Source organism: Daktulosphaira vitifoliae, unplaced genomic scaffold, assembly GCF_025091365.1.
Source record: "Daktulosphaira vitifoliae isolate Bord-2020 unplaced genomic scaffold, ASM2509136v1 Scaffold_1, whole genome shotgun sequence".
Lineage (NCBI taxonomy): Eukaryota > Metazoa > Arthropoda > Insecta > Hemiptera > Phylloxeridae > Daktulosphaira > Daktulosphaira vitifoliae.
In genome coordinates, this window is record NW_026099572.1 from 14,284,072 (window position 1) to 14,428,250 (window position 144,179).

Genomic DNA, 144,179 nt, shown 5'->3' on the forward strand with positions numbered 1-144,179 from the left:
AAGGATCAAATTTATAAAAAATATATACCAAATGATAGGTAAAGACATTAAGCATCTATAAAAAAAAAAAATTATATTGATTTGGTTATTTTTTAAAAAGTTACGGCAGTTTTTAGTAAAAAAAATTTCAAAAATTAGCGATTTTTAAATTTATAATTTTTTTGGAGGTTTCTCCCATTTATGGGGAACGAGGGAATTTTTTTCAATTTTTGAGGGTAATGTCTTCGACTAGATACGATTTGTGATATTTTGACGTATCATTGAAAGAAATCGGTTCGGTGAGAGCTGAGAAAAAGTGGTAAGACACAAAAAAAAAAAAATAAAAAATAAACACATCTTAGTAAAACTAATACCTTCTCAGCTTCGCATCCAAGCTAAAAAAACTGGGTTGCTATTTGAAAAACTAAAGTTGATATTGATTTGAGGGTTAAGGGATGAAGATGGAATCTTTATTTTTCTTATCAACAAAGATGTATAACAAATAAAATAATTACATATATGATAACATTAATATTTTTAAAGAAAATTCGTGAGACATAGTCAATCAATCTGTATTAAACACATGTTTTAGATTTTTTCAAAAAAATCTGTTATTTGTTTTGAAATCATTTTTATTAATAAAAATATATCTTTTTATACAGGTGTATCTCTATGTAATTAACACTTTATAAATAGGTGATAACATTAACGGGGCAACTGTGCGGGTGTCAAATTTTGCTCCATAAGACAACTTTATGGATAATAACATTTCATAAATCCATGTTATTATCCATAACCAAAAAATAAATTTTTCTAATAATATAATACATTATTACATTGCTTGATAAAATATTTACATGACTCAGTCAATGGGGGGTACGTGCCCCTGCCCTCCCACTAAATACACCACTGGTTAGAACTACCAGATATTTCCTTAAAATTTACTTTAGAACATTCTTATTATTTTATAAATGTTAATTAATTTTTTAAATAATTATTTTATAAGTTTATAGTATACAATTATGTAGTTATAAATGTTTCAGATCATTTACCTCGAAGTCGGAGCTGTACATTATAAGAAAAAAATTGTTGTCATTTTGTTGTAATTTTAATTAAGTTTTGAGCTCTGCGTCTATAATTTGCCACAATCAGAGCACCGACACTGATACTATTTAATATACGGTTGATATACGAGCACATTAGGAATAAAAATATTCTATAACAATTCAATAGAAAATTAATAAAAAAAATTACAATATGATGTTTTCAACAAATTATATGTTTATTTGTACACAAATCAAATCATGCTTAAGTAAAACATTCAAATAATTTTGTAATACAAAAATAAATAAAACAATGCATTTTATATTTACGTTTATATATAAAAAAAGTTTAAGTCTCTAAAATTTTATGTTGTATATTATATTATACATTACATATAATATATATATATTAATGTTTAATAAATACAATGAATCAATACACAGATTTAACAAAGGTGCTTAAGCCACATTTTTTTATCAATAATGTATATAAATAATGAAAATTTAAAAAAGACCTTAACTTTTTACATATTTGATGAAAAGTTTTAAATTTTCGTCAAAAGGAATGTGTATAATAATCGACTATTGCTTCATTTTCTGTAATAATTGACGACACTATTATATTTATGCTACTTGAGCTCTACTTTATCTTTATATATATATATATATATATATTATATTAATGATAAATAAAATCTAGAAATAAATAACATGTCGTCCAAGTATCTATATTTAACTATATTTCAATAAATAATGTCCTAACAAATAAAATACAAAATAAATAGTTTAATGATGGTAACTAAATTTAATAATAATAAAAAACATACATTATATAAATATATTAATTAAATCACATAATTTTGTTCGTTTGTTAAACGAAACTAGCAAAATTCATATTTTTTTATTATAATTCTGTGATAATAAAAAAAAGATGACCGCGAGGTTTTTTCAATCGAAATTATATGAAATCACATTAAAATAAAAAGAAAAGAAAAATATAATCCAGTCTGTTAAAATTGTACCTATAAAATTTTATTCACCCTGTTGAAAAAATACTTTATTATTACATATCTATCGTTAATTTAATATTGATTTATGCAGGGCATCGTCTAAAAAATTTCTATTAACTATGTGGGAATATTTTTTATAACAGTTATAGCAAAAATAATGAGTAAGTTTTTATTTACTTTAGAGACACAAAAAAATAGTTAATTTTTTTGATAAACTGAATTTTCTGTAATTTTAAAATAGAATTTTTCAAAACTGATTGCAGTAGTCAAACGAAAATTTAAATATAAATATATATTATTGAAATACTTAAAATATTTACTGTGGCCAATAAATGAAATTGAATGTTGTAGCCAAAAAAATATAAGAAACCTTACTTTACACGCATTATAAACTCCAAATACGAAGACACCTTCCTTAAAATAACGTGTGGCTTAAGCATATCAATAGGTATTAATTAAATTTATATATATATATATAGATTTATATGAGTATAAATGCTGATTAGTAATTAATCCATGAAAAATAAAATCAATTCAATTAATGCAAATAAAAAATAGTAAGTACAATAACAAGTGCCCCACTAATTTAATAATTAATAGTTAAACATGGAACATTTCTATGAATAAAAATTGGTATTTGGATTGGAGAATTGTTTTTATACATATTTTTTTTAAGAAATGTTAATCAATTTTACATTTATATAAGATGGATGTGCTATTTCTATCATATGACAAAAACATAAAAAAAAAATGGAACTTCACCTAATCTCCGGAATGTGGACCATTTGACAGGTAGCTCTTAAAAATAGATCCGACTAATTTTACATTATTGTCTGGAATATTTTAGCACCATTATACAAATACACTTTAGAACAGTGTAGTCTAACGCATATTTTTCTTTTAAATGGCCAATGCTTACTTAAGTTAAAATATAATCGTAAAAATTAAAATATTTTAAAAAGTTTACATTGTAAAAAGTATCAAATGATATATATAAACGCGTAAAATGCGCATAGTTATTATTTCTATGAAAACGAATTAGTATTGAAAAAAAAAAGTTGCAATAATAATTCCGAAGAAATATTGGTGAAATGGCGTTGCAGTTTTTTAAATGGCCATAGGTAGCGGCTTCAGATGCGCTATGGAACTCATTCTTCTCACTTGTCGAACGGGACCCTTACCCACACCAGTAAGGTTTCGTTCTATGTCTTCTAAACTTTTGCCCTGAGTTTCTGGCACGCAAAAAATTATGAACACTAATCCGGTTAGACAAATACCGCCAAAAAGCCAAAATGCGCCGTCTGCCCCTAACACCCTGAGTAAGTCCGAGAAAGTTTTGGTTACTAAGAATGTACATGCCCAATTGAACGCCGTTGCTAAAGATGCAGCGGTTCCTCTGATTTTAGCTGTAAAAACATTAAACATTCATTAAATTTAAAATTGCTTATATGTTTTTATCAGTATCGCTTCGCGCGCGCGTCTCTCTACTTACCGGGCAAAATTTCTCCCATCATCAACCACGGGATTGGACCAAAGCCAATTGCAAAACCGACAATGAAAAATACGAAGCTGACCAATGGCAACCATCCGAATTCTGTGACGTCGTAACCGTTCTTCTTGTAGTTGAAGAACGTGCCTAATGTTATCAGAGTGACGGCCATAGTTGCGCTTGAAGCGTACAACAATATTTTCCTTCCAAGTTTGTCAATGAGAGCCGTCGCAATGAATGTCGCGATAAAATTGACTATTCCAACAATGATGGTGCACAAATTTTCGTCAATACTGCTACCCGCTTCCTAAAATACAAAAATATTTCAACAAAATTAAATACTATACAAACGGTTTTCAATAGTAATGATATTTACCTTAAAAATTTTTACAGTATAAAATATGACTGCGTTGATACCGCTAAATTGTTGGAATAACATAAGACCCATAGATATAAGAAGAGGTTTCGAGTACATTTTAGAAAACAGGCTTAAATATCCTGGCATCTCTTCGTTTTTCCCCATTGTATTTGCCTTCTCAATTTCACTGAATTCTTGTGATACGTCAGCATTTTTACCTCTTAACCATTGCAACGCTCTTTTTGCTTTTTTTCCTTTGTCTAAAGATATGAAAAAAAAAAATTATGAGTCAAACGAATCAATTGATATTAGTGGAGGTTTAAAATATGTGGTCTTACTTCTGCTAATGAACCATTGAGGAGTTTCGGGGATGAGGAACATACAAATTACGAACGGTACGGGAATACAAGCCCCGAGGATTGCCAACATCTGCCAGTTTAAGTATTTACCAGCAATGAAACACAAAAGGATTCCACTGTTTCCTAAAGTGGTTGGCAAAAGACCCAAAGTACCTCTAACTTGAGGCTGAACGGTCTCACCCAAGTATACGGGAAGACCGAGTGAAGCGATTCCTACGCAGAATCCAGCAATAGCTCTACCTGCCATCACCATATGTACATTAACTGCAAAGGCTATTAAAAGAAACGCTGCAAACAAAAAGAAAAATAACAATATCAATATAGGTAATCAATAATCAAAGTTATCGATTATATCAATCAAACATTGACACGGTTTAATGATCATTTAATAACAGATACTCAAAGATTTGGAGAAAAAATGCAATTCTATAAGTAGGTTAACACTACAAGTGGCTAGACCTAGACCTGAATTCTAAAACTTCCTGATTACGAAACGTATGGTGAGAATTTTTTATCTTTTTTTTTTATTTTTATCTAACTTAAAGTTGTTGAAATAAATTAATTTACTTACAAACAATAAAAGGAATTCCAGTGGCGAGAATGGTAGTTTTTCTACCAATCGATTCTATAAGGGGACCACCAGCCATACCCCCTATGAGCGCTGCTAGTGGCATAAGACTGCCAATCCAAGAACCCTACGAACAAGAAAAAAAACATTCATTCATTAGTATATTACAAGCATATGTTAATATGTATGAATTAATATGATAACAACCCTCTGAGGTATTACTTACTTCTTCTTCGCTGACAGTGATAGGACTTCCCGGGGAATTCATTGAGGGTAAAGCTGGTGACGTATAAGCGGACGCGAATCCAACTACCATTGAGCATAATGATACTGTAAGCGAAGCGAGAATCTGTGAAAACAAATATATTTATTCATTAGTAAGAGAAATGTTTGGTTCTAACATTAAAAAAAAAAAAAAAAAAAAATTAGAAACTCAATAAATATTCTAAGAATATCCAACGAATATAAGTATTTACTGGGAAAGTAATCAGTAATCAACCGAGTGGATATTATAAACTGACCGGACGATTTTTTTGGTTCAAAAAAAAAAAAAAAAGCATAATAAAACATAATCCGCGTTAACAGATTGATTTAAAAATGCATTAGAAGACGTCACTAAGGTGAAAATTAAATTGCTCAAACAAACATACGCAGGTAATAAAGTGAAAAGGCCTTGAGTTTGATTTTTCGTTGGGTTATTCGAAAATGTCTTTATTAACAGCTAAACGATTACCTACGAGGTAATACTTCGAATCACTTAACGAGTAAAAAGATTATGGAAAATTGTTTCGAATAGAATATTTTGCTATTCGTTTGATATCGTTAAGTAGGTTACAGGAAGAAAATGATTTATATTCTATCGAGTGCACAATGATAGACAGAAGAGATGTATCATTAATTTATTGTTATTGAATTTCGACATAATAACGAATGTCGGACTCGTTCAAGTACGAAAGCTCAATAATACAAGTGTACGGCCAATACGCACGGCGGTTGAATTGTTAAAAAATCCGGAGCTCGCTGAACGCGTTTTGGACACAAGGTTGCGATGCACGCGAAAACACGAGAGTAAAGTCCATTTCCCCATGTAAACATGATTCGAATTTAATTTGTCCGCAAATCGAATGTCGACCCGAGACATATAACGCGCGGTATTGGCTCTAAAACCCGCACCTCGGACAATTCATATGACCCCTTCAATGTTAGAATCGATTGCCAAACACAGTAATTCAATACCACTCCATGCGATTGTTGTGACTCGTTTGATTGGCGGCCCACCGAATAATGTGGTGGTCGTGCCACTGGGCTCTCTTCGACGGCCACGACAACAACAAAAAGCGTTTTGGAATCACGACGCGGAAAAAACGAGAGTCATATAATTTCGATTCTCCGTCGATTACAATCGTTGTGTAAATGTGCACAGACGGCTGGCCATCAACGATGGCGAGTGTTAGCTGCAAACACGTGAGTACGCTGGTCGTTGGCGGAAACGTCTCGACAACCGGAGTTAACCTTACAGTACAATGGGCCATAAGCTCTCAGGACACAGTCGCCTCGGGCAGTCAACAAAAAAGAACGACCGGAATCGGGCCGAAGACTATACCGCGCGACCTTGCCCGCCATTGGGTCGAACCCTCCGAGAGATCGTGATCAACACACAGATCCGGACCTGGCGACAATAGGCGTCAAACACGAACGGCTTTAAGCGCGTTCTACGTCATTCATCTGTGCGTCTGGCCGACCTCGAGATCAAAAGAATTTTCGCTCATAAAATACACACACACACAAACTGTATCTACAATTTGGTGTGCGACGCAAAAGCGTTTTAAAAAATAATTATAATATTTATTAATGACAATGTTCAAACTGTATGCTAAATAATAAAATATAAAAATAACCATTTACCGTACATACCTAGTTAATTAGCATTGTCACGGGATATTACCGAACACATAAAGTAAACGTATGTGCTTTATTCATTTTTTTTCGCTACGAGAACAATGATCTTATGGTTAATCAAGTATTTTTAGTCATAAAATGAATTACGTCGCTTTTGTCTGAGCATTTTCAAAATTACATTTGACGCTATAAACTTATAAATATTCATGTGCCGCTTAAAAATAGCATTTGTATTAATCGAATCTACCTAAATCACCGACATCTGCAAATAGACTTTCTACATTGCGACAGATTTTTATCGACAAGTACGTCATTGACTCGAACCAAATATACTTTTCTTAAAATATGAACCTCCGTACAGACACACACATATCAATAATATGGTTTTCACTGTAACAATACACTTAACGGACTTTTGACGCGCTGTTGAAAAAATAATACGATTTTCTAAATCGAACAAAAATTCCTCGAATGGCAATACTCAAACAATAATAATCAATTTGGCAAACGACTAATTCGTTTAAAAGTGTTACAAGATATAAACAGAAGAGATAATACCGTTGATAAACAAGACGCATACGAAGCATAATTCTGGAGATTATATTTCACGCTCTCCGTTAAAACATTAAATTTCACAGATTTGTTTAAAAAATCATATAAACGGGCAAGTACAGAGTACTTTTTTTTTGGTTTTCAAACGGAAATACACTCAAATGTAATGATCAGACTACAAACGGTCCTTAAGGAATTCGCGCGAAAGATAATAATGTCAAGGAAATCCTTGTAGGCAGAATACAGTAATTTTATACTTTTTAAAATTAGTTTTGAGCTCTGAAGCATCGTGTCTATGCATATATATATATATGATATGTTCGATTGTCACGACGCTAATTAATCGAAACAAACGATAACTGATAATTCTATTGTGGTTGTTTGGAGTAGATACCGATCTCGGAAGAAGAATAAACTATGTGTTTTTTTTTATTTTACAAAGAAACGGCTACAATATTCAAATGGGACGCACTTGCTTTTGGCCGAGTTTGCTAGAAATACGGTCACCGGGGGACAACCTCACGATGTCACATCAGCAAATACAATAATGTATTTCAACAGCTGTAGACATGGATCGAGTTCGGTCGGTTGACTTACAGGCGTTTCGTCAGTCGTTGCGAATAAAAGACACAGATCAGTGGGTACAACGAAGTGTACGCCCGGCCGGATCATAGAACATTGTGAACGACCGTTGCTGTTTCATGGGCTTCGAAATCTTTTAGTGGCATACTAATGAAACACAGTGCGTATGACATTATCATTAAGGAGAATACGACTCGTGAAAACATGTTAACCATTTGTTATCGCATAAATCATTTTGCGACCATAAAAACCAGTACGATACGAAATGTTTATCCGAATTATTTTAGCCACTTGAATATTTTTACTTCAAGTACAAATGTCCAAACGGATACGTAGCGGCCTAATGATATTTTGAGGTCGCGCCGGTTAAATGCTGCTCATTAAAAAAGCACAGTCTACGGTGTGACAATATATTATGAGCCGGTGCTTATTGTTTATTATGCCATACAAGGATATTAAATATTCGAAACGACCGAGTATTGTGTACGCAAGTCACGCGCGCAAAACGTTTGAATGTTATTTAAGAAAATAATTTTTTCCAAAAAACAGCAAAGCCCAATGTGCACTGGACGAGCAAACGCTAGTGACACCGGTGGACCAGATTTAGCGTGCAAAACGCCTTTTATATAATGAATATTGTACACTCGCGAAAATGATAATGTGCGTTAAGTGCGTCTACAGTAACAAAAAACGTAAACGGTAGAAGCTCGCACACAATTCCACGTTCACGTGGGCCCCTTAATGCTCTATAGACACGCAACCAGCGCATACATGATTATCGCAGCCGCCCGCGGTATCCATGGGAACGGCGGAGAGGATTTCGGACGCAATGGGTTTCATACACTTTACTCTCCACAGCCGATCTGCGGGATATGCCTTTTTTGCGTTACACATTTACTTAAAGTGTCGAGTGTTGCCTCAATTTCACATGTACATTTAAGTGTATACATTCGTTTAAGTATACTCGATTTCGGTAAATTCGAACTTGTCCTGTTTATCTTCCGGATCATCATTAGATCCCGGTCCATTTGTTCGTCACGATACCATCCCGACCCAGTAAAAAAACAAATGGATTCCTACACGCAACCCACAAAAGGTAGAAAGATAATAGAGAGACCAACACAGACTGCTATCAAATAACATAAGAGATGGTAGACCATGGAATTCATAACGACTTACGCGAGTTAAAAGATAGGCTTAATAAACATAAAAATTGTGAAAAATGTCATCAAAATAGCTTGTTGTTTGAATAAATTAACCGCGATGAAATCAACAACATTATTGGTCGTCTTCCTCGACCGCGATTACACAATTGTTGTTATAAATGATCCTTGTACTAAAATTATTATACTGCGTACATCAATACAGTTGTGTTGAGATGCATTTAATTTATACTAATTATAATCTCTGTGGTGTAGGTATTGTTTTGTTGTTCGGCATAAGCTTCGGGCCGACTGAAGGGATGAGACTGAGGAATTTGAAAAATCCGGTGGTAGGAAGTCGGTAATTAGAATATATTGTGCGCTGGTGGTTTGTCAGTGAAACTATGAAATGTTAAACGGGAAGGATTCGATCAAACAACGCAGTCGGCCAATAAATTAATAATAATGTATCCGAATTGCCTATACGAAACGCCGTCACTCTATTACCCGTAATTAGATAGAATTAATTGTTAGCCAAGATGACGACCATCACGGTTTTCTAACATCTGTAACTGGACGGTAATGACATTAGAAGAGTGTCTTTGGTACTCAAGAAATATAACTTTAACAGCGGAAGAATCCATAATTTTATCATAGTGTAAAATAAAATAAATAAATAATAATAATAATGATTTAGTATCAGTCTACTGTAAATTGGAGTTATGAAATTAGTTATGATAATAAAAGTTTACCATGAGTAATTCTGAACGATTTTCCGGAAACCCTGAAAAATAAACTCCATGGGCCGTTTGTCATAGAATTATTTTTTTATTTCGACACTAATATACCACAGTGTTAGCATTTGAGATTTATGGGAAAAGTAGTTGACTTTTAGAGCGTGTCGATTAATATCAAAGTATTATCGATGGAGAAGGACATACATTCGAGAAGTACACTGTTCGCATGACATCAAAAAATGTTTCTTCACAAGTACTCATTGATAAAACATTCAATACAATTTCCGAGGAGCGTTTGTGTACATTTCCGTTATCTCCGAGTCTATTTGTAGAACAAAAAATCAATAATAATAAAAATCAAGGCCTGAGATTTCAAGTTTTCTCGGCATTTTGTTTAAATGATTTAAATCTCGTTGAAATAACAAAAACATCTTATAATTTCATAATTGTTACTCGTTGAAAATAGTAACGTGTTCAGATTGAATCCGACTACACAATTAATTCGCTTTAACAAGGATTCACATTTGTTGAAATGCGGGCCGAATTATGACCATGTAATATCGTACGAAAATATCATGTGTAAATTATAGTAAGCATGCGGTAAACACGTTTATGGAGACTTTTTTTCGGTAAATTAGGAACTAATTAAAATCATTTTTCTAATAGTGTTCACGCACATCAAATTAATAGACGAGAAAATTAGCGAATAACCGCGCCTAAGAAGCCTAAATTTAGAGCAGCAAAGCTAAAAACTCATTTGCATTACTATGTGATATTCGTTCGGGTTGGTATCAAACAAAAGGATGACACAAAATCTTTAGTAATATACACGACGACCATGTAGAATTTCAATTTATATTTAGACTAGAAAATGTTAAATTTAAATTTTACAGGACAAAAGTAAAACTGATCGGTCGACGTTCCCACAGATAACCCCCCCCCCCCAAAACACAATCGGTTTACTATACCAGTCTAGAAAACGAGCAAATACCCTTAATTTTAGATTCATCTCCGTGGAATACCTGTTATAATACCGTACACATGTATAATATTCTGCCGTAGGCGATATTCGTGGAGCCTTTTAAAATCGTAACTTAAACAAAAGCAAATTAGACTTTTGTTGTGACATCAAATCAAAACGTCGGCGTAAAGATAATGTGATGAATTGTTTAGTGGCAGGTCGGTTGGTCGTTTTCGTGGACTTTTTGATGGATTCCAAAACATAATTAAACGCATCTTTTAAAATCCCATTTCGACACACGTTACACCACCGCGATTGTATCACACTTCACAAGCCAGTTTAAACAGTACACTATATAACTAATAAATTCGATGCGGGACCTTTTATTACTCGAGTCTCGGATGCTTTAAATTCGACAATAAGCCTCATTGCTAACCAAAGCCGCAGTTACATTATTCAGACTACTGCCGAGAAGCTAACGCTTAAACCTATTACCGGGAACGTAATTGACGATAAAGTTTATAAGAGTTTTTCAGCGAAAAAAAATGATTTTATTTGACACTTAAAATTTGCTCAGGAAACGGCACGAGGTTTATTATTTGACTTTTAAGAATATGCGTGTGACAAAAATAATAAAAATAATAATAGCTAAGACTAAAAGTTTGTCTAAAAAATACTATTCATAGTGCAAAAAACTTTTGCGTTAACGACATAAAAAAGCACGCGAAATAAAAAGTCCAAAAACGTGATCTGTAAAAAATGTTTCAAAAGAGACAATATAAAAAACGTCCGAAAACAAGTAGTCCAAAAAAACTCAATCACAGTTACATTGTCTACACATATACTCGTTTTGCATAACATTATGAATAAACACACACACACACACACTGCAAACTATGACTACTTAACAACTAAGAAGTTTAAAATTTGATTGAATTAAAAAAAATAAAATAAATATTAATCAACATAAATCGTACCTGCGGAGCGTTTACTGCACCGCGGGGTTGGTTCTCCTGTCTGACGACCCTTATGTGTCTGTGAGTATCGGTCCTTAGTAACACCATTGTTTCGATTCTGCGGTGACGGTGACGGTGACGCCGCTGCTGATGTTGGTATGGAGGTTCGGTTAGCGCGCGAGTGATGCGTCGCGACGATGATGAGGATGTTGTGGTGTTGTTCGTCAAAGGTAGATTAGAGGTACGCGAGTGTATGCGTTGCGATCGCGTCCGGTTCTGAAGCACTTGTGTCTGATGCGGCGTGCGTGCACCCGTAGTAATTGTAGTACAGCGGGACGCGGCGGTGCCGTCAACGTCCGCCACCGCCGCCACCGCGAACAGTCGTCTCCTCCGCCGTCACCGCTTTTACGACGACGTGACCTCTGAATGGCCACCACTGACGGATCATCACCATCGTCGCCGACACCACCACCACCGGATCGCAGCTGACATGCCGGTGATACGATGGTTTGATGATTTTACTAGCTATTGACAGCTAAGTAGCTAAAATAAATATTACGCCGCGCTCCGTCCCAGATGACTTCCGGTTTTTCGCAATGATAATAATTCCAATAGTTGTTTTAACTGGTTGTCGCTACCGATCCACTCGCTAAAGTATAAAACACGAATTCAATAAAAAGGCTACAACGGACGGGTTACGCCCATTTTTTTCAAACTAGATTAACGGCCAAGTAGAGCGGTCGAAGTCAAAGCTCAGGACAAACAATACGTCTAAAGTAAATAATGACAAAAAAAAACTCCTCTAGACTCCTACACGATCGCATGAATGCTTTAGCCGTACCACGCCTTTTTTAAAAACTCTGACAGTCATTAATCAAAACTATTAACTTGCTGAGTTATCCGTCGGAATTTCGTCGTTAACTTCTAAATTAGACATTAACAACAAAAAATTCGACTTTACATCGTGATTATGGCTATTAAACAGCCATAATCACGATGTAAAGTCGAAATTTAATTCTCGACATAACCCTGGCTCGTAACATCTTTAAACGGTTATCAGGAGATTTCATTATTGTTCGTCAAATTCTAATGTACGCATAATAAATAAGTTCATTGTTTAAAGGAACGACGTGATCGCAACGATGGGCATAAATAAGAGAACAGCCCATAAGCGTTAACATGGCGGTTACATAATTGAAGCATTAAACGCAGATTATCATAGAGGACAGGCCGTCTGCACGATTTATGATAATTTTTGTCGCGCTTTAATTACGATCTTGATTGTTTTGCGAAAATCGAAGAAATCTTGATCGCGTCGATGAAAATATGATCAATTGCCAATAATGTGCAACGTGTTAATATCGCATGGTCGTTCAGAACACGAAATCGGCAGTCACGATTTTACATGTTTTTCGCAAAAAATCATTCGTTGAATTTTGATGGGACCAAATCGCGTTAAATTTATCCGTTCACTCAGTCGACGATGAAAGGAGTTGTCCGAGATACAGAAAAATGTTTAAATAAAAAATGCCGAATTGAATACCATCCCTCAAACGGCTAAGTGGATGCCATACGACAATGTCACGCTATTGATGGGAGACAGGCATTCTCTCGGTGCAGTAAATAACAATTGTAAAGTTAAAGTGCAAACGTATTAGCGACACCTAAATTGCTACTATTCATAAACGGTTCAAAGGAAAAGAAGAAGAAAAAATATCATTTCAAGGCGAGCAAACGAAATTCCTTGTCGCATATTTACATTATTATTATTATTATTATTATTATTTTCTGTTTACGAGTATTGGCCGACTATAATTGTTATTCATTCTCGTCAACATCTATTTGGACTTTATTTTTAGAAAACGTTTGTTTTACTACCGTATAATTAACGTGACGACGGCCGTGCCTATCGTCGGTAGTGGCCACCGTTTCTAGGCGAATTAATCGGACCCCTTATAAGATGATGTATTTATTTTTATTGTTATATATCATGAAACGTTAAATAATTAAAATGGAATAGCGTTCAACAGTCCCGTCACGTGAGCGAGCGTGGCCATTTACCTAATAAATGGAAATAAATTTATGAGTATATGTGATAGACGGCGTCGGTTTCGGAAATCAAGGTCCGGACGAATTTCTGAAATCCCGAAGGCGAATTAATCGAAATAACGGACGTGTCCGGCGTGGTCATGTACTGCCGACGACATGGGCATTGATCCCAAAAAAATCCGAGTCCTTGGCCATCCCCGAGTGATTCACATTCAAGATGAGTGAGACATTAAGTGTGGCCGTCACCNATTTCTGAAATCCCGAAGGCGAATTAATCGAAATAACGGACGTGTCCGGCGTGGTCATGTACTGCCGACTACATGGGCACTGATCCCAAAAAAATCCGAGTCCTTGGCCATCCCCGAGTGATTCACATTCAAGATGAGTGAGACATTAAGTGTGGCCGTCACCGTTGTGATGATATGTTTGGTTCTCGTAAGAACCAAGCCATAAAATAACGAATGCAAACCAGGAAATCGAAATAAATGATCGTACATGTGCCGCCTCCAAACGTGATCGGGGTACGTTGACATTATTAAAATTAATAATAACCGACTTGTAATTGGCGAGCCGGAAGATGTGGCCGACACGTATTTGGACACCGGGGCAACATGAATATTAAATAAACGGCTACAGTCATTACCGTCAGTATTTACTCCCAAAAGGGCGTTTTTCGTCGTCAAATGTCGCACGTGGTCGAGGTCCGTTGCAATAAGGTCGGCCTACCGCTAGTTTTTTGGTCAATAAGCATTTTTAAACGACGGCGGTCGACTGTTACCGATCCGCGTGCCGTCTTCCGATAGCCGCCCACGCTCTCAACGCAGTTTATTTTGCGTTATTAATTATTACGCGCGTATTGGAATATATTATTTTAATAAATTAATTGTTCAATTACCGGTCGAATAAATTGACGAGTAGGTAGCCATGACCCGAATCGAAAGCACTAGAGACAACAACGTGCCATTGATAATGATATTTGTCCAATTGCGAAGTTTTGATTACGTTTTCTGATCGGAAACTCAAAGAAAACATAATTATAGCGCGGTAATCTCTCTAGTCAAAGGTCGTTGTCGAGTGGATTGCTGCCGGTTGCGCACACGCTATTAACTGAAATTCCATCGAACACCTCAATAATAACTATTTCGATTCTATTAATTGACGATCTCGACGACATTATTATTGTTTCTCGAGCGTAACCCACATTTGTCCTGAGCCTAAGCCGCTAATCTATAATTTATAGAACACCTTACTTGACTTCAACGTTATCATCCACCACTATCCCGGCACAACGGTTGGCTATATGAAAAGTAAATAGTTTTTTATTACTATGGGATAAAATGCACTGCAAGCGAACGCTGTCGGATCAATGACAAAGACGAATTGAGAAAAAAATGAACAAAAATTTAAAAGCTGCACTAAAAGTGAAAGGGCCACGTGCGCTCTAATCGGTATGGCAGGCGCGGTCGGCGGTCGCTGAGGATACACTACGGGGGTCGGTCGACACTGAGGATACGAGGGTTTCACTGGCAGCGCGAAGCTTGGACGCCGACATCGAGCGCAGGCGCTCTCTTACCCCAATCCTAGGTGGTGTCGTCGTCGGCCGGTCTGCCAAGCCGTCTCTACTCCTCCGACTTCTCTCATCCGAAGCTTATATTCTCCGCCGTCCCTCTAAAGTATACTCTTTCGCGTATTAATGTCCACCTTGTCCCGGAACGCATGAATTCCTTCGTCGAGATAAAACAACCGACCGTAATGCACACACTGAGCTGCTATGCGAAGCCAACACGGAGGCGTTGGTTTAGATGGCCGTTGATTCAACCAGGCAAACGATACGATACGATGACCGGATTTTTCCGGTCAAATTTCGCAGAAAAACTAATAAGCCGTTCCACATACGATTGTTTCAAATACTAATATCTCACCCTGCGACATCGCAAAAGGGGTAGACAGTGCAGATGCCTTTTAAGTGCGCAGGGTGAATAACGAAACTTAATAACAATAGAACTCATTGCACAAATCAATAATCAAGGAGGAATGGATGATGTAAAAAGATTGATATCTATTTTTTTTTTTTTTTCTGATATTATACAAAATATGAGTTTTTTTTATTGCACGCAAATGATAGAAAAACTGTAGTTGAATAAAAAATCCGACAAGGCAAAATGTATTCCATGAAGATGTAAAAACCAAACCACATCCTCCGGAACGCATTCTGATAAATGTACAAAATATTTAAATACAACTAATGAATAATCGGTTGCCCGAGGTCAGATGAACAAGTGATCAGCAAGTGGTGACACATAAGACTCGGCATAAATAGGTATTTCCAGAGCGACGAGAAAGGAATCAGATAGGCCCCAGAAAAATGTTTTATTAGGTTAATAACAATTTCTATTTGCGTATACTTCTGATGAACGTTTTTGAATTGGAACGGATAGAAAGATAATATTATTGCGTTGGCCGTGTAAATGTCCCAAGGGCGTTTAATATCCGGCGCAAACTACATAAACGCTAGTGTAGTTTTGTTTGCCTACTGTGTGTAGACAAAGGCGCCGAGTGAGTAAAAACGTTACCATGAAAAATAATAAGATAACATTTATACTTCGCCCACCTTAAAGTAATATAAAAAAAAAAACAGAATAACAGAATGCTCAATGAATACAACAATAGTATTTTTACAAGAAAAACCATTCGTCTCGAGTTGTTCTCCAAAGTAGTAAATACATAAAAATTTTTATACATTTTTTTTACCACTGATTACTAAACGATAGGGAAAAAACAGATATATATTTTTAATACAATGTGATTATTACGGTTCTTAAAAAGTTCGATTGGGTCTCCGCAATCGCACAGGAAAATGATTATTATTTATATAGACTCGATGTATAATAAAAATATATAAATTATTATACAATTGACATACACCTTAAAAGACTAGTAGTAAAGGTGAAAAAATAAAACTGTTTCCTTGACAATTGGAAAAAAAACAATCAACAGTTTTCTCAATTGATAATTTAAGGACTTTGTTTTGTAACGATTAAGTAATTTTGTAATTTAATTTAACCCAGTTAGTAGGAAATAACTAAATAATAAGAATCACTTATTGTATAACTACAGCTCATCGTTTATTAATTTAATCGTAATACACAAAATTATTTAATTTAATAAACGTTGTGACTGAGATAAACGCTAAAAATATAATAATCATAATTGTCAACCAAACAAATTGACCAATTGCCGAAACAATTATACAAAAAAAATTACTAAAATCTAGTAAAAACAAACAAGAAATGAATTTGTGTTAAGAATTGATTTAATTTATTTTTATATTATTTATTATAAATTCATTAGTGGTCATCGATAACACAGATCTATACAAATATTCGACATAACAAATTGAAATCAAATTGCACACACGTGGTAGAAACATACGAGTAGACTAGATAATCATTTAGTCTTAAATCTAAATAGATTTGAATTTTGATTGTGATAAAATATAATAATCTAATGACCCAAATGAATGGATAATAAATAAAACAAGCGTATTTAAAAATTCAAATTAAAACTGTTTAAAGGTTAAGTATCATTATTTAATGATTCAGTTTAAGTAGAACCATTATTAAAGTAACATGTATACAATATACTTATTAACTTATTTAATACAGCCAAAAGTTTTAATATTAAACAAGAATATTTAAGCAAAAGAATTTAAGAAAAATAAACAATAATTGGCTACCACAATTTATTTTCCTATTGATTAAAACAAAATTCTTAATGAGCTTTTATGACCTAAATATATTTTGATAATAATAATTTAACCCCATAGGTATTGTTCCCCGGGGAGAGATGTATCGTTTAATAACTTTCGGGTTAAATCAATTTCACATTGGCCAACCGCTGAGTTAAAAACAAATTTGACATTTTAACTGATCTCATCCGAATAACAGCATCTCACAACTCGATCACTTTTTTTAAGAGTATACGCAGACATAAATTAAACGATTTCTGTTTTTTTTTTATCTGATTAAAACGTGTTGACGTGAAATATAACTCCTAATGTATGTTATGTACAAAAAATACATGGGCGTAGAATGAACATAAATGAGCTTTATCACAGTTACTTTACGGCTTTATTGTTATTGAAACAAACCAATCGGTTGTTAACTTTTACATCATATAAACCCCACGAAATAATTAACGCCTATTCGGCGTGTTTGAAAAGAATTTTATTGTTTTCAAAGCCAAACCAAACCCAACTCCGGGAAACTTCTAGAAGCAAAGAACACGCGATAATATTATTGCCACGTCGTTCCTAATCATTTTATTTATCGCGATACTTACAAAAAAATACTTAAAAAAAACATCAATTATAATTAGTGTTGCGACTTAATGCAATTAATTTTTTCATTAGCCTGTTGAAAAACAATCCTTGGCCGAATGTGACTCTCCTTTGCGACACACACGTGGTGTTTTTAAACATTTTATCAAATTTTATTACTAATAGAAAAGTTGATTACAATAATAAAAAAATTATGAACATTGTTTTTAATGAAATAAAGTACGCTAAATTTTAATCTACAAAAAATACATGTATGAAAATGGGTTTTCAATGGTTTACAGTGAATTTTAAACACTTACTAGCAATGGAATTATTTAAAATTTAGTTTAAATAAAAACTAATTGATGTTAAACACAATAATCGAATCGTTGTTTTCTTTCAGATGTTTTTGAATTTAAAAATAAAATAAACAATTTCATTAAAAAGGTACTACTGGTCTCAAGTACAAACAATTGTGGTAAACATAACAATATTAATTGTTTAAAAATTAATTGACACAAACTATACTCAAAATTCTTATAACGCACGACAAAGACTTGGACAACGCACTACCGCTTGTACAGTACGTACCTCATAATGTATTTATTGTGTTTCCGAAAAGATCAATTGTAAGATCAAGGCCACGGAGATGGGCCCTCCACGCCTGACGAGGCCCTACATCGACGTCGCAACTGTGGCCCTGTGACATTTCCATCGGTTGGCCAATAATAACCATAACTATAATGATATTATTAATTATTATCCACCACCGTCGACCTTTGGCACGAGTTTCCCGTGCAAATGACCTTGTCGCCCGCACGCTCTGTTAGGCATTTTAATAACATTATTGACTACAATTTACATTATCATTCTCTACATGTAAAAACGCTACAACGAAGTCTATTAAACTGTTAATGGAAAACAGATAAAAAATGTTAATTTTTATAATTTAATTGTAAATTTTTAAACAGAACTTGGCTAATTCACGGACTTGTTTTACATGAAAAGCGCCCACAAACAGGCGTCGAGCATAGGCAAACACACCGTCTACTGTGTATGCCAGGGCTGCTATCTTGACCGAGTTCAAGGAAAAGGTGGCAATAGCATATATAATATATTAACTGCCAAACATGAAAACCAATGTCATATAAAAACACCAAAAAATATACATTAGATTCTTCCGGTATCGAAAAAAAAGCCGGAACAAATTTTACTTATTATTTAAGATACTAATTACCTAGAAAATCACTAGAGAACACAACGCGTAGAAATTGTGGTAATTTTATTTACATCATTACAGTATTTTCTATATTTTTTATGAGAAAAATGAATTTGCATAAATTGAAATCTCCTAGATATCGATTTGCAAAGAACACTAATGTTTTTCATTGTTTGTTGATCAAAACGGACTGTGGTAAAACAAAAACAAAAAAATTAACTATGTTATAAAACGCTTAAGACTCTACTAGTAAACATGTCTAAATTTTATTCAAATAATAATATCAAACGCAGCATAAAAAAATTCTTGAGTATGAAAAAATACAGAGTGATTCATTTATCATGATTCGAAAAATAAAAATAAAATTGAGAATCAATTGACATTTTTATAACTAGGCAGAGAAAGTGTACAACACCCGCGTTGCATCTTCTGCCGCCACTATAAAATGTTAATAAGTTCCGAAATACTGGTAATATTTTTAATTTGATCGTTATTTTTTAAATATACTGGTTGTTAATTATGTATGTTGCCATTAGAAAAAATAAAATTTACTTAATTATATGGTAAGCTCATCCCTTATAGGCGTAAGGTATGAATACAAAAATACTTTATGATTGATAAATTGAAAAACATATGTATTTAATAGAAATTAAAAAAAAAATCCTCAATCCTGCTCTTATTTTTTTATAATTAAGCAGTTCATGATAAATGATTCATTTTGTACACCATAACCAGCGTATAAAAATATATTATACGCAAAAAAATGTCTATTTTTAAATTTTAATCGAATAACAACTAGGAATACTAATTATTGGTTCATTGATCAGGTGATTTAAATGAGTACTAAATACACGAGAGTAATTGTTTTAATGAAATACTTTGGTGCTATGTAACTATTCGTAGAAACCCTTAGTCGTTAATTTTCAACCTTTCTCGACCTAATTTAATCACTTTGCCCTTGAAATATTAGCAACAAGATTGCTGATATGTGAGGAAATGTTAAAAAAAACTCATAGTCATTACTAAATACATTTACGCGTTGTTGCGCAAAAATTCCCAACACGTTTTTTGCGTTTTGGGTTTTACCTGTTCCCAATTGGCTTTGGTATCTTCGTTTTCGTCGTCGTCGTTAAATTCATAATCGCCGTACATTGACGGCCAAGCTCTGAGGGACATAGTCCTGTTAAACTGTTGGGTCATTGCGAAGAATTAAAAACCTATTGATAGTAATGACAGCAAAGGTATCACTGACTGTGAGGCTACCGATGTGAAAAAGATACAGTCATAAAGGGTGTATTGATTTCAAATGATCAATAAACGTTCACCGTGTATAATTGATGATAGTCAATTCAGTCAACATTCACCGATTTTAAGAATAACGAGGTCGCAATCACAATAAAGTGTAACATTCTAGCGCGGGTCGAGGGTAAACAACTCAAGTATTGGGGAAGAGGGTTGAACCTAGTTGTGGAAATCTGCATTGTATATTTTAAATAATAGACGTCAAAATGTAGAACGCTTGAGTAGACCGAAGTAGATCAATAATAATCATTTATAGTCAACAGTTAAATAGTTAAATAATTAAACAGTTAACCTCTTGAAAATTTAGTGCATAACAATAAAACACTGATAGAATTGCTTTTCATTATAGGCCGTTTTGACCTAAAAGATAATGCTTGGGTACAAATTGCTGCCGAAAAATATCAATTTGGTATGACTTAACAAGCTACACTTATTTTAGTCACAGATAGCACTCGAATATAGTTTTAGAGTCCCTATCTATTTATTAGTTGGGCTGGTAATTTTCAATGTAAAGTTAATCACAAACGACACATTTGATTACGCCACTAAGAGCAACATTACAGTATTATGTATAATAGCATAAAATAATTAATTACCTGAGGAACATATGTGTTCTGAGAAGTACGGATCTTGGCAGCCGTCTTGAGATCCTGGAATATGTCATCGTCATAATCGTCATCATCGTCGTCGTCACTGCTTAAACGTTTAGCCGACACTTGGTCGATGGCGTGTTTCTTCTTGCGCATATGGTCAATAAAGTTGGGTACGTTAGGTGTAGCCAACAGAAGATTCAGTTCTTTTTGACTATGATGTCCGTTCACATAACCGCCGTTGCCACTACCGGATGACGGTTGGTGGTGACTTTGGCCCCTGAGGAACGCATACTTCTTCTTTTTTACTTTAGCAGCGTGACTGTGGATAAGCGCTGCAGTGGAGCCTACTGTCGTGTCCACCGAGGCGGTGGACGACATGTTAGATGCGAACACCGATTGTTGCGGCTTGCTCCTGTGGTGTACGCTGTGGATTCGAGCCCCTTCACCGTACAGTTCGGTGACTTGGTCTTCGGTGATAGGCATATCCTGCGAAACAATAAGACGATTAGTAAGCTTACTCAATAAGAGCGGCACACGGTTGTTTCGTGTAATCATCGGCACAGCTTTTTTGAGTAAACATACGTTTAGCGGATAAAATATGCATTGTTTTATAACTTATTCGCTTACTATATTGCAGCGAACGGTACTCGCGTTCAGCCATTTTCTTGCAATAGATTCGGCTGAAAACTACCGAAGAATAATAATAGTGCCCCCGATGTCATTTTCGCGTTACTGTTATAATGAAACACCATTATGGCTTATGCCATTAATGTCATCGATTTAAAACGTAACTAAAACTCGACTCACGCCGGGTCACAGTCGGTAAGGTTTAATTACTTGTCTGATTAGCGTACAAGACAATAAATCTAATAACTCGACAATTACTTTTATGAGAATAAACTTAGAATTGGAAACCGTCGTGATGACAAAAAATAACATTAATGAGAGGCCGGCTGGTAAAACGTTAGTGAGTCAAAATAATGCGCTGAACATTTTAAAAAGCATAAATTTATTTTTTACTTTTGGCTGGTTTTACAGAATTTAAATACCCAGTTTATTATAAGCGTTTAGGAATTCAGCCAAAGTGATCAAGTACAATGTACTTGATGTTAATATTAATATTCAATATTATTGAACAAGTTACATTGGATATTATCTGCGAAGGCGGCGTATTCAACGAACTTCCTATCAAATCGAATGCATCTCATATTAAAAAAAAAAAAAATACAATGTCACATTCGTTAAAACAACGAAAAATGTATACTTAATTATAGAATACACAATAAGTACGTGATTAACGTGACATTGTTGGTCCTGATGAGTAATGATGGTACGCAACGTAGCAAGTAAATAGCTATTTCAAATACACAACTCAAATTTACTGAATGAAATACAACGATTAAATAAATTCAGAGAATGTAAAGGAGACTGATAAAAGCCCATAAAACAATAATGGCTGCAATAAGCATAGCCTTACGCAGAATTATTTACTTCGAACGTTAATTTGACTTGAGTGTATGCTAAAATAATGTTTAGACGTTCATAGGACACAACACGACGTATTATATTTTACATGTAAAAAAACAGATTCGAGGTGGAATGTTTAACTGACACAATATCAGCATGCTTTTAATTATAATTGCAGTAATAATAATAATATTAACTTTAATAGTAATTTATTGTAATGTTTGCGGCTGATGAACGCGAATCGAGTTAAGCTCATATGTTTGGTTGACAAAGAATCAAAAAGTCACCAATAAATGTCTGTAGAAATTATAATATGGTTGTAAATTAATACATTGTGACCTAGCATAATATCAAAAAAACAAAAAAAAATTGTTCTCTGAACAATTTATAGATATTTTACCGAAAGACACGTACAATATGACAATGTGTAACGTTAAAAAAAAAAGCTAATAGAAATATATGAAAGAACAAAACAATATTCGTATAGCTGTTGAAACACCGAGAAAAGACAAGTATGTACATAAATTAGACATTTCCACCTTTGATTCTCAAAGGTTAGAATTTGAATTGAAAAAGATATTAGAACATTTTAATAGGGTCGACGCATTGTTTATAAATAGCAACAAATAGTTCTTCTCTTTCATTTTAGTGAAAATTTTTAAACATAAACCATATTTTAAATTGTGACACAATATAATCATACAAAAATAAACTGACCTAAATTTTTTTTTATAAAATTTTTGGCATAGAAATTTAATAAATGCAAAAAGCAAAACAAAAACGTTTACAACAAAAAAATTATAAAAAAAAAAAGATAAGCAAATTCATTACAAAAGCATTTACTAAGTAGTTATTATAAAAATGTTTTATGGGGAGATTCTCGACTTTTTACCTTATTTTTAAATTGATTGCATATGCATTTTTATCAACAATTTTAATAATACAGACCGCGGTAATAATAACGAAGTAACTTAGATAAAATTTAACAAGTGTTACAACACGATTAAAGAGTGATAGTATGACAAGTACTAGTAGTAAAAATCAACTTATGTTTTTTTATTTTGAAAAAAAAAAAACAAATTTTAATGTAATATATTATAGTTAACTATACAAAAAAACAATAATTATATACAAATAATTCAAAAGAATGTTTTGCGGTTTTTGCCTCTTTCTGGAAGTCCACTCTAGGTAACCCTAAATGAATTATGCATATACATGCTACACGCAAAAAAACATTTTTTTCTCTGAACACATTCGAACTATGAGAAAAAAACATCATGTAATTTCGGGAGATACTCAGGTGATACATTTTTGAGGGCACACTCGAGACAGAAAAAGGTAATTTTGGGATGCAATTGGGATATCCCTCTTTTTTGTATAACAATTGTTAGGTTTAGAACTATCTAGAAGAAATTTTTTTATTACTGAAAAAATATTATTGAAACAACTCGTTTAAACATTTTTTATTGAGTCGTCTGTTTTAAATAACAAATAACCCAATTAAATTATTGTGTGTATGTGTATTTTTTTTTTTTTAATGAAAAAGTATAAATGACAACGTATGAGAAAAAGTACATATGTGAATCATTTGTTTGCATTACCGATAGCAAACATATTTAACGTGTGTAATAAAATAATATAATAAGTAAAAAAAATTAAATTTGACAGAAGTGTGGCAATGACGATCGCAGTTTGTTATGTTGCACGTTTTCCACGATGACAAAAACAAATTGTGCTCAAATATTTTTTCAATACTAAAAATTCAAGGCAATTATTACAGTAGAATTTACAGCTGTTGTTTCCACATTAAAATTGCTTTTTTGTAATTTCAAATAGTCATTGACGCGGACAACAAATTTAAAAATGTCGTTAATATAAAAAAACATCTTAAGTAAATTGTTCAAAAGTTCATCCAAAAGGATAGAATTCAAAATTGTATGTGATATGATCAAATTTTTAGGTAATATTGCCACGGATAGTGCTATACTATTCTAATGATTAATATGTGAAAAGTATTTTAGTGGCTCTTACAAAGGCGTTATCTAATTTTATATTGTAAAAACATAAAATATGATGTTAGTCAGGCCAATCAGTGGAATTGTTCTCCTATTTAACGAAATACATTAGTAACTGTTGCCTAATAGTGGACGCATTGCATTGATAAATTTATTTAAAGTTATAAAAATCAACGAAATAGTTCCATTAATACATGGATAATTTATATAAATAGAACATTTATTTTTATAATTAAAATTCACCTATTAATCGATGAGTATCAAAATCGTTTAATCAATTTGTTCAATTACAAAAAAAAAAAAAGAGCAAATAAAACATGATTAGTTTGACGGATCGTATAACTGTTACACGCATAACATTAACAACGTAATTTTTTATTGAAAACCACACGCAATCATTTTGCTGATAAAATATGTGCAAAAACAATAAAAAAGCGATTCATATTTAATAGTATCTGTTTTATAATATGTATTGGTGGTGATAATAATGTTAGACATATTAATGATTGTCAATTGAGTATTTTAACAGTCACAAATCACATTGTATAGTAGTAACAAATGTACTATTTTCATAATCGTATTGGATATTTTATTATTGTCCATGCTGTATTAGACACAAAGGGGGTACGCATTTATTTACACATTTTAAACGGTAGAGGTCAAAACAATGTCGCTATCAATATCCATAATTTCTCGCAGTGATAACGGTTGTTGAATGTACTATAGGTTTATTGATCTCCCCTAACTTCTGAATTATTCGTTAAATTTATTGTCAATAACTAATTCTATTGAACCATGTCCTCTCCTTGTCAGCTTCTAATGCAATGACCATTTTCAAAATAATAAAAATAAACAGATAGTATAAATAAAAAGAAAAACACACTCTTATTATATTGAGGTTTAGTGAAATAATTACTTATTTTAAATTACTATATTTAATAATTGTGTAACGATTGATTTTTATTTTGTCATTTATCAAGAATTAATTGTACAACAATATTTCAGTAAAATTTAAAGTACTTTTATAAAAATAAATACATTCAATTCGGTATTTTTACAAATATGTTTAAACCAGTTTCTGAGAATAATACTAAGGATTTTAGGTTTAATGCAACAAACAACTTCATGACTACTTTGAAATGCCTAATCTATCACATTTGATAAAAGTAAATCAAACAAATTTTATACAAAACTCGATTGAATGTGCATTAAAGTGAAATAGAGTAAATATAAACTAATGGAATAATTGTAAATTTATTTTTTATTTTAAAATATTTAGCAGACATTATTTTAGATTGAAAAGTTGTGGTATTATATGGGTTGCTATCATATTAAATGTAAGTTTGAGATAAAAACTAGTGCATTTTTTTATTGCATTAGTTTTATTTTTAAACATTATTATTAAGTTGAAAGAAATACATTAAATTATTAAAATATTTTTACCGTTATTTAAGTAAAGATTTTTTATGTATTCAAGTGCTACTTCAAATGCAACTGAGTGTAGAGAAATAAGTACTTATTATTTTTAATTACTGCCACTAACATTCGTAAAACATTTCATAACCATTAAAATATAACAAAATAATTTTATTAATAATTAGTTTTTATAATAAAACTAATTTATTCTTTTTGTTCAAATTGTACTCTCATGAGGAACGGAAATTGAATGAGAATAATGATAAAGTTAAAAAAAAATGAATGTATTTAAATGATATAAGACGTGCATTTGATGAATGTCGTGAGTAATATAAATTGAAACGAGTATGAAAGTAATTTGAGAACTAATTTTTTTTTAACCACTGTGAAAAATTTGTTAGATTTGGTAAACTAGTAAAATACAAATCAAAAATAAAATTACATTAATTACACCATATTATGGTTACTGTTCAGATTATGCATTTATATACAGCAAAACTCATTTATCATTCAGATTTCAAGCTCAACTCTCAAACAAGAACTAGTAAAGTACAAAAAAGTAACGTTTCTTGAATTTCAATACAATACAGTCTAAGTAATTTGCAAATGTATGTCATGAAAAAATACCTCTTATGAAAATCCAGTTCAATAGAAACTATAATATAATAAGAAAAATAATTATTTCCATATTTAAAAAAATGATATAAAATAAGTCAAACACTAACGTAGATCTATTTATGTTAAATAATGCAATAAAATATGACATACATGTAAACAACGATTAATAACAAATTGGATGTCAAAATGCTTTGGTTTAATCCAAGGATTTTATAAAACAATGAAATTATGAGTCACAATATATACTATCTTAAAAACAAGTAAAAAATAAATTTCGGACTATTAAGAAATTTGGAAGATAATGTTATTTTACATGTATCAACACAAGATCGGCAACGATCATGGTCTTTCATATTGTTGCTAATAAATAAATTGGAATGAATAAAATTCAAGGCGACGTTACACAATTGTAAATTGCATTATCGGTTTTTGTTACATAACAAACACACGTCGGACGGACAAAAATGCAGAAATCGTCAAGATTTGTTCAGTTAGTCGAATACGCAAAGTCAAAGTATTATCTAATCGGGGTGTTGGCAAAGAAATGGAAAAAAATATGCAAAGGAACTCTCTGGGAATTCGATAAGTATGTGTCTAAATGGATATTTAATGAATTTACAGTGGTTACTTCAACCGGTACTTGCAGGCTTCTACGTTTAATAATTAGGAATATATATAAACAACATATATGTGTAATTAAATAGGTATTTTGGATTCGTGCTGACGCCTAATTTTTTTTTAAATTCATTTAAACGGAAATTTTTACTTACTCCCGAAAGTCACTAGAATGTAGATAACAAACTTGTTGTAAGCATACAAAGAGATACGGTGAATTCCACACTAGTTTACGTGAGAAAGATATTGTAAATGCTGTTACGTTAGCGCTTGTAAATAAATAAAATCGCGCAACATTCGCGATAAAAAATGTACAGAATAATTGTCACTATTTAAACTACGTATAGTTAAATGCGATTCTTACAAAAGGTATGGACTCGAATGACCCTAAAGTTTTTATTTTCCAACGCATCACAGCAATCCAATGCAATTATTATTAATCAGGTATAAACACTAGTGATTAGAGACAGTTTGTAAACTAAAAAAAACAACTCTTCGCTCCCTCCCAACCCCGGGGAAAAAACAAACTGTAATTATGTTAATTTTAATAGATCCGATTGAAATTTTAATTACCCTCACGTGCCATGGCGTACGAGCAATCTCTACCGCTGATTGTTTTGGCTATTAAGTTGTTATGCACAATGATCGCTGAACTGACTTCTGAAAAGCGCGACGCAACAACTCTTTCGGTGTAAGTCAAGTTATTGACAAAAGAATACATGATGGTTTCATATCAGATTGGTACGATACAACACTATGATTCATAAAAGATAAAGATTTTATGATCTTAAAATATTAGTTCAAGAATTTTAAAATTAAAAATAATCTTCGATTCTAGCGAAATAAATAATAAACGTCCNCTAATATTTTATGATCTTAAAATATTAGTTCAAGAATTTTAAAATTAAAAATAATCTTCGATTCTAGCGAAATAAATAATAAACGTCCAACAGAACAATCACGAAGAATGCGTCTGTGACGAGCATAATAAACGATACAACTGAAATAAAATTGTCCATTAACATCTTGAGGCCGGTGGTAATTAACATTACTGATTAGAAACATTTTAAACGTCCACGATATATAAGTACCAATTTGTAGATTATAAGGTCTTTCACATTTATACGATCACGGCACTCCAACAAATGAAAACATATGAACCCAAGCAACACGATCAATCTTGGTCTTACATCCCTTGAATTTCACCCTAATGAATTATTACACGGTGCAGTGTGGTGTTAAATTTCTTTTACAAAACTGAACTGGTATAACACGAGAAGGAGTTTCATATGATAGACATTATAAACCGGTAAAAATGTGGAAAGAACTCTTTCATTTAAAAATCTTTTAGAACCGAACCTAACCTCATTTTAATAATCCACGACACATGATTTATTTACAATTCATTGCAAACAATAAAAAGTTTTATAGTTGTTAGGTTTATTTAAGGGCAATCATTTATTTTTTATATTTTAAAGTATAAATTGAGTATACTGACTGAAAGCATAAAAAACTTAAATATTACTAATCAATTATTAAATTATTTTACAGATTTATGGGGAATAAATTTTGTTAGCTTGGCTGTAATTAAATTTCAACAATTTCATTGCGATTTTTTTCCCTCTGTTTTAATGATTACGACAAACAATTGTAATAGTCCTGCTCGTGATTTTTTATGACTTACACAGAATAGTTAGAAAGCTAATTGAAAACAAATTTTACTACCCCGGAACATTCACCAATTTAATACAAGAGTTTTATGCATTTTAATTATAAGAAGTAATAATTTTTTTAAACCCCCTGATTTTACTAATTAGAATCAATATTATATACATTTAACTTTGGAAGATAAACAAAAATATTAATTTTAATGCACACCAGTGATGAATAAATTGTTTCAAATAGGAAATTACCCCAATATTCTTTTAATTACTTAATTACATACGCAAGTAAATCAGAGGCATTAACACCCATATGATGATATTAAAATTTGGGATTACTTACTCAAATCTTAAAAACGCCCCTGACCGTGTTTAATACAATAGGATTTTTCATTATATGTGAAACTAATGTTATATTGAGGTATTTCCAACCTTGTCAACAAGGTTGGGAACAACTTTGTTGTTTTTCCGTTATAAAAATAATATTATAAAATTAGTGGCTAACTAATGATAATAAGTGAAATCTTGAAACTTGGATTGATCAATTTCTAATGTATGCAAGACTAAATGGAAAACGAATCAATGAAGATTCATGTTGGCAATATGAGTTGTGTGATCCTATGCTATTAATGTTAGTAATAGACAATTAGATGTTTCAAGTATAAATTTAATTTAAATTAATCATTAGTGTATATGAGAAAAAACTCTTGAGCAAACATACTACAAAAACTGATAATACAACGTGATTCGCGGCAATATAAATTTCATGCTTATCTCGCTAATCACATTTTCGATCTATTGATAATAGTAAAATAATTAATAATGCAACAGTTCTACTTACTATTGGGTACGCCATGTGCACAACAGCCGCATTGGTTTTTGATTTGTCTTTCGAACTGATCCAGGCCATTTTTGTCTTTTCTTAATTAACTATCGACTTTCAGAGCTTACTGGCTGGTCTGCAAGAACAAAAACTTTCGCTTTAAATACCGTTAGGATGACAGAAAACGCGTAAAAGGAAACGAAGTACTTTTTAGGGGTCAATTAAGACCTTAGAGGTATTGTTTTAGAGCGCAATTTGCAATCGACCGACAAAATCGAAACGAACGGATTGCGATATCCCATCGAAGATACAAGTCCGGCGGTATCAATACACTCCGGACACGCACGAGATGCGAGAGTACATGTACAACGCTGAATACTTTTAAGTGTCCAAAGAAAAACTTTGTACTGAACGACGGTGTATACAGTTGTATGAACAATGACTGGCTCGTATCAAAAACTGATAGGTACCGACAAAATAATTATATATCTCTATGTGTGCGTTTGTGTATGTGTGCGAGTACGTTCTTTATATATAAATATAAAACAATAATAATAATTATTATTATTATTATTATTACTATTACAAAGATAAAATTATGTACACTATATGCGATTTATATATATACTAGCGACTAACAGTGTGGTGTGCGGTGTGTAACCGAAAGCGACCGTATGGCGGTGTTGTAGTAGTAGGAGGTGGCAGAGGAGGGAGCATGGCATACCGACAACCACGGTAATGGGCAAACCGGTTGCCCGTGGAGTGATACTAGGCAACGTCCGTTCCACTACCTTCTTTTTCATAGTTACTGTTAGTCAAATGATGAGAGGGAATAAGAGAACAATCGCAAAACAGTCATAAGTGTGCTGTGTGTATAGAAAAAAGAACAATCAGTAACAAATGTATAGGAGGCGGACTTATACGCTGAGTTTATAAATAATATTATCTTAGAATAACGATCTCTGCGAAATTATTCTCATTCACGTGAACAAGAGAGCACGCTTTCATTGTAAAATGTGCAATTTAAAAAACAAGTTAATGTCGCGAGGACTTTCCTAGTCGTGATTAAACGCGGAACGTTCACATTCTCCTACTCCTGCGGTACCTCCTCCTGTATTATTCTCCTACTAAAAGGATTTTCTAACTCTTACGTCGGGAACTGGGTTTCCTAAATTGGTCGACTTTAAGTAGAATGTCAATGACTCACTCTGTTAATAATATGATGACACCTAGTTACCGTGAAATTTGCACGTTGAATAAAGTATGTTGCACCACCTTACCGGTTGTTTAATATAGTACCCGTGTTTATATTCCCCTGATTATGATCATTAAATCCCGTCTCGTTGCATGTTATCAGTAATTACAGCGAAGCTATCAGTTACCTCGCTTGATAAGTATTTTACTCGGATCAAGTATGAACACTAACTACTTAAATTAGTGACTACAGGAAAAACGAAAAAGGGTCATAAAAGCAAAACCCTCATAAATACTGGGAATATACAAGAAACGAATAGATGTATTTGTCACAATGATTATATTCATAAAGATAATGAAAAGTACACTGACACTTTTTGCATTGGCGTATCTTTACGCTGCTCCTGTTCGCATGACACAAACAAATTTTAGTACTGAATGGAACACAAAAGGAGATTGCGTTGAGAATAGCTTTTCAAATAGAAAATGACTCATTAACGAAAGCTAATAATGAAGTGCGTCTATACTATACAAATTGCAATACCTATTTTAGACATTCAAGAAAAGACGGCTTCACATTGAATATTTGTAACATTTTTTAAGTAGTGCCATCTAATGATAACGTGATAAAAATCACGTAAGATTTTACACTTATTAGTTAAGGTCTCAGTTGTATAGATGATCACTCTTTTTGGAGTTCATAACTTTCATGCATTTATAAGTACTTACTTTGACGCAAATAAAAAATTTAGGTAAAATAAGAGTACCCTTTTAAATGAAAATTAGTAGAATAACTAGTACATACCTTGAATAAAAAACAAAAAATTTTTTCAAATATAATCCATTGATTTAATTTTTTTTCGAAGCGGATGTAAATTTTAAATGAACAATAAACATAACATTGCAGCTGTGACTGTCAGCATTTTGGTCTTACCATATGGAGCCTATCAAATAAGCGCCAAAAAGACCCTAATTGGGAACACGTGTACTTGGAAAGCAAAACAAGACGTATAAAAAAACTCACACCGACTAATTCCTCGTGATAAAATAAGTCCTACATATTCAACACTATTTTATGAAATAACTTAAAATTTAAATTATGGCTTCAAAGAACAAAAATGTCATTGTTTATTAAAAATGTAATCACATAGTCTGTTTAATACTGATTGTCACTAACATTATCATATTTACCACTAAATAAAAATATTATCAGAAGGAACGTTTATACGACTTGATAAATACAAATTTTAATTATTCTAGATAACGAAGGTAAACTATTATAAACAGATATATTAATTTTTTATTCTATATATTGTATATTGAACCATACTCAATTATGAAAGCATTGTTTTTATATAAACACAAGGTAAGTAAAAATATAAGATGATTGAAAAATTATATCACAGTCCAACTCGGCTATTTTGTCATACAGCGAAATGATCTTATATCTAAATCTTTTTTTAATTAAGGTTAAAACCCTAATACTCAATACAGCTATTTAGATATAATTATTTGAACACACTGTTGACATTTACCTAAAAATTTACCATGACATTGACATTGCTATTTCCCACGATAATTGTAGAATTTATCATTGAAACATTTATAAGATATATCACATGATACTGTATTAATTCAAACATTTTAATTAACATTCATTATAACTATTAATAACATTTTATAGAGATCGCTTATAAAAAAAACTAAATAGTAATTAAGTGTGGATATGTCATATGGCTGTACCATACACAAGTTTACATTTGAAGTTTTAATAAAATGTTTGTCGGTTTTAAGAAAAAAATTAGTCGATTATACAGATATGCATTCATACAATACGTCTTTTTTTAAATCGAATTAATAAATTAAGGTACTATAATAAGTAAAACAAAATTATTTTCATTATTTAAAATAAGGAAAGCTCTTATATAACTGAAATATGTACACAGATAAAAAATTATGCTTAAGAGTTAACAGCAAAGAGAAGAAAAATCTTAAAAGGTTTTACAATGTAATAAATTTATAAGACTGCAGGGTCTAAATTGAAATTTAAATCTCGATGACAACATTTCTCAAGTATAAATAACTATTAAATATTTATATTTTAGATGCCTTAAAATTAAAATAAAAAATTTACAATCTAACTTAAAACTCGTATAAATAGGCTTGCATTAAATGAGGAGTCCAATAAATGTTTGAGACATATTACCAACAATATTTCCTTCTAACCTTAAGAAAGGCTCACTTTTATACTGTTTTATTGAAAACGTAATGTAATTTTTTCAATTTTATTAAGGTAAAATGTAAGCATCAAAAATAGTATATTACTTTGTAGATTTAATTTTATAAATTATATACTTTCAAACACGAATAATACGCATGTTATCATACCAAATTTTGAAATAAACTTTAAAATTCACAATGGTTAACAAAAAAAAAAAAACAATCAGAAAAGGACAAAAATATGGTATATTCTAATCTTCTCTTTAAATAATAATGCTAATATAAGATAATATACTAAAAACAATAAATATCTGAGTTATATGAGAAGTTTATAATAAGTCACTAATTTCTAAAGCGATGAGTGGCCTACGCAGTAATTATGTTCTAAGGTTTAAACTACGCCGAAAAAAGTTCAGCTATATAGTGAGAAATGAAATTCCTCTCGGGTTTATTATCACACTAAATCAAAAATCCTATTAGAACGAAATCTTTTGAACGCTACTGGTCTTGAAACAATTTTACATGTACTATTGAATATAATCACATAAAAGATTTCTCAAAAGTTGTCTTGGTGGGAGATATACATAAAACATTATAAAAAGTTATATCCTTATACCCCCTAATACCTAATATAATCAAGAACAATATTTCTGAAAAAATTATGACTATGATTTCCTCATAGGAACGAAAATTTGAATAATTTTTTTTCCGATTACGTTTAAATATATTATAACGTTATCTTATAATTAAGTATAAAGTTGTTTAATATTTAATCGTTGTAAATTTTGTATCTTTAATGTTTTTAATATTACAACGATATTCAATTTTTTTCGTTAAACATTTTGACATTTAACGTTAAAAGTGTTCCAAACGTAAATCATTGCCATAAGCATTTTTTTATATGGGCAAATTATTACTATTTAACATTTTTTTAAAGTTTAAACGTTATAACTATATTGTTAATCATAACGCTTTCTACTTTAATAGGAATTTTGCTATAAATTATAGATTTTTAAATTGTAAAAACAAATAATCAAATTTTATAAAAATAATTGTTTTAAAAATTAAAACGAATAATTATATTTAGTAGAAACAAATATTTTAAAGCAATTTTTAAAAGTTACACTATTGTTTTAATAAAATGTTAATTATACAGATTATAATAATCATTAATATAATAGATGAAGTTGACAACAATAGATATACAACTGAATGACCTCAAAAGTAATTAAGCCAATATGTTTTTATCAAAGAAAAACAAAGAATTCTAATTTTAAAACAATTAGTAGTTCTCAATCTAAAAATAATATTGCTTATTTTGTAGTTAGTTGTAATGCGTACTTAATTTTTTTCAAGTAAGTATATAATAAATAACTTAAATTAATATTTGTAAATTAAAATAATTTTGAATAGTCAATATTTTACATACTAAACAAAAACTATAGAATATAAACTTAAAATAAAGTACTTACAGTAATATTTTCACCGATTTCAAAAGGTATTTATTGTAAGCGCCTATTTATTATGTTTTACAAAACCTATTTCCAATAAATTATTTCATGTTTAAGAAGTTTTGATATTCTATTCTTTTTTCATGAAGTGTGAATAAAAAAAAAAAAGTCTATGATAAATTGATTCCTCAATTCCTAAGTCATAAGTGTGTTTATAGGGGTGTAATACAACCAAAATTTATGTGACTACTAATTTTAACTAAAAATGATACTTTAAGATGGATTTTAAGAAAAAAGACATCAAAAGTAATATTTATTAAAAATTAATTATATTATACAATTAATTATGTATAATGTAAATACGCACTTGCCTTAAATCAATACAAAAATTTGGATGTTGTATGAATGTTCATTATACAAATTTGGATAGTTATATTATTATTATAACAATACATATTACGTAATCTTATATTTTTAATATAGAGAAGAATTTTATTTATTTAGTCTTCAAAATTTTCAGTCATATTTTAACTTTTAATACCTTTGATCAAAACATTTTATAAAACCGTTCGTGATTCATTAGCTAACAATTCAACCCTTTTTATACTTAATAAAAATTATAAAAAATTATCATTACAGTACATTTTCTAAATTAGTTTTGACGATAATATATAAATCATTCTTTCACAGAATTTTCTATGAAAGAACTTTTAAATTTACTAAAAAAACTAAAAAAAAAAAAAATTAAATATAAATTTTAGGTGTTTTTTCAATGAATCAAAATTTATTTTCATTGCATGTCTAAGAAGATTATTGTTTTTAAATAAGGAACGGAATTGCTTGAAGTATGGCCCGATCAACAAATGTGTCAATTAACCGGCCCTAGTTTCTATTAAAAATGAGACTGAGACAAGTTGACACCCCGCAAATGACATCCCTGTATAATGGTAAGTTTAATTAAAAAATTCGATTTTATTTCATACATATCACGTCTACACTATTTTATAACCCTTTAATTTTCCCTACATGAACTTTTGAACTAATTACGATTTTTTTTTGTCATGAACAGGTATCATAGTTGTAAATAATTTATAAACTTCGTTCATAAATTGTTCCGATATCGTTATAAATCAATATGGTACAAAAAAATTACAATTGAAAATTAAATTTAATAGTTATATGATTTCACTTATTTTTTTATTTTTAAGAATAGCATTTTGTTACTATGGTTGTAAAAATCANAAAGAAAAGATTATAAGTGCTGAAACATATTTTTCTTTTTTTTTAAATACATTTTTTTAAATTCAAAAACAAAATTTAAAAATGTACAAAACAAATAATTATTTTTATCATCACTATTATTTAATAGGAATTTGATTTTTTTTTCTTTGGGTTCAATAATTTCATCTTATTTTTCAGATTTAGTTACAACCAGTTGTTGCAGTATATCTTCTAATTCTTTCTCTAATTTTCCCAATACCTTATTTGTTTGCGTGTTGTTAAAGATAGGAATAACAACAATGGCATAATAATATAAACCTAATCTAAGAATAGAGTTTTTAATCAATAAATATCATTTTTCGCGTTGTCTCAATTCTATACCGCATAATATATTTTAATACGAAATATGTTAACAAATTTATCACGAAATGTTTTTGGCCTTATATATATTTTATAACAAAGTGACCAAAATTCACAGTTTTTTTTTATAAAAAATTTTTTTGATTATTGCGATATCTCAAAAATAATCAATATTGTGGGAAAAACGAAAAAAGTCGGCGATATTGATATCGAATCGAAATATCGATATCCTTAACAAACCCTATTATTATTTATACATTTAAACTTCATAATATCAATTCATAATTGACAAATAAAGTAACGTTACCATTTTCATCTCCGTTAAAAAACCATTAAAAATAATTATAAAGATATGGTGATGAAATAGTTTAGGATTGGCTAAAGCAGTGAATTATAAAAAGTTTTATAAAAGAAGAGTCTTTGAAAATAAAGCTTACGAACAAAAAACTCCTTTTAATTAAAAAACTATGACTTAAAAATAACCAAAGTAAAAAAATTATATTAATATACAATTTTTTTTTTTGTATATTCTAATGACTAGTGTCTATTTGTCAAAATTCTCGAATAAGCAATTACAGAATAATAATATATTAATTATTGAATGCTTAGAATTTGTTCAACACATTGCAGCAATAAACTTCACACAGTATCTTATGTATTACTTAATGTGATATATTCAAGAGTTAAATATTATAAAGAGTATTTTGTATTTTTTTAATTAATATTTTCAATAAAGAACATTATTGTAAAGGAAGTAAAATGTTAAAAAATAAATAATAATAATAAATAATAAACCCTTTCAAAATAAATTCAACACGAAGTTCTAGGACGTTTTAATTTTTTAAGGTATAAATTATTAATTTGGTCACATGACTAAATTACTTGTCCGACATCGATAAAAGACATCAATTATTAAAATAAGTACCGTTTCTATTATAATGATCTATATGTAATCATGTTGTGAACTAGATTGCGCTATAGTGCTGTGAGATTTTTATAGTGATGGGGCATTTTCGAATATTTCAAACTATCGAATAGTTTTAAAAATATTGGAATATATTGGGTAACTTACGAATATTTTTCCATCACTAGCTTTGAATATTAATGGAGTAACTAATGGAAAATCCAGGAGGTTAAAATTTTGTAAGGATCACATAGTACAAATTTTCAACTCTAACTGGATCGATTTAATGATTAACATATAAAAAGTACCCGATGATGTTATTTTGGTAAACAAATCTACCGCAGGATATACAAACTCGTTGTGTAATCATTTTATGTATAATCGTCGTCACCATCTCCTATACATATGTATATGGCTCATATTTCTAATTTATATTTGATGCGCGTTAGTTGTTATTACTAGTAAACTTTAATAACTATTTTCTGAATATAATATCTAGTTTTGGATCTATTGTTTATTTAATCTACAGTAAATTACTATTAAAACTAATAATTACTATAAAGAAATAGCACTTGTTATGATAACATAATTTGTAAAAATCATAATAATTTATAGATATAAATATAATAGAAATTTATAATTAATTTTATGTGTTATTATTAAAGCCACATTAAATATTGTATTATATTAAAACGATATTAATGTAATATAACATATTATTATTAATCATGTTAAATAAACAAGATTATTCACAAGGAGTTGTAAAAGGTTTCACGCCACGCTATATTCATGTGAAAAAATATTACCCTCCAATAATTTTGTCTTATTTCCGTTTATTTATCTATGATAAATACATGTTTTCAACTATGACAATATAGAACTTAAACAAAATGTTTAATTCAATAATCTTTAAATTTAGAAGGCTTTACAGTATATAATGAATTTAGTGAAAAACAACATTTGAATTTAAAAATTAGCTGAAAATTAAACGTTAGTTAACAATATAAAATATTTTTTTCAATAAATTTAATTGAATTTTATTAATTTAAATTATATGACGTAAGTACTACGAGGATCTAAAATTTGATAGTCTCTCTAAAGCTCAAAGGAGTTAAAAAAATTTTTCGCTATCTTATTATACACATAAGACTTCCGGTAAATTAAACCCTCTTTGACTTAATTATATCATAATTATTCGACAATTCAAAAGTATGTAAAAACAAACTGTCATTCTTATTAATTCTTAAGCAAATTCAGCTAAATTACTAAATGGAATTTATCTTTAAGAAGTAAGTTGAATAATTTGTTCAATGTTAAAGTATAATGGATTTGTATAAGATTAGATTAAACCATTTTTACATATATAAAAGTATACAAATATTTTTATTTTATATGCATAATGAATAAGTTACTAAACGATAAGAAGCTTTTACTTATACATTGACAAAGATGAAACAGATAAGTTTAAATAATTATAAAAGAACTCTGAGATGTATAAAAACAACTTAAGTAACGTCAAATTAATAAATAAAATGTATTAAGAAATAAACAAATAAATATTCGTGTACGAACATTTTTGTCGTATAACTTGCGATCATTTGTATTGCATAACTCAACAGATATTTTACTCAGATCATATATTTTTAAATGGAAATTTGATAAAAAATCCGAAGTCTTTACTGACAATTACTTTAAGTCATCTTAACTTAAAATATAACTCCTAATTACTAGAACTATTGTAAAGTTCATCCAAGAAAAGTTAATATACCTATTTTTATTATTTATTTATTGACTAAATAAATAAATTATACTACCGTTATGAAAATAAAATAAGATAATAATAATAACCTCAATGAATAAATTAATAAAATGTAAATAGAATTAAATCATGATAATAATCGTTTCTCTAAGCCTTTGAAACTTTTCGTAAAGTAATCATCTATTTGTTACGCGTAAATTAAATACAATAAATTGACCAAAATTATATCTAAGCAGATCAAGCTAACGATGACAGCCAAAAATAATTGAATATTTGCTTTTGGATATGACGTGAATAAAACGTATAAAGTTGTACTCGGTAATAATATATCCGTCGAATTTTCCATCGACAGCTAGTGCCAAAAACAACATTCAATTAGTAGGAAGTAAAGACAGATATGCTCTGAATATGATAGAAGGGTGTAATTTGGCTCGTTACAATAATTTTATGAACATTTAAAAGAACCTTGACGATACTGCATGCAGTTTAATATGATGTTGAATGCTTTTCGCATACAATGTGTACAGTGATCGTTTAACAGATTTTAATAATTTTATACACACCTATCGACAAAAATGTTCAACATGATGTATTATTTTCTACTTTATAATCATATGTACAACGTGTTATGTAAACAGTATTATAAAAATGAAAAACGGTAGCTGCTTACCTGATATTATAAATAAAAGTATGATAATAGTAAGCAATGTGGACGACCTTATATCCAGATCTATTATATGATGACGCAGCAAATACAATTTTTATTTTCAAAAACCTTCGGGAATAATACAGTAGGATTTATTAATTATACAATTTAACAACTTTGTGGATTTTATTGCGAAACAAATGTATTAAGTCGCATTAATATGTAACACAGTTTACATGTTAATCAATATAAAGTAGTGTGTATGAATGAATAGAAATCTAGAAGTAATTGTAACAGATTCTATTAAAATGACATCGATTGAAACATTATTTTAGGAGCATGAATTTTCATAAAGTTATTGAAAAATTAATTATTCTATTGCTGAATGATAATTGCCGAACACTTTTAGGNCTAGAAGTAATTGTAACAGATTCTATTAAAATTACATCGATTGAAACATATTTTAGGAGCATGAATTTTCATAAAGTTATTGAAAAATTAATTATTCTATTGCTGAATGATAATTGCCGAACACTTTTAGGCTGTTGATAAATTTGTGAAATATAGATAAAAACAAATTATCCCTCAGAAAATTCAGTAATAATTTAAAATATGTATAATTTTCATAAGATAATGATATTATAACTTACGATTTTAGCACGATTAGTTATGTAGATTCGAAATATTTAATTTATTCAACTTTCAAAGTAACACAAACAAAGTACCTATTCCGTAATCAAGTTCAAAAGTATATATATAACTTGAAATATTTTTAATTTTGGAAAAGACAAATTATTGAAAAAAATAAAATGAAAATTGAGCAACTTTATTTCACAGTTAACTAAAAAATAAATTTTTATACTCTTTTTACCTCTTAAAATTCTTGAATTTTTTAAATTTGTTGTCATTTATCAATGAAAACGTATTTAATGTCTTTCAAAATTTTCTTTTATCTGTTTCACATAATGTATACTAAATCTTAGAAAAGAGACAGTAAATAAACGATAGACTAAATTAACCATCAAAACATATCAGAAGTAAATAATTGGAAATAAGTCAAACAAATTATTTTTACCTCACTTTTTAAACCGTAATTATGTGAAAAGATATAAATATTGAACTGGGATATCTATGCATCCCACAAGGCCACACTTGTATTTTATTGTTTTTACTTAATCTTTTTATGATCTTAAATTAATTTCTATAATAAACGATAATTAAATAAATATAGCTTTTATTTATTTATAGTCAAAATAAAACTGATGAGTATAGACTTTTAATTTTTACTAAATTTAATCAGTTTTTTCAAATAGCATTATTAAATTTATATGCATGTGGTATCAGTTTCAATTTATATAAGTGCTATTGTTCTTACGCCTTATCACGTTTAGACGGTTATAATTCATTTTAAAATTTATAATTTTTGTTGAACATTCTTACTATAATATCAATAAAATTGTCAGTAAATTCTTATAGTTAATCTCATGTGACAATACTTGAAAATGAATTGGCCTCATTGGCTTCTTTGGCAATATATATATTATTAAACGTAATATACGTGGATACAAAGTTTTCATAATATAAAAATCAAAATCGATAAAATAATTGAAAATATTTTTTATAAAAAACCATTTTACTTATTGTTATACGTTATTCATTATTTAAAGATTTATTACATAAATACTCTAAATTAAATATTTAGACTCGGTGTTAAAAGAATGTAAAATTTATTTTTACAATTTCTATACCTCTTACGGTGATTATTTCTTATTTGAAATAATCATTTGATAAAAAAATTTGAAAACACAATGGAAAAAAATTGCTACATATAATTATGTAAACAATGTAATTATTTCGACTATAATTATGATTAGACTAACTTAGCTTTTTAAAATTGCATCCGTTAAAAATCTATATTATTAATTACCTTAACAGCAATATTTTCCGTGAAAATAAATCCCTGGATATTTGATATAAGTATTCGTTGATCTTTAAGTTCTTACCGAAGCCCCGAAGGTCATTATAGTCCAAGACTTAAATATTTCACTATATTATCTTGTGCGTTTATAAATTAACCGGTTTCATTGAAAGCCCGGGCGAAACTGTCGATCGTTTCGTCCATCAGCCTCGACAATGACAATTATTATCATTTGCTAAACATGAAGCAGGAGGCCCGCACTTCGTCCTCACCTTGTTGTCACCTATATTATAATCGAACACCTTTTATATATTATTATAAATATTATTATTACGCACACACGAGTAAATATAACAGAAAAGACTGAGAGGACTTGAAAAGAAGAAGGGTAAACACGTATCGGGTACAGCCAATTGCCGGGAATGTCTGAATTCAGTTTCAAGTGCGTGGGCTTAAATATTGTTGTGCAAGTATTTCTACGAGAAAAATGATTTTTTCCCTTTAAACGACAGAGTATTTTCGAAATCCAGATTTCTAGAATCGCCAGAAATATAGCAACTTTACGCAAACGTAATAAATATTATTACATGAACTACGCAAGTGTTTGTATTTATAACAACTTAATAGAGATTATACTGTCGACGATAACGGTGACCATCCTAAACAATTCCACTACCACGGGTACCGCTAGCAAGCATGTCCGTTAAATTTTTTTTTGGATTTTCGCCATAAGTTAAGCTATATTTAGCTGTGAAATTTGGCTGTTACCATTAACGTAAATCTTTACAATGCAGCAGCCACATAAATGTGGTTACAGTTAACCGATCGCTGTTTTCATCATTTATAATAATGATTATAACATTATTATGAATCATTTAGCAACTGACTGAGTATGCTGAACTTATGACATCCCACGCTTAAAAATTTGACCAAGGTCAAAGCTTATAATCGTTGGTGCAATTCCGGACAGGAGATTTCAAGACAATTTGCACTACTGAACACATTATAATTTATTTTTTCCAAGTTCAAACAAAATTCTACATATTTGCATGCCCACGCAAAGATTAACTATGGAAAATCGCCACCATCCAATATTTACATAATAGGTTAATGTATAAAAAAACAACAAATCGCATACATATTTGTTGATACAATGTATCACGTCATTTACATTTGACAACTAAATCAACGAATGACATGCTATAATTTCCACCAAAAAGAAATTTCATAAAGTAAATAATTATAAATAAATAAATATATAATAAAACCGTAACCTCAACACTAATAATGCATATTTATAACATTTATTCTGTTCAAGTGCCATTCCTACAATGTAATATCATAATTAGCTTGATATATTTAAATGTACAATAAATGGACATAACGATCATTTTTTCTGGAAAATCAAATAGTAATATTTATATTATTCAAGTAAACTGTGTAAGGAAATTTTATTTTATTTTATGGAAAAGACACCAATAAAATTTTACATGTTTATAAAAGAGTCATTAAATAGAAACTTGTTTTTTATTGTTTCATATAATCGTGTAATAAAATACAATTATAATGAATATACTCCAATGTAACTGAATAAGTTCAAAGTATATCAATTATTTAAATTTTGACTTTATCAAAACTTATTATGTGAAGCCTTGAACCAAATTGTGACTTAAAAATGCAACTATGATCATTCATCATAAACAAATTTTGGATAGAAAAAAAATTGAAATAAATCTATAAATGATTCCAAAAGACAAGTTACAGTGGCAAGATTAAGGTTAAATTACCAGATCCATATATACTATATTATATTAATATACACCATGTTAAGGTTCATTATCAAATAACCCTTAATAATTTAATTATTTAAGCGTATAGAGTTCTAAATTAAATTACACTGATATAAAATACATTTTATGACAATGCAAAATAAATATAAGAGAGGTCAGGAATTTTTTGTGATTCTTTATTGCCCTTTATTCACAGAACCCAAGACTTTATATTAGATTTCTAAACATTAAATATAAATGTTGTAATATTATCCACCAATAACTAATAATGATGGTAGTAGAATATTTAGGGTCAAATAGATCATAGACTAGTGTGGCATTTTTTGAGAGGTATTTCTTTTTTGGTATTATATATTACTATTTGGTATTATTAAAATAATTTTGTACGAGATTTAAGGCATAAATAATATAATATAATATATATATATATATAATTAGGCATTAGATATTATATAAGAAATAAAGAAGTATTAGCAAAATTTTTAATAGTTTTTGAAAATATAAAAACTTAAATCACTGATTTAGACTAATTAAAGAAATATTATTATTTGATATGGCGTGACTTCATCAGAGAATGAACAGTTAAGAATTTTTCATCTGTTAAAGTTCTTTATTAATCTATAGTTTGATGTCTCGCTCATTATGCTAATAAATATTTGTTCTCTGAAATTTTTTTTTTAAAAATAATGTAAAAATATTTATAATATTATATTAGAAATTAGAGATTTCAGGTGAATAAACAGTTAATGATATTATATAAAAATGTATGGGATCTATTGTAGTAGGAATTAATTTAAATATTTTCTTTTTTATAAAAACTGTCAATATTTGCTTGTTTCAATCAAATTTAACAATTCTTTTATTTAAAAAAATAGTGGTGTTTAATCATGATGAGAGGAGAATCGGAAGCTGTAAGAACAGTTATAGAAATGAATGTTAAAGGAAGAAGAGAGGTAGAGGAAAACCAAAAAAGAGATGGAGGGATGCTATTGAATGCGATATGAGGAAAGCTGATGTGAGCGTAGATGATGTGGGAGAGTGTGTCAAGTGGAAGCAAAGGCGTAAAGCATTTGAGTAAATGTATTTGAATAAAAGTATTCAAATACTTTCATTGGTATTGAATAGTATTTTTAAATACATTTAATAAAAAGTATCTGAGTAGTATTTTAAATACAATTATTTAGTATTTAATACTGTTTAATATTCAGTACTATTAATATACTTTTTTTTTCTAATTTGCTAATCGTAACACAGCAAACAAATTAAACTCAGTCAAAATGAAAATTGAGAATAATTATCTGTTATTTTATATGTTACATTATAGTATAACATAATTATTGTGCTTATCTAAATGCTATTATGTATACATTTATTTTTAATACATCAGTTGAACCTACAATAGCCTATTGCAGGTTCAAATGATTTACTCTATTGTCAATAAGACATACTTTACAGGTTTTTACACGTGTACTAATATTTATTTTTTTCACTGATTAGTCTCCAATAATTAATTTTATTTACCTCTAACAAAAAATATCGAAAATAATAAATGAGTTCTCTTAATTTAAGAGTACTCAATATTTGACTCAAATTACCCTCTTGGTAATTATTTAGGTGGAACCTTTTGCTCTTAGTTAAAATAAAAACATTATTATTATTTTTTAATTGTATTCTTAGTATTTGAAATACTTTTGTAAAGTAATTGAGTATTACTCAAATACTTTTGTATGAAAAGTATTCAAATAGTATTTTAAATACATTTTTTTTTAAATATTTGAGTATTATTTAAAATACTTTTTAAAAGTATTTCTTACAACTATGAGTGGAAGTAGGATAAGGGTGGCCGATCTCAATTAGTTAGGATTAAAGCGAGGAAGAAGAAGAAGAAGAGGTGTTTAATCACTTGCGATGTTACTTTATTTAAAAAAAAAAATTGGATGACTTATATAACTTGTAAATAAAGCATCACTTTGATATAATTAAAGTATATTGTATGATCAGAGCTTTGAACCTTAATTAATCCAAAATTCTATACTATTCAATAAATTTTACAAAAATAAAATAATAATAATAATAAACATAAAATAATCAAAATTTCAAATAAAATATTCAAAAACAAAATAATTTACAATAGGATAAAGTTATTATTAGTCAAATTTTCTAGTTATCAATTATTTAATTTTTTCATTTCGTCTTACCTAATAACTATCATTAGAATTTAAATTATAGCCAGTACTTCTTACTAAATTACTATATTATAATTATTAAATTTAAGTTATAGTTTTTTAAGACAAGACAATGGAAATAAAAACTGAATAAATAAATTTGTATTTTTCATTGATACAACAATATTTGTTAAATCCGTGAATGGCAATGTCTTAATTATGAGTTAAATAGTTATTCTAAATTGGTAATAAATAACAAAAAAATATAACTATGACGCACTGACAAAAGTACTAATTAAGCTCTTGCCGTGCTAAAAAGTTACTTATAAGTTTTTTAATTTTAAATATTTCTATTTTAAGTTCTTCTTAATGAATATGGTAATAAATTAAAATTAGTTTATGTAAATAATAAACTAAAAATAATATTTAAAAATAAATTTTATTTCTTCTATACCTCTTTTTGATTTAAAAAAATGTATACCTAATTGTAATGTTAAATTATACTGATTGATTATAATTAATGTCAAAATATTTTAAATAAGAGTATAACAAAATAAAAATAAAATTTTAAGTTATTATAATTTTGAAATAATTGATTTTATTCATTATTTTACCTCGCTATTTGACTTTAATAAGTCTATAAGTATATATACTTGTATTAATGATTGAATTATAATTAAAACTTGCATGGCCATAACAAGGAGAAGCTAAAGTTGCCATCACCCGGCGCAACAATTAAAGGGACACAAAAGTTTAGAAACTATAAAAATAATTTGAGAATATCAAAAATCTTTATCTAATAACGAAAATCAAACAACGTAATACATTATTTTAATATTTGGACAAGTTAAACTTTCAAAGATATAAATTTTAATTTTATTGTTGAGTATAATAACAGCGTATCGTCTCACCAAATAATGTTTTTGATCGAATCCACCACCGGTCTATAGTCTGTACAGTTTTCAATACATTAAAAGATATCTCGGTAACAAAACAAAATTTGAATTGTCTAGATTGTAAACACATGTTTGCTCATAAAAACTTTTTTGAGTTATATTTTTTTGTTTTAAATAAATACTTTAAATATATTTTTTAATTTTATATAATAATAGCCACGAGTAATTAATGCTTATTATGCATGTAATATTCTTAAAAATTTGGGGAGACTACGGCGACTTTTGGAGTGTTACTCCCCCTGATTAACGCCTATGTATTGCAACGAAACTAAAAGTATATTTTAAAATTTCGTCCCTGGCGCTATCTTTGTGCTATTTTTATATAAGACGTATTAAAATATTAAATCCACTACCTTAATCTTTTTTTAATATTGATGTTTTATCATTTATAAATTATAAATAATTTGCAATTCTAATTATGACGCTTGTGACAAATTACATGCGAGTTTTAAAGAAAAGCACGAAGGTATGGGAGTAAGGCACGTATGTGAAACATGTTACAGCTACTCCAAGGGCAAAATTTAGTTAAATTAAAAACTATATATCATTCCGTTTTAATTTTACGTGGTATGATCAAATGTCAATTAACAAAGTTAACTTCTGTTAAAGTATATAATATAAAATGTAATTCACCCACTTTAAAAAAAACGAACAAAAATATAAAATAATGAAAATATTTAATATACATGAGTTCTAAAGATGTCTATACATGTATAAAAATAAATGCGTGACCTCTTTGACACCTACACGTTGTATAGTTCTAAAATCTTTTAACTTAATAAAATATTTGCATAATTATTACAATTATGCTAATTCATTTTTAAATTTTAAACGAGACTGTGTCAATAGAATTACAAACATTAGCAGAATCTTATGATAAAAATGTAAAATATAAATAAATATTGTTAATTTCAATTTTTATAATTCTTGTGAGTTATGCAAAATCAGCATTTATTTCATCTTTTCACAACTATAAACTTAAAATAAAAAATTGACTATTGAAATAACTTAAGAAACTTTAATAGAAATGTTTTGTAAACGTTCAATTTTCAAGTTTTTAAGAATTGGCTTCTGGAAGTTTAAAAAACCTCGGACGATTCAACAATATATTTCTCTAGAGACTTAAGAATTGGACACCGAATTTAATATAATAACACAACTTATTTCACGCAAATATTTACTCAAGTAAATAAAACTTAAAGCAAAATTATATAGTACTTTTTTTTTTTTTTTTTTTTTTTTTTTTTTTAAATTTTAAAATNTTTTTTTTTTGTATTGTTGTTTAAACTTTAAAATATGAATTAAAATTGCAACAACTCAAATTATAAGTGTATTCTAGGACAGTACAAATTGTAATCGGAAACATACACAGCACCACACAATACGAATTCCAAAAAAATTATGCACATTATTAGGAAAAGAGAATTAGAAATTTGTATGTTTTATATTGCTCCTATACTTGTTCATCAATTATACTTAAGTTAAATTAAATAATAAAAATATAAATACTTAGAAATTGGGTACAATATATAATTATTTCAAAATACTGGTTCTAAAACATTAGTTTAATACTATAAGATTACTATTATTTCCTTAAAAAAATGTAACATTTTCCTTTTAACAAAATAGTCGTTAACTAAATCAAATGTATTAGTCACCGTAAATGTCATTGTTAAATGTTTTAAAAGCTATTAAGTATTATTTGCTTATAAATCACTTTTAGTAAAAATAAACCATTAACACAGCATGTAAAATTCAACCATAAACATACTATTGTTTTTAAAAGAGATATTCACAAATTCATTTAATTCATACTTTTTACAATTATGGTAAAAATTGAACAAAAATTTAAAATGTTTGTTAATATTAACTTTGAAATTAATATAATTTTTAAAATTTATAAAAATGGCTTCAAATTATTTTACTTATTTGATACATTTTTTATTGAATGAGCTTCCATAAAACAAAATTATCGAAAATATTAACCCATTAAGAATCAAACTACAAAAAACTCTATTTGGCGCTATCTACTAATGTCTCTCACATTAAAAATAAAATTATTTGTCCAAAGAGTGCGTTGTTCTATTATTCAACGAAAATCTATAATAGGTGCATATATTTCGGCTAAAAATACATTAGCCATGAATTAATTATGAAATAACTCAATGTTAATATTTAAAATTTGTCTGGCACTGAAGCATCAGTTATTTAATTATTTATACAGTTTATATGACTTAAAAATTGAAAAATAAGATTATGGGTGACAGTAAGGGAGACAAAATAAGAGTGGCCGACCCCAAGTCGTTAAGATTAAGGCGAGGAAGTAGAAGAAGAAGAATATTATTTATATTGAGTCTAAAACTGTAATTTTCAGGAAGAAACTAATATAAAAAAATAATATATTTTATTACATATATTTCATATTTATTTGAAAGTAAACAAGTTTCATTCCTATGATGTCTTCTTGTAAAGTTTACATCAGTACGCTAAGTTATTCACTTTTATCACAATTGTAATAGTAATTTATTTTTATTTGTGGTTATTTATTTGAACATCTATTATTTAAAAAACAAAAAGAGTAAAACTAGTTTGATTCATAAGATTTCCTTTTTAGAATCTACTTGCAGTTTAGTTGGTATTGGTTTTATAATGTTGCATTTATTTTCTTCCATGTGGACCGATTTTTATTAAAGTAATAGAAATAACAAGTAAGAGTTAATTAATAATAATAAATTACAGTTTCGTAAAAATAGTTTTCCTAGGACTAATTTAATAATTTTCAAAATGTATCAAAATGATCATCAAGTTTCAATGATTCTGATGTTACTCGAGTAAGATATTTAAAAATATTTAACTGTTTACTGCAAAATAAATTTTAAAACGAGTGAGAATATATTAAAAAATTAATAATCGTTCATTGATTAATGGAAAGAAAATAGTAACTAAAAACTGAAAAATTCTCATTTTAGCTTCGATGCGAAGCTGAGAAGGTATTGGTTTTACTAAGATGTGTTTTTTTTTTTTTTTTTTGTCTGTTACCACTTTTTCTCAGCTCTCACCGAACCGATTTCTTTCAATGATACGTCACAAGATCACAAATCGTATCTAGTCGAAGACATTACCCTTAAAAATTGAAAAAAATTCCCTCGTTCCCCGTAAAAGGGGGAAACCTCCAAAAAAATTACAAATTTAAAAATCGCTAATTTTCGAAATTTTTTCAATTTTTTTTACTTAAAAGTGCCATAACTTTTTCAAAAATAAACATATCAATATAATTCTTTTTTATATAGATGCATAATATCATTACCTTTCATTTGGTATATTTTTTTCATAAATTTAACCCTTAACCTGCCCACAAGGGGGGATTTAAAATGACAACTTTTTCACAAAAAATTAATTTTTTTAACTTAAATTTTGAAAATGTTCCGGAAGGTCTGACACTTTTATATATATCTTAAATTAAAGCTAATGTAATATACTTTATCATGGAAAAAAAAAATTTCGGACTTTATTTTATCTTCAAGGTGAAAATGGCTACCAAATGCTATTATTGTGTGAAAATTCTCAATTTTATTTTTTACATTTTTAACTTTATAATGCTATAACTTATTGAAAAGTGTATTGATCAATATAATTTTTTTATGGGAAATACTATTTTTTAATAATCCCTTTTTCATTCGACATACTTTATCTTAATCAGGATATTAATAAGGAACTAGCAGTTTATGAAGCTTTTGGAATAATCCACCAATTTTTTAAAATTAAACACTATCTAAAGATTTGCATCGAAGCGTTTTTTTTTGATAGTGATTTTAATCACTGTCAGATATCATTATACTTGATCCAACTATGCCACGTCACCACTGTGCCGCGACCCCCCTGTGCTGGGTTTTTTTTTACTTTATGCTTATATTTTCTTAATTCATATAATTATACTTTGAAAAAATCAACAAATTTATTGTAAATATACAAAAGTATAGTCGACATTTTTTTTGTTCAATATAGTTCTTAGGAAAATAAACAATTTATCAAATAAACCAACAAATATTATAATTGTAAACAAAATATAATTAAATGAACAAAAAAAAAAATTGACTGCTTTATTTTTATCAGTGTGAAATTAATTAACTCCCAATTATTAAAAAAATTATATATCCTTCTGGAAAAAATTTGACTATATCGCTGTTTTTAACCTTATTCTAAGCAATTATAATTATTATTAAAAAATATATATAATACAATGACTAGATATTTATTTGAACAAATTATTTTTAATTATTTAATCGTAAAATAATATTTATAGTATTTTTTAGTAGGAATTTTGTTAATTAATTTCCAAATATTTGAAGAACTAAATTTTATTATTAATTATTATTAGTTATTACTTTAATAAATACAGTAGGTATGAGACCATTGGGTATAATTAGGTATTTACTTGAAGGTAATGTGTAATATGATAAAAAATAATTATAAAATTATATACAATTTTTTGTATATTATTTACATAAAGAATAATTTTTTTATATATAAAATAGTTACCATAATTATTTTTGTATTATAGGAAATTATATTTCGATAGAAATATTACGTGACAACATAAAAATTCTACGCATATTTTAACCTCTCTTAATTTGATAAAAATAATGACTTAACAGTTTTATATTAATTTATTAAAACATCTCTAGTTCTATAATTTATCCAATCTTTTTATTAAAAATATAATATTTTTAGAGTGATTAATTATGTCTCACGATTTTGTTCTATTACTTTTTTTTCAATAAACGCATCGTTGTTGAGTTAAGAGCGATTAAAAGTGTTTTTCGTCCCCCAAAAGTACTTTTGTTATTTATTTTATAAAAAAATATAAAAATATTAAGAAATAAAAAAAAAACATCAACTTAATATTGAAGTATATCTAATACCTTATCAACTAAACTAAGTTTCATCTCTACTAAAATCATGTTTAGTCTAAAAGAAAATTTAAAAATTTAGCTTAACTATTAATATATTTATTTTATACAATTTTAGAATACATTTATTTTGCATTTATTTTTAAAATTTTAAATTAACTTTTCATATTTGTTATTTATATTACAGTGTTTGCTACAATTGCTAATCATTATATCAAATCTTTTAAAAATTATATCTGAGATTATTATATTGTTTATTGGTTTTTATATTTTTGACAAACAAATGTCTATACAAGATTCGTAAAAATAATAAAATTATTGTATTAAGGAGAAATAATCCTAAACAGGAAAATATTTTTAAAAAGGAAAATATGAACATTAAATGTTCATATGATGTTTCATATATTATTTCATATGTCTTGCTTAATTGGATATATCATCCAATTTTCATAAAATTGTATTAAATTAGAATTAAACTTATCTATTATTACTTTTACTTTATTTATAGTAATAAATAGATGAATTTATATTAATTTTGTAATATTTTCCATAGTAAAAGCTTGTTTAACGTAATATATGATTACAAAATGAAATATTTTCTTTTGACATGTCCTTTTTAAATAATCAACCTTTAAAGTCAAAAACCATGTAATTTTTTTTTAAATATATTTCAAATACGCATAAAGACGTTTTACGGAAGTGATTTTAATCATTGTAAGATATCAATCGATATTAACTTAAAAAATACCTCAACTTCATTTTATTGTATTTCTACTGTAATTTCATTTACACTATATGAATACAAAAATGTTATTTTTATATATTTTTTCAAATTACCTCAAATTTAAGATAATAAATAATATTTAACAAACAAATCTATATTTAATTTGCCCGATTGATTGTTAAAATGTTAATATCAATAGTTTTTTGGTAATGGTAGGAAAGTATTTTGTATTTATAATTTTTTTTGATAATTGTTTTGTTTTATGACTTAATTTAAGGAATAAAAATTTTCATAGGGTAGCAAAAATATGATAAAATGTTTTTACTACTTATTTTTGTATCGGTAAAAAAAAATTTACCAATGAAGTCAGTGAAAATTGACTTACTTGATACGTAATGTAAAATTTTTGTTTTTTTTTTAACACCATGCATTATTATATTATGTCTGTCAATCTGTACTATCAATGTTGATACATATAAAATGTTGAATATCTTTTTTCTTTTTTGCGACTAAAAAGTACACCAAATAAATGATTCCATTATTCCATACACAAAAATTTATTATTCCTTTTTTTCTGGAAATTTTGAAAAATTGACTAACAATTGTAAGTTATTTATTTAAATAATTTAAATTTGACAAATTTCGCCTGAGTTAGTATAAATAGTCAAAATAACCTACACAGTAAAATTTGTTTTTAAATATTTTGGGCGAGTTCACGATATTTTTAAATCTAGAAAATATTGTAGTATTATTCAGTCAATAAATAACACTAAATTCATTAAATTATATTTCATTTAGTAGATCTCCTATGGAAAAACTGTAAATTATAATAGTATATATTCCAGTGACGGCTATGAATAACTTTTAAGGGGAAGCGAAAATAGAAAAATTATACTTTTAATATTTATTATATGGAAAAGAAAAACAGTCGGATAAAATTACTTTACACGACGAATTCAATGCGACATTAAATTAGATATTTTTTCAATACTCAAATGGATTGGGCAAGTAGTTTGCTTATTTTAACTAAATACAATAAATAAAATGTAAAATTAATTAATTAAATGGTTTTATCATTTTTTGATAAGGCTATTTATTAAAAATTATACTAATAGCAAATAACAGCTTAATGGTTTAATTTAAACAAAAACACATAATAGTAAAATTAATACCTTCTCAGCTTAAAATAATTTATTTGTCATTTATTTCGATAACAAAAAAATTTCGATAGTAATATAAAAATGTGTAGGCTATTCAGGTCGTATCGAACATAACCTAAAAATACTCTGTAAATATTTTATTAGCCACAGGAAACATCACGAAATAATTAAAATAAGTAGGCACGCAATATTCTAAATATAGTCTTTTACTTAAAAATACTAGAACTTTACAACTCTTAAGTATAAGTTTATATTGAACTTATAGTTATCTAATTAAAAGTTTGATGTATATATTTAGTATATTTCACAATACGAAACTATTTTTTTGTACTAATAATAATAGAAAAAACAAGAGTAAAAAAAATCAAATTTTTACCTTTTCGATTAAAATGGAGTATGCTTCTTTTGTGGGTATATAATAATTAATAATTCCAAGATTAATCCATTAGTATGTCTCAAAGCAGTTTCTTTTTCATTGACAGATTAAATAGCTGTTACTCAGAAACACATAATACTATTAAACTGAGATAAGATTAAAAAAACATTTATGATTTTAATATGGTAATTAAAAAAAAAAAGCATTTTTAATTACATGAAAAATATAAGAAAACAGTTTATACATTTAACGAACAATAATTAACGAGTTGAATTGCATGTTGCCCTATCAAAAGAACTCGCATTTAATAGTAAAACACTTATTTTTGTAGTTTAAGTAAAACTGATTTATTTAACAGGACACTCATGTATAACAGCGGTAATATACGCGTCCGTTTCGAAGAGCACGTGTGATTTCTGGAGTTTTGAACGTCTTAGACAGACTTCTATTCTTAGAAATACAATAATTTAATCCAACCCTACCTAAATTCGCCTAAGTCCGACCCATTCAATCAGCTATTAAACTGTTAAATAGTTTGTATTTTGTAGTTTAAAAATCATTAGGTGACGTTTTCACCTTATCCCAATGTACATACTTATAACACGACATAGCTATTCAGGCTAGTTCCTCATTATATTCTGACATGAGTATCACTAAGCCATTAGTGTTATTAATATATATATATATATATATATATATATTTTTTGTCAAAGGGTCAATGAGTAAAAATAAAATCGCACTGGCCTCGTTCTTCCGCACTTCATTGTATGGTAGTTTAATAGTCGTAATATGACATAATACACCGTGAAACCAATTGTAAATTCGGGAGCAATAACCAGATATTTTTTACTTTTCAACAGCAACTTTGTTAACTTCACCGAATAAGATGAACCATTGATTTAGTCACAATTTGATATTGATTAATAATTATTATTTTTATTAGTCTGTTTACCTATACAATAAATTAACCTGTTTGTTTTCCACTATTGTCGATGCATCATTTATTTTATATAATTTAAATGCCTTCAGTCTAAATTAAAAAAATTTAATGTTCTTTTTCAATTTTAAGAAAAATGAATGAATAAAAATCATCTTTAATAGCTGTAACTTACTGAAAATTAATTTTTACCTTAGGCTTTTTATTTTAATAGTATGGGGGTATGGAATTCTCTTAATGTTATTTACCTATTGTGGTAATTAGATAACAATAAAAATAGCTTACAAACTATTTATGAATTGTACTATTAACACTATTTTTTGTATTGAACCTGGAAAAGTTAGTGTAAAAGTATAAACACATTTTGGTATGAAATAAATATTATGGAGCATACGACCTTGTGAAGGCTACCTGAAATATGATGAGCTTTTCATTATTTTACTTGTATAGATATACCAAATGAAGGACAAGGACTGTTTTTGCAAGAAAAGAACACGGGCCTATGTATTATGAGGGGCTCCTTATGGGAGTGCATTAAGTTTTATTTTGCTTTTATTGTTCAAATATAATCAATTATACAATTATTAAATATAACACCAGAGTTATTAATCAACATTCAACTGTAACAATTAATAATTTAACTTCATATTTATTTTTAATAAAAATATGTTCTTTAAATAATTTTGCTAACTTATTTAATAAATAGTTTAAATAATTAGATTTGTTATAAAAAGTATACCATTCAGTTTCGCAAAACCGAACACTGTGACCGTTAAAATTGAAATAATGAAACTAATTTAACAAGACCAGCTTTATTAAATATATATTTTTCAAAATCTTTTTTCATTACATACATCAAATAAAATCGAAAAGATTTCTCTTTTCGTAATATAACTAGGGCTTTTGACTGTCATATTGAACAAGCCAAACTTATACAATTAAGAGTAAATAACCCTGAATACGAATTAATTCCTTAAAATTAAACAGATAATATAATATATGATTAATGTTGTAAAATAATATAGAGGCATTCACTCTTTAGGATAATTATTACGCCGTGTCCTACTTAATTTGAGAAAACGTATTGCGGCAAGATATCATATGGTACGCCTCTAGCCCACAGAAATGCAGAGGAAAATAACAAATATGATTAAACAATTAAAAGACTTCAACAGAAACTAATTGGTTGGTTAGGCGGAAATGGTCTGTAGATAATTGTAACTAAAGTTTTTAGCAAAAATATGTCAGAGATAATTAATGTTCAAGTAAATGCATATGACATAAATACACCAACACAAATATAGTGACATTAGAAAATTTCAGTTACAAACAATACTACATAATTTTTTTACTGTCAGAATATACTTACTACTTACCTTCATTTGATTTTAAATATCACAAACTTTAATCAAATGAAAATTGTAATATCTCATCAAGACAACCATTACCTTAAACAATAACTCAACATAGTCAATGCGTTTTTATTTCTTTAGGTTATTAATTAATGAACTATCGTAAAAATTCTTCAAACTTTCTCTTAACAGATGTTGTATTAATTATAAAAATTAAAAGAATCATTAATATAAGTCTTTAAATCATTCTTTATTGATTTTTATTTTATACACATCTTTAAATAGGTATAAATTACCTATGTACAAATTATATAAATATTTATTTTTAAAATTTTTATATCATGGTAGATTTAATTATCAAACCAAAAATTTATCGACATGTTAATACATATAAAAAAAATCTTAGCCTATTTACACTTACACAAAAAAAAATATATATTAGGTATGCACCATTGTGGAAAGTAAAATATTTCTAAATAATAATTCATAAATATATTCACATGTATATTTGCGAATAAAAACTTATAATATGATTATAGTGTGAAAATTGCAGAAAACATCAAATACAATTTTAAAATCAAACAAAAATTGAAAAAAAAAAAAGATACATAAGAAAATATTAAAATTAATCAAAATAAAGTAAATTTTAAACAATCGTACACAGGTACTAGGATTCAACATAATCTTTGGCACTTGACTTTACACAATGTCAATTTCCATTGTGAAGCAAGACAAACATATAACACTTCGAAGTCGCTTCAAAGTATGAAGTGAACCGAAAATATATTTATTTTTTTAATTTGTTCGGAATTATAAATACAATTAATATCACAAAAGAAAGAAAAGAGGTATGTAATGCGTTCTGCAATACCACTTGATCGATTAATTAAACTTTTAAAATTAATACAAATAAAATAATTTATGTTAATACACTAAAAAAAACAATTATTAAAATTTGTTTAGATCCATTTAAATTATAATAATAATTATGTACAAGGATATAAAATAAAACAGACAATTTCTTCATAAAATACTTTTAAAATTTAATTTGTTTCATTGACTATGTTATTATTCTATCAATTTTTTATAAGTATAAAAAGTATAAAAAATACGTATTATGAAAACAATAAGTTAAAAAATGATGTATAAATTTCAGATATTGTATACAACATTAGTTATACTATCTAAAAACGCCTTTTTGTTACTTTATAATAAAACAAGTAGTATAACCATAACTACAAGCACTGCTATATTTTTTATAAATAATACCTGTAATTTGATTAAAAAAGGAATACAATACAGATAATTTTGAATAAACTAGTGAAATAAAATAAAAAGAACATTTTATATATTTGTAACAAAACTGGCACATACACTAGTGTGTCATTATTTGTGTTCAATAAAACATAGAAAAAAAGATTTTTTAACGTTTGTAGTATATTATCAATATTTCAACAGTCTTTAAAAAACGTACCCTTTGTAGCAGGATATGTAAATCGTAATATGAACAGTTACTGGTACCATTTCTATTGATTTTGAATTTTTAAAACGATTCCTGTAAAACAACAGCAAACATTGAATAATATAATAATATATCATACTTACACATGTTTTTACTAAATTATACAATAAAATTTAAACAAGAGTTCAAGGTCTCAAATTTAAATTCAGAAATTTTAAAAATAGTTAATAAAAATTATTTTTATTTTTGTTATGAAATAGCCCTTCAAAAATGTGACTAATGAATCATCCTACTACAGTCTTATGGTCTCATACAGAGAAATCTTATAAATTAGGGTTTGCTAAAAACTGAATACAACTGAACCTCATTAAAAATGAGCAACTTTGTTAGTTTTTTCAACAAACTTTGCTACACTTAGATAATATAAAAGCAACACTAATATAATGGATTTAACGTATTAAACGTGATCATAAAAATAGATTTACTACTTCCGAAGTCATTTTTTTATCATTTTCCTCGCCTTTAGTAAACTACTTGGGGTCAGCCCGTTTCTAACTACTTTATTTCCTCTCGCCTTTTGTCCCCGCGTACATCCGAGATGGGAAAATCCGCCTAAGTTTTGTTCAGGACTCCTCATATCGTTGGACAAAATTTTACGCTGGCTATCGACCTGACGCAACTTCATTAGTCGCCTCTTACGACTGACAGAGGGGCTGTGGAAGTATTCTTATCCACAGGGACAATACTTCTTAAGTATGAACCATACTATATATGGACGAAAAATGTAATATATTCGTAGAAGAACAATGACACTTATTGAACATATCTTAAAAGTATTAACTACTTTAACGCATTAAAGTAATTTTTACACGCAGCATATCAAAGAACTGGTTACCGTAAGGTTTATCTACTTGATAAGTCATAGGTAGATGACTTATAGTTCATTAACTACACGAATTGGTAATTATGATTGTCGGTAACAATGTTTACATTGTTCAATTTATTATTATCAACTACAACCCACAAATGTGAACGAGATGGAAAATCATGTACTTTAAAAAATGTCTATGTATTTGCTATATTTATGGTAGAATTATTTATTATGAAGCGTGAATGCATTAAGTGTGTAACCAAACCACAGAGTGGGTAGCGAAAAAATGATAAATCCATCAGATTCGCAGGAAACCAGATGAATAATCAAGACTAATGAATGTAATTTGTTTACATAACGCAACTTGTAAGTAAATAATACGTCAGAATTCAATTTAAATTCCCTGGCGGCAAAATTAGCTACATTTTAAGAAGCTACACAAGAAAACAGAGAGGAGGAGACTATAAAGTCCAATTTAATCTCCAGAGGTGGTCATGTTCTATTTATAAATTCCCCTGAGTGCGACACGATGAATTACCACACACATCTCGTGCACAATAATAAAACGCTTCAGCGTGTACTGAACAATGTACAATATTGGTAGTTAAATCTTTCGATGATCACAACGAATACACTACTAACACGGTGGTCGAATGTTGTAACCAATTAAAACAATGATACAATTAGTTATACATTTTACTTGGTATCTATAGAGCTAATACAAAAGAAGGTGCAATAAGAATAAAATTATATCAACAACTTTTGCAGGTCAGACAGGTGTAATTATATCAATCATATAGTGTTAGAAATCTCCATTATGACTGGTAGCAGTAATGATGTTTACATAATAACATGGCTATAAAAATATCACTTATTTCTAATGACCACATAAAAAACATATCCTAAAAATGGATTAAGACTCTCATTATCGAAAATTAAATTAAATTAAAAAATGGATTGTAAATATATTGACTGAAATGTGCACACTAAGAGTTTTTGGTGAGGATAAGACGGTTAATTTAATATTCAAGTATACTTTTGGAACAATAAAGGTCTCGACCCTTGTCGTCCCTTTACAAAAAAAAATTCTTAGCTGGTGTTTCTTTTATGTAAAAATACGTGACGTTCTACGATCATAATAATATAGTCACAAGTATTTAACACATCAATAACATGGGCAAGTCCTTATGTAACTATGACGTTTTACTGTGTAAAACAAGTTTATGAAATAATAATACACTGCATTCCCCACACTTCTATAACCTTTAAACCGTAGAAATGGACAAACTTACCACACGATTCTTTACACGGCAATAAAATTTATTATAAAAGTCAATAAATAGATCTTGCAACTGTTTTGAAGTTTAAAAAACATTTGAAAAACAACTCATTGTTTTTAATTTAATTATTGGAATTATTCGTTATTAATCATTATTGATAGCATGGTTCTTATCAGTTTGATGATGACATCCGTAAGTTTAACCAACCCCGATTACTAGTTCTTATATTGACGATAATTGGAAGTGTGTGTAAATGCATTCACGTGTGAAATAAAATAACCATAAACATTAGTAATCGACAATAATGTACTGATTTATGGTTTTTACAATAACCTTAAAATAAATTAAAATAATAAACGAATGTTTTAACCAGTTAGTCATGCAGTTTTGACGATCTATGAAGGTTTTACACGATAAAAACTAGACGAAAGAATACATCATACATTTTAAAAGTAAAATATGAAAACAACATATATTTTAACAATTGTTAATACACTCTTTATAAATATAGACATTTAATTATTTATAAAATCTTCTTTGAAATTAAAATAATCTTCAAGCGATTAGTAATTTTTTAAACATAATAAAGCTTAATAAAAACCGTTAAATTTATTTATAAAAAATAAGCCGACCTAAATATGTTGGATTTACTCTACATTAACTTTAAAGTGATTTGATCATATGAAATACATATACCATTAGGCTTAATACATTTTACTGTGTTTATCAGTCATAAATTACTGCACATTATTTATAAAACATCATTTAGTATTGATATGCTTTTAAACATCATAAATATTAAACTTCAAATCGATACTACGGGAAATTGAACACTACATACAACAAAATAAATTATAAAAACGTTTTTACTGAAATAACAAATTCTAAAAAAAATGTTCTAAATTTATAGTATTTTCTACTATGAACATATTGATTCTGTTCAATATATATACTCAATGTTATTAGAAACAAAATAACAAAAAATACGCACGAGTTTACCGACCAACAACACAAAATCTAAATTAGAAAATAGCAGCCGAACAATTACGTTACTACACATAGTGTATCAATACACAAACCTCACCCTAAAACATGAACACACCCTAAATCCCTACAAAATTATTTTTTTGGGAATTACAACACACCTTGTACACATTAAACACTTCACACTAATCTTTAGTTGACCGACTGTATACATGATATTCTCAATTGGAATGAGGGTAAAAATTGTTTAAGGGTTTCTCCGATTGTTACATTACCAAAAGGAGTAGACATGTATAAAAATAAGTTAGCAACGTGTTATTAGATAAACACCAAACTTAAGTCCATAAATATAATATCAAGAATACATTATTGAAAAAGGTGACATTATCAATGCTTTTTAATTAAATATTACTGATAATTAAAATGTTATAAGTAATACTATTAATCTGATATAATACGAAATTATTATTAATGGTCAAATTTAAGTTAAGCTTACGATATACGATATTTTTTCCTATCATTAAAAATATTTAAGATACTTTTATGGAAATCAGCCTATAAGATATCAAACAGGAAAATTCTAAAACAATGAAACTAATTAATTAAGATAACAAATAAAAAAAATTATACTACCGTACAAAATTAACTGTTTATTAACTAAACAATATATTACAACAAATAATATTATGGAATTGTAATATATTTAAATTTATAACTCGGAAATTAAATACTATTAGCATAATTACTTTCTATAGATATAACAAGAAATAACCGTTTTGATAATACTAAGAATTGGTATAAAATTTAGAACACGAGTATATGACGTATAAGGTGTTTCTGATGAGTCAGCGCTACATACTTTATCAATTGAAAATTGAACAAATATCTTTTATATAAATATGAATTAAGTAAAACTTAATCGAATATGATGCACGTGAAAAATACATATTTACACGATATAAATTTAGAATGTTATTATACAATAAAACCAGAGAAAATAAAAAATTGTATTCATAATTTTTATAAAATGTGTATGTAAACAATGCACTATATTTTTGTAGATTACTCGAAATTGTTGTTTTAATCATTTTCTCTATATTTGTATACACATTTTATATTTATATTAATGTATTTGTTTGAATTAAACACATAATTGTTTTTGTAAACTATATCAAAAACTAAAATGTTTAACTTATAAAACTAACAAAAACTTGAATTTATCTTATTTTACTTATGATCCAACACCTACATTTTTTATCACATAAGTTGTAATGATGATCAAAAATTTGAAAAATAGAGTAGAAAATCCAACAATGAATAACTACTAACTGCCTAAATGTATCATTAAATGTTAACTATATATATTCATTAAGTTTAAAATTTTATATTTTTTGAGAAAAATAAAGTAAGGAATATATAAAAAAAGTTATTTAAAAGTTACTAATATCATTTTTTATTACTCTGTATCATTCAGAAGACGAAATAAAATAGAGTTCATGCTCTTGTTTGCACTAGAATCATATAATTGAACAAATTTTTCACTTTCAAGAAAAAGTACATAAATATAAATTGAATAATAGTTTAAATTACAATTTACAACTAAATATATAAGATAAATTGTATTAGATAATATAATTAAAATTGTTCAACTTATTGGTTATTAACCTATTGGTTATTTAACCATTGGAATATCGATAATATTGATATAAAAACGTCAGAACTCAACTGCAAACATGGATATATCCTCAAGCACTTCAAGCAACAAGACAATCCATGAAAGCTTTAACACATTCATATTGATGTAAGTTAAATTGATACTAGATTGAAATTCAATAATTATTATTTTTTAATTATATTTATAGTGGAAAATTGCTCCAAATTGTTGTATTGGGAAATTTTTTTTAATACTTTCTAAAACTATGACTAGTTTATTAAGAAACTTAAGATCAAAAAGTTGATGATGAGTTAATGGTAGAATATTATTGTTAAATACAATTATTATTCAACATATGTATAAATATATATTTGATAACTGTGACTTTAGTAATTTAATATTATGCATAATTGAATAAACTTTGGCAAAGTTTGAAATGCCAGTTATACTAGTTATGATATACTAAAATAATATTTTTAGAACTAAATTAATATTCTAAATAATTCAATACTTGAAAAATTTACTTTTTAAGCAGGAAACATGTATAAACAATACTAAAAGTTCTAATTATTTTAAATTTCAAACATTTTAATGTAAGCTTACCCAAAATAATGAAATCATCAGTAGCATTTGACATTAATGCACACAAAAACAAAAATTCTAAAAATATGGCTTATAGAACTGTACAGCAGCAATAACTCTTTTTCTCTTTGTCATTGCTAAAGTTCATTTCACGAACAATTTCCGCAAAAACTTCATTCACATTGGTACGATTTTTTGCACTAGCCTCAACAAAAGGACAGCCCCAAATCTGAGCTAAAGTATTACCTTCAATAGTTGGTACTTCACGTTGATGTTCCAAATCAATTTTATTTGCTACTAAAAGAATTGGTACTTTTTCGGATCCCTTAACTCGAGTAATGAGTTCTTTCATAGGTTTAATATCTTGAAAAGTTTGGTGATTAGTTAGGCTGTACACAACAACAAAACCCTGTCCATTTTTTATGTATAAGTCACGCATACTGGCAAACTGTTCAGTACCAGCAGTATCCAGTATTTCAAGTACACAGGGAGAGCTGTCCACTTCAATTTCTTTCCTGTAAAAATCTTCTATGGTCGGATCATACTTCTCCATGAAACGGCCAGAAACAAATTGGACGGTCAGGGCACTTTTGCCCACACCACCGGAACCCAGCACAACAACTTTGAACTCGCGCATCGTCGAGCTGTGACAGACGAGCGATTACACATACGGATCGCTATGACAAATTAATAGAAATTTTGCACATAGTGGCTATGTTTGATAATGATCAGACTAGTAGTATTTATACTTTAAATGCAACTCGCGAAACAAATAATAAAAAACCGAAAAATTAGAATAAGTAAACACTTACCAAAAATAAATGTTAATATCGAAGTATTAACACAACTTGAAATTACTTATTGGAATTAAAAAGAACAGTACGAGACGATGATTACGCACACTCGCACAACAATCGTATTCGCATTTACGCACACACGCCCTGTTTATCAAGTGTACATATGTCTGTGTGTGCCAGTGTTGAGAGTCCGACTAGTTTACAGTGATACCAAGGTTATAACTAACGCATTTCCCAAATATACAAAAAAAAATTAATTAAAAAAAGTATTACTGGTTTTACAAAAAAAAAAAAAATGATTAACTTTAGTTGATTGAAAAAAATGATGAACAAGAATTTTTTGTTTCAATAATTTATTATAATACATATAATTTTCAGTATGTTTAAAATTTTATTTGTGAAATAGGTAAAATAATGTATAAATATTGACATATTATTAAAAAAAATTAATCAGTAATTATCATATATAATACTTCATTTTTATTTCAATTTGAAAGACTAGAGAAAAAAATTAATTTTATAATTTTAATTTGATGTTATAAAAACCATAGAAAACTAAAATATAAACTTAAAGAAAGAGATCTAGTACTTCCGTTTTATTATTATTCACAATTAAGACCTTTAGCATTACTATAGGGTAAAAACTTTTACCACCTGAAATGAATATCAATTCTGCATAGTTTAGTAAATCATCGTACACTCACACTTCCAACTTATTTTTATAAATACTGGTTACCTTACTATGAATATGACATACTTACAACACAACAAATCTAATTTTCGAAATATTTAATGTAAATTATTGAGCAAAATATATAAAAATTTTATTTCATTATGTATGAATATGAATGGATTGGCACAAAATTATAATGAATTAGTTATAAATAAGTTTTTATTTAAATGTAATATTAAAAAATTAATTTGAATATTTACAAGTATTTTCATTAATATAAATTATAAAATGTCTTAAAAATAAATTATTTAATTTATAAGACAAATGAAAAGACTTACTAAATACAACTCAACATATTCACAGTAAATATATTTTGTACTTAACGTGGGCAGGATTTTAATATAAAGCTTTTGCCTTACACTTATTTCTTTAATATTTTACAAACAGCAAAAACAATTTTTTTTTAATACAAATCTGTGGTCAGTGTGGTCTTCTGTCAAATACTTAAAAAATTAAAATATAAAATATTCCTTAAACATCTTCATGAAATATATAAAACACTGCGTTTAAAGTGATATAAGAAATGATAAGAGATACGTTGCAATAACATAGTAGAATTTTTTTTGAAATAATTATCTAAATAATTTACTTTTTTAATGAAAATAAATACACATTATTTTTTTACTATGTTAACAAATTATGAAATATAAACATAATAAAAATTTATATATTCACCGTAAAATATATAAATTGAATGTAGTGTGACCAAAATATCCTGTTAATTATTTTTGTATTTGTGTACTAACTTATGGAGAACAAACAAAAACTAATAGATAATTTACTTCAATGGGACACAGAAAAAAATCCATTGGCACCATTAAGTTCTTCACAACTAAGTACATACTCAAGTCTTAGTGAAAATTTATTGAACTCTGAAAGTGTAAGTTTATTTATTCAATTTAATTGAATATTACAAGCATTATTTATTTAATCTATTTATTTAGTCTTTTAGAAAAAATGTGTCAAAATCAGAGACAGATGAAAAAAATCAAAAGTTAAATGTCAATATAGAGTCTACTGAAGATGTAAGTTATTAAATATTTTTCAAGTGTTTATTTATACTTAATAAATATCTTAATCTTGATACTAATATACATGTATTTTTACCATTGTATAAATTACTTTTACATGACTTTTTTTTGATTATTTAAATTTTCATAATGTCTGAAGTTTATTATAAAAAATTTATATTGTTAAAAAATAATATGAATACACATATTTAAAGAAGATCATATTGGTGACATTATGGAAAATATATTAGTGTTTAATGGAGGAAATTCATTTTACTGTACTATACTCAAAAATATTCCAGGTTTAATCAAAGATAATGATAATATTATACAAAAAATAAATTTGATGGACTATTACTTTTTTTTAAAAATTGTATTTTTAAAATTACAATTTAAATTTAGTTTTTCAAGTTTTATGATAAGATTGCTGAAACATGGATAACAACAGAAATCAAACCATCAATGTGTCTTGCTAATGAATTAAAATATCAACTCAACGACTGGCAAGAAATGCTTAATAAAGTTAATACTTACATTATTAGTATTTATTTTAAGCAGGGTTTAAGACTTAAAGCAATTATGAATTTTTTTTAATAATCCCAAGTACATAAATGATGAATGGATATTTATATTTGTTTTCTTAATATTAAAAACCCAGCATAGGGGGGTCGCGGCACAGTGGTGACGTAGCATAATTGGATTAAGTATAATGATATCTGACAGTGATTAAAATCACTATAAAAAAAAAAACGCTTCAATGCAAATCTTTAGATAGTGTTTAATTTAAAAAAATTGGTGGATTATTCCAAAAGCTACATGATCTTCTATTTCATTATTAATATCCTGATTAAGATAAAGTATGTCAAATGAAAAAGGGATTATTAAAAAATATTATTTCTCATAAAAAAATTGTGTTGATCCATACACTTTTCAATAAGTTATAGGATTATAAAGTTAAAAATGTAAAAAATAAAATCGAGAATTTTCACACAATAATAGCATATGGTAGCCATTTTCATATTGAAGACAAAATAAAGTTTTAATGTTTTAAGTTCCAAGCTCTGATCAAAAATTATATATATATATATATATATATATTGATTTTTATTCAATAAATTTAATATAAATTCTAGATGGATAAGTGTATGAGTCTTATAGATGTTTTGGAAGAAAAATATAGTGAAGTATCTAAAAAAACAAACTCCTTATACTTGGCTGGAGAAGCATTACATACAGATCAAGTAATATTCGCTACAATTTTTAATTAATATATGATAAATTATCATTGATAATGTAATATCTGATCAGCATTTATTTTTATTACTGTAGACATCACTTAGTAAAATATGTTATGAAATCAATGAAAGATTATCAATATTTAATGCTGTTGAAAATATTCAATCAAAACTTGATTCTTCTACATTTATTGTTTCTAGTGAAGTTTTTTCTGGGATGATGGCATCTATTGATAATGGAATAAGTTATTTAAATGATCATGTAAATATTTTATTAAAAAATTTACACATATAAATTTTCTTTGTACGTTAATATTAATCCTTTTTTTTTTCTAGTCATCGTATAAAGAAAGTAATAAATATCTTGCATTATATATCAATGCACGTTATAAGGCTTTATCCCTTATACAAACATATGTATCTCAATGTTTGCAAACTGGTACTGAGAGTTTGGATACTACTGAATTTATTGCATATTATGGAAAATTTCAAGCAATTGCTGCTAAAATTAAACCTGTGATAGAATTAGTAGAAAAAAGAATTTCACTTGATTCTGTGTAAGGAATTTTTACATTAAATAATTATATAATATAATTACTTTAGATTAATTTATTTTATAGATATACATCTTCATTAGACGAATGTGTTTTAACTTATGTAACAAGACGAAAAATGCTACTTGGTGCGTCAATTAGTAATACACTTTTAAAGTATACTTCAACTGGAAATGATTACTGTTCAACCTTACGTTCTGCTTGCAAAATACTAATCCAGCTGACGCATGATGAAAACCGATTATATCAGTGCTTTTTTACAATAAAATCATCAGTATTCAGGTAAAATTATAACTATATGATGTTTAAAAATAGTAATAAAATACAAGATTAAAATTTATTGAGTGCATATTTATAAATGTACATATTAGAGAATACTTAGAGACTGTCTGTATGAATATGTATGATACTTTAAGACCATTAGTTATTCATATGAAGCACTTTGAAACACTCGTAGAGTTATGTACAATTTTGCGCATAGAAATACTTCAAGATTATGTCTATGAAGATGGTAAGAAAATATTAAATAAATTTTAGAAAAGTAATATTTTAATTATTTTTCAAAAACTGGATAAGAATTCTGATACAAAATATTACTTATTAATATTTTAATGTATATAATATAAGTTAATATGTATAATTATATACTTTTTTATATTACAGCATCATTAGAAGTCTTTGGATCTGTAGCTGAGTTGTTATTACAAGATATACAAGAACGGTTGGTTTTTAGAGCAAATTTGTATTTTGTAACAGATATAGCTGAATATAAGCCATCCCCAGGTGATTTAGCTTACCCTGAAAAACTTAAACAAATGGAAGCAATTGCTGAAGAAATGCAATACAAACAATTAACTAGACATGATTCAACTGGAAGTTTATTTTCTTCTGTTTCAGAAGCACCCATAAAATATTCTAGTTGTAAGCATATACTAGGCAAATCTTTATTGTATTATAGTGTAAAATTATTATTTATATATTAATTTAGGGGGTCCATCTAGCCTAGTAGGTAGGAACAAATTTTTTTGGCGCATGAGGTCCCATGTTTGATCCCTAGAGACTAACAATAATTTTTTTGTGATTTTCTCATTAACGGTGTCTGGTCTTTGGTGGAAGCCAACCAAATATCAGTCCAGTCCATAATTGGCCTAGCCAAGAACCATCTATTACTTCCTAGTATGTTAATGAAGGCCACCACACTTTGTAGCATGTTAAGTTTGGGAAATAGAAGGATGTAAAACTGATCATTTTATAACTAAAAATTTAACATACATTTGCTAAAGAGGTTGGGTTATGATAACAAATTATCAAATTTGAGTAGAGTACTTTTTTGAGTCATTGTATTAAATCTAAAAATTAATTTATATTTAAATTATTAAATAAAATACATTACTCAGTTTAAAATTGATACCTAAAAATTTAAAATATTCACATTTTGCATAGTGAAAATGATTTTTTTTGCAAATAATGCTTTATTATGTTAAAAATTACAAAAATACTGAATACTTATAATTGAAAAATTAATTTTTTCATTAAAATATTGGTATTTAAAATACGTTTACATCCTTAAAATCCTTTTTATTTTCATCTTCAATTTAGGTGGATGGACATCAGCAGCTGATTTACATGGAATGTGGTATCCACCTGTTAGACGAACTTTAATGTGTTTGTCACGTTTATATCGTTGTGTTGATAAAACAATTTTTCAAAGTCTTTCTCATGAAGCTGTAACATTATGTTTAAAAAATATTCGTCTTGCTACATTAATAATTACTCAAAAAAAGGTATATTATTTTGAAATTACAGAATTGTCCTCCAAATTGATTCAAATGTTCAACAATTTTTTTTTTAATAATTTAACTTCTTTTTATGTAGAGTCCAACAGATGGGTCATTATTTGAAATTAAGCATCTGTTAATTATTAGAGAGCAAATAGCACCTTTTCAAGTAGACTTTACAATTAAAGAATTAAATTTAGATTTTAGCAAGATGAAAAATGCTGGTAAATTATAAATTTTATTTAAAAACTATATTTTTTAAATTTTAAACAAATTTTAGCTTGGGGATTATTGCAAAAACATGATAAAATGTTTTCATTAAGTTCAAGTAATGCAATTATTGAATTTCTACTTGAAGGCACACCTGTAGTTCAAGAAAATTCTGTTGACTCAAGACGTTTTGTAGATATTACTTTAAAAGAATCTTGTCAAACATTCATAAACCATTCTTCTCATTCAATTATATCACCCTTATCAATATTTTTAGATGAAGTAACAAATATTAGTTACATTGGATTATATTTTCTGTCATTTACTTTTAAATGTATCTTTATAGGTCCAAAAGTATGTAAAATGGTGTAATATGCAAGGATTGCCTTCTGTAGTAAAGCAACAAGAGTTTGCACAACCTCAATCCATACAAGAAAAAGTGCAAGAAACTCAAGAAAAAATAAAAAACATATTACCTAAACTACATCAGAATATGACATTATATTTAGCCAATTCAGATACTCAACTAGTTTTGTATAGACCAATAAAGGTAAGATTATGTCATGTAAAGTACTTGTTTACTGATCATTTTTTTATAACATTGAATTGGTAATCATTTTTTAGAATAACATTTTAAATATTTTTACAAGAATTCAACAATTCTTGGTCACAAATAACTATACACAAGAGGAACAACAATTAATTTCATGTCCTACACCTGAAAAAGTGTCAGTTCTACTATCATCTTCGTACACTTCAGTTAAATCGTAAAAGTTTTTTAAATATTAGCAGTTTTATTATAATACATAAAAGCATAATTTTTATTTTTAGTTATTCAAGAAAAACTAGTACAGTCTCAATTAATGAAGATCCATCAGAAAATATTGAGCAATCATAATTTATGATGTGCTATTTAATCAAATAATTTTGTGATACTAAATGTCCTTAAAATGATGAATTATTATCTATTTTGTATTATATAATAATTATTATAAAATACTATCTAATGAATTTGTTTATTATACTATTTAAAATATTTATTTCACATTTAGTGGAAATAACAAATAATAATTTTAGACTTTATAAAAAAGTACAGAATTATCACTATTTGTTAAAGAAACAAGTTAAATTGTCTTATGTTAATTAAAATACCAAGTATTTTAATCATTATTTTTATAAATATTATAATTATAAACAATTTTAATTTTATATTGTTTATTTGTAAAATAAATTAAGTCATTTTATTTTTAAAAGGTTTTAGTAGATAGAAAAGGTATTATAAACAAATGAATTTTATAGATTCCCAATATGCAGGTAAACTATGTTCATTTGAAATACAATATACTGTTCATTAATTAGTATATATATATTTAAAAAAAATAATTTTATTACGTTATTTTAAAAAATGATGAGCTTTAAATCAAATAATAACTAGGGAGTTTTTTTACAGTAAAAATACAAATATATAATATATAAAATTAATTCATTTTGTTAGAAATAAAATTTCATAAAAACTGACTAAAAAAATTATTACTTTTCTTCATAATCATAAGTCTAAACTTAAATTTATTTTATAAATTGCACTTAAATCTCAAAACAATTGTAGGAAGATAAATTACAACCATTGGGATATTTCAGATCAACATAATTTAAAATATTTATTGTTACCATCGCTATTAACATGATAATTTATTAAGTATTACAAATATAATATAAAATATTGTCTTCAGCTCATGAAAAATAAACCAATTTTTATCTTTTTTTTTTTCAACTGGAATGATTCAAACGAATATCACTCTATCTTTATTAGATGATAAAGAACAGCGCAAAAATATATTTTCTACCATTTTGAAAACATCATCAGCACTTTTCGAAGCATCAACTTTTTCATGAATACCTAGAAACATAAGCTGAGTGTTATCTATTTAAAAAAAAATTTCTGATCTAAATCATTGAAGTATATATAAAAATAATTTAAGTTCTAAAATATTAATTTTATTAATAAATATAAACACACAGAAATATTTGACTAAATAATTTATGAAATTGTTAAAATTAGTTAAATATTTATTAGCTTTGTTGCATATCTGAGAAGCTAAGAGTTACTGTGATGTACTTTTTTTATATTTGTCCAATGAATTTGAATACTTTGTTCCTACTAAACCAATATTATACAACAATACATCAAAATATGACAAATCATATCTAGTTAAAGTTATAATTTGAAAAAATTTCTCTATTCAAAACAAAGAAAAATTATCCAACAATTAGTAAACAGTCAATATTTTTAGCTCCAATCTAATAATTAAATAACTTATTGAAAACTTCAAATTCAACAAACATTACAATTTTTTTACTATTTACCTTTTTTCTTATAGTATTCAATTAGGGGAGTAGTTTGCTTGTGGTAAGATTCAAGACGTTTTTTTAAAGCTTCAACATTATCATCAGTACGTCGAATCAATGGTTCACCAGTTATCTGTAACAATGTTTCAATACTAATTAAATAATACCTTGAGTAATAATTGATTTAATATTCACATCATCTTTCATATGAACTTTTGGAGGATGGAATTCAGTATGATATGACCGACCACTTGATGGATGTATTAAGCGACCAGTAATACGACTAACCAAGAGACTATCACTAATATTAAATTCAACTACAGAATCAAGCTGTGTTTTTCGTTTTTCTAAAAGTTGATCCAGCTAAAAAGATAAATTAATAATAAACCAAGTTAATTATAAAATATTTAACATACTTTCTCTGCCTGAGGCACAGTGCGTGGAAAACCATCTAATAAAAATCCTTGTCTGCATTCAGGTCTATCTAAATTGTGATCAATCAAGTCAACCACTAAACTGTCACTTACTAAAGCACCTGTAATCATGATGATACATGTAAAAATTTTTTTTTTATTTCACTATTAATCATTTTATTGATACTTTTATTAAAATATTTTTGAATTTAAGGTTAACAAAGTTTACAAAAAACAAAAACCACGATAAATTACATTATAAACCAAGTCAGTTAAGAAATATAAATATTACAATTTCTATGATTTTTTGTATTACCTGAATCCATTACTTCTTTAACTTTTTTTCCTAAATCTGAACCAGAGGCAACTTCAGATCGTAACATATCACCTGTTGACAAGTGACAAACATAAAACTTTTGTAACAACTTTGGAGCCTAAAAATACAAATTAACTTAAAATTTATATTCTATCTTATACAAAATTGAATTACAACGAAGTCAAAAATTAAATTACTTGGGTTCCTTTTCCAGACCCTGGTGGTCCTAATAAAATGGCATTAACACCTGGCAATTTTACATTACCATCTACTGCTTCAGACTGTATTTTTTCAGCAGTAACTAAAGGTGGCATATTGACTTTGAAGTAAAACAAAAGAAGAATGTTAAAATAGAACTAAATTAAAAATTGTAAGAAATAAAATTGAATTTATTTAAATGACAATATAAATAATAATTTACCTATAGCTAATATAGTGTTGCTGTATACCTTATCTAATGTTAAGTAGCTGATGTGGTTAATAACAACTTTTAAATCACCGAGTTTTAAAGAGGTTAAATAATCAGCCGACAATTGATAAGCAAGAAAATCTGAAGGACAATGTGATAACAGAAATTACACCTTGGCTTTTAACATTATTCGTATTACATAATTGTACATCTAAAAAACGGTAGCACAGTGGGGTCGCGGCATAGTTGGAACAAGTATAGATGATATCTGACAGCGGTTTTAATCATTATCATAAGAAACGCTTCGATGCAATTCTGTAGATAGTGTTTAATTTTAAGAAATTGGTAAATTATTTCAAAAGCAACAATAACTCTTATTCCCTTAATTTTATCCCGATTAGTTATTTGATTTATAATTATAATGTATGAATAAATAATAATTTTAGTAATTAAATTTAGTATGAAATTGATATAATTTAATATTGTAATTTTTACGGAGAAATTATAAAAATAATAAGGTAGTTGTATATTTCTTTACTTATTACTCGTATAAAAATTTAAAGGGCTTGATCCAATACTTTTCAATAAAAAATGTTCGTTACTTATAACAAAGTTATAAATTTTATACACTGGACTACAAGGAACTTTCATTAGAAACAAAAATATACTTTTTCTAAATCAACTTTTTGCGACGTTTTGAAATGTGCATTTAGACTTTTTCTATCACTTCTAAGTTTTAATATTATTACTTATTATTAAAAAATAAGTATTTACATATAAAAAAAAATAATTTAGAACAAAAAAAAATTGTTTTAAATTAATATTGATTTTGATTTTTAATATGTTAAAAATAATCAGTGCAAAATATAATTTTTTTTTGTTCTTATAATAAAAAAAAGTTGAATTTGTTACCATAACTTTTAGCTCAACTTCAAGTTTGAAATTTACATTATTAAATAGAAAATTTTATAAGAATTAAAAAAATTGTATCGTTAAGATTAATTTACAGTCAGGAATTTCTATAATTACTATTTATAGTAAATTTATCAAAAAAGCTGAATATTTTTTTGCATTTTTATCGTAATAAATAACTTAAATAGAAATAATAGTAATCATTTCTTAATAACTTTTGGTGTTTAAAAAGATTCTACAATTGAAATATGAACTGAATTAATTTTAATGATTTACTTTAACTAAAAAACCAATTCAAAAAAGTTGTGTAAAAAGATCTATTATATAGAGCTTATTATAATATTTCATTATAATTGTAAAAAAATCCATTGTTAATTCAAGAGAAACTAACAATCATTTATTTTAGAAATGATTTATATAGCAACACATTACCAAAAAATTTAGAATATTATAGTATTATAATAATACATTTTTCAAAAAGTTATAGCAATATAAATTTAAAAATATAAAATATAAAGTAATAAAATATAAAATAAGAATTTTTTTACGGAAATCGTACGTTTTTCTTTAACTTTAATGTCCGTTTTCACCACAAAGTTAAGTTCAGAAGTCAAATTTTCTAAATTTTTCTGGGAAAAGAGTTTTGAAGAATACTATATATTTATAATATGTATCAGAGTCTTACTTTAGTTATTATATTATGTATATCGGTATCAGGAAAAGAATTATGAGTCACCGGAATTCCGTCATTGAATTTCAAAACTTATTATCTCATAATAATTTTATTTTAAATAATCCAATAATCAACTATCGATCCCATTTTATTCACACTAGTGGCATATTAAGTGTATCGCACTCCAAGATAATTTGTATTTTATACCCCCTAAAACTTTTTGTTGAGCAAAAGAAAAAATATTTTTTCACTTAGATATGTATGCATAAACGTAAGAACATAAATTATAAATAACATTGCATACATTTTTACCCGAGTTTTATCGTATTCATTAGCTATAATGCATCCAAAAGTCTCACGAGCGACCTTTTCGTTGAACCCTACAAAAGTTAACCAGGTAGCCCCTTATGCGGACACACCTCTTTTTATAACAATAAATATATTTCATTCGTAATTTCTCATAATATTTCCTATGCACACGTGTTTTATATCTTTCAAATAATGACTAATCTAAAATCAATACTTATTTGATGAAATCGACATAATTATTATAAAACAAAACAACGTAATTATTACAACGGCATACCAGTATTAACTAAAGTATATTGAATTTATACTGAAAAAAAAATTGTAATAATAAAATCCATTGTTGAGTCACAACTATCATTCTTAATTAAAATAAATTGAAATAATGTTTAATGAATATTTACTTATTAAAAAGGTTTAAATAAAAAAATTTGTTTTACACTACATTAATATTTTAGGTTAGATAAAACCTTAATTTTAATTTTGATTTATGTTAAAAAAAATAAAAAAAAAATTCTTAAAACTTTGATAGCAATATTTTATGTGCATGTTCTGGTTATAAATATACAATATATGCATTGTATATTTATGATTTTGATTATATAATAAAAAAATCCTACTTTTATCATATTTTTCTTATCGAAAATTCTTTTTGGTAGCACTGTTTGGGTTTTAATCTGAAGCGCCTTTTCAGTTTATTTTTGTTTGTGCCATAATTTTGGCTGATCATCTAATATCATTAGCCAGATCAAAATCATTGTACCCTTATAGAGAGAAGTCTTAACTTCCTAAAATGTTGAAAAGTCGTATTTATTTTTATATATAAATTTTTTGGCGAAAAATTACATTTAGCTATCCAACAAATCGACACACCTATTACTACGGAGGCCTCAAGGTATTACTTATATTTATTTCATCAATAGTCATGATTGCCAACTTAGAAGTCAATCATTATAACAGCACAAACATTTTGTGCTTTTAAAAAATATACAAAATGGAACAGATCTAAGCGACAACTTTTATGACTATTGATACAGTTGACATTTAGTTGAAATTTTTTTCAACAACTTATGTATTCTTAGATAACGATAAAATAATTTTTTTTTTTATTAATAAACAATTGAACATTTTTTCCATGAAACTTTCATTTTCAAATTCAACCCATTAATGGGTTGGGTTTGAAAATGACGTGATAGTATTTTTTAAATGCTTATTTAGTGAGCACTCTAAATGCAGTCTCGACTCATTTTCGAAGGAATGTGACTTGGAATAATTTACCTCTGGTGGACAGATTTTGTTTTTTTTTATGAGAATTATCAATTTTGTTTATTTCTATTATCACGATGTAATGATTACCTAGAAGGTAGCTAACAATAATATTATTTGGACTAATAGTCGGTGTCCTTTTCTTATAATATGTATAATTGTATCATGTGGTATAGGCCACAAAATCATGTTCGGAAACGTATTCAGAAATTTGGCGCTTGAATGCTAATGTGTTACGGATTCCACAACATTTTTTTGTTTATCAAAGCATTTTTTATTGCATCGCTTATTACCAAAGTATAAGTAAACAAAAAAAAACATTGCCCTATTGGCTGTTAGTTCCTGTATGGTCATTAATCCGGGAACCCAAACAGTAACACATACCTTGCCCATATTTTTTGCTTCAAAACCAGTCCCTTAGTGAAAACACAAAGATTTTTTTAAGAAGTACGTGAAACATTTTTGTTCTTATAAAGTACATATAATTTATTATTTGAGTTATCTTACAATGAATAATTTTACTACAGTTGATTATCCGTACAACTAATTCCTACAAAGAAAAAAAATGATTGATAAAAGCTGATACTTTCAACTATTTTATTTAAACTTATTAGTTTACAGTAAAATTAAAAAACGGGATATAGACAGAATACACACTACATATACGATTGAAAGATGTTTAAATATTGTTGGGTGTTGTTGAATCACAACGGCATATGCAACACGAGGGAAATAAAAACCAATCCATAAATATTCCCTTGCAGTCGTTGTCTGGATCGTAAGCAAGTAACCTATGCCATTTATATTTTTGTTCGCAGCCACAATCTCCAGAACAACGAGACGTCAGTGTTTTCCTTAAAAAAATATTGTAAAATGTTCAATAATTTGATTAAAATTTAACTAAAATTAAAATCATTAATTTACTCTAGAAATTCGGTTTAAAACGTACATACATAAAACCTAAGATTTATTATGAGTATAAAATAAAAAATTCTGCGTTCCATGTAATTTATAAGTACTTAAAAGTACACGCATGACCTTCGTAAATTTATTGACAATGGATAATTGAGAAGATTTAATTAATTTCTTTAAAACATAAATTTTCTATAATGTATTATTCTAAAGGCATCTAATTAATTAAGGTTTTGTTATAAAAAATAAAATTATAACCCTACCTACCTGTATATTAAAATACATTTTTTAAGAATGAAATTATTACACACGAAAAGTTACAAATCAAATATAGATGAGGGGGTTTGGCCATAAGTATAAGACATTTGGATAGAGCACCGCGCCTAATGATATCACAGTAAAAATAATTTTTTTGTAAGTAATACAAAATAACCGCATTAGATAAAATTTTTTTTGCATAAAATATTTAATTAAAACAATATATTTAAAATTTAATTTGAATTAATAGAAAGTTTAAAATAGTTACCTTCCAAATGTTCAATTAACAAAAAAACATGAGACTTAATTAAAATTTTAATTTTCAATGCGAATTATTACTCACGTGCAAACTTCTTGGTGAATGGCTTGTTCAAAGTGTTCGGTATTGACAATCGCTCTGGTTTTGCCCACACTATTAGCCGCCCAATAAGGAGTTACAACTTCTACTTTTGATTCGCATGAATCTATTCTGAAATTAAAAATCATGTAAATTATTAATCGGTCATTAATAATTATACAATTATTGAACTTATATTGCCTTTCATACATTATATAAGACTCAAATTATGAATACATATTGTTTTAATAGGATACAGACGCATAGGTTTGAATTATTTATAGAAGAAATTTTATTTGAATACATTTACTCGCATTCCATTATTTTTAATATAATTTGATTACACAAAAATTTTATTTTTTATTACACAAAGATTTGAACCCCTACCCCATACCTTTGTATTCTGTACTCTGTTCGGTATCACTAATGTAACAATTTCGACTGTCGGTATTATCGTAGTTTGCATGAAAGTGTGCCTCTATAGATACATTCGTTGCCCTCACAAATGAACTGTTTTCATGAAAGGATAAGACAAGGAAATTTGGCGGAAAAGCTCTAATTTAAGTCTATGCAGACTTATGAAATAACACAAACAATTTTTCATGCTGTGTCCATAGTTATCAGAGGACTCCAAATAAAGTAGCTTTATTTCATTTAATAGACAAACCTATTATTTGCTTCTTCGATTTTCAAAGTTAAATATTATTAAATATTCAATCTAATCACAAATACCTTCCAGAATCTGTAGGTATTCCTTTTGTTGGAAGTTTATTAGATTTCGTTTGATCATCTGAAAATCCACCATTTTGCCTTTTTTTTCGAACTGTTGGTCTTTTATTTTTATGAAATGGACCATTTTCCATCATCTCGAATTCACCATACATCCGTTTCATCAAAGCTTTATTTTCATCAATAAATTTATCAATACGATCTCTTAAAATAAAGTAAACACATACTAATTATTTGAACGACATTTGTCTAAATCCTAATAATATTTTAACAAAAATTGTTTTATTCTTATTAATATCATATATATTTCTTTATTTTTTGCGTTTAAATAAAAATTTTCGTTTGAAATGTTATAATTATAACGTTATGCATAACGTTTTCGTTCTCTGGCAGTGGCGGCTCGTGGGTCTCGGAAGTGGTGAGGCAAACTTTTAATTTAGTAAATTTGAATAAAGAATATACCTATTTTTAAGATTATAGGTAGATAATTATTTCGAGGGGCTTAGGATTTTAGTATATAGCTAGAGACTAGAGATAGCTGTATTAATAGGTAACATGTTAATTCTTTAACATTTTTATAAATTATAAGATGAAAAATTATAATCGTATAATACTTTTATACATTGACTGATAACTGATGTGATAAACGTAATTCGTTTGTTGTTTTTGTGGGGTAAGCATAGATTAGGAACAATAACGACATATTGTCGATTCCATTTAATTTAGATGTAAAATGTCGTTTCGCATTTGAAACCACCTGGCACACGATGGTGTTCACCGCTGAGGAAAATTTACATCAGCCTCATTTTACCAAGTATTCACGACTCTCCTCCACCAATCAATCTTAATAATCCAGTATAGCAACTGAATCAAAAAAAAGTTTGCCTCTCGGACCTCATTGGTTTGCTTCGTAATCAGTCGTGTAACGTGTTGTCATTTTTTAATCATTAACGAACGGCGAGCGCAAACCTTTGGTTTCGGCACTAAATGCCGTGTTATATCTCGCTGTGTTTGTGCAGCGCCAGTCAGGCGCAACATTATGTTATCTATTTTCGTCCTACTATCTTTTATGGTTCAAGATTACGAATTGCGTTAATTATAAAAATAAATTATAATATTTTGAAAGATATTTGATATTGATAGAGGCTCGAAATAAATAAATTATTATATGGTAAATTGCAGGTGAGATTGTGCCTCACTTGCCTCATCCGGCGAGCCGCCACTGTTCTCTGGTAATTACTCGTAAATCTAAGGTTAGTTTAGTTATTACTTACTTACATTGGATAACTTTTGCCTGCTGTAGGACAAAAAAGTTGATGATTTCTTTTGATACAAGGATTTCCACGAATAATATCACCATTAATTTCATACCCCAAAGCGAACGATAAAGCAGTCCATAGTACCTGTAATAGATAGAATAAATAAATATAATAATTTACAGTATAGATTAACACTAAGCATAAAGTATACAAATAACTTTTAAATGGCGATTTCAAATTAATTGATTAATATTACCGATTTAACCTAACATAACTATGATAATAGTTACATTACATTGATATCATTAATAATTATTGATGTCAAAAATAGTGTAGAATCTTAATGGACTTAGACACAGCGTACAGAGGATATTTTAGTATTAATATAATGGCGCTCTTGGCCAAATTATTATATAGATGCTATTTTAATACTTGTAAAACAAATGAAACTTCACCAAAATTTTGCCATTGGTTTATTTTTAATAGATATTCATATCTTATTTTGAAGTGTTAGAATGCATTAATTAAGTAAATTCACTATATAACTACTCTTGTATATAAAAACAATAAAGAACTAGTGAGATAATTTTTTTGTGTTAACTGAAAATGGATACGTCTACATTTATTTTAAACCAATCATACTATTAGGTAATATCAAAATGTAATTTACACAAAAATGACTTTCAAATAATTATTAACCAACAAATGACAACCGTAGGCCTTTAAAAGTATTTCCATAATTAACACCTAGTTATAAAAATAATGTTTTCAATTACATGAAAATTGACACTATGATGAAGTTCCCCAATGATTACCTAAGAATTTGAATATTTTAAAAAGAAATGACATTGCTATAATTAATACATAGAAAATAAAATTTCAACTGAGAATGGATAATGGCCTATAAGGAAAAAATATGTCCACGTTAAAACAAATGAAAAACCAGTTTTTGAAAAATTCATAACAATCAAATTTCAAATAAATTTAATAAAAACCATAGTAATGAACGAAAATGCCTATTCAAGGGCAAATATGCCGTTATGATTTGTATAAGTCCTAGGCATATTCTAAATTCCGAGGTCCTTTGTAAACAATTTGGTAATATATGATTTTTTTTTCAAAAATCTATTTTTATATACTTTAAGTTCATAATTTGGAAGTACATAAAATTTAGTTATATTTTTCTTGCTATGGGTCTCAGGCAAATTTGTTAATTACTAATTATAAACGCAAACTTATTTAGAAGGTATAAATTAAAGTGATATTATGTGGAATAAATAAAATGATAACTTAATTTTACAAACTTATTGACTTATATCAATTTACTTCTATTAATTTTAGAACTTCAAGAATAGATATTATAACTTTATTTTTTCTAATTTATAAATTATATATCGTTGAAATACTTCATATAAAAAGTTTTATTATTTAATTCACAATATTTTGAATATTTTAAACCAGACGCGAACTCCACAATACATGTAAATATTGATGTGAAGTCTGTATTAGACCACGAGACCTTGTTTTGTGAAAACTTTAAGCTTAAGAAAACAATAACAAGAATATTTTAGAGGGTTCATGACAAATGTGACCCCCCGAATCTGCCATTGGTTGATAAAGTAATAATAACTTTTAAATAATTTAATAGCTTATTACTTTCATAGTTAAACACGAGGCCATTCGTCCTATTATACATATATATATTTAACAAAATTAGTCACCAATATAAAAAAGTAATTCAATATGACTATTATTGTTCCAGTTCAGCATGGAGAATTTTAACAACGTGACAACAACTCTCAAGGATAACTTAATACTTTTATAATTGTGTATTGAATATATCATTATTTTTGGATTTTACATATCAAGTTCACAATAATACCGAGTATACAAACTATTTGGCTTAATATATAATGATAAAATGCATATTTTAAAAACTAATGACTACATTGCGATACGGAAGACAAGGGGAGACTACCTTATTAACTATCCCAAGAAATAAAAATGACACGGCTCCGTTCGGATATTCGAGTCATAACTATTGAAAAAGGAAGAAGCGTTAAAAATTGCTACAAACCAATATCAAAATTGAATACAAAAAAAAGTAGGAAAATATGTCATGGAAAGCTTTTATCTTGATTATTAAAATAAAAACTCTATAACTAATAGGACTTTATTGCTTGTTCTATCGGCTTTTATTAAAGCACATATGGACAGAGATTTTATTTAACATTAACCAGATAAATCAAACAAAAATACAATTATTTCGGTGCACTAAAATAACCGAGGAACAAGGAATACGTCCGTGAAGTTTAAAAGTTATTGATTACTTTCTATAAGAGTGCGTAAATCATGTTTCAGAAGTAATTATTTTTCATAGAAACTGATGTAGCATGACATAAAATGTAGATATTATTTTAACATGAAAGGAAATCGATAATATTTTAACATAACCAATATGATGTAAGCGTAATATCTGGTACGTTTTAAGAGCCTAAAAGAAAACATTCTTCATAATATAAATAATATTTTACTTTTCCCGTTTAGTAATCAAGAACTTTTTTTTTCAAAAGACTAAAATTTTAATTAATCAATAAGAACGGCATTCGGCAATCCAGTACACTTTTTTTTAAGACGAATTAAAATGATTCAACCTTATTAATTATTACTGACAATATTGTGAGTTATTATGCCAGAGAAAAAATTAAAAATATATATATAACAATCATTGTTCATTATGTCTGTTATAGAAATCCGACAGAATGACTTAAATAGTAATTACCATTTACACTTCGGTTTCATTGTCCACAAACAGGTTAATCATTATGTTTCTTTTCTGTAAAATAAGCCAATATTGATATAAATCTACCTAATTTTCATACAACAGTATTGCACATACTAATGCAGATATTTTAAATGCTAAAATAAACGTTAGATCGTGTTAAGATATTTCAATTGGTTAATACTACTCTTAAAGCAACACTTTTTTACTTCGTTATTCACTAGATCGAAACTATAAATTCATTCATTAGTTCCTTGAAAATAATTTATTCAAAATTCGTCAAATATAACCGGTTTTTAGACTATTAATATGCACAACTTGAATATTATTTATTTGCCAACTGTTAAATATTATAAAATACTACATCGATAATTTGAACCATAATATGACAACATTCAAAATCAAAATCGAAGACCTTTTATCCTATCCTATTTATAAAAGAAAATAGTCATAAGCTCTTTTTTGTTAATCAAATGGTTAGTTTGAAATAAATTTTGAAAAGAAGCTAGCTCAAAGTTCTTATTCGATAAGCACATCAGGCTTATTCACTTTTTTACATTCCAAAACAATAGAATTTTAAAATTATCATTTTTCAAAATTATTTGCTTTAAAAATAGCCTTAAAATATTTTCATATATTCTCTACTCATTTAGAGCCATTTTTTTCTTAAGACTATCATCAAATTTTTTTAATGAACTATAAGACAAATTATTGAGTAGCATATTTTCTCTTACAATTTTTTTTCTTGAAGAGTATTCAGCCAATTTGTATTCATAGATATTACTATCGTTTACTTATATTAAAAACAATGGCGTATTTATAAAACAATTTTAGAAGGAATTTTGAAAATTTCAAATGAAAAAAAAAAACCCAACACAGGGGGGTCGTGGCACAGTGGTGACGTGGCATAGTTGGATCAAGTATAATGATATCTGACAGTGATTAAAATCACTATAAAAAAAAAAACGCTTCGATGCAAATCTTTAGATAGTGTTTAATTTTAAAAAATTGGTGGATTATTCCAAAAGCTTCATGATCTGCTAGTTCCTTATTAATATCCTGATTAAGATAAAGTATGTCGAATGAAAAATGGATTATTAAAAAATATTATTTCTCATAAAAAAATTATGTTGATCCATACACTTTTCAATAAATTATAACATTATAAAATTAAAAATGTAAAAAATAAAATCGAGAATTTTCACACAATAATAGCATATGGTTGCCATTTTCACCGTGTAGACAAAATAAAGTCCGAAATTTTTTTTTTTTCATAATAAAGTACATTACATTAGCTTTAATTTAATATATATATAAGTGTCAGTNAGCATTAATTTAATATACATATAAATGTCAGTATTTCCGGAACACTTTCAAAAGTTAAGTTGAAAAAGTTAATTTTTTGTGAAAAAGTTGTCATTTTGTTTCCCCTCTGTGGGCTGGTAAAGGGTTAAATTTATAAAAAAATATACCAAATGATAGGTAAAGACATCAAGAATCTATATAAAAAAAAATTATATTGATTTGTTCATTTTTGAAAAAGTTACGGCACTTTTAAGTAAAAAAAATTGAAAAAATTTCGAAAATTAGCGATTTTTAAATTTGTAATTTTTTTGGANAATTATGTTGATCCATACACTTTTCAATAAATTATAACATTATAAAATTAAAAATGTAAAAAATAAAATCGAGAATTTTCACACAATAATAGCATATGGTTGCCATTTTCACCGTGTAGACAAAATAAAGTCCGAAATTTTTTTTTTTTTCATAATAAAGTACATTACATTAGCTTTAATTTAATATATATATAAGTGTCAGTATTTCCGGAACACTTTCAAAAGTTAATTTTTTGTGAAAAAGTTGTCATTTTGTTTCCCCTCTGTGGGCTGGTAAAGGGTTAAATTTATAAAAAAAATATACCAATTGATAGGTAAAGACATCAAGAATCTATATAAAAAAAAAAATTATATTGATTTGTTCATTTTTGAAGAAGTTATGGCAGTTTTAAATAAAAAAAATTGAAAAAATTAGCGATTTTTAAATTTGTTTTTTTTTTTGGAGGTTTCCCCCATTTACGGGGAACGAGGGAATTTTTTTCAATTTTTGAGGGTAATGTCTTCGACTAGATACGATTTGTGATCTTTTTGCGTATCATTGAAAGAAATCGGTTCGGTGAGGGCTGAGAAAAAGTGGTAACAGACAAAAAAAAAAAAAAAAATACACATCATAGTAAAATTAATACCTTCTAAGCTTTGCATCGAAGCTAAAAAATAGTAAAAATTGTCTTGTTTTAATTCTTACCTTAAAATAAATAGTAATTTTTAAATTTTTAGTAGATAAAAAAAAAGCTACCAAAATTAATTGAAATTATTCCTCCTAAAAAAAATGTCTAAGTCACTGGTAATTAGTACATATTTTTCGTTTAACTATTGTTTTTAGGGAGAGGGCTGTGATGAACCCAGAGACCGTCCTTCAAAATAGGCCACTAATTTAAACCTCATATTATCGTTACTCTATGGTATATTTCAAAATACTTCTAGCTCAATTTTTAATACAATAAACATACCACTAGACCAGGGTTCTAATCGCCCTCAAAAAATACGTCATTTTATTTACTAAGTAGTATTGTTTAAATATGTAATTAGACATTTTAATTAACTTAAAAAAAACATCAAAGTTAACTTACGTTAATAAGTTATTTAAAATAGTCCTAGAGATAATTTTAATGAATACTTTTATTTATTATTTTATTAATATTATCAAAAATTAGAATACTTAAAAATTGTAAAAAAATAAAATAAAAAATAATGATAATTTAAAGCAAAATTTTTAAGTATAGACATTGAGCATATAAAATATACTTTTTAGCTAAATAAACTTAAGAAATCTTAGACTATAGTTTGTAAACACATTAAAATTTATAATATTTATTTACACACAAATAATACTTCAAATACTATAAGTTAATAGGTTTTATAACTATTGATTAAACCTACTTAAGTACTAAAACGGTATGAATGATTGTTTCAATGTCAAAATACTATGCATTTCACGTGTTGACATTTGTCGAATGTGATAGAATAATGCGTAAAAGAAGGTAAATAGAAAAGTTAAAACAACAAGGGTTTTGACCTCAGCCTTATTACTAATAGCCATACAATATTAAAATTTAAAATTATATTGATTATTTAAACAAATTATTCATTAAAAACAAATTAAAAAATAGCAGATCTCTAGATGTATTTAAATTTGTAAATTTCTTTATGACTATTTAAAACAAAAATAAATTGAGTAACTTAAAATTTAAATGGTTTACCTGAAAACAATTTTTTTTCATACAACAATGACAAAACGATCTAAGTTATCATTTTAATTTAAGATTTTCTTGAATGAACGATGTTATGATTTTAAAACACTACTTTGAAAAGAGAATTAAGCCCTGGCTAATGATTAAAATGGAATCGTAGTACCATTTAACTATGTTAATTGACAGTTTATGAATTTATTTATTAAAAACTTAACTAGCGGTATGGTTTGGGTTTATAAACCCATTTCCGTTCAAAATTATTAACCACTCTTGATAATAAGTTATTGTATTATTGGCTTTCAAATATAAAAAGAGATGACAAGCTAGGTAGCTAACGACTTAACATTTTAGAAACCTAAAAATATTTTTTTTAGAAAAGAAAAGTTGAACTCTATCTAAAATAACAAAACTATTGAACACTATTTCTTTGGCAATTCTTTGAAACGATGAGCAAAAAATGTTGGAAATGATGTCTCCCTTCGGAAATAAATCCTGGTTACGTCATTTTATTTATAAAATACTACTACAAAATATTACTTATTTTTTAAATTTGTACTAATTTTTTAAATATACAAAATTGGCCTCAATTAAATTTAACCTAAATATTATATTAAACTAAAAAACAATAATTCTAAGTTGGCAATTGTATTATAAATGTTATAACAATAGAAATAACAGACATGCAATATAGAAGGACTTCTATCTCTCCTTCCCTAAAGAATACTAAATTGCAATACCTATCCTCTCCTTAATGAAACTTTAATTATAATGCTAGTGTAAAAAATTCATTAAAAAAATAGAATTAAAATTCTCCGCTATTTGTGATTAATTCATAGGCACAAATTGGGGCCTATCAATGGGTTTATCCACTCCAAAATTCCAGAAAAAACTATGTATTTTATTATATAAGAAATATATTTTAGGGTATGAGAAATTAAGAAAGCTACTTTAATTAAAAAATTGTCAATATAGCGCCAGTAATAAGTTTTCAAAAATATTAAAACAGGGTTTTGAGGGTATACTTTTGTACATATAATCTTTACTCGACTAGTTGTGACACTGGTTGCACGAGTTTTTAATTTTTATGTGCACATATGATTTTAATGTCATTTTGTATATTCTTTATGTATTATATAAATGCATACAATTTCCGTGCATATATTTTGCTCGGTTCACTTTCACTATGCGCATAAGTAATTTACTTACATATAAGTATATTAGTAATGCGCATAAAAGAGGTTCGGCCGATGCTGTCCAAAAGTTTTTTTTTAATATTTCATAGAATCGACACCATACCCCACCCGAAAGAGCCGTTAAATTAGCCCAGCCGGGATGTCCTCGAGCAGCGTCGAGTTATGCAATTTATTCGTCATGAGCCCTACCACAGCTGTCACTTAAGAGTATTGGCGTTTACGACGATATTTAACATTTCTTAACATAATATGCACAGAGTACAACTCAATTATTTTTGAACTAGGTCACGATTTACATAGACCAACATCTGTTTTTTCTAGAACAACAATAAATTTACTTATCATTTTGCAGATAATGTGTCGAATATTTGTGCTAATGAGTACTTTTGATAAAATTAATTTATGTTGTTATACAAATTAGGGCATTTGTACTAAACACAGCGTACCTGTGCTGGGAGACATGAGTGATTGGAACACTTATAATTGTTCGCATTTTGCCCTGATCGTGATCGACACTCGTTCACTACATTGCTTGGGCCGCGGCACTAACATTTCGATCAGGATTTCAATGTCATCGTAACAGACAAGTTCAAAGCTACTTTGTTTAACGTTTTGCTCGGTCATGGCGTTGTATAAGAAACCAGTGATAATTAATCCAATGACTGGTGTCGTTCCCGTATCCTTATAGACATTACAACGAAATCAACATAATAAACACCGAAACTCAAGTTTTCTTCGTGTTTTATAAGCCGGTCGCATCTTCAATGCGAATTAGCCAAAAATAAATGAAAGTGTTCACATCTCCGCATTTATTATGACTAGTAACATAATATGGCAACCACTGTCATTCATTAAAGGGTTCAATTCGAGTTATCCAATACTTGCTTATGCAAAAAATACATATTTATAAACACGCTACGGGTAATATTGGTAGTTAACAATTATCGTCTTTTTAGATCAACTTAGTGTTAATCGCTTTATAATGATTTTCATATTTATTTTGCTGCTATTATAATTACATAATAAGTTATGATGACATATTATGTGCACTCTCGCCATTTAAATATTTTTTTTAAATCTATACATTTTGTTTTATCTTATGAATTTAGCATTCCTCCGGGCTATTTTCTAGGAGATAGGAATCTCCGAGAAAAAAAGTTAATTACTAACAGTTAAAATTAGCGCTGATTTTCACATTTAATTTGTATGAACCTTCTAAAAGTAAAAGCAATTTAATAATTGGAATAATAATCCTTTTTTCTTGACATGATTCCATTACACAAATACCAATATAGAAGTATCGGAAATTAACTTACGGGTATTTGTAGAAAAGATCCGTTGCTAACTTTTTGATAACCAAATAGCGGTACAACAGGTACGGTACCATTTCTTAAGAAAATCGGACCTTGAATTGGCGTAACTTTTTCATTTTCTTTACTATATTTATCTAAATAATCCAAAGTTTCGTCATCTTCTACATCATAATCTAGTACAGCATGTACTGATGTTTTACCTGAAAAATCAATTTAAAAACAATTATTACAAAACTATAAGTGCAAATGTTTGATATTAGAGATACTTGAATTCTAAAATGTTAAAAAAATTATTTTTGCTTTGTATAATATCAAATAATCAAAAAATTTAACTTAACGACAGTATAATTTAACATAGTGTAGCAATAATATTTTTTCACCTCTAAACTAAATCAACCATTATAATAACATTGACCAAAAATGTTTAATTTACTTGAGTGACTCTACAGCAGTAGGAAGAGGGAAACCCGTACAAGCAATAACTGATTTACCAATACATGGGCCATGTATAATTTGAAATAGTAGCCCTCTAAATATGGATTCGGATTACAACTTGAATTTTTATAAGCGAAAACAAAAATTATTTCTTCCAAATTATAATAAATACTTTTATTTCTCTTGTTAGTGGTAAGGAGGGCTCAAATAAGTCCATTGCAACTGCCTTTTCTTAAATGTGGCCCTGAACATAAGTTAGTTTAATCGGAATGAATAAAAGCTACACGACCAAATTTTATTTAAATTGGGCAGAAAACATTTATTTCATTGTTATTCGATTTTATTTTTAAGAAAATCTCTTCTTTTTTTAAATTTTTATTTAAAAATTACACTACAAGTAGACATAAAGTGGATATTCATAAAGGAGCTGAGCTCCTCAAAAGATGAAAAATCAAATGTATTTTATCCGAAAATATTTTTTAAGGAGGGCAAAATAAGACTAATTCCCTTCAAAATATGATTTCACGTATACGTATACTGACAGATATGATTAAAATTAGATTAATATTTTAAAATAAATAATAATATTTTCTAATTTGTTTAACCTAATCTGATATGATTAATCTAATCCGACTGCTTACGAATTCGTAAGCAACCGATAAAATATAATTAAACTATACAATTGTACAATTTCTTTATTTTTTAAATTATCCTTTTATTATTTCAATAATTAATAACATACCACCAGGTACACCACCTTGTACCCTAGTGTACTGAACTGGAGGAGATGTGGAGGCAGGTCTCTTTCGATTTGGCACCGGCGGTACGTCCACTTGTTCGTAGTGCTTATTACTGATTTGCGGTCGTGTGTAAGGCTCACGAAAAGCCGGTTCGTAGGGAAGAGCTTGACGTTGTCGACTATTGTACTGAGGCGGTTGACCAGCGTTGTACACGGGTTGTCTTGCAAAATTATACGCGGGAGCAGAATGTCCAACAAAGGGATGCATCGGTTGTTGGCCATTGTACAAGGGAACGGCCGCATCCGGTAACGCGCTACCGCCGTAACCGAAGTGCGGCGAAGAAAAGTTTTGAAAAGCGCTTATCATTATTTCGTTGTAGGTCGCGTGTTCGGCGACATGAGTTCCGCAACAGTTTTGAAGGTACAAAGCGATCGGTACAAAAACTGCTTCTTAATATTAATTTTCGTCAATAAATGAACACAACAAAATCGACTTTTACGATCACACTGAACGCAAAAACCTAGCGACAATCGAACTGTTCGCGTCGTGCAATACGCAGACCGAATGACTATGTAGTAGTCACTCCGTTTAGCGACCACGAGGTACACAATATTGCACAACCTATTAAGAGACAGTGGCCGCGTGAGAGGGAACAGCAAGCCAGTAGTGAACTAGCTACGACGCTGTACGCGCGTCTATTTTTCGCCCTACCCATAAAAAACGTGATCCCTTGAATAAAAATGCCTGTAATTGTACACAGTATTAGTAATTTCCTCTTGTCAAAATAATCAGAACAAAATAAACACATTAATACATTAACATTTCAATAACTTTAATCGTAGTTATTCAACGTGTGTTGACATTTTTACCAATGAACTCATATAAATAATATTATTACATTGTTCAAGTAATCGGAAAAAATGTAATCTAAGACAACACAAAAAATCCCAACATTTTTAAAATCTTAAACTCTCAAGTTTTCAACGGTCTTTCGATAATTTTGCTTTGAGAGTATACTTCACGATTTTAATCTTACCATTAAAATCATAATTAAAAACATACACTAATATATTAAACATTATTGTATACTTATCATCGCAAACCTTTTATTTGTGCTTAAGGCCATCCTTAAGGAGAGTAGTAAAGTTACGAGTCTCTTACTTTTTAATAGTAAAATTAAAGACCCGCAATTACGAAAAATTTACGTAGACAGTATTTCAACAATTTTACCCGAAATTATTTATTACGACGTTGGTTATAATTCTGGTGATGATTTAACCAAAGAGAACAGTATTTAATTAAATTTTTTATTCAATGTTTTTTGAAAAGAAAAAGAGATCTACTCCCTAAAAAATCTACTCCATGCATTTTTCAATTTTATTGACAGTATTTTAAAATATATTTTTTTTAATAATTAAAAATTAATTTAAAATATTTTATATTGAACTTGACCAATAGAGGAGCACCTCTATACTCATTAGGTTACTCGCCTGTAAGATCCTATTATAGCGCTAATGCGTAAGCGGATACGATCGTGGGTTAATAAACAGTGCAAGGTAATTCCACGTCGCTGTAAGGAAGTATAAGCGTGATGTTTTTACAATACAGATGAAAGCCTTGAATGTGATGTAATTTATTAAAAAGTATGCATAATACGCCAGTAGCTTAATCGAAAGTTTATATGAAAATTCCTTTAAAACTATTTATCATAAATATGAGTTATTTACATTACTGAATGAAACAACTCGGAGTGGCTGCATTAATGTTATATTCAAGATTATAGACAATCCATCTGCCCATTCTAAAAAAAATATTTATTGCTAACTAATTAGCTCATTTGTATTATTTCAATAAAATAAAACTACGTAATAAGCTGATTAGAGATTTTGGTCGCCTTATTTTGGAAGACTGGAGTTTTTATTTTTAAACATTCCCAACAGGTCATAGGTGTCCTGTTTAACTAAGGTGGATTCGCATTATGCCGCTATGAGTTAATAATGGGATTCGATTTCGTTGCACTAAACTAGGTACTTTTTCCCGTCCTCTCTGCCTCTGAAATTATAGTAAATCCGATCTCAAGGGTCACACATCAGTAGCATAACTAGATTTTTTTTCGTGCATAGGGTTTAATAGTTTTTTTAATGATTTTTTAAAATAATAAATACCTAAAATTAATCTCAAAAAAGTTATATATAAACAAGTTTATTTACGACTAAAATTCAAGAAATGCTCTTTCTACGGTTAAAATTTAAATATACATTATAAAAATAGGTCACATATTTCAAATTCGAGGGACATGCTTTAATTTTTAGAGAACACACTATTTTTGGTTTTACACCCAGAGAAAAACCTCGATCTATATAATAAATTCATTGTTCAATTTGATAAATATATCATTACTATTGAACCTATGATATATTTATCAATATATTTTTTTTTCTTGTCTTGAACAATAATTATTTATAAAAATAGTTATTTTGTTCGTATTAATAATAAACTATTATCATAAACCCTTGATAAAATTTCTCTATCAAAATTGATTGAGGTTTTTCTTTGGGTGTACCATTTTATTTAAAGCTGCAAAATATTACATTTTTCCATAAAAAATATGACATACTTGAATGACATCGGTACTAGGTATTGTGAAACCCATTACAAAAACTTTTTCGTGGGATCCTTTTTATATTTTTTTAGTAAAAGAGACTTTTTTTGCTTTACATTTGTATATATGAGACTTTTAGAAGTTCGGGGCTCTAGGCAAGTGCATTGTTGGCTTTGCCGTTCCGCCAGACCTTTACCCTTATTTTTTTTTGCTTTAATCAGCCCATTAAGGGCTATCGCGACCACCCCAAAGAAGGAGGTTTTTTAACCATTTATACTCCGGGACGAGTGGTTAGTCCGTCGCCAGAGAGAGGGATGGCGACTCAAATTACCGAACTGATCTCTCGTTCGGCAAATGAAGCCATCCGTGATTGAGTTTCGAACCCAAGGCATTGCGCATCAAACACTATCCCGTTACCGACTCTGCCACACCGTCCTTATAAGAGATCAAAAGTAAAATCGTCAATAAATCAAGAAATATACTTCACGAAAAAAAACAAAAAAATTCTCTCTTCCATTATTAATTTGAGAAAAACTAATTTTCATCATAAATCATTAAATTAAATAAATAAGCGTATTCAAACTATTTTTGTAGGCTATGTTCAAGGGACTCAACTGGAGGAGGGCTAAAGTTCCTCTTTCTTTCTATCTTTACCTTTACCTTTACATTCAAAAAAATTATATTGTTTTAAACATATTTTTTAAGAAGTAAGAAAAAAAAACCCAACACAGGGGGGTCGTGGAACAGTGGTGACGTAGCATAGTTGGATCAAGTATAATGATATCTGACAGTGATTAAAATCACTATCATAAGAAAATGCTTTGATGCAAATCTGTAGATAGTGTTGAATTTAAAGAAATTGGTGGATTCCAATGGATTCCAAAGCAAAATGAATTTCTATTTTCTTTATTATTCCTGATTAGTAGTTTTTTTATTTAGAAGTATAATATATTATTAAATATCTATTAAAGAAATTAAATATATTATGAAATTGATATTTAATAATTTAGTATTGTAATTTTTATGAAGAAATGATAAAATAGTTGTTACTTTTATGACAAACGTGTATAAATATTAAAGGGCTTGATACAAATAATTTTCATCAGAGTCCAAAATATACTTTTATTACTCAATTTTTTGTGCTAATATATAATCAGCAATTAAATTTTTTCTATCATCACTAATTTTTGATATTATATCTATACAAACTATTTTTGTAGGTTATGTTCAAGGGACTCAACTGGAGGAGGGCTAAAGTTCCTCTTTCTTTCTATCTTTACCTTTACCTTTACATTCAAAAAAATTATATTGTTTTAAACATATTTTTTAAGAAGTAAGAAAAAAAAACCCAACACAGGGGGGTCGTGGAACAGTGGTGACGTAGCATAGTTGGATCAAGTATAATGATATCTGACAGTGATTAAAATCACTATCATAAGAAAATGCTTTGATGCAAATCTGTAGATAGTGTTGAATTTAAAGAAATTGGTGGATTCCAATGGATTCCAAAGCAAAATGAATTTCTATTTTCTTTATTATTCCTGATTAGTAGTTTTTTTATTTAGAAGTATAATATATTATTAAATATCTATTAAAGAAATTAAATATATTATGAAATTGATATTTAATAATTTAGTATTGTAATTTTTATGAAGAAATGATAAAATAGTTGTTACTTTTATGACAAACGTGTATAAATATTAAAGGGCTTGATACAAATAATTTTCATCAGAGTCCAAAATATACTTTTATTACTCAATTTTTTGTGCTAATATATAATCAGCAATTAAATTTTTTCTATCATCACTAATTTTTGATATTATATCTATACAAACTATTTTTGTAGGTTATGTTCAAGGGACTCAACTGGAGGAGGGCTAAAGTTCCTCTTTCTTTCTATCTTTACCTTTACCTTTACATTCAAAAAAATTATATTGTTTTAAACATATTTTTTAAGAAGTAAGAAAAAAAAACCCAACACAGGGGGGTCGTGGAACAGTGGTGACGTAGCATAGTTGGATCAAGTATAATGATATCTGACAGTGATTAAAATCACTATAAAAAAAAAAACGCTTCGATGCAAATCTTTAGATAGTGTTTAATTTTAAAAAATTGGTGGATTATTCCAAAAGCTACATGATCTGCTAGTTCCTTATTAATATTCTGATTAAGATAAAGTATGTCGAATGAAAAATGGATTATTAAAAAATATTATTTCTCATAAAAAAATTATGTTGATCCATACACTTTTCAATAAATTATAACATTATAAAATTAAAAATGTAAAAAATAAAATCGAAAATTTTCACACAATAATAGCATATGGTTGCCATTTTCACCGTGTAGACAAAATAAAGTCCGAAATTTTTTTTTTTTCATAATAAAGTACATTACATTAGCATTAATTTAATATACATATAAATGTCAGTATTTCCGGAACACTTTCAAAAGTTAAGTTGAAAAAGTTAATTTTTTGTGAAAAAGTTGTCATTTTGTTTCCCCTCTGTGGGCTGGTAAAGGGTTAAATTTATAAAAAAATATACCAAATGATAGGTAAAGACATCAAGAATCTATATAAAAAAAAATTATATTGATTTGTTCATTTTTGAAAAAGTTACGGCACTTTTAAGTAAAAAAAATTGAAAAAATTTCGAAAATTAGCGATTTTTAAATTTGTTTTTTTTTTGAAGCTAAAAAATAGTAATAATTGTCTTGTTTTAATTCTTACCTTAAAATAAATAGTAATTTTTAAATTTTTAGTTGATAAAAAAAAAGCTACCAAAATTAATTGAAATTATTCCTCCTAAAAAAAATGTCTAAGTCACTGGTAATTAGTACATATTTTTCGTTTAACTATTGTTTTTAGGGAGAGGGCTGTGATGAACCCAGAGACCGTCCTTCAAAATAGGCCACTAATTTAAACCTCATATTATCGTTACTCTAGGGTATATTTCAAAATACTTCTAGCTCAATTTTTAATACAATAAACATACCACTAGACCAGGGTTCTCAAAAAATTATATTGATTTGTTCATTTTTGAAGAAGTTATGGCAGTGTTAAATAAAAAAAATTGAAAAAATTAGCGATTTTTAAATTTGTAATTTTTTTGGAGGTTTCCCCCATTTACGGGGAACGAGGGAATTTTTTTCAATTTTTGAGGGTAATGTCTTCGACTAGATACGATTTGTGATCTTTTTGCGTATCATTGAAAGAAATCGGTTCGTTGAGAGCTGAGAAAAAGTGGTAACAAAAATAAAAAAAATATTTAAATTATAAACATATCTTAGTAAAACCAATACGTTCTCAGCTTCGCATCGAAGCTAAAATGTAACCCATTGAACCACATCACCTGATTTTACTTTATTTGAACTGTGTGTATACAGAGAAAAAACTAAATAATTGAATTTTGCAAATTTCGTAGGTAGCATCTGGGTACTATAAGTATTTATTTTATTAATGGCTAACTTTCAAAGAACTACACTAAATAAGTTTAATAATTTTATTTATTCCTAAAAAAAAAAAACACAAGTTTAATTATATAATGATTTATATTTAATTATTTAAACCATTAATATATACACCATTAGAGCTTGATTCAAATACAAATTCATCTATTTAAAACTTTACCTAAAGATCTCTTGTCTTAATTACTAGTCTCCAATTTATTAATTTTATGTTTAAAAAAAAATTGTTGATAAATATTTTTTATGAATGCGTATACGTCAGATACTTGAACAGAAATGTTAACCAGTGTAATAATATAATTATCAAACTAAGATTTTCGGAGAACATTCCGGACGATGCTGATTGCAAAAACACTAGTCATATGAGACCAGAGAGTAATATTACTACATATGGGAGAGGACTTTAATTTGGGTTTTATTAATTTTATTTTATTTTTGAACTCTTTGGAAATTATATTATCACTTGTTATCAAAAATTATTCTACAACTTATCTTGCTTGATAACATGATATCTAGTTATTAGTGGTAACTTCATGATGCATGTGTTATCGATATTTTTTCATAAAAATTTTTAAGCTAATCCTAAGTTGTAGAATTGATTGTTATTATATGATTTTTGATTTAAAAACTTTAATTAATTTATTATTTATTAACTAAATTATTTAATGATATATTGATAAAATGAATGATATTGTTAAACATACTCTTTTTAATTTTCCGAAATCATTTAAATTTAAATTAAATGACTTGAAATTTATTCAATATCGGTATGCTCATAATGTTCGTCCACCACGTATTAAATATCCAATGTGGTATTTACAGCGAGAACGTGCAAAAGATGAACAACACTTGACCTCTGATAATCGTGCTTTTATAAAAGAAGTTGTTCATGATAAATTTGGCATGCCTGCTGTTATACATGGTATTTCAACTTATGACTTAAAATCTCCACTTGCTGAAAATTCTGTAGAACACAATGTTAAATGGAATCCAAAATTCACACGCTCTGGATTAATAGCAAGAAAAATTGGCAACTATCCTTTATGGTTAAATAATGGTAAAAGTGTTCTTACCACATTATTGCAAGTAATAGATAATCATGTTATTAAGTACATACCACCAGGAGAATTTGATCCTCCTCGTAAACCATACAGCTGTCCAAATCATAAAAAGCAACTAGGATGTCTACTTGTTGGAGCTGAAAGTGCTGATCCACAATATTTTACAAAGGAATATTGTGGTATATTTTACAAAGAAGGAATGATGCCTAAAAAGTATTTAGGAAGATTTCTAATATCTCCTGAAGCAGCTTTGCAACCAGGTACTCCACTTTTGGCTTCACATTTTCGTGTTGGTGATACTATTGATATCCGTGGAAAAACAATTGATAGAGGATTCCAAGGTGTCATGAAACGTTGGGGCTTTCATGGTATGCCTGCTACTCATGGTGTAACTAAATCACATCGTAGAGGAGGTAATATTGGTCATGGAGGGGAGAAAGGAAGAGTTTTTCCTGGCACTAAAATGCCTGGTCATATGGGAAACAGATATAGAATTCATAGAGGTGCAACAATCTTAAGAATTAATCACAAGTTTAATGTTATTTGGGTAAAAGGTGTTGCATCACCAGGAGAAACTAATTCCATTGTGTACTTGTATGATACTCTGTTACCATTGAGAAAACCTAAGACTGCTTTGCCGTTTCCTACATCTAAAAGATCAGAGGATAATGAAATAGATTCTTATGCTGATGAAGTTTATAAATTTACTGACCAGACTATTACATTTGAAGAAGAAAAATAGAATATTACTGTTATTTTTACTTATTGTATATAATTTATTAAAGATAATTTAACTAGTTTATTTTTTTTTTCATACGACTTCTTTAGCTAACTTAGATAATGGAAATTATTTTTAATATACCATTAGTAAACTTATAAACGTTTAGTTAAATATCATTGAAATTTTAAATTAATTATGTCCAGGTTTATGTGGTTATAATAACCTATCATTGGATTGGTAAATTATTTAGTCATAGTAATAATATTCTCCATAAATATTAAAGTTCGTTAACGATATTGGTATTACCGACTTATTTTATTTTCCATGATAACTATTTCTAAAATATTGCAATAATCGAAAAAAGAATTTTTAATATAAGACTGTTTGAATTTTGTTTACTTTGTTAGAAAATACATATTATTTGATGATAATAGGCCAAAAACGGTTCGTGATAAATAAGTAAATATTTTTTGTATTAAAATATATTATTAAATATAGAAATGAAATATGACGAAAAATAATATTTATTGATACAAAATTTTATTCTTAGATAAGGTTTTCTATTATGACGTTATTATTCCTATTTTTAACAAAATACGAACAAAGTAATGCAGGAGGAAAATTAGAGAAAGAAATTTGAAAATTAGTACATGTAAAGTAACAGCTGGTTAAAACTCAATTTGAAAAGTAAAATGAAATTTATTATGCCAAAAAAAAACTAGGTGACGGCACAGTGGGGTCGTGGCATAGTTGGGTCCAGTATAGATGATATCTGACAGTGATTAAAATCACTATCATAAAAAACGCTTCGATGCAAATCTGTAGATAGTGTTTAATTAAAAAAAAAAATTTGTTAAAATAGCATATTTTTGAATATGGTAGCCATTTGCACATAGAAGATAAGATGTCGGGACAAATTATTTTTTTTCATTTTATAGTACATAAAATAAACTTTTTATAAATTTTTAAGTTGAAAATTTAAAATCGAAAATTTTAACACAAAAATAGAGTTTTTTTAACTACGGCAGCAATTTGCACATAGTAGATAGGTTGTCGGGACAAATTTTTTTTTTCATTTTATAGTACATAAAATAAGCTTTAATTTGATATATGTTTGAAGGACGCAGTATTTCCCGAACATTTTCAAAAATTAAGTTGAAAAAGTTAATTTTTGTAAAAAAGTTGCTATTTTAAATCCCCCCTAATGAGCAGGTTAAGTGATAGATTTTCAAAAAAATGATAACAAATGAAAGGTAGATATCTAACGTTTTAGTATAAAAAAAAATTATGTTGATTTGTTGATTTTTCAAAAAGTTATGGATGTTTTATTGAATAATATTATTCAATAAAGAACAATTTCATCCATTTAATACAAACAATATATAGATGGGTGTTCAGTAAGAAAAGAATTGTTACAAATTACCTGCTTCCTTACTTACTGAACATTCTGTATGAAGATAGTCTTTTAACAAAAAAAAAAAAAAATTAATTCTTTATAATAAAAAATAATTTGAAAATTTTTGATTATCGTTATGATATATAGCTATTATCTATATATTTTTATATGATTATAATTATCTCATTTAATTGGTATATCATAGTCCGATTTTTACAACTATGGTAACTTAACGGTATTCTCATAGATTAAATACACATAGATAGGCCACGGCATTCAGACAATTGGCAACCGATTTTTAGCTTCGATGCGAAGCTGAGAAGGAATTAATTTTACTATGATGTGTTTTTTTTTTTTTTTATGTCTGTATACGCTCAATCTCAGCTCTCACTGGACCGATTTTGATGAAAAATATGTCAAAAGATTACAAATCGTATCTAGTTGAAGACATTACCCTTAAAATTGAAAAAAAATCCCTCGTTCCCCGTAAACGGGGGAAATCCCCCAAAAAATTACAAATTTAAAAATCGCTAATTTTCAATATTTTTTCATTTTTTTTTACTTAAAATTGCCCTAACTTTTTTAAAAATGACCGAATCAATATAATTTTTTTTTTTATATAGATACCTTAGATATTTACCTATCATTTTATATATTTTTTTTATAAATTTGACCCTTTCCCTGCAGAAGGGCATTCAAAATGACAACTCTTTCACAAAAAATTAACTTTTTCAACATAACTTTTGAAAATGTTCCGGAAAGACTGACACTTTTATATATATATTAAATTAAAGCCTATGTCATATACTTTGAAAAAAAAAAGAATTTGACCTCTGGATTTGTCTTCATGGTAAAAATGACTACCGTATTCAAAAATTTGCCAAACCCTTTAAGGGTGATGGTGTCGTGAACCCATAATTATTTTGTAAATTTTAGTTTTAAGGAATTTATATGCAACATTATAATTACTATAAAGTATTATAGTATTAATATTTTAATGATTATTTAATGACCAATGTAAATATAAAAGGTGACTTTTCCATCTTCTCAGTGGTCAGTGTTCTATCAGTGAATGTTATATTATAATTAGTTATTATTTTAACTCTTCCTGACAACACTTATCCGCGTTGTCAAATTGGACTTCGAACACTCAGTTTACCACTTATTATTTGGCATCCCTGGAAAATTTGGTTTCAATTGGTTACCACATACGTAGGTAAATTCAATGGAATACTATTCTAAAATAAATGAAATATTTGAAGCGGACTTAATAAAAAGAAAGCCATTTATGTATATCTAATAGTCCATAATAATATATTTTATTATTGTGGACTATTAGATGTGATTATTATATATCTTGATATAGTAATACAAATACAAAATAAGTATAATATAAAAGCTTTGTGATATTGGGGCACAGGTCACATGATGATTTTTATCATAAAGATTTTTCAACTCATCCTAATTACAAAATAATTTATCTGCCACTGCTTTCTGTTTAAAATAATTTATAAAAATATTTAGAGGCTACACAGTTTAGTCTTGTACTGTAATACCACATTTTATATCAAAGTCCTATTAAGGAAATTTAGTATAATATTAAAATAAAAAATTAAATAAAATTTCAATGAAAAATAATTACAAAGAGTTAAAATCATAAATAACCTTACATTATGTCATAAAATGCAATTAACGTGTATAACAATAACAGTTTAATTATGTGCATCTTACATTCATTTAATAATTATTAAATCTTAATTATAATAATAATAATTATAATAATAATAATTATAATTATTAAAGATTTAAAATACCACGTATATTTCAACCAATAGAAGTACTCAAAATTTACGCTATCTATCAGCATAATCGCCTGACTCCAGTGCATCGTTGCCCTGCGTCCATTCATGATAAAAATTGGACTGCCAAAATTGTGTACGGCGTGGTCTATCTATATGTATTTAATCTATGGTATTCTTGAAAATAAAAAGTGGTGAAAGCATTTAAGATTAAAATCTAATTTTTGAATATTAATATATTAACTTTAAAAAATGGACAATGTGTAGTTTGAATTAGCCTTACTTGACCAGTAGTTAAATGAATACATTGATATAAGAGATATTCACATACTGACAATCTTTTCTACTAGTTCACCATTATATAAGTTCACCTTATAAGTTTATAATAAGGAACTTCCAAAAGAGTTAGTAATATCATATCACTAACAAAAATTAAAAAGAAGATAGATCAGCCCATAAAAATCATTAGGCACCTGATAAAATTTTACAAATGTTAGAACATTTCACCTTTTAAGGCAGACTTTCACCTGTACCTGAAAGTTTTACAAAAGAACATTTTTGAAGTTTTCTATTATGTTTTTTTTATTTTGCTATAAATTGATCTTACAAAAACCCGAGTTTATTTTGTACAATATCTATATCAATTTTTAGCTAAAAAATCTTGTTAACTCTTAAATAAAATAGTGAATTAGTTTTATTCTTCATAAACAATTTTGTTTTCTGTCATAAATGTTTATAATTATAAAAAAAAAATACCAAATGATTAAAATAATCAATGAAAACAATGTTAAACAACGTTTTATAATAAATATATATTATAAAACAATTAAGTAATAATTATTTTAAGGAACAATTTTGTAAAATAAAATATAATACATTTAAAAAAAATAATTAAATAACATAGAGCAGGAAAATTCATTAACTTCCCTAAGAAGTACATAAATAAATAATTTGTAAGACAACAACATTAAAAATACAATTAAAACACATTAAAATATAAAATAAACATTAAAAAAAATTTAAATTTAAATAGACTAACCATTTAAACATTGAAGCATAACTAGGCATGATTTTATACTTAGATAACTGAACTCAGAACTGTTTCAGTCAATAAAAATAGCTTAGACACAATACAAATATAAAAATCAGTTTACTTATGGCAGTTCAAGTAGTATACAATAAATAATTGCAAAATTCACAATTGCAAATCATTCTAAATTATTTAGCCTAAATTTTAAATCTTCTAATATGGTCTGAGTATCATTAATGTTGTGTAGTGATGAAACTCCCACAATAGAAGTATATAGACCTTCTAATATTGCTTTGTAATTTTTCTTACAATTTGTTACATAGTTAATCTAGAAAAATAAATATTAATCAAACAAATAATTTACAAGATTATTAATTTATATTTCGTTCTTACTGGCAGTGTAAAATTTTTTTCTTGTACACAATCTGATTCACTTTCAGTAATATCAGTAGATTCTAACTTTATCATTTTAGGTGGCAGTGGATTATTATCATGACGATGATGATGGTGATGATGTCGTTCTGTGTGTGTTGTCATACATCTTTTTGTACGTCTAAAAACAGTATTTTTTTTCAACTTTGTTTCATTTTCTTCTCGATCCATATCTCGTTTAGGACAGGAACATATTTTTACTGGAAGTACACGTCTTCCTAGAACTTGACCACTAAAAAAGCACATATTTTTTTATTGATATAGTTAGTTTTTATAAAATACTGGTTAGTGCCATGTTACAACTTACATCTGATCTTCTAATGTAAAAATTACAATGATGGGTCGACGTTGCATACCCCCAGCACATGATGTTTTACATACAAATCTGTAAGACAACTTTGATGTATCTGCTCCTATCTCAGGCTGCCTTAACAAAGTAACAACACTTTTACGGTTGCTTTTTTCATCAATATGATAAGCAGTATTGTCGTTATCACAGCGAATAACATGTTTTAAATGATGAAAATCTAAAAATAAATATAGAATTAAAAAAATTTATCTAATATTTATTATAAAATACTACTAAAATTTCAATGAAAAAGGTCTTTTATTCAGGTAATTTTTGTATTAGTAAATTTTCTATTATAAAATAATATTAAGAGTTGAATCAAATAATACTATATTCATTTATTCACATTATTATACCTTTATTTATCTGATCGATTGGAGATAAATGTTGCAAACATCTTTCAACAGGTTCTTTTAACCAATCTGCTGAGCTATACATTGGCATAGCACGTACAAAAAAAGGTTGGCAATTGAAACTTTGATCATAATCATACTTAAAATTTAAAAGGAGTACTTTATTAATATCAATAAATATTTTTTGGAGTTTTACAGAATACTGTAACAAAAAACAAAAAAAAAACTATTAATTAATTTGTTTTAATTATCTACTGTTAATGGTTTTCTAAGACTATTAACCAAATTAACCTTATCCTTAATCATATATCATAAAATTTTCAAAATAGGTATTGCAAAAAACCAAAATAAAGTGATTTAAATACCCAAAGCCTTAATATAGATTAAAAGATTTAAATTCAATGCCCAAATTTTGTTAATTTTCATGTTATATTTATTAATTGGTAATTTGCCCTATCTCATGTACAATTTACATTTAGATTAATATAACCTCATTGCAAATGAAATTAATTAATTTGAAAAAAAAAAGTGCTATTAAACACCAAATTAGTTTTGTAATCACCATTAAAAAATAATTAATAATCTACATATTAACCAGACGGAAGATTAGAAACTTAAAATAAAAACAACTCATTAATTTTAACATACACTCCACTTTTGTCTGTAGGCTTGAGAACTTGAATCTAATAAGACTTCAAAATTGAAATTTCCACCAAATTCATCTTGACAAGGTATTATACCAGTTGGTGATGATTTTACTGATCCAGCTGTACATGTTTCACGATTTTCTTGATCTTTTTCAGGCTAAAAAATTAACAATTTTAATATTTAATTATAACATTAAAATTCAGAATGAAATATTTTTACTGTAGGGGGAAGATTCAAGTCCACAATTCTTCCATTTTCCATGGGCATAGTAAAACAAAAATCACTAACTTCACTTTGGTTTATCATAACATCATTATAACCATTGAAGTCATTTAAAATATTTAATTGTTCAACATTTCTAAAAAAAAAAAAAATTATTTTAATACAATCCAAGCAAATTGAGACTATGTAATAGGACAATACAATTAATACAAATTAATGAAATTAATAAAAATAAATTTTATTTTGAGTATTAAACTATAATAAATATAGTCTGAGTCTGTTCATTGTTTATCCATTGTATATTATTTATAAAATTTCATTAGGTGTCAGATATTGTTTGATATTACACATATAATATTAAAACTAACAAATAGAACAATGGAAAATGTAAAAATATAAAAGTAAACTTAAACATAATTAATTTACCATATTAAATTGATTTTGATGTCAAATAGTGGAATAAACAATAGATTTAGCTGGTCAATAATAGAAAAATATTCTGTAAAATATTATACTTAAAACAGTAAATTAAAACTATTACCTAAGATGATTTTCACATTATTGATAAAATTTATAATAATTTATAAGAGATAAGTGCTGTTACAGTTTTTATAAATGATTATTTTTATGAGACTATGCATCTAACCTAGTTTGTTTAATACATCTATTTCATGCTCTTATATAAATTTTACATACATCAACTTTATTAATTTTTTTTTCCTTGACGCGTGAAATGTAATGTAGTCAAAACATTTAAAACTAAATTATAAATTAAAAATTTATAAATTTAAAACTCAGGGAAAAAAATAATGAGAACTTGGAATTTTTTTATAAATATAAGGGTGTGTATGTATTATCTATCTATATATATATATAAAATATTGTGATAATATAATGAAATATTTCATTTCTAATGAACTCCAATTTAACAAATTTTATATAATACTAATTTTCTAGATAAAAGTAATATGGTAAAAAGTGGTTTGTATAAATTTTCAAAACTACTAATTATTTATGATATACTAAGGGCTATAATTTAAATTGAAATTTATGTTTTTTTTATACTAAAGAAATGTTAACAAATAATATAAAAACAGTAACACAGTGGGGTCTCGGCACAGTGTGAAGTATAATATATTATTAAATATCTATTAAAGAAATTAAATATATTATGAAATTGATATTTAATAATTTAGTATTGTAATTTTTATGAAGAAATGATAAAATAGTTGTTACTTTTATGACAAACGTGTATAAATATTAAAGGGCTTAATACAAATAATTTTCATCAGAGTCAAAAATATACTTTTATTACTCAATTTTTTGTGCTAATTTATAATCAGCAATTAAATTTTTTCTATCATCACTAATTTTTGATATTATTAATAATTAATTCAAAACAAGTATTGACATATAAAATAAAATAACCAAAAAAATATAGGTTAAAATTAAATTCAATAACACAATAGTGAACAGAATCATAGATGAAACTAGGCACAGAATATTTCTGAATATTGATATATTATAGAATACTATAGGATATGACTATACGGAATATTTCAATTGTAGCATCTATTTAGACAGCAAAAGTTACATAGAAACGATTACTAGGACTTCTATTTAAATAATTTATTACAATAAAAAAAAAAAAATAGTGATTTTAATGAAATGTTGAGTTTTCTTCATAAATTTTTCTGTAATTGTAATTATACAAATTCCTGATCACATATCAATCAAAAAAATATAATTTTTTATTCCTCATAAATTTACTATTTAATGACATAAATTCTAAACTTGCATGTTGAGCTAAAATAGTGTTTGAACAGTTCAACATTTTTAAATTATAAACTTTCATAAAAATAAACTTTAAAGGATCAAAAAATAAGTTATAAAGAACATTTTGAATTGAAATTTTGCACGGATTATTTATAAAAATTAATAATAATTTGATAAAAAAAGTTTTTTTAATAAAATTTTTTTATGTATAAATATTTGCTTTCTAATTAGTAATAATCTTAAAAATGAGGTAAAGAAAAAATTTGAATCAGACTTGAAATTAAATTGAAAAATTTGGTTTAGTAAAGTATATGATCATTAAGAAATATTTCATTTTAGTGATATGATCTAACAGTGTAATTTAATATAAAAAAAAATTTTTTATTCCTATTAATTTGGAGATATTTAATTTAAAAAAGTGACCATTTTTTACAATAGCATAATTTTGAGATATTTGTTCTAAATTGTTAGAATAAAAATTTTTTTTCCAATATTTGGTGATTATAAGTTCAACATAATTAAAATTGTGTTCTTTTGACACATTGGTCATTAAAATTGACAAGTGTCAATTAACATTGTACAAGTGAGAACTGAAAAAAATTAAAATCACATAGTAAAATATTTTCATATGAATAAGAAATTCCTATTTGCACTATTTTTTCTATTTTCAAGGGAAATGTCTTCAACTAGATACAATTTGTGACGTATCATTGAAAGAAATCGGTTCAGCAAAAGCTGAGAAAAAGTTGCAATAGACACAAAAAAAACACAGTTATATTAATACCTTCTCAGTTTCGCATCGTAGCTAAAATGTAATTATACAAATGTTAAGACTTCTAGCCAATTAAAACTACTATTTCTCTCATTGCCTTTCATAGCATTGTGTTAATTTACTTTATTTAAATATTCTAAAATTCAAATTATTTTCAAAACTAGAAAATTTAAATAACATGAACTTATAAGTTCATGCTGTTTATTGCTATACCCGGTGAACGAAGTTACCTATTTGATAATTTTGAAGCTGGAGAGAAACAAGCAATAATATTTACTAACACTTCTAATACAAATAAAAATGTATCATGGGGAATCATAACCCCTATCAAAACTCTGAGCACCACTTGATTAACATAGTGTTGATGTTTTTGAACAGTAACTTCAAAAAGAGCCTATTAAAGTATTTATTTTCTATAGTTACTATAGGAATCTTACTAATAGAAAAAATACTTAAATATATAATATCAAAATAGAAAAATAGCACTATTAAACGGAACAAAGCAGGGTTTACTAACTTTCATATTATCAACAATGAAATATAAAAATACATTTATCACAAACTGCTTTTTTCTACATAGGCTTTTTTTAATTAAACCATTCAATTATGTCACAAAATTATCAAGCTTTCAAATATAATAATTTGATCAAGCAGTAAGCAATATTAATGCTTAATGGTTTCAATAAAAAATATATTTCATTCAAGAATCATTCATTTTTAACCAAAATATTTAAGTTATTTTAAATTATCAATAATCATTACAGCAAAAAGCAAAAATACAAGCACAATAAAAATTGTCATACTTACGGATCAAAATTGAAAATATCTGGGTTGTAGTTAGGTAATTGAATTTCAGCCAAACCAGGTAATTTTGTATTGTCCATCTAAGTAAAAAAAATTACTATTTGACTAATTAACTACAATAAGCTAAATAAACTAATTTGTTTATAGATTTGAAAAAAAAATATATTGTTTTCAAGTTAAATAAATTGATAATTTAATTATTTTCTGACACTAAAATGAAAACTCATATTATATCAAGTCTTTTTAATTTAGATATTAACTATTATAATGGAATGAATTATAAATATAATAAAATAAGGGTAACATGGGAATTAAACAATTTCTAGTCATAATAATACCAAGATGCAATAAGCGATCTATAGGCTTTTGGTTTATAAAAAATTACATACATTAAAACACAAAACAATAAGTGAAACAAAATTTAAGCGGCTGCTAATATACAGTTCAAATATGATGTTAGCAAAGTGCAATAATCAAACTTACCATTGATGAGCTTACAAAATTATTTGATTCTTTGAAATGCTTAATTTGTAAAATCAATAATTTTTTTAGGTTTGAAAAAAATCTTTGTTATTGTATCAAATATAATATCACAGATATATAAGTCTTGATTTTTTAATAGTCATGAAATTGAAAAGTATAATAACATTATCCACCTTGAACACTAACGAACCGAATGCTTAATTCCGATGAACCATGTTTTGTTTTGATTTTTTATAATTCAAATTACAGTGATATGAATAACAATCTAATAAAGAGTGTTCAGACTAGAGATGTTAAGTTCGTGAACGAATAGTTCATTTGAACTATTCACTTTGATGAACTATTCTGAACTGTTTCAGTACCTGTAACTTAACAGTTCACAGTTCGAAAGAAATTGGTAGCAATGTATAAATGAAATAGTTCGCGAACTTCTTTCAAAATTCTCTGTGGTTCGTAGTTCGAAATCCTGTAAATGGTAAACAGCTGTTTAGAATTAGATAACAAATAAATTATATTGTTAAAATGTTACACGGTTCTTAACAGTTTAACANATTATTTGTTTACATCAATTGTTAGGTTATGTTTATAATAATTCGTATTTAAACGTACTCTTTGATAAAAGTTCAAATTTAAATTAAAATTCTTCTATTAAGTTAGATACAAACTTAGAATTTTTTCTGAATTAATTTAGAAACCTATATTTATAAAAAAGATAATGGATTCCGATCTGTATGATGAATTTGGTAACTACATCGGTCCAGAACTTGAATCTGACGAAGAAGAAGAACAACAACCGCCTTCACCTGATCCTGAACCTCAGGATATTGATGTAAATAGGACTAATTATAAATAATTAATTTGTTATAATATTTTATTGACATAACTGTAGATGATCGAAGAAGGTGATGATGGACCCGATGAACCTGGTATGAGTGTTGTATTACATGAAGATAAAAGATATTATCCTTCTGCCGTTGAAGTATATGGTCCAGAAGTTGAGACATTAGTACAAGAAGAAGATGAATTACCTCTCACAGTTCCATTAATAACTCCAGTAAAACAACACAATTTTCAAATCAAAGAGCAGGTTTTACCTTATACTACATACAACATGGAGTAATTATTTAAAAGTTTTTTTTTACTTTATTTGTTTTTTATTCATAAATTATATTTTTAATTTTTAGATATTTAGCAGATTTGATGGATATTGCTGGTCTTGTGCGTAACATAGCTCTACTTGGTCATCTACATCATGGTAAAACCAGTTTGGTTGATTGTTTGATTCGTCAAACACATCCTGATTTAGGTCAGCTTCACATGGATGCAGCTGATGCAGATTTAATGCGTTATACAGATACATTATTAACAGAGCGTCAAAGAGGTGTTAGCATCAAAGCAACTCCTGTAACGTTGGTATTACCTGATGTCAATTCAAAATCATATTTAATGAACATATTTGATACACCAGGTATTCTTTTAAATAAAACTTAATTTTTAAATAGATAATATTATCACATTATATGTATTATAGTTTAATTTATACAATCTTTATAGTTAAATTATTTTTGTTATAGGACATGTAAACTTTTCTGATGAAGTCACTGCAGCTTTAAGAATTTGTGATGGAGCTGTTATATTTGTTGATGCCGCTGAAGGAGTAATGTTAAACACAGAAAGATTGATAAAACATGCTATTCAAGTATATAAAAATATTTATTGTACCTAAATTTACTTACTTATTCTTCATTTTTATATAAATAGGAAAAAGTTGCCATTACAATTTGTATAAATAAAATAGACAGATTAATGTTAGAATTAAAACTACCTCCACAAGATGCTTATTTTAAAATAAAACATATAATTGATGAAGTAAATTCTTTGTTGAGGTAAGATATTAATCAAATTTTATTTAAATTAAATATTAAAATGTTATAAACTTACTTCCATGAATTTCAGCTTACATTCTCAAAATGACCCTTCTCGTATTGTATCCCCAATTATAGGAAATGTTTGTTTTGCTTCATCACAATATGCTGTTTGTTTCACACTCAAATCTTTTGCTAAATTATATGCAAATCATTATCCTAATGTCAAGGTTGATAGTTTTGCTAAAGTATTGTGGGGAGATGTTTATTTTAATTCAAAGACTAGAAAATTCTCCAAAAAATCTCCACATAATAGTGCTCAAAGAAGTTTTGTTGAATTTATATTAGAACCTTTGTATAAACTATTTGCCCAAGTAATTGGTGATGTAGATACCACATTACCAGAAGTTCTCGATGAACTTGGAATTAAATTGACTAAACGAGAAATGAATATTAATATTAGACCTCTATTACGACTTGTTTGTGGCCGCTTTTTAAATGACCTTAGTGGTTTTGTCGATATGTGTGTAAACCATATTCCATCACCTGCAGATAATGCAAAAAATAAAATTGACACAATTTACACTGGACCACAAGATACAGAACTTGCTAAAGATATGCTTGATTGTAATCCTGATGTAAATAATTACAAAACCTAATAAAAATTGGTGATAAAATTACTTAACAATTTTTAATTTTAGGGTCGTTTAATGGTACATAGTACTAAAATGTATCCTACTGATGATTGCACATTCTTCCAAGTAATGGCACGAGTAATGAGTGGTACCCTACATGCCGGACAAGAAGTAAAAATTTTGGGAGAAAATTATTCATTAATGGATGAAGAAGATTCTAGAGTTATGACAGTAGGTAGATTATGGGTTCATGAAGCACGATATAAAGTTGAAGTTAATCGAGTACCTGCTGGAAATTGGGTTCTGATAGAAGGCATTGATCAACCAATTGTTAAAACAGCTACAATTACTGATCTAATAACAACTGATGATTTGTACATATTTAGACCATTAAAATTCAACACACAATCGGTCATAAAAATTGCTGGTAAGTAATACTTAACATTAGAGTTTAATCAATTTGATTAATCAAAAGATTTATAGTAAAATTACATTTTTATAACATCATTATTAATAAAACTTTTATAAATTTTAGTTGAACCTGTTAATCCCTCAGAATTACCTAAAATGTTAGATGGCTTGAGAAAAGTTAATAAGTCTTATCCATTACTTGTTACACGCGTTGAAGAATCAGGTGAACATGTAATTCTAGGAACTGGTGAACTTTACTTAGATTGTGTTATGCATGATTTAAGAAAAATGTACTCCGAAATAGGTAAATTATTTTAAATATTTGTCTTATTTTATCTGTTGCTCAATATATTACCTATAATAGTCTTTGTTTCAATAAATCTCACTTTTTTTATGTCAGAATGCTCTCAATGCACAAAACTTGATTCATTAAATGAATAATTCAAAACTAAAAACTTTTATTTGTATTATTTTGCATTTATTGTGATTTTCTCATTTTATAAGAATTTTTATTATTTGTATTTCATACATTTTATCATATAAAAGCATGATAATAATTTTTTAATTAGAATAAAAAATTGAGTAATAATTTAAAGTTTAAATATTGAGAGCCAATTAAGTTTAATTTTTTTAAAATTAAAATTTTATTTAATGAATAATATGGTACTTTAAAGAATTAAAAATTTAATTCCTCGCTTATAGGAATTTTTATTAAGTTATGTCTTTGAAATCATTTATTAATGTTTTATAGGCTATTAAATTATGAGCTTTCAATTTAAAATGATTATTAATACAATTGATAAAATATTAATTTAATAAACATTATTTATATAATTTTAGACATCAAAGTCGCAGATCCAGTTGTTGCTTTTTGTGAAACTGTTGTTGATACATCTTCATTGAAATGTTTTGCTGAAACTCCTAATAAAAGGAATAAGATAACAATGATTGCAGAACCATTAGAAAAAGGACTTGCTGAAGATATTGAAAATCAGATTGTTGACATCTCATGGGACAAGTAATATATTATTTATATTACTTAATTTTTTTTTAACTTATTTTACTTTAAAAATTCAATATATTTATATAAAGGTTATATTTTCCAGTGACTACAATAATTATGTTTGTTAATATAATTTAAATAATAAATATTCAACAATTTTTTAGAAAAAAAATTGGAGAATTTTTCCAATCAAAATATGATTGGGATTTATTAGCTGCACGTTCTATCTGGGCTTTTGGTCCAGATACTACAGGTCCTAATATTTTAGTAGATGATACGCTTCCATCTGAAGTAGATAAAAATGTTTTAAGATCCATCAGAGATTCAATTGTTCAAGTATAAGACTTTAAGAAAGTTATTAAGCGTAGATTAATGAATCCATTAATTTTTTAGGGCTTCCAATGGGGTACTAGAGAAGGTCCACTTTGTGAAGAGCCTATTCGAAATGTTAAATTTAAAATATTAGATGCTGTAATAGCACCAGAACCTTTACATAGAGGAGGAGGTCAAATAATACCGACTGCTCGTAGAGTTGCTTATTCAGCTTTTCTTATGGCTACACCACGGCTAATGGAACCATATTTATATGTAGAAGTACAAGCACCAGCTGATTGTGTATCTGCTGTTTATACTGTGTTGGCTAAACGTAGAGGTCATGTAACACAAGATGCTCCTGTTCCAGGGTCACCACTGTATACTATTAAAGCATTTATTCCAGCTATAGATTCATTTGGTTTTGAAACTGATTTGCGTACACACACACAAGGTCAAGCTTTTTGTTTGTCAGTTTTCCACCATTGGCAGGTAATTTACTTGAAAATTTTTTATCATATATTCATTACTAATGTATTGAGTTGATTACTGGTTTTACCAGTATGCAAAAATGTATTTCAAATACTACTACTATTAAAGACATACCATTAATATTGACTACTTATTCAAATTTCCTAAGATAAGGAAATATTTATTAAAGAAACTAAAATTTTCAAGCCAAAGTTATTTTGTTGAGTTAGTTCAAAAAACATAATAATCTATTATTTTTTAATGTTGACTCATTTAAATTAATTCATGTTAGATATCTTATAAAGCATTAAAAATACCTTTTTTTAAGTGTTTTTTATTAAATTGAATTTCAGATTGTTCCTGGTGATCCACTTGACAAAAGCATAGTTATTAAACCATTGGAACCTCAACCAGCTACTCATTTAGCACGAGAATTTATGGTTAAAACTCGCAGAAGAAAAGGTCTAAGTGAAGATGTTTCTATTAACAAGTTCTTTGATGATCCTATGTTGTTGGAATTGGCTAGGCAAGATGTTTCTTTAAATTATCCTATGTAAATATATTCAATATGAGAATTTCTATTATTTGTGTATTATTCACTTAAATGTATTATATTTGTAATGTGTATTGGAATAGTTAATAAATTAGTTATGATATATTTAAAACATAATATCAAGTGTTTGAAATTCAACATATTTGTATAAACAGTTAATTGTATTATAATAATAATAAATTGTGTTTTATTTCAATAACTTCTTCATAAATTATTATGTCATGAAATTTTATATAAGCATTAAAAAAAAAAGTGAATTAATACTAAGCTATCAATTGTATATCTTAGTAGGATGATAATAGGAGCAATAAAAAGATAATACTACTAAGTAGAACTAAATTGCCATAAAATAACTATGTTAATAGAAATTTAATTATATCCTGGCCCTCAATCACCTGTGTATCGTCCCACCCAATAAAATTCACAATATTAGAATACCCAAATTTTATTTTGAATAAGGTGTGCTATAATAGTGTCTCACTACTCAATCCAACCTTTAAATCTATTAATTACCACAAAGTGCTTAAATACCCCAGTCATTTAGAATATATATATTTTCAACATTAAAGTATTTAATCCTCAAACTCTATCATCAATGGTGTTACACATAGTTACGATAATGTGCTTTCAAAATTAAAAATTAATATGAAAAATGTTAATTAAAGAGTAATTTGAAAGACTAATTTTTTCTTTTTTTAATTGAATTTTTGACTCAAAATAAGATGCTCATAATATCTTTTAGCCAAATTTTGAAGATTGAATTACTATATCGTTCTATATCACGAGTAATAAATAAGATTTTATACTCATTTTCAACTTTTTTGGATATATTATAAAATATTTGAAAAAAAATGAATCAAATTATTAACACACACCTACTTTGATGGAATAGAGGTGGAGAAATTATATAAATTCATTGAGATTTGGAACATCAGAAATAAATTTTTTAAGTAAAGTACAGATTACGCCAAATGAACAAATTTATTAAAAGTATAGATTTTATCTGAAAAGTTAAATTTGTTATGATTTCTGCTATAAATAATGTTGGCGTTTCTCTAATAAATTCATATACTTTCTTTCAAGTTTCTCTCTACTGTTTAAAAAATTAACAAATTAAACTTAACTAAGTTTAATTTAACTAGCTTAAATATTCTACTCTATTGATACTATGTTTATTTTTAATTTATTAATTTTATGATAAATATATAATTTTACAAATTAACACGGTGGAAATTTTCACCGTGTTAATATACTATGTGGCGAGAATCTCCATTTATAATTTTGAATAGTAATTCTATTAATAGATTAAACTATTTAAATATATCCGAATTTTTTTTTAATTATCTAAAATATATATAATTTCTCAGTAAATACTAAATGGCAAAAGCTAATTAAACGTATAAAATAATATTAAAAATCTTATTTCATTATTATTTTTAATTATAAAGCCCATAGTATCTCATTTTTATAGCAGTGATCATTAGACACGCTATAATTATAATACTTCATTGTATTTTTAGTACAGAATAACTAAACTAAAAAACCCTGTTGAAAAATTGTAAAAATGACACTTGGATGTATAATTAACTATATTATAGCTATAAGCAATTAATTTAATAATAATTTATTTGTTGGTATAAATTAAAACTAAAGAAAAATAAATTACTGTTTAGTCATAATTATGTTTTTATAAAAAAATAGCAGCTATAATTGAAGGTCATCTAGTAGAACAACATTTTATAAATTAACGTAGATTAATCCAGTTTCCGGATAAAAGTACTCTTTCAATATTAACAGTTGGTTTGCAAATATGAAAGGTAATATTTTTATTTCTTTTTGTTCTCTGGTAATATTTCTAATAGCGATCGAATGTTTGGCAACATCCACAGTTTATAAATGTGATACTAGTAAGTAAAATTTATATTTTAGATTTAACAGATGTTCAACTCGGAAATATTTATTGAATTAAGTATTTATTATTTTAGATAACACTGAATTATTAGAAGGTGTAACAATAGAAAACTGTACGACATCACGATGTCCTTTAAAACGTAATTCAACCATAAAAATCGAAATTAAATTCATAACAGGTATTTTTTTAACTTACTCAATATATATATATATCGCTGTTAGTGAAATTATTTGGTAAAACGTATTTTTGATCCAGCTAGAGCCATATCAAATATTTGAAATAATAATTTACCGCCAAAATTTATTATAATTTAAAATTAAAATTAATTTTACTAATATAAAAAATTATTTCTTTAGTATTTTAAAGCTAATTTATGCTGTTTTGTTTGTTAAATATACTTACATACTTGTTTTTAAATTAACCTTTTTTTGGGAAGATACTTTTTTTTTTGGATTTATAATGTGAAAATTAACCAATTAAATTTTGAAAATATTCTGGAAATACATTTCAAATATTTTTATTTTATTTTTTGTTAATATAACAAATGTAGATTTATAAATATATATATATATAGAAATCCAGATTGTTATATATATTTATAAAATGACTTAATAATGAGATTTTTAAGGTTGGATTTTAAAATAAAAGTTAACCAACTTTTTATAATTTCTTTTTTTAATATTTTACATCATAAGCGTTAGAGGGCTTTATATCAAAATTCGTGATAATAAATATTTTTATATAATTTAATATAGTTTATTATTCTCTATCCAAACATGTAAGCAATTTGCATAAAAGTTGTTTTGAAATTAATAAAAATACTAAAAATAAAGTAACACAAACCTGTAACTTTTATGTTAAGTCGAAACTTTAAAGCTGTTGCAAGAAGAATAAAAAGACTTTTCGTATCCCGAAAAGCCGTTTCGAGATAAGGCCGCCTTCTTGCATTTTTAGAAGTGCCGAAATCAAAAATTTAGGAGTAAGCGTAATAAAAATAAAACAGTAAAAATTGTATCCACCCGTTTTATATATCAGGGAACAGTTCGGTCCTTAAAAATACGGCCTGATCAGATACGAATATTTTGTAAAAAGAGTGTAAAATGGGGCTATATTTTTCTTTTTTCTTTACCTACAAAATTAAGTTTTTTATGAATAACTCCTAAGAGGCGTCCACATGTAAAAATAAATTACAATTGGTTTTAACATATATTTATCAGAAAGGCGCCCCAACGGCCCGAGTACCTCATAGTTACTCGGGTCGCCTTGGATGGGACGGCTTCTACCCCGTGAAAAGCCAGGGAAAAGGAGGTAGACCGAGGCTACTCATCATGTAATAGCCTAGACCCGGAAAAGCAGGAATATGGAACAGGTGAAAGGAAAGTGGTCTGGGCCTAAGGGACCCACACCTGCGAGACGAGGAGGCTCCCGTGTCGCGAGGGGGCGGCGATGTTCACCCAACGCCAACCCGCCCATGTTTTAACATATACATTAAAAACGTATTTTTAATTCTCTATTTGTAATAATAAAAGATAATTTTTTTTTTAATTTTTAAATAGGGTGACAACACTAGTAAAGAAACACCACTGAGTTTTAACTAAAAATTAATCGCATTTGATTGTAATAAATTGATAGTAGTTTACATAATAAAGAAAACATCTAAATTTAGTCTTATCTCAATATATAATAAAAATTGATCATTTAAGGCAAATATCATTTAAAATTATAAAAAAAATATTTAACTCAAAAGGGCATAAAAAATAACCAATACATCGCGAATATGTATTTTGGGAACACTATTATCAAAGCTAAACACATACTAACACCCCGACCAGAAAAAAAAATCATATTATCACTAAGCAATATCATATTTTGCCAGTTAACACAAGTTTAATGATTTTTCAGTGGGCTGAGATCCCAATCAAATTGTTCTTATTTTTAAAAATTTCTTTTGCCCCCTTATATTAAATCCTTTGTAATTATTTACTTTTACAATTAGCTATATGATTTTAATGAATTATGCGTCAATAAATGCTTAATCACAGAAGATTTAACAAAATCTTGATTTTTAATGTTTCTTAGGTTTTCTTTAAACCTGATTCCTATATTTCTTTTTGTTTGTCCTACGTAACATTTATTATAACTTTCACATTGTGCTTTATACATTTTATAATTAAATTATGATTTTCCTTCTTCTTTTACTTCATAATTAGGGTTATATGATAAATCTCTTAAATTATTACTTTTAGATGTTACTTCAATGCTACCAAAATATTTAAAATTTCTAGCTATTCCATTTGAGATGCCCGTATGAAATAAAGTGGGTCATCTAATTATTTTTTGTTTCTTCGTGCCTAGTGAGTGTACTAACTACCCTCCTTTGTTTATTCCACTTATGTATTTGGACTAATCTTGAAATTACGTTATCGTTATATCCATTAAATTTACCTATTTCTTATATTATTCCCAGTTCTTTATTAAAATCTATTTTATTCATCGAAATACTTACTAATCTGTAAACCAAAAGTTGTCATTTTGTGTTACCAGTTGAGGTTAAAATTTATTCGATAAATTTCATAACTTAGTTCCTCTACTCTTTTAACTACTAAATCCAAAAAAGATAATTTAAATGTTATATGAAGACTGAATAAGAATAAAAATTTTTATTTGTTACTGCAAAAATATAATTTACAATATCATAATTGTTTTTTAAATTTGTTTCGAATCTACTCATGAAAATTTCTGCTGAAATGGTGATTGCGGTTTTCTGTGCTGTCAATTTGCTTATAAAATTTATTTTGAATCTGAATAATATAACTTTGTACATAACTTTATAATATATAGACTATATATATATAACTATTTATACATAACTTTGTTAAAATAATATGCTCATTTACTTATCCTACTCAATGTTTTTTCTTTTAATCAGTATTTAAAAAAACCTATTGTTATATTTATCAGAATACTTGGAAATAAGACTACTATATCTCAATATCAGAATTTTTGATGTCATTAGTTATTCATTCACTGAAAAATTTTAACTTTAAAAAATCAAGTCGAGTTATAACACTAATTTTATGTATTAGACCGGGCGAGGTTGAAACTTTATTTATAATGAATCTAGCTGGTATTAAATATTAATATTAAAACGTATACTTTCGTACGAATTCTCAAAAAAAAATAAAAAATAATAAAACAATTTTCTTTTAAAATTAAATTAAATGAATGAAACTTAAAACCTTTTAATTATAATTCTATTTTTTGAATGGATCTGACCAGGTCTTAATAATTTTATTTGGATCGGGTCTAATATTAACATTTTATGTAGAACGTCTAAGGAAATGAAATATATTAAGTAGTAAATACATTTTATCTACAAGCTTATAAAAAAAAACTTAATAAAATCTAAGTTTTAAATGTTTGTATAGATTTTGATGTAAAAGATGTAATCACTGAAGTATATGGTTTATTATTTAACATACCAATACCCTTGTTAGGGGTAGATAGTAAAAGTGTGTGCAATAATATTTTTTTGGAAAATGGAGTAAAAACAACATGTCCATTAGCAAAAGGAAATACTTATGTATATAAGGATGTTATAAATATATTGGAAGTATACCCTAAGGTAAGAAAAATACAATTTTTGATGCATACTTAAATTCTTTTAGATACATATAGATTGTACATGTTGTAATATTACATACTTATATTTTAATCTACTCTTGAATTCCTAGTAAATATGAGATCTAAGAAGTTTGATCTCATCAAAATTGTACTAATCACGAATCCAAATTTTTTTTATAACTTATACATAAAATAACTGTCTTTCAGATCAAAATTGATGTACATTGGGGATTGAAAGATCCGGTTTCGAGGAGAGTCATAATTTGTTTGGAATACCCAGCAAAAATTATAGATTAGATAAATTAATTTTCATGTATTTTTAAAAAATAATATTTTTAAACAATAGTCTAATTTGCTACTGAACACTTGCATTTGCACAAAAGTATAAATATAATATCAAAATAAAAATACACTATTCGATAATAAAATAAAAAAATTTGCATTTAATGTATTTTTATACAAACACATAAAAAATAAAATTTTAACAATATTTTAATAATATATATTAAATTTAAGCATAATTTTAAAGCCTTTTTTTTAATATATGAAAAATATTCAAATAATTAGTATAAAATTATGTAATGAAATTTTAAAAAAACATACATTAGTCGTAATAAAGTAAAATAAATAAAACTAAAAATGTCTTTCATTTTATGGAAAATACTATGAGGACATAATTCTGATATAATTCAATAAATTAAATGTTAAAAAGTATAATTATTTATAAGTATGTCTTTTATTATATTACAATATAAGTTTTTTTTTAAATAAAATAATTTATACTTAACATTCATAAAGTGAATATACATTTACCTAACATAGCAAAAATTAAGCTTTTAGTAACAAGTCAAATTGATTAGTAACAATCATATTGTAATTAAAAAACACATCAAAATATATCAAATACTTTTTCTAGGTAAATGATGACTACAGTAATAATAGTTTAATAAACATATAGATATTCAATTTCAAGGTTAGTCAAAATTCTGAACTTGGTCTAGGACGGAAAAAATTTCAAAAATAAATATTGCAGTTTAACACTTTAAAATTTATGTCAAAATTATAATTTTTATAAAATTTAATCTTATAGTAAACAAAATGAAATATATTGGACATCATTACAACATACTGATTACACTGAATTAAAAAAATTAAATTAAAATTAAGTTTAGAAAACAAACTTAAAAATATAACAAACTTTTCTTTGTACTCAATAGAAAAGTTATAATTAAAGTAATTTCAAGTCATTTAAATTACATAATAAATAGACAATAAATAGTCCAAAAAGTAAAATTATACTTTTGTTACTAACAGTAACCCTGTTTAAGGAAATTTGTTCAATTGTGCTGATTCTTATAGTAGGCTAATAATCAAATAAAGAAGAATCAGACAATAGTTTGATCTATTTAATATTAAAACATGCTAAATATATAAAAAAAAAGTGAATCAGTATTAAAAAGGCTGAGATAATGAAAAGTTACTAAATGGCTAATTCATTTTAAATCTACAATTCATACATACAATTGAGTATAATGAATTATTTATTATTTAATAATAAGTTTCTCGTTCTAACCATCCACCTGGATTGCGTCTTATGTAAAATTTTCTTATTTCATCATATATAAACAAGGTCATCATAAATGGTATTGGAGGAATCCACCAAGTCCATCTAAATTAGTAAATTCAATTTAAATATAATAATTAAATTACATTATAACAGCTAATTTATGACTTTACACAAATAAATTTTTGTATTTTGTTAAGTACTAATTATTTCTCGATTTGTTATTAATTATTTTATGATCTATTCTTTAACTTTTATAAGGGTGCCAACTTATTGTAAAATAATAACATTCATGTTTAACTAGTTCGTATCAACTGTTTGCTGGCTTATTGGCATAAACAATATTTCAATCCCAGAGTGGGATCCATTGCTTAGGTCGCACAACGTGGAGGTGGGGGTAGGACTTTGCTGTGGGTTTGCATATAATTCACAAAAACACAAAGTAAACATGGAAACACGAAGAGGGCAGGAGATACCCTAGGCGGACTTCTCCGGCCCTCCCACCTATCTGGTGTAGTCCCTAGCCCGATGGCCCTCTGCTCTGCATGAGAAACATTCAATGGTCCGGTTGGGACCGCTACACAGGCCGTCTGCACATGCTCTCTCTCGAGGCACCTGTAGCAGCACAGTCCCTTGTCCTTTAGGACCCGGATCCGGCAAGTGCTCCAACCAACCCGGAGTCGTATCAGCCCTACCACCAATGACAATCAGTCTGCAAATAGTCAATTTAATAAAAAAGATACAGCCAAAAAAATGATTGGTTGATTACAACTTATGTAGCATTATTTTGGAAGTTGTTAACACATTAATATATAGACTGGTAGCTAAGTGTGGGTTATGTTATTTAAATCATAAAAAATCTCTTGTAGAAAAAAATAATATAATCATACAAATATTCATAACTAGTTAAATATGTAATTTTTCACTAAAATAAATAAGTAGACTTCTTTATAAGGAATAAAGGTATCTCTTTAGTTATGGAATTCAACAATAATGAACCACTTTAAAATTTAGAAATAAATACTATTCAATAAAACCAATATATATATATTCATTATATTAATATTATTTTAGAAGAAATCTTGTAGTCAATGATTAATCAATTACCAGTTTATATATACACACACAAACACACACACATATACAATAGTTAAAAAAACTTTTAATAACCTAAAATGTTTAAAATTTTTTAAGAAATTATTAGAAATTTTTTAATACATACTTTTAAGTAAAATATTTTTAGACAATTAAAAAAAATTATATTATTAATTTAATTTTAATAAAAATGTATTACTTTAATGGATACATTCGTAAAGCTTCAGCCATCCCTGGTAAATAGCACAGGAATAATGCAAGAATTGTTGTAAATACAAGACTGAAATTTAGAGCCATATTTCTGTAACACAAAGACATTTATTTAAGAAATATATAATCAACAAACTTCATATTTGAAATTACTTCATTCCTTGTTGTGCAATTGAATTTCTTCTTGTTTTACATACAATTAAATTAGCCCATTGTACTACTACAATTGCTATAAAAAACCCAGTATGACATGTATATTCTAATGCTTTACGATCTTGATAGGTCTGCAGGAAAATAAATATTATAAAAAAGGTTTATATAAATTTTTTTAATTTTACCCATTCTTGATTGTAGGAATCCGGTAAATCATTTACAGCTCTAGAATCCCATTGACTACGTATTCCTATTAGATAAAAAGGCTTAAATCCATTCTCAGCCATAATCACAAAATATGTGAAAAACCCAGCAAAAGCTTCAATGACTCCAAGTTGTAAAGATGCTAAACACATCAATCTTAAAAAGTCAATTTTAATTAATTAGCATGGTTAAAAAATCAAATTAAACTGAAAATAGATTTAGTTTTATAATAAACACTACTTGCCAAGCTTGCTAATAGAAGAAAATTGTAAAGATTTTTTGGTTTACCTGACATTAAATATAGGATTTTTAATTGATGGACATGTTTTCATCAAGTTTGATTTTCTTGTCTCAAATGCCAAAGAAATGCCCAGAAGCTAAGCACCCCAAAATAATAAAACCAAACTTTTTTTTGTTAATTATTACTTAAATTACAATGATTAATTTTAAATTAATGTAGAAATTATTAGCAGTGTTATAGATAGCTAATTACTAATCAAAATTACTAATATTATATAAAGTCAAGCTAATATAAAAAATATCAAGGAAATTATTAGGCAAAGCTATAACAAGCAAATTATAAAATGAATCCTGAGCAATTACTGAATAGACGTTCACCTGTTATTAACAAGTTTATCTTTTGTTAAATTTCTAGGAGGCCGTTTCATAATATTGGATTCTGGATGTTCATATCCCAATGATATTGCTGGAACCTAAATACAAAAAGCCAATTCTAACTAATTACACTAAATTAAAATTAAAAAAATAATAATTTATATTTGAATATGTTCATGTATGTGTGCACATAACAAGACAACATTGCCTAGGCTTACCCACAAATTATTAAAAAGTATTATAGAATTTGTACATAATAATGCATATAATTTTTTTATTGATAGTTTAGGAAAAAGAGCCCTTCTTTCTATAAAAAATCATCCTCAAATTATGTTTATGTATAAATACATTGTTCAAATATTAAGGCATTGTTTCTGATCTCAACTGCATATTTAATTCTGTACACCTTTATGAGTGAATTGCTGCACAATATATTTAATATAAAATGTTTTTTTAATAGTTTTGTAAATATATGTTTTAGCTTTGATGTGAAGACGAGAAGATATAATTTTACTATGATGTGTTTTTTTTTATATCTGTCACCACTTTTTCTGAGCTCTCACTTGTCTGTTTTCTTTCAATGATACGTCAAAATATCACAAATTGTATTTAGTTAAAGACATTGCTCTTGAAAATAGAAAAAATGGCGCAAAACGCCCAAAAACTTAAAAATTTTTAAATCTGTAAATTTTCACCATTTTTTCTTAAAACTGCCATAACTTATTGAATAATATAATTACAAATCAAACTAATTTTTTTTTTATATTAAAACCTTATGTATTTCCTTTTTATTAGATATAATTTTTTTGAAAATATAACACTGACCTACTCACAAGGGGGGATTTAAAATAGCAACTTTTTTACAAAATTCAATTTAACTTTTGAAAATGTTCCAGAAATACTGTGTCTTTTAAACAAATGTTGAATTAACACTTGGGTTAAGTACTATAAATTTTACATACATCAATTTCATAGATGTTAATACACTTATTAATGTTCAGAGTATTATAAAATTTGATTTTTTTTTCTAAACGCGTGAAATGTAATGTAGTCAAAACATTTAAAACTAAATTATAAATTTAAAATTCAAGGAAAAATATAATGAGAACATGGAATTTTTTTTTAATATAAAGGTGTGTATGTATTATTTACCTTTCTATATATATATAATGAAATTGGTGGATTCCAAAGCAAAATGAATTCCTATTTTCTTTATTATTCCTGATTAGTAATTTTTTTATTTAGAAGTATAATATATTATTAAATATCTATTAAAGAAATTAAATATATTATGAAATTGATATTTAATAATTTAGTATTGTAATTTTTATGAAGAAATGATAAAATAGTTGTTACTTTTATGACAAACGTGTATAAATATTAAAGGGCTTAATACAAATAATTTTCATCAGAGTCAAAAATATACTTTTATTACTCAATTTTTTGTGCTAATTTATAATCAGCAATTAAATTTTTTCTATCATCACTAATTTTTGATATTATTAATAATTAATTCAAAACAAGTATTGACATATAAAATAAAATAACCAAAAAAATATAGGTTAAAATTAAATTCAATAACACAATAGTGAACAGAATCATAGATGAAACTAGGCACAGAATATTTCTGAATATTGATATATTATAGAATACTATAGGATATGACTTATAATTTAAATTGAAGTTAATTAATGTTTTTTTTTATACTAAAGATATGTTAACAAATAATATAATAATATAAAAACGGTAACACAGTAGGATCTTGACACAGTGTGAGCGTGGCATAGTTGGGACTAGTATTAATGATATCTGACAGTGATTAAAATCACTATCATAAGAAACGCTTCTATGCAAATCTGTAGATAGTGTTTAATTTTAAGAAATTATTGGATTATTGAAAAGCAAAATTCTAACTAAAAAAAAATTATGGAAAAAAATACAAAAAAAAAAATCATTGCCATAGGCAATGGTTTTTAGTGAATCACGAAACGTACATTCAATAAATTGAAATAAGTTTAACATTTTATTCTATGTCAATTAGATTTATATTATATTAATGAAAATCTGTGTACCCCTTATAAGGTATTTTAAAATAAATTAAAATATAATACCAAAAATTTTAACACAAAAATAGCATGGTTTTTTAACTACAGCAACCATTTCACATAGAAGATAAGTTGTTGGGACAAATTCTTTTTTTTGAACTTATAGTACATAACATTAGCTTTATTTTAACATGTTTGAAACTGTATTTCCGGAACATTTTCAAAACTGAAGTTGAAAAAATAAAATTTTTGTGCAGATGTTGCTATTTTAAATCCCCCCTGTGAGCAAGTAAAGGGTCAGATTTTCAAAAAAAAGGGAAATACCTAAGGTTTCAATATAAAAACGGTAGCACAGTGGGGTCGCGGCATAGTATATAGCATTACTACGACATTGCATAGTAGGGTCCAGTATAGATTTAATCTGACAGTGATTAAAATCACTATCATAAGAAACGCTTCGATGCAAATCTGTAGAGTGTTTAATTTTAAAAAATTGATGGATAATTGCAAAAGCAACATCAACTTCTATTAAAATAAAATACAAAACCCATAATTATCATACAAAAATAGTATATTTTTCAATATGGTAGCCATTTGCGTATAGAAGATAGATCGTCGGGACAAATTTTTTTTTTTCATTTTGTAGTACATAAAATAAGCTTTAATTTTATATATGTTTAAAGGACGCAGTATTTCCGGAACATTTTCAAAAATTAAGTTGAAAAAGTTATTTTTTGTAAAAAAGTTACTATTTTAAATCCTCCCAGTGAGCAGAATAAGTGTTAGATTTTCAAAAAAAATTATATCAAATGAAAGGGAAATATCTAAGGTTTCAATACAAAAAAATATTATTTTTATTTGTTCATTTTTGAAAAAGTTATGGCAGTTTTAAGTACAAAAAACATCCCGATAAAATGTAATTTTTATCGCAAACATTACATTTTTTTTTAAATTTTCGACAGCCATTTGCACATAGAAGATAAGATGTCGGGACAAATTTTTTTTTTTCATTTGATAGTATATAACATAACCTTTGATTTGATATATGTTTAAAGGACGCAGTATTTCCGGAACATTTTCAAAAGTTCAGTTGAAAAAGATCTATGTTTTTTACAATATTTTAAGTTTTGAACGCCCCCTATATAAGGGGAAATTGTCCAATTTTAATAAAAAGTATGTCAAATGAAAGATGTACTTATAATGTATTTAGAAAAAAAAAATTTGTGCTGATATATACATTTTTCAAAAAGTTATAGCATTTTTAAGTTGAAAATTTAAAATCGAAAATCGAAAATTTTAACACAAAAATAGTGTTTTTTTAACTACGGCAGCCGTTTAAATGTAGAAAAAAAAGTGTCGGGACAAATTTTTTTTTTTCATTTTGTAGTACATAAAATAAGCTTTAATTTGATATATGTTTAAAGGACGCAGTCTTTCCGGAACATTTTCAAAAATTAAGTTGAAAAAATTAATTTTTGTAAAAAAGTTGCCATTTTAAATCCCCCCCAATGAGCAGGTTAAGTGATAGATTTTCAAAAAAATGATATCAAATGAAAGGTAAATATCTAAGGTTTTAGTATAAAAAAAAATTATGTTGATTTGTTGATTTTTCAAAAAGTTATGGAAGTTTTAAGAAAAAAAAGTGAAAAAATTTCGAAAATTAGCGATTTTTAAATTTGTAATTTTTTTGGATATTTCCCCCATTTGCGGGGAACGAGGGAATTTTTTTCAATTTTTAAGGGTAATGTCTTCAACTAGATACGATTTGTGATCTTTTGACGTATTTTTGAAAGAAATCGGTTCAGTGAGAGCTGAGAAAAAGTGGCAACAGACATAAAAAAAAAAACACATCATAGTAAAATTAATACCTTCGCCGCTTCGCATCGAAGCTAAAAGAATTATTTTAAATTGTTCATTTTTCAACAATTAATGGCAATTTTAAATATTAAAACATTTCATGTTAAACAGTGATTTTTACATAAAAATTACATTTTTCGTTAAATTCGACGGGCATCTGCCTACAGAAGAAAAGGTGTAGGGACAATTTTTTTTTTTTGAACTTATAGTACATAATGTAAGTTTTAATTTGAAATATATTTGAAGTTTGGAGTATTTCCGGAACATTTTAAAAAGTTATGTTGAAAAATTTGTCTACATTTTACTTGTATTTTAAAAAATTTAACCCCCCCTCGTATAAAGGGAAACAGTCTGATTTATAAAAAAAAGAAATTTGACAGCCTATCTACTATGTGCAAATGGCAGTCGAAGTTGAACAAAAAATAGGAGTTAATTTTTCTTTTGGAATAATCCACCAATTTCCTATAATTAAACGCTATTTACAGATTTGCATCAAAGCGTTTCTTATGATAGTGATTTTAATCACTATTTTTGTTTAATATGTATATTAGTAAAATATTATATTTATTTATGATATTCAAATATAACTCTCTAGAGAAGGAATATTCATGCATTATTATTACAATGTAAATTCATATGATAATGTAAAAATTAATTGTCTAAAATGATTTTAGGTCAACCTAAAACATACTAATTAAAGTGAAATGAGGCAAGTGTGTGTGCTTTTTTTGTTTAAATTTAATGATTTTATATTAAAATGTTAAATTTTCCAGTACTTGTTAAAATAAAAAACTATAACAATAAAAAGGAGGTAGGTGTACTACTTTCTTTTTATAGTTTGCCGATTCTATAAATTAAACTTTGTTTCTACGTAATAGTAATATATTTAATTATTTAAGTAGATGAAGTATTTTACACGATAATATATTTATTTGACACAATTATAAAAAAATAGGCAATTAATTAATTTAAGAGTAATATACTTTTTTTTAATATCAATATCAATCATTCAAGTTTAATGTACGACTGATTAATTGACATTTTTGTTGATTAGGTTAGCAGACAAAAATAAATTATTAGTTCTCAAATAATCCAAATTTTGATATACTTCATTAGATTTACACAACTAATATCACACTTATTCAGATAAACAAATGTACTGGAGCTAGTGTGAAATTGAATTTAAATAAATTATTATATTATTTAATAGTTAAAATAAAAAATATAGCAAACATAGTTAATCATTCAGTCACATGAAATCAATCACATCAAAAAGTCAGTATTTGAGCATGTATCATAACAAAAAGTGGATAACATAACGCTTTGAAAACATTTCTTCTAAATAATTATAAATGTTACTGAGTTCAAATATCAAGCAGACACACTTACCCTATCTCATCTTACTATTTTTTTAAAACAAACAATATAACCCAAGTTGAATTTTAATTAAAGAACCTTATAAAATAATATCAATAAATAATGAAAAAGTTTTTCTTACCATGTCAGTACCAAGGTCAATACATAATATTGCAATTGCTCCAATGGGTAAAGGTATTCTTAACATTATGAAAACAATAAATGGTAGTAATTGTGGAGTGTTGGATGTTAGAGTATATGCAATCGATTTTTTAAGATTGTCAAATACTAAGCGCCCTTCTTCAATACCAGTTACAATGCTTGCAAAATTGTCATCTAAAAGTATCATATCAGCAGCTTCTTTTGAGACATCTGATCCAGAAATACCCATTGCAACACCTGTTAAATAAATGAGTGCAATATATGAATGTAAAAATTATACTAAGTATATTTTTAATAATAAAACACTGTATTTAGATTATAAAAAAATATTGATTATTCTATAGTTATAAAGATAAAAAAAAACAGACTGAAATTTTCAAGAAAGTTTGACTTAAATTATTTCTGACAATCCTTTATTAAATTTTATATTAAATGTTAAAATTGATGTTATGAATTTATTTAATATTAATAATTTATCATTTAATAGATTATATAATGCATAATTATATAATAATATAATTTGAACATAAAATAAACATTTAAAAAAATTGGAGAAGTAATCCTAGAAAAGAGAAAATATAATTGGATCATTTGGTTCAACTATTTAGGATTTATGATTTGATTATAGATGGCTTCATTTGTTGAGTAAAAAATCAACTCAATGATTGCAGTTATCCAGAATTCACTTTGGTAATGATTTAATTACCTGCCTAGGAGTATAAAATGTTATAAACCTCTTTTATAGTGGCTAAAAAGCTTATAAAAAATAATATTTTATATTATTTATGAATTGTTTTTAAAATATGTAAAAAAATATTGGCATTTATGTTTTTAAACTAAAAACATAGTAAGTATTAATTGAACAATATTGTCCAATTTGACTTTAAATATATAGACATTGTAATAATAAAATATTCTTCTTTTCAGTCTTCAATCCTTAGATTGGTTTGCTGCAGTTCTCCATTCTTCCCTATCATTACTCAATTCCTTTAGTTCTTTATAACTATTCTTCCCCATGTCACTTATTATTTGCTTCATATACTCCATCCTTGGTCTTCCTCTTCCTATATGGCCTTTAACGTCGCCTTCTATGACGGTTTTTGTTATACTCTCATGGCGTAGTAGATGTCTTATCATTTAAGCTCTTCTAACTTTTATGGTATGCCATAGTATTTTCTTTTCTTTTATTCTATTTAATACTGCTTCATTCGTTATTCTATCAATCCATTTAATTCTTAACATTTTACGATAACACCACAATTCGAAGGCCTCTAGTTTTCTTTTCTCTATTGCACTGATTGTCCAGGTTTCACAGCTATATAAGGCAATACTCCATATATATTTTTTTAAGAACCTTTTCCTTACCTCTAAGTCCATACTATTGGTGTTCAGTAGGTGTTTTTTATTCTGGAAAGCCCTCTTCGCTTGCGCTATTCTACTTAGAATTTCATCTTTACAACGGCCATCTTCCATTATTTTACTTCCTAAGTAATTTAAGTGTTGGACTTGTTCTATGCGTGCGTTATCTATGTATATATTAAGTTGAGAAGGGTTTGTCTTGCTGCACGCCATAACCTTTGTCTTTTTTTTATTTAATCGCATTCCATATTTGTTCCATAATATTTTATTGACCTTAGTTAAAATATTTTGCAAGTCATTTTCTGTTTCTGCGCAGAAAGCGATGTCATCAATAATAAAATATTATAATTTTTAAGAAAATTATATAAAAATAATTCAAAGCAGATGTGTATCCAAGAATAATTTTGATGGAGACTGATTAGTTATACATTACATTCACAATATATATATATATAATAACTGCAAAATAAGTGATTAAAATAAATAAATAATTTAAGGCTTGAATATGGTTTATCTACAATCATATTTAGTAAAACATATTGTAGAGAATTTATTATTTCTTTAAGTGATAAAAACATTCATTTAATGATGAAAGTATATCATCTAAGTGAGGTATAAAAACTGTTCTCCTATAAAATTTTTGAGTATTTTGAAAAGTTACATTTTTGTGGTTTATTTTACAAATTATATTAATATTTAATAAACCTCCTAAATTAATTTTTTTCATAAATGTGATTAAATTTATCAGTTGCATTTTCTCTTAAAACTTAATTTGAATTGTTACCTGACTCACTCTATTAAAAGTATTTACAAGATCAATATTTTTACTTTGCAAGTATTCTGATAAATTATAAGTATAATTAACAATTTACATGATATGTAGACAGAATATACTAGTTGTTCTGTTTGAAGAATCACATTCTATTTGTTAAACAATAAGTTCTAAAAATTCATTAACAGCATTACTGCCTCATGTTATAAAAATCATAGAGTTTTGCATAAAGACTTTGCTTTATACAATTGAGCTTTAAGTAGTATCTCATTAATTTCATTTTTTTTATTTTATTATTTTATTTTTTTTAATTCTCTTTACCAAATGGAAAAAAGCACAAAAATCAGAAATAATACTAAACAAATTACGAATAGCTTGTGTCATGGCAGCATCAGATCAGCAAAGATTCAAAGATTGAGAAACAAAGTGATTATAAAAAATTTTTGGGCAACTCTCTTTTATTATTGCTTGAACACCACAAAAGTTACCAGATATAGTAGCAGCCCCATTGTAACCTTGTCCAAATAATTATTTAAGTCCAAACCAAGTTCTTTTAATGTACTTTGTAAGATGGTGGCAAAACAAACCAGTTACATTATGAACTGGTACAAAAAAAGGAAAATAGTCTCGAATAACTGTCAACTCTTTGTCTCTATATTGTATACGGTTTGAAAATTGTTCTATTTGAGCAATATTTGTTGTTTCATCAGCAAGAACAGAAAAATAATCTGAATTTGAAATTTTTTAAAATTATGTCCAATAGAACAAGTTTTCCAAAAATGTTAATGATTTCATTTTGGATAAATAGACTTGTGTACATTGCATTGGAACAAGTTTCTAAATATTTTTTTTTATCTCCATGTTGTGCTTGATGTCTCAAAAGACCACAAAAATTACCATTATTAATTATAATTACATAATAATAATGATAATGATGTGAAAATTGTAATGTCAATATAAATAGGCATGACATTGTATACAGTTTGTGTTTTGATGACATAGACTACTACACAACATTGGACATTTTGGGCTGGGGGTGGATAGGAGAACGGCCACTAGTGTTTGTCAACAGTATATATATGCAAACGCAATACTACCTTTTATATCTTATATTACATTTATATGCTAAGAATATATCTATATACTTTATATTATTTAATAACATTGCCTGAAATTTTGGGAGCCCTCCCACTGGATACGCCACAGTTATAAGTAATGCTAATATTATTACCAATATCAGATTTTTTAAGAGCTGGAGAGTCATTTACACCATCACCAGTTACAGCTACCACTCCACCAATTCTCTGACAGCCTTCAACGATTGATAATTTTTGTTGAGGGGATGTTCTTGCAAATACTATTTCTTTATGATATCTATATTACACAATGAATATTATATTACAGTATCTTGCTATGTTATTAGACCCAAATAAAAAATAATAATATAGCAATTTTGTTCACTTAATTTTATTTATCAGGCATACAAATCAATTATATATGAATAAAATAAATGACTTAGTAGATTTTTTGGAAATGCTAGGTCATATTAATACTAATTTCCATTGAAATAGAAAATCATTTGGTATTTCAATTTGACAAATAAATTTGTGTAGTATCCTAAAATCACTTTCAAATTTGTTGACTTGATGTAATAATAAAAAATTACTATAATATGAATAAAAAGTTTTCTGATTAGATCTAATTAGACAAAATCTTACTACAGTGATAGATAGTATTATTAGGTTTTTTTTTTGCAAAAAATATTTTTTAAACCAATACATCTATTATGATTTAATTAAAATATCCTTTGCATAATGATTAAAATATAAATTAAATTGATTTTATGTTTTATATGAGAACCATAATTGAACTCTTGCAAAAGTTTGATTGTTATATCAAGCTGTCACACAAGTTTTTATTCTTCAAAAGTTTTTGTAAAGAAATTTCAAAATAATACAATTCATATATCAATATATTACTAATAGTAATAGATGTTGTTACTAGTTTTAAACCTTGTTTATACAATTTTAAGAGTTTCTAAAAAATATTTTAATTAAGCTTTTTTCTGAAAAATTATAATTCAAATTACTGCACATGTAAAAGAAACCTATTACTGAAAGATCATCTCTATGATCTTTGGCTTTATGGTTGTAAATTGTATCCAAAATATCTACCAAACCATTTAGTATAGTCATAAAGACTTGCCTAATAAAAAAGAATACATATAAAATTATACAGTATGTGTCAAAAAGAAAAATTTCAATTGTTACAAACAATGAGAAAAACCAAAACTCTATTACAGTTACTCTACAGTTTTCATTGAAACTTTATTTTCGGGACATTGTTATTTATAGTTTGGGTCTAATAATATAGAAAGGTACTGTATTTTATACAATATTAGTTCATTTAGTTAATAATAAACAATGTATAATAAGTAAATATAGAATATACCTTAATATTTCATCTAAAACTTCAGGCGGCAAATCTAATAATTCAGAGCCATGAACAACAGCAGCATTAGCATCTCTTGGATTAACTTCAGATACAGGAATGTTCAACCGTTGAGCAATATCTTCAACTGTTTCATTTCCTTCAGATATAATTCCAACAGACTTGGCAATAGCTTTAGCAGTAATAGGATGATCTCCGGTAACCATAATAATTTTAATTCCAGCTGATCGGCATCTAGCTACAGCATCTGGTACTGCAGCTCTTGGAGGATCAATCATTGACATCAAGCCAACAAAACGCATACCAGTTAAAGGAAAATTTGGTTCATCAACATCAAACATGAAACCTTTAGGAAAACGGTCTGCTGGTAATAACATATCACAAAAACCAAGAACACGTTCACCAAGACCACCCAGCTCTAAATAAGCATTATTAAATGCATCACGCATATCTTCATCAAGCACTTTTTCTTTACCACCTATAAATATGGTAGAACAACGATCAAGAACACGTTCTGGAGCACCTTTCATAACTAACAAATATCTAGAATCTATGGGATCTTCAGTTTCATGAATTGAAACCTAATAATAAAATTTAGCATTTTAATTTTTTTTAATTTGATAAAATTTAATTCCAATCATATACCTGATATTTATTTGTGGAATTAAATGGAATTTCACAAACTTTACGATTTTTTCGCCGAATTGTCATAACATCACCCAAAGCAAGAGTCATGCACTTCAAAAGTGCAGCTTCTGATGCATCACCATTAACTTCTCTAAATACATAAAAATATGAATATTCATGTAAATTTTTTAATATAATTTAAGATTTTAATATAATGTAATACATCTATTTATTAAATTATAGTTTCTGTTATTAACTTAAATATTTGATCAAATCAAATGACTAACTTTTTTAGGATTGGTACACTATCTTGCCCAGCTTTAAATTCAGCACGGCTACATAAAGTTGCTATTCTTGCTAAAGCTCTGAAACCAGGACTTGAACGATCATATTGCACACCAGATTGATCTTCAGTAGTATCAGCTTCAATTATTTGGTTATCAAACCACATATGAGCAACAGTCATACGATTTTGTGTTAAAGTACCAGTTTTATCAGAACAAATAGTTGATGTAGAACCAAGTGTTTCCACTGCCTCTAAATTTTTTACCAAACAATTTTTAGATGCCATTCGTTTAGCTGTAAGAGTTAAACAAACAGTTACTGTTGCCAAAAGTCCTTCTGGAACTGCAGCAACAAGAAATCCTAAAAATATAATAATTCAGATTTTTATCATAAATCTATTAAAATAATAATAATAACAGTGAAGTCCAAACCTATCAAAAAAACAATAGCATCTAACCAATAACATCCCATCAATAAAGCAATTATAAATAGCAATAAACCAATGACTATAGCAGTAAGATTAACAAAATTCACAAAACGAATAATTTCTCTAGCAATTGGTGTTGGTCGACTTTTTAAACTTGAGGCAAGACCAGCTATTCTTCCCATAACTGTATTATCTCCACATGCTATAACAACACCTTTGGCCGTTCCTAAATATTAAAATAAGATATATATTTAATAAATATATATATATATATATATATATATCTATAAATATTATTTATAGTAATTATAGATATTAAATACAAATAATATTATTACTCTAGTATATGACTCAATTTAAAGAATTTTAACAGACCCAGTTTCTTTTGAAAATATCATCTAGCTCTTACCAATAATTTAAAATAAACCTGCATATATCTTAAATCTTACCTTCAACTGCATGTGTAGTAGAAAATACTAAATTTTTGGTTTCCAACGGATCATCATGAGTGTATTCAGGAGTACGACTCTGAGGCTCTGATTCCCCAGTTAATGATGAATTATCAACTTTAAATGAACGGCTTTCAATAATTCTTAAGTCAGCTGGAATACGGTCACCAAATTTTAGTTCAACAATGTCTCCTAAAGTAAGTTCCTCTGCTCGTAATGTTATAGCTTCTCCTTGACGTATGACAACAGCAAACTAGTAATAATATAAATTCCACTAATAAATACATTTAAACCAATATATTTCATTATGACACCATACCGCCTTAAGAAAATATTTACCCCAGCGTATATTCAAACAATTTGAGTCATTCAGTTGCATAATAATGTATTTCCAAAAAAATTTTTTTTTGTAATTTTGCATTTTCATGTCTAGTTTGTAAGACAATTTGTCAAAAAATAACAAAATCGTTTGATAAATCACTTTAAAACTGGATAACTCATTTATAGTTAATCAAAGCCAACTTAATAACCAATTTAAACAAAAATGTTTAAATTATTTTAAAAACCGCCACATAAAATTATTATAAAACTAATAAAATTAATAATATTAGGTGATTATGAAATTATTAAAACAAAAATACACAAATTAAAAATATAAAAATAAAAAGCATTTGAATTTTTAAGAATACAAACTAAGATTTTTTCTTCTAAATTGATAAAAAAAAATAATATTTGTACAATTTTTTTTAAATAAAATATTAAATATTTGAATGTTTACAAAAATTTGGCAGTTTTAAAGGAGTAAAATAAAATATTTTATCTAACTTTTTTGTATAAAATTAAAATTTTTAGAATATTACAATGCCACATATATTGAAGATCAGGACTAGGAAAGGAAAGTTTTATCATACATGTCTAGTAAGTTAGTCAACATATATTGTATTTTTTTTTTTATCAAAATTGGAATAAGGATTACAGCTACCAAAAATATCATAAGATCCCCTATAAAACCATAGTTGAATTTAAAATTTGACTTTTAAAAGTTTAAAAACCAAAATTAATACCTATATTATTTTCTAGTTAATTTTAGTTTAAACTCACATTTTTCAGTTTAATAAAAGTTTCAAAAGCGAACTTATAAAATTCTCAGTTTTTGTAATTTTTATTCTAACATAAATAAAATATAATTTTGTTGAAATAACTTATTAGTTGTAAAAAAAAATTCGAAAATTGAAATAATTTTGATTTTATAGCCTGTTAATGGAACTAAGTATTACATAAAAAAATTTTATTTTCTTACATAATTTTCAAATAAAACTAGCTAAAAAGTGACAGACCTGCATATTTGTTTCATAAAAAGATTTTATGACAGCACCTTGATTAAGTTGTCGACAATAAGACAGATAACCAGTAACTACAATAACAGCAATTATACTGCAACCTAAATACATCTGCAGTAAAAAAATAAGCTAAATTAAGCAAGCCAAACTATACTAAATATAATATTAAAATATACCCACAACCAAGCTTCTACAAAAAGCTATAGCAAAGAATGCAACAATAAAGCAACCACACCTTTATAGTTTCATTTTATCTTACCTGTGGAACTAAGTTCCTAAAGGAATTCACAATTGCCGAAGACTTAGCTTGTTGATAATATGAAAAAATTCCTGTGATTATAACAACTGCTACTAATATTACTCCCAAATATAACTGTATTTCATATTATAAAAAGGTAAATTATATGTTAATAATCAATTAGTTTAAATAAATAATTGTATAAATAAAATAAAATATGGTAAATTTTAAATTAGCATGTTTGTAGGCATTTTATTACTATTGTTACAAATAAATACTAAAAAAAAACATACATAATCATCATTTGAATTTACAGTAGTGCTGGTTTCAGCTTTATGAGCTACAAAACATAATAAGGCTCCAATCCACAATAATAAAGAAAATCCACCAAATATTTGTTTGGCAAATTTAATCCATTCAGGCGTTGTTAATGGTGGTGTCAGAGTATTAGGACCATCTCTTTCTAAATTTTCACGAGCTTTAGCATGTGTTAAACCCTATTTTCAATGCAAAAAAAGTACATAATCATAATTTTGTATGAATGTGAAATTCATATAACAAAAATGTATACTAACAGCTTCAGGATGAGTTCCAAATCTTTGGTACAATTCATCTAAAGATATTTTATGATAATCTAAGTTTGGATCTTGTTTTAGTTCATCTAGATTTTCAGCACGACTATACTTAGTACTGATAGAAGATGGGGGTTTTCTTCTTGTCTAAATGAAAAAAGGATAGCATTATATTTTATTGTTTAACAATGTAATAACACTAATTGTAAAAAAATAAGTATACAAAATTTACTTTTGGTTTTCCATCAAAAGTTTTATTATCATCAAAGTTTGATGGAACAGTAGCAACTCTGTATGAATCTGTTCTACCATGCTAAAATAATTAAAAAAAAAAATCACACACTATTTAAAAATACTACATTACAAGCTCAATATTACATAATATATATATAGAAATGGTATAAATATATTAATTAACATCAAGCATTGAAATATTAAATTATTAATAAGTATTTTTTAAAAAATGTTTTTAAAATTTCAAATGACAGGAATATGATATTACTATTATTGAATTATAATTTTATTTTTAAAATAAATAAATAATAATGATTTTAATCTATAACCATCTTCTAATTCCAATCCAAAATCGTTATTATTATCAATACTTAATATAAAACATCTATTACTCATTAAATAATTTTTAGATATACATAACCCATTAAATGCTCCAAAATTAATAGTCTCAAAACACTGAAATTTTGTTGTATAATTAATTACAATAACAGGCCCAAAAAAAGTATAATGTATTTTATTTTTTATTTTTGACATTTTGCCAAACAACATCTACAAAAACAAGTCTTCTAAAAGTCTATTTTGGAATAGTTAAGTGACATAAATAACCAAGACAAAAGCTTCTTATTTACTAATATAAATAACTTATATATAATGTATTGTTTTATTCATCTATATTTTTTAATTAATTTAACTGTAAATAGTCTTACAAAAGGATATTAAAATAATTACTTGGTATAATAACTCTTTAAATATATAATCAAAAAATTAATTAAATTTTGAATTAAATGCGACTAATAATAATCAAAAACTTATAAATTATTTTTTGAATCAATTACTGTACTAGACAATAAATAACTTTTATTACAACATATAATTTAGAAGACTATAAATATTTATGTATTTTTATTGGGGTATATGTGCTTCCTTATGAAGAACTAAAGTATAAATCATAATTAAAAATAATTATGATTTAGTAATTAAAACAATTATTAGTAAATATATTTTTTAGGGGGTTTGATCAGCTATTAAAAATTAAAATACAACATAAGTGTCAATGAGAATCATTAAATGAGTATTATTACTAGAATGATTGGACCAATGCCAACATTGTTTTCTATTATTCATACACTTATATTCAATAAAAATGATATAAAAGAATATTAGAAAAACAATGTTACATAATAAAAAGTTTGAATTGAGTTTCTGGATTATAAAGACCTAATATTTTAAAATCCTTTATTATAGTAGATTTATAAAATAAAGAAGAAGTGAAAAAAAATGTTTAGACAATGTGATTTGCTAACATCAAAATTCAAGTTTCAATTAAACAATTGATAATTCTCGAATTTTATAATTTTTTCTTAAAAACAATCAATATAACTTTTTAAAACTGGTTTATAAATTACTACATGACAAGGTACATTATTTATGATATAATTAATGATAGTTTCTAAAAATGTTTAAAAATAATAATTTTATCAATATTTTCCATGATAATTCACATATTAAAGTACTATAAAAATTTGATATCCCACCAAAGTAAATACAAAATACATGGATTATTTATTAAGGATAATTTATAAAATATATGAAATACAATCAGTTACATCCAAGTTAAATAAAAAATTAGAAATTAAATCAATTACTTAAAAATATTACATTCAATTATTTAAAACACAAGATAAATTAAATTTCTAATTAGACATCAAATACACAAATTTATTCGAATTAGCTACACAATGCACAATAAAAAATTAGTAACATTCATCAAAATATTTTTAAAAATACATATTTTTATAATAAAAACTATTAATATAATATATTCAAACTAAATAAAATATGTCCTACTTTTAATAAATACTAAATTGTCAATTAAATTTAACAAGTAGATTGTAACATGCAACTGGCACAAACTTCTATTTTAATGCGTCCCGCCCAAACATTCCTTCAACAGGACGTTGTTAACACTTACCAAATCGTAATCCTGTGATGACATTTCGTTGTATTATTTCATAATATTTCGCACATAACTGAACAAAATAATTTCGGTAAAATTTAATTAAAATTTCAACTAAATAAGTTTAAATACCGAAAAGTATCTAAATGATTAATAAATGATTAAATGTATAAAAACTACGTTGACTTTAGTAATTCTCAATTTACTTGGCACACCAACCAACATACACTCATTAATAGTAACTAAGTTTCACGATTGAAATATGTAAACAAAATAATTCACGTCTGACGAGTACTAGCGAACCTAGCCGATAAATATTAACTAGTTTACACTTTAATGATAGATAGCACTACAAATATTCAAGTATTTTACTAATATAAAATACATTTCCACTAAATAGTTTTAAAATACAAATAAAATTAATAAAAATTATTTGATTAAAATACAATTTATATTAAAAAACCTCATACACCTGGACTAAACTTAATAATATTACAAGAGAAAAAAAAAAATTATGAAATATAAATTTTTTTTTTATTATTTAAATTTATAAATTGAGGTTAATTTTATCTTAATAAATAATGCGGTTTATTTTATATACGTCTCTAACTTCATGTTAAATATCATTTGTTTTGCATTTGTTCTATATTAGTAATTGTTCCAAACAGCAACGGCTAATGTGGTTTTAGACTTTATTGTTATTTTTAATTTAAAAAAAGTAAAATAAGAAAATAAAATAAAATTAATACTTTTATATTATAAAATAAATTTTAGTTAAGCTGTTAAGTACATATTTAAATTTTAAAATGTCACAAATTTCTACTCCTGTTGGAAATATTTTAGTAAGTTTAGACACTAGTAATTATTAAACTCTATCGAGTGCAATATTGCATAATTATATTTTCTTTTGAATAATTATAAATTATCTTAAAGTATGGATATGTTACAAGTTTTAAAATTATTTAATTGTAAAGTCTTTATACATCTGATTTTAAATTATAAGTTGCACATTTTTAAAATGGTTAAGTATCTGTTTGCCATTAAAATTGTTTTATTAATTCAATAATGTTATATGAAAAAATATTTTTTACTGTTAATTGTGAATTTCCTAAATAAATTTTTTTATTATTTTAGGATGGTAAAATAGATCCTATGGATGTTATAATGGACAATAACATTGGGGAAACTATTGCTAGTGGATCATCTGTTACAATAATCCCTAATGGTTTAAAAAATGGCACTGTTACTGTTGGTGAGATGACATCAATGGATTATTATTTTGATTCTTATGCACACTTTGGCATACATGAAGAAATGCTTAAAGATGAAGTTCGGACACTCACCTATAGAAATTCAATGTATTATAATAAACATTTATTTAAGGTAGAAATAGATTTAATAAAAAATTTTATTAGTACATACTATATTATAAAAAGAAATCTTTATAAATCAACACTTTTTGTTTAGGATAAAATTGTGTTAGACATAGGCTGTGGAACTGGTATATTGTCTATGTTTGCTGCTAAAGCTGGAGCTGCTAGAGTATTTGGCATTGAATGTTCTAATATTGTTGATTATGCAAAACAAATTGTTGCTGATAACAACTTAAGCCATATTGTGACGATTATTAAAGGAAAAGTAAGTTAATTTTACATTTGTTTTATTGTAGTATAATTTCATTGTCTAACAGTAGGATAAAAAAAGTGGTAATTTCTCCTCCCTTAGTCTATTGCTGAATCAATTTTCATTATCTTTGTACTATAAAATTTGTCTAAATAATTTTTTTTACTTTTATCAAAATTAATTATAAATGTCTGTGTTAAAATCATTGCTCTTATAGATTTATAATTTGTAAAACTTAAAATGACTAGTTAATTAAAATATATGTTTATAACAATATGATTAATATTTTACTTAATTCACAAATTCACTTAATTCACAAATTCACAAATCATGCTTGATCATTAATAACAGGGTCAGCTTTATAGTTTACATGACATTTTATCATCACAAAATCCAACAGAACCAACAAACAATCAAATGAACTTTTAAATCACTTTTTTGTGCCATGTCTCTAAAAGAGCATGTTATCCTAGGCAAAGTTCTCAGTGATTTCTCCAACTCTGGCCTTAATTAATTTGATGTGAAACAGTGGCATTCAGTATCTTTTATATTTCTAAATATACTTGCATGTACATCTCACAGTTTTTAATATAAATAAGAGTTTTACTGTTCTATTCTCTAGCTAATTATAGTATTTATATTTTATAATCATGTACTCAATTATAAAAACTTTTAATTGAAGGTTGAAGAAATAGAATTACCCGATGGAATCACCAAAGTAGATATAATTATATCTGAATGGATGGGCTATTGTCTGTTTTACGAATCTATGTTAGATACTGTACTTTATGCTAGAGACAAATGGCTGAAAGAAGGTAATATAAGACAAAAATAAGTACTGTGTTAAAATTCTACCAACATACAGAGTAAAATATATCTCACGAGCTACTTTTTTAACTTTTGGAACAATTAAAGTGTTATAAATGTGTTAATGCTTTTATGGATTGCCTTGTTGCTTCAAATGCTTAAGGATGTATCCATTTTTACAGTTGAGTTCTGATGTTTTGGACTCATTGCAGAGTCCGTCTTCAAAGTGATGGTTGCTAGTCGGTGGCTCCAACTATACTGATAATTACAATAATTTAATACTTACCTACTCTATGCATTAATTTAAATGCTTGTAATTTAATAATTACTCAATTAAAATTGTTATTGACCCCTAGTTATTATAAAAATTTTAAAAAGTTATTTTTATTTAATTTATTAATAAAAATTATACCAATTATGGTTTTAATGTAATTTATAAATAAAAATGTAAAAAGTTTAAAAATCAGCAAAATGGTTTTTAAATAAATTCTTGTTAGATGTGTTCCATTCTATGTATATCTTAGAGTAACTATTTAATTAAAGTTAAAGAAGAAATAAATGATTTGTAGGTAAATGGGTCTAAATTTTAATTAAATATTTTATTTAGTACACTAAAAATTTTAATGATTTTAAAAGCAAAATACTGTTTAAAGTTAACTAAAGTTTCAATTGTTAACTTGATATTTTTTTTTTTTAGATGGTATGTTATTCCCAGATAGAGCCAATTTATTTATAACTGGTATTGAAGATAGACAATATAAAGATGATAAAATAAATTGGTGGGAAAATGTTTATGGATTTAATATGAGTGCCATACGTAATGTTGCAATTAGTGAACCTTTAGTTGATTGTGTTGAACCAAAACAAGTGAATATTCAAATGCCTATAAAAATTAGAATCTTATTAACTTTTGTCATAATGCAAAACTAATTAGTGTTATATTTTAGGTAGTAACAAATTCAAGTTTATTAAAAGAAGTTGATTTGTATACTGTTAAGAAAGAAGATTTGACCTTTACCGCCCCTTTTAATCTTCAAGTACGTCGTCAAGACTACATTCATGCATTTGTTACATATTTCACTATTGAATTTAGCAAATGTCATAAACGAATTGGTTTTTCTACTGCTCCAGAAGCTCCTTACACACATTGGAAACAAACAGTATTTTACTTAGATAACTACTTAACAGTGAAAAGAAATGATGAAGTTTATGGAACATTTTCTATGTCACCAAATGAACGTAATACTAGAGATCTGGACTTTGTGATTGATGTTGATTTTAAAAATGATGTGAATGACGTCACTGAATCAAATAAATATCGTATGCGCTAATTAAAAAAAAAAAAAAAATTTAAATACATTAAAAAAAACATTTTATTGAAGATCAAAAATACTTTTTGAAGTAATTAATTATTTTAAAATTATCTTATTATCCTCTCTAATGAATTCTTTAATTTAATTGTTCCCATCATTAAGAAAAAAAACATTTTACTAGTCTTAACGTACCATACATAATATAACTTGTTAAAAAAACTTGGCATCTTTTTCTTGTAATATTTAGAGTGATTACTATTGTAGAAATAAGATTTGTAAATAATTTTTGGTTTTTATAATTGATTTTGAATTCAACAATCTTTGTTGTTCCTATTTTTATATGGCTATATATATATACGAATATATATGTATATATTTGTTGTTTTTTGTCACTGAAGAAAAAAATTGTTTTAACTGTTCAGTAAAATTATCATCTTGGTGTGAAAGACTTATTAACGGTTATTTTTGTTATTATTTATTTTTTTATATTCTAAATCTTCGGAAACTAAGCCATTGGCTTGTATAACTTATGTTGTCATTATATATAAATTATATGATACATATTTAAAGTTTTTATCATATTATTGATGGTAAATAAGTCCTAATGAAGTTTAATGTTTAATATAGTAACTGGGAGTCTGAACCTAAACTATGTTGTTATAATATGTATTAGGCATTCAATTAGTGTTAATTCCACATTGTTGAGGATGGTGTAACTTGCAAATTGGAGGCTCTTTTGTAATTGGATGTCAGTAAATCATATTGGGTGTATCCTATTTTGAAATATTTTATATAATATTATTTACTTATTTTAACAGTTTTCTCTTATGAAATTATCAGGTTTGTCCTATCTCACAATGGATCCTTTAATTTCATTAAGTTTGGTGCTTATGTTGTACCACTTATTCTCATTTAGTTTGTACATCTAAATGCTTGTGTAGTTAACACTGTATGTTACAAACCGAAGTTCTGCTAAGATAGTGTCATCTGCAGCTGACTTGGCAAGTTGATACATCTGCTAATTGTCTGTTAGACTACAGTGTTCAGAGGCCTTTTAACTTGTTTTTTTTTTTTTATTAAAAATACAACCTTTCATGTCACCTTAAAAAAAATGAGATAATATATTTATACATTAAATAACTGGTAATAACAAAAAAAAAAAAAAAAACATGACCGTGATGAGTTTTTGTACTAAGTTGATATAATAAAACAAAATGGTGCATCCTAATTTTTAATTAAATTATATCCAATCATAAAAATAGTTGTTTATCCATCTACCAATAATTAACAAATTCTTTTTTGTTTTTAACTAGGACAATTCTATTATGAAATATTAAAATTGAAAAAATATTCTTCGTACAATTGATTTTGTCATTCTATTTCATCACCTTAATCCCAATTACTTAGATCGACGACTCTTATCCGTTCACATCAACCAACCTCATCTCTATTTTGATCTTCCACCTCCTCTTCTTTAACATTAGTTTCCATAACTTTTAATAGCTTCCGATTTCTTTCTTTGCACAATATAACAGATGCTTCTCTCCACTTCACCGACTCACACTTTATTCTATTTCTTATATCCACATCAATATTACACTGAAAAAAATTACTACATAATATTAAAAAAAAAGTTCATTAATAAAATAATTTTGATTATTGATTTGAACCCGATGACGCCATTATTAATATAACAAAATATTGATTATTAATATTACGTACGGACCTACCGTAATATTGATAAACAATTGTAATATTAATAATTGTTGTTTTTAATACTAAAATATTGTGTACGTGATATCAATAACGGTGTTTTTATAATAAAAACCATTTTTTATAAATATTACAACTAGGATAATTGATTTTAGGTACTGTATTCGTTATATTAATAACTACGATTGTAATATAAAGTACCAGGATTTTAATATCAATAAACAGTATTCGTTATATTTATAAATGTTTTAAATTACACTTCTAATTATAATTATTATTACTAGTATTACTATAGTATTAATTTTTATAAGAATTGAATTTAATACAAAAAAATTAATAAAGAAAAGGGGTTAAAGTCCAAAATTACAAGTTTTCAGGATAACAAAAAAAAAATTGTTTATTAGTACAAAATTAAAAGCTTTAAATAAGCAATAAAGTATTAAACCAATGCCATCAAAATATACAGTAAACTTTATTTAACAATTTATTGTATAATCAACGCATTTATTTATTTTAATTATAAGTAAAAATTTAGTTCAAATCAATATAAAGAATTTAAACAATCAAATTATTAATAAAAGAATTTTTATAAATATTAATTTAACAATTAATTAATGTATAAATTTAAGTTGTTAAATTACATGTATTGGAACAATACTTAAATAATTAAAGTATTGTTCCAATACATGTACTTTAGGAAAACTTAGCTTATCTTTAAAATTGTTACGAGAGTAACAAATAGAATAAAATAAAATAGTATTGCCGAATAATTAATTAGTTTATTAAAATAAAAGTAATAGTAATCGCACAATAGTTGTCAAATGACTAACGATGCTCTGAATTACAACAGTCGCAGTCGGCCACTTTCCAGTTTTGCAACACCAAAAAATACGTATAATCAACGCATTTATTTATTTTAATTATAAGTAAAAATTTAGTTCAAATCAATATAAAGAATTTAAACAATCAAATTATTAATAAAAGAATTTTTATAAATATTAATTTAACAATTAATTAATGTATAAATTTAAGTTGTTAAATTACATGTATTGGAACAATACTTAAATAATTAAAGTATTGTTCCAATACATGTACTTTAGGAAAACTTAGCTTATCTTTAAAATTGTTACGAGAGTAACAAATAGAATAAAATAAAATAGTATTGCCGAATAATTAATTAGTTTATTAAAATAAAAGTAATAGTAATCGCACAATAGTT

At 26.8% G+C, this 144,179-nt stretch overlaps 11 protein-coding genes and 1 long non-coding RNA gene across 25 annotated transcripts in view; 6 read left to right on the plus strand and 6 right to left on the minus strand.

Annotated features, from left to right (window-relative positions):
* Nucleotides 1-2,325: 2,325 nt before the first annotated feature.
* LOC126895984 (facilitated trehalose transporter Tret1-like) lies at nucleotides 2,326-41,613 on the minus strand. Of its 5 annotated transcripts, none has more exons than XM_050668348.1 (9): nucleotides 41,414-41,613; nucleotides 29,750-29,867; nucleotides 21,120-21,602; nucleotides 5,033-5,155; nucleotides 4,810-4,933; nucleotides 4,218-4,526; nucleotides 3,898-4,139; nucleotides 3,525-3,828; nucleotides 2,326-3,438 (listed from the first exon to the last, which is right to left on the minus strand). In XM_050668348.1, the coding sequence occupies exons 2-9, from the start codon at nucleotides 29,816-29,818 to the stop codon at nucleotides 3,140-3,142; spliced, it is 1,953 nt and encodes a 650-aa protein (XP_050524305.1). In that variant the 5' UTR covers nucleotides 29,819-29,867; nucleotides 41,414-41,613; the 3' UTR covers nucleotides 2,326-3,139. The 5 variants fall into 5 exon arrangements, with proteins under 5 accessions (XP_050524305.1, XP_050524303.1, XP_050524304.1 ...); XM_050668346.1 differs by lacking the exon at nucleotides 41,414-41,613 and adding an exon at nucleotides 29,939-30,358; XM_050668347.1 differs by lacking the exon at nucleotides 41,414-41,613 and having other exon boundaries at nucleotides 29,750-30,358.
* Nucleotides 41,614-57,105: 15,492 nt separating this feature from the next.
* LOC126899570 (ras-related protein Rap-2c) lies at nucleotides 57,106-63,585 on the minus strand. Its single transcript, XM_050674611.1, has 2 exons — nucleotides 62,629-63,585; nucleotides 57,106-57,329 (listed from the first exon to the last, which is right to left on the minus strand). The coding sequence occupies exon 1, from the start codon at nucleotides 63,242-63,244 to the stop codon at nucleotides 62,699-62,701; it is 546 nt and encodes a 181-aa protein (XP_050530568.1). The 5' UTR covers nucleotides 63,245-63,585; the 3' UTR covers nucleotides 57,106-57,329; nucleotides 62,629-62,698.
* A 1,108-nt stretch (nucleotides 63,586-64,693) lies between these two features.
* Nucleotides 64,694-69,921, plus strand: LOC126899562 (conserved oligomeric Golgi complex subunit 3). Its single transcript, XM_050674600.1, has 15 exons — nucleotides 64,694-65,017; nucleotides 65,082-65,162; nucleotides 65,550-65,669; nucleotides 66,281-66,388; nucleotides 66,477-66,644; nucleotides 66,719-66,939; nucleotides 67,003-67,218; nucleotides 67,308-67,447; nucleotides 67,600-67,857; nucleotides 68,536-68,720; nucleotides 68,812-68,938; nucleotides 68,995-69,206; nucleotides 69,271-69,474; nucleotides 69,549-69,691; nucleotides 69,756-69,921. Exons 1-15 carry the CDS (start codon nucleotides 64,886-64,888, stop codon nucleotides 69,820-69,822), a joined length of 2,382 nt encoding a protein of 793 aa, XP_050530557.1. The 5' UTR covers nucleotides 64,694-64,885; the 3' UTR covers nucleotides 69,823-69,921.
* Nucleotides 69,922-70,556: 635 nt separating this feature from the next.
* LOC126910307 (adenylate kinase) lies at nucleotides 70,557-74,587 on the minus strand. 3 transcript variants are annotated; one of them, XM_050692760.1, is made up of 8 exons: nucleotides 74,580-74,587; nucleotides 72,421-72,549; nucleotides 72,197-72,318; nucleotides 72,000-72,117; nucleotides 71,687-71,805; nucleotides 71,466-71,633; nucleotides 71,289-71,403; nucleotides 70,557-70,821 (listed from the first exon to the last, which is right to left on the minus strand). In XM_050692760.1, exons 3-8 carry the CDS (start codon nucleotides 72,311-72,313, stop codon nucleotides 70,706-70,708), a joined length of 753 nt encoding a protein of 250 aa, XP_050548717.1. In that variant the 5' UTR covers nucleotides 72,314-72,318; nucleotides 72,421-72,549; nucleotides 74,580-74,587; the 3' UTR covers nucleotides 70,557-70,705. The 3 variants fall into 3 exon arrangements, with proteins under 3 accessions (XP_050548717.1, XP_050548716.1, XP_050548715.1); XM_050692759.1 differs by lacking the exon at nucleotides 74,580-74,587 and adding an exon at nucleotides 73,880-73,944; XM_050692758.1 differs by lacking the exon at nucleotides 74,580-74,587 and having other exon boundaries at nucleotides 72,197-72,355; nucleotides 72,421-72,443.
* A 1,413-nt stretch (nucleotides 74,588-76,000) lies between these two features.
* LOC126910306 (protein spaetzle 3) lies at nucleotides 76,001-89,457 on the minus strand. 2 transcript variants are annotated; one of them, XM_050692756.1, is made up of 7 exons: nucleotides 88,836-89,457; nucleotides 87,662-87,858; nucleotides 79,080-79,204; nucleotides 77,805-78,005; nucleotides 77,079-77,204; nucleotides 76,223-76,419; nucleotides 76,001-76,115 (listed from the first exon to the last, which is right to left on the minus strand). In XM_050692756.1, exons 1-6 carry the CDS (start codon nucleotides 89,197-89,199, stop codon nucleotides 76,245-76,247), a joined length of 1,188 nt encoding a protein of 395 aa, XP_050548713.1. In that variant the 5' UTR covers nucleotides 89,200-89,457; the 3' UTR covers nucleotides 76,001-76,115; nucleotides 76,223-76,244. The 2 variants fall into 2 exon arrangements, with proteins under 2 accessions (XP_050548713.1, XP_050548712.1); XM_050692755.1 differs by lacking the exon at nucleotides 76,001-76,115 and having other exon boundaries at nucleotides 76,139-76,419; nucleotides 88,836-89,456.
* On the plus strand, nucleotides 78,899-82,052 carry LOC126910308 (uncharacterized). Its single transcript, XR_007705234.1, has 3 exons — nucleotides 78,899-79,054; nucleotides 80,522-80,679; nucleotides 80,823-82,052. It is a non-coding gene; the product is annotated as an uncharacterized LOC126910308 (long non-coding RNA).
* A 5,990-nt stretch (nucleotides 89,458-95,447) lies between the features above and the next one.
* Nucleotides 95,448-96,763, plus strand: LOC126894052 (39S ribosomal protein L3, mitochondrial). Its single transcript, XM_050664697.1, has one exon. The coding sequence runs from the start codon at nucleotides 95,582-95,584 to the stop codon at nucleotides 96,701-96,703; it is 1,122 nt and encodes a 373-aa protein (XP_050520654.1). The 5' UTR covers nucleotides 95,448-95,581; the 3' UTR covers nucleotides 96,704-96,763.
* Nucleotides 96,764-100,702: 3,939 nt separating this feature from the next.
* On the minus strand, nucleotides 100,703-107,049 carry LOC126910400 (cellular tumor antigen p53). Of its 3 annotated transcripts, none has more exons than XM_050692953.1 (8): nucleotides 106,747-107,049; nucleotides 106,267-106,343; nucleotides 102,909-103,047; nucleotides 102,690-102,845; nucleotides 102,045-102,180; nucleotides 101,647-101,866; nucleotides 101,301-101,571; nucleotides 100,703-101,235 (listed from the first exon to the last, which is right to left on the minus strand). In XM_050692953.1, the coding sequence occupies exons 1-8, from the start codon at nucleotides 106,747-106,749 to the stop codon at nucleotides 101,086-101,088; spliced, it is 1,152 nt and encodes a 383-aa protein (XP_050548910.1). In that variant the 5' UTR covers nucleotides 106,750-107,049; the 3' UTR covers nucleotides 100,703-101,085. The 3 variants fall into 3 exon arrangements, with proteins under 3 accessions (XP_050548910.1, XP_050548909.1, XP_050548911.1); XM_050692952.1 differs by having other exon boundaries at nucleotides 102,045-102,243; nucleotides 106,747-107,048; XM_050692954.1 differs by lacking the exon at nucleotides 106,267-106,343 and having other exon boundaries at nucleotides 102,045-102,243.
* Nucleotides 107,050-107,330: 281 nt separating this feature from the next.
* Nucleotides 107,331-112,115, plus strand: LOC126910393 (116 kDa U5 small nuclear ribonucleoprotein component). The gene is made up of 12 exons (XM_050692945.1): nucleotides 107,331-107,575; nucleotides 107,636-107,862; nucleotides 107,931-108,214; nucleotides 108,321-108,445; nucleotides 108,508-108,632; nucleotides 108,703-109,249; nucleotides 109,313-109,673; nucleotides 109,782-109,961; nucleotides 110,498-110,675; nucleotides 110,825-110,996; nucleotides 111,054-111,464; nucleotides 111,797-112,115. Exons 1-12 carry the CDS (start codon nucleotides 107,462-107,464, stop codon nucleotides 111,998-112,000), a joined length of 2,928 nt encoding a protein of 975 aa, XP_050548902.1. The 5' UTR covers nucleotides 107,331-107,461; the 3' UTR covers nucleotides 112,001-112,115.
* Nucleotides 112,116-113,753: 1,638 nt separating this feature from the next.
* Nucleotides 113,754-117,968, plus strand: LOC126910403 (ecdysteroid-regulated 16 kDa protein-like). The gene is made up of 4 exons (XM_050692957.1): nucleotides 113,754-113,903; nucleotides 113,982-114,086; nucleotides 117,337-117,533; nucleotides 117,740-117,968. Exons 1-4 carry the CDS (start codon nucleotides 113,807-113,809, stop codon nucleotides 117,827-117,829), a joined length of 489 nt encoding a protein of 162 aa, XP_050548914.1. The 5' UTR covers nucleotides 113,754-113,806; the 3' UTR covers nucleotides 117,830-117,968.
* A 1,094-nt stretch (nucleotides 117,969-119,062) lies between these two features.
* The window catches only part of LOC126910391 (sodium/potassium-transporting ATPase subunit alpha), a 25,677-nt gene continuing 560 nt past the window's right edge, over nucleotides 119,063-144,179 (minus strand). The window contains exons 1-18 of one of the 5 annotated variants that reach the window (XM_050692933.1): nucleotides 137,520-137,756; nucleotides 135,546-135,626; nucleotides 135,317-135,460; nucleotides 135,035-135,238; nucleotides 134,763-134,876; nucleotides 134,501-134,614; nucleotides 133,164-133,416; nucleotides 132,719-132,940; nucleotides 132,290-132,647; nucleotides 132,021-132,153; nucleotides 131,376-131,956; nucleotides 130,156-130,298; nucleotides 126,774-127,030; nucleotides 121,377-121,471; nucleotides 120,740-120,914; nucleotides 120,555-120,685; nucleotides 120,391-120,492; nucleotides 119,063-119,201 (exon numbers count right to left, since the gene is read on the minus strand). In XM_050692933.1, the coding sequence (XP_050548890.1) occupies nucleotides 119,081-119,201; nucleotides 120,391-120,492; nucleotides 120,555-120,685; nucleotides 120,740-120,914; nucleotides 121,377-121,471; nucleotides 126,774-127,030; nucleotides 130,156-130,298; nucleotides 131,376-131,956; nucleotides 132,021-132,153; nucleotides 132,290-132,647; nucleotides 132,719-132,940; nucleotides 133,164-133,416; nucleotides 134,501-134,614; nucleotides 134,763-134,876; nucleotides 135,035-135,238; nucleotides 135,317-135,460; nucleotides 135,546-135,626; nucleotides 137,520-137,543 (3,252 nt within the window). In that variant the 5' untranslated portion in view covers nucleotides 137,544-137,756 and the 3' untranslated portion in view covers nucleotides 119,063-119,080. Of the gene's footprint in view, nucleotides 119,202-120,390; nucleotides 120,493-120,554; nucleotides 120,686-120,739; nucleotides 120,915-121,376; nucleotides 121,472-126,773; nucleotides 127,031-130,155; nucleotides 130,299-131,375; nucleotides 131,957-132,020; nucleotides 132,154-132,289; nucleotides 132,648-132,718; nucleotides 132,941-133,163; nucleotides 133,417-134,500; nucleotides 134,615-134,762; nucleotides 134,877-135,034; nucleotides 135,239-135,316; nucleotides 135,461-135,545; nucleotides 135,627-137,519; nucleotides 137,757-144,179 lie in introns of those variants that run through there. The other 4 variants (XM_050692934.1, XM_050692937.1, XM_050692935.1 and 1 more) reach the window with 4 other exon arrangements.
* Nucleotides 138,159-141,551, plus strand: LOC126910401 (protein arginine N-methyltransferase 1). Its single transcript, XM_050692955.1, has 6 exons — nucleotides 138,159-138,346; nucleotides 138,639-138,887; nucleotides 138,972-139,142; nucleotides 139,810-139,942; nucleotides 140,632-140,801; nucleotides 140,882-141,551. The coding sequence occupies exons 1-6, from the start codon at nucleotides 138,311-138,313 to the stop codon at nucleotides 141,263-141,265; spliced, it is 1,143 nt and encodes a 380-aa protein (XP_050548912.1). The 5' UTR covers nucleotides 138,159-138,310; the 3' UTR covers nucleotides 141,266-141,551.

Bases quoted from the DNA above. Each gene is read 5' to 3' on its own strand.
- LOC126895984 (XM_050668348.1), bottom strand. From the start codon at position 29,818: ATGGCCTGGATCAGTTCGAAAGACAAATCAAAAACCAATGCGGCTGTT. The intron at 4,527-4,809 runs GTAAGTAAATTA...TTTTGTTTGCAG, and splicing joins TGGAATTCCTTTTATTGTTT to CGTTTCTTTTAATAGCCTTT. The intron at 3,439-3,524 runs GTAAGTAGAGAG...ATGTTTTTACAG, and splicing joins GATGGGAGAAATTTTGCCCG to CTAAAATCAGAGGAACCGCT.
- LOC126899570 (XM_050674611.1), bottom strand. From the start codon at position 63,244: ATGCGCGAGTTCAAAGTTGTTGTGCTGGGTTCCGGTGGTGTGGGCAAA.
- LOC126899562 (XM_050674600.1), top strand. From the start codon at position 64,886: ATGGAGAACAAACAAAAACTAATAGATAATTTACTTCAATGGGACACA. The intron at 65,670-66,280 runs GTTAATACTTAC...TATAAATTCTAG, and splicing joins GGCAAGAAATGCTTAATAAA to ATGGATAAGTGTATGAGTCT. The intron at 68,939-68,994 runs GTAAATTATAAA...AACAAATTTTAG, and splicing joins TAGCAAGATGAAAAATGCTG to CTTGGGGATTATTGCAAAAA.
- LOC126910307 (XM_050692760.1), bottom strand. From the start codon at position 72,313: ATGCCACCTTTAGTTACTGCTGAAAAAATACAGTCTGAAGCAGTAGAT. The intron at 71,634-71,686 runs GTATGTTAAATA...TTATCTTTTTAG, and splicing joins CTGTGCCTCAGGCAGAGAAA to CTGGATCAACTTTTAGAAAA. The intron at 71,404-71,465 runs GTGAATATTAAA...ACATTGTTACAG, and splicing joins AAGTTCATATGAAAGATGAT to ATAACTGGTGAACCATTGAT.
- LOC126910306 (XM_050692756.1), bottom strand. From the start codon at position 89,199: ATGATAAGCGCTTTTCAAAACTTTTCTTCGCCGCACTTCGGTTACGGC. The intron at 87,859-88,835 runs GTATGTTATTAA...TTGATTTTTCAG, and splicing joins ACAAGGTGGTGTACCTGGTG to GTAAAACATCAGTACATGCT. The intron at 76,420-77,078 runs GTGAGTAATAAT...TATTTTTTTAAG, and splicing joins ATTCACCAAGAAGTTTGCAC to GAAAACACTGACGTCTCGTT.
- LOC126894052 (XM_050664697.1), top strand. From the start codon at position 95,582: ATGAATGATATTGTTAAACATACTCTTTTTAATTTTCCGAAATCATTT.
- LOC126910400 (XM_050692952.1), bottom strand. The intron at 102,244-102,689 runs GTATGTTAAAAT...TTTTTGTTACAG, and splicing joins CCTACAGACAAAAGTGGAGT to TATTCTGTAAAACTCCAAAA. The intron at 101,572-101,646 runs GTAAGTTGTAAC...GTGCTTTTTTAG, and splicing joins TTTACATTAGAAGATCAGAT to TGGTCAAGTTCTAGGAAGAC.
- LOC126910393 (XM_050692945.1), top strand. From the start codon at position 107,462: ATGGATTCCGATCTGTATGATGAATTTGGTAACTACATCGGTCCAGAA. The intron at 109,962-110,497 runs GTAAATTATTTT...ATATAATTTTAG, and splicing joins AAAAATGTACTCCGAAATAG to ACATCAAAGTCGCAGATCCA. The intron at 110,997-111,053 runs GTATAAGACTTT...TTAATTTTTTAG, and splicing joins TCAGAGATTCAATTGTTCAA to GGCTTCCAATGGGGTACTAG.
- LOC126910403 (XM_050692957.1), top strand. From the start codon at position 113,807: ATGAAAGGTAATATTTTTATTTCTTTTTGTTCTCTGGTAATATTTCTA. The intron at 113,904-113,981 runs GTAAGTAAAATT...TTATTATTTTAG, and splicing joins AGTTTATAAATGTGATACTA to ATAACACTGAATTATTAGAA. The intron at 117,534-117,739 runs GTAAGAAAAATA...ACTGTCTTTCAG, and splicing joins TATTGGAAGTATACCCTAAG to ATCAAAATTGATGTACATTG.
- LOC126910401 (XM_050692955.1), top strand. From the start codon at position 138,311: ATGTCACAAATTTCTACTCCTGTTGGAAATATTTTA. The intron at 138,888-138,971 runs GTAGAAATAGAT...CTTTTTGTTTAG, and splicing joins ATAATAAACATTTATTTAAG to GATAAAATTGTGTTAGACAT. The intron at 139,143-139,809 runs GTAAGTTAATTT...TTTTAATTGAAG, and splicing joins TGACGATTATTAAAGGAAAA to GTTGAAGAAATAGAATTACC.